At 42.1% G+C, this 144,179-nt stretch overlaps 6 protein-coding genes across 8 annotated transcripts; 3 read left to right on the forward strand and 3 right to left on the reverse strand.

The window, feature by feature from the left end:
* Positions 1-929: 929 nt before the first annotated feature.
* On the reverse strand, positions 930-19,308 carry LOC139449579 (pre-mRNA 3'-end-processing factor FIP1-like). The gene is made up of 15 exons (XM_071231038.1): positions 19,231-19,308; positions 14,825-14,855; positions 14,199-14,274; positions 13,524-13,627; positions 12,963-13,015; positions 12,653-12,790; positions 10,906-11,027; positions 9,935-10,031; positions 8,823-8,976; positions 7,762-7,871; positions 6,668-6,733; positions 4,822-4,909; positions 2,697-2,768; positions 1,824-2,021; positions 930-1,427 (listed from the first exon to the last, which is right to left on the reverse strand). The coding sequence occupies exons 1-15, from the start codon at positions 19,301-19,303 to the stop codon at positions 1,301-1,303; spliced, it is 1,509 nt and encodes a 502-aa protein (XP_071087139.1). The 5' UTR covers positions 19,304-19,308; the 3' UTR covers positions 930-1,300.
* A 209-nt stretch (positions 19,309-19,517) lies between these two features.
* Positions 19,518-23,989, forward strand: LOC139450123 (translation initiation factor IF-3-like). Its single transcript, XM_071231775.1, has 3 exons — positions 19,518-19,537; positions 21,583-22,171; positions 23,235-23,989. The coding sequence occupies exons 1-3, from the start codon at positions 19,518-19,520 to the stop codon at positions 23,379-23,381; spliced, it is 756 nt and encodes a 251-aa protein (XP_071087876.1). The 3' UTR covers positions 23,382-23,989.
* A 4,274-nt stretch (positions 23,990-28,263) lies between these two features.
* LOC139449374 (tyrosine-protein kinase Btk-like) lies at positions 28,264-81,606 on the reverse strand. 3 transcript variants are annotated; one of them, XM_071230730.1, is made up of 18 exons: positions 81,568-81,606; positions 61,504-61,752; positions 60,851-60,949; positions 57,142-57,235; positions 55,363-55,500; positions 51,551-51,687; positions 50,556-50,620; positions 49,507-49,566; positions 49,001-49,135; positions 48,259-48,380; positions 46,804-46,872; positions 45,925-45,989; positions 43,884-43,987; positions 42,934-43,022; positions 36,462-36,660; positions 35,379-35,497; positions 34,246-34,406; positions 28,264-33,922 (listed from the first exon to the last, which is right to left on the reverse strand). In XM_071230730.1, exons 2-18 carry the CDS (start codon positions 61,654-61,656, stop codon positions 33,839-33,841), a joined length of 1,893 nt encoding a protein of 630 aa, XP_071086831.1. In that variant the 5' UTR covers positions 61,657-61,752; positions 81,568-81,606; the 3' UTR covers positions 28,264-33,838. The 3 variants fall into 3 exon arrangements, with proteins under 3 accessions (XP_071086831.1, XP_071086830.1, XP_071086832.1); XM_071230729.1 differs by having other exon boundaries at positions 81,499-81,595; XM_071230731.1 differs by lacking the exons at positions 28,264-33,922; positions 34,246-34,406; positions 35,379-35,497 and adding an exon at positions 35,948-36,017 and having other exon boundaries at positions 81,499-81,595.
* A 212-nt stretch (positions 81,607-81,818) lies between these two features.
* On the forward strand, positions 81,819-86,301 carry LOC139450363 (mediator of RNA polymerase II transcription subunit 7-like). The gene is made up of 3 exons (XM_071232045.1): positions 81,819-81,918; positions 84,460-84,595; positions 85,595-86,301. The coding sequence occupies exons 2-3, from the start codon at positions 84,479-84,481 to the stop codon at positions 86,138-86,140; spliced, it is 663 nt and encodes a 220-aa protein (XP_071088146.1). The 5' UTR covers positions 81,819-81,918; positions 84,460-84,478; the 3' UTR covers positions 86,141-86,301.
* Positions 86,302-94,679: 8,378 nt separating this feature from the next.
* Positions 94,680-140,699, forward strand: LOC139451128 (helicase-like transcription factor). The gene is made up of 23 exons (XM_071232924.1): positions 94,680-94,914; positions 118,519-118,732; positions 119,895-120,061; positions 120,596-121,472; positions 123,147-123,221; positions 124,439-124,607; positions 126,313-126,443; positions 127,358-127,640; positions 128,016-128,091; positions 128,647-128,714; positions 130,003-130,401; positions 131,312-131,421; positions 132,112-132,255; positions 132,829-132,976; positions 133,729-133,864; positions 134,111-134,290; positions 134,874-135,004; positions 135,845-136,035; positions 138,094-138,204; positions 138,507-138,619; positions 139,143-139,323; positions 139,935-140,015; positions 140,409-140,699. The coding sequence occupies exons 2-23, from the start codon at positions 118,538-118,540 to the stop codon at positions 140,559-140,561; spliced, it is 4,119 nt and encodes a 1,372-aa protein (XP_071089025.1). The 5' UTR covers positions 94,680-94,914; positions 118,519-118,537; the 3' UTR covers positions 140,562-140,699.
* Positions 140,700-140,778: 79 nt separating this feature from the next.
* LOC139451124 (protein abnormal spindle-like) lies at positions 140,779-141,559 on the reverse strand. Its single transcript, XM_071232921.1, has 2 exons — positions 140,880-141,559; positions 140,779-140,797 (listed from the first exon to the last, which is right to left on the reverse strand). Exons 1-2 carry the CDS (start codon positions 141,557-141,559, stop codon positions 140,779-140,781), a joined length of 699 nt encoding a protein of 232 aa, XP_071089022.1.
* Positions 141,560-144,179: the final 2,620 nt, after the last annotated feature.

A 144,179-nucleotide genomic window follows, 5' to 3' on the forward strand; every position in this document is an offset into this window, starting at 1 on the left:
ATTGCACAAAGCCCATATTTGGTGTCCATTGCAGTCACAAGACTGGACTTGCTGAAAGTTACATTCTACTTGAGTTTCCACACAGTCATGTTGTGATATAACCGAGAAGTTAGAAACATGAAGGTGGGTTCGAATCCTGGTTCGCCACAATTCTGTTTTTTGGTTTCCCTGTACCACACCCTTGCTCGTGGATTTCACCGAAGTGGGAAACGTGTTGTGGCCTGCATCATTTCAGGCTTTCCTCCCACAAGAAGCTGACACGTCATATACATGTATAACTGGAATACTGTTGAAAGGGGCGTTGAACCTACTCACTCACATGTGGGAACTTTTAAAATATTTTTATTTTATTGGCAATAAAAACGACTGATGTGCAGGACTGAAAGTGATGCACTGATGCCTGAGACACATACTGTTTTTTAGTCTAACAGATCTTGAAATGTTAAATTCCAAGAACTACTGATTATGACAATATTGCCACACCCTGATGGAGTAGGCACCATGAATCAGCTTCACACCTATGAGTGGAGGTGAGGTGAAATGGGGTTTAACGTCACGTCCAAGATTATTGCACTTACATATAGCGATGAGCATGCATGTGTGTGTGTGGCTGCTTGTACTAGTCCGGACTGATGCCGATTTATTGTGCTAGCCCACTGAGATACCATGCCGCAGTTTAACATGAATACCCCACTCAGACACAGTATACAGACTCCGAGCCGACCAGTCCTTGTTTTAGCTCCTAAATGCCAAGCGCCAGGCAGGGTAACAACAAGTACCATCTTTATCGTCTTCTGGTATGATGCAGCCGGGGATCGAACCCTGGACCTTCCACTCTCCGGGCTGACACTCTACCACCAGACCACAGAGGCGGTCCACACCTCTTTAAGTGATGAGCAGAAATGCACAAGTCATCAAGTTTTCATTGTTTATTGTAATTTCCTTTTGACATGATGATGATAACTGGTACTGTTTTATTGGTAATGTAATAACCAGTAGTGATATCTGATGATGTTACAAACTGCACAACGTTCTGATGGCATTAGTACAAGTTTAATACAAATTGTTAGCAGTTGTTGAAATGAGAAAATTATATGCTCAAGTTAGTCAGTGAATGTCAACTGACCAAGGCCATATCACGGCAGTTACACATTAAATGTACATGATCCACTTCTTCCCTAACAAGAGTTAACTCCCTTCCCTTCCCTTCCAATGTGAGTTTGCTCCCCTTAATCTCCCTCATTGGCTGTTGTGACAGAATCTCCCCCTTTCCCTCCCCTCGTGTTGATGTGACAGGAGTTCATTCCCCTTTATCCCCTTCATCGGCTGTAGTCACGGAGTCTCCGCCTTCCTCATCTTTGTCTCTTCGCTTCTTGCTCTTCCTGTGTTTGGATCGATGGTGGTCATCCTCGTCATCTCGGTGCTTCCTGTAAGCACAGGAGGAAACATGTAGTTTGTTTGTTTGTTGTTTGATGTTGTTAAATGCTGCACTCAGCAATATTCCAGCTATATGACGGCGGTCTGTAAATAATCAAGTCTGGATCAGACAATCCAGTGATTGACATCATGAGCATCGATCAACGCAATTGGGATATGATGACATGCATGAACCAAGTCAGTGAGCCTGACCACCTGATCCTGTTAGTCGCCTCTTACGACAAGCAAAGTCGCATTTTACTGCAAGTATGGGCTGCTAACTACTTACAATTCTTATCCCATCTGAAGAGAGACTTGAGTCTATCCATGAAGAACTCCATGGTCAGACACATGAGTTGGGTTGAGTTATAACGGTGTAGGTATCCATGCTATTGTCTGGCTCTCACCTTCGTGTTCTGTGCTTATCGTCTCTATGACGAGAATCATCTCTATCAGTTGACCTTGACCTCCTCTTGTCTCTATCTCGGTCCCGCTCCCGCTCCCTACCCCTATCTCTTTCACGATAAGAATCTCGATCCCGTTCTCTGTCGCCACGGTCTCTCTCTCGGTCCCGGTCTCGCTCACGGTCTCGCCAATAATTTTCCCTGTTAAGAAGAGAACATATTATATAGTGGGAAGCCTGCCTACCTCTAAGATGGTACTTCGTTGTCAGAGACTGTCCGGTATTCATTCAAACAATCTTGAAGCATGAAAAATATTCAAGATCATATTATATCAACTGATTTTCTTGTAACTGTTTGTTCTTAATGCAGCACTCAACAATATTCCAGATATTTGATGGCTGCCTGGAAATAATCAAGTCTTTACCACAGAAACGTGTGATTGATAGACAACAACTTTTTGGGGTACGACTACATGCAATCAACCGAATCACTGGGTGTGGCAACCAAATCCATAGGGATCCCCCCCTTCTCCACAACTGATGATGATGACATTTTGTATGTGCATGGCCTGCCATGATAACATGGTGATTTTGTTGTTTAAGTAAAATAAATAATGGTTTACATATAGGATGGACTCTTTAGTCAATATTTCGAATACTGGTAGTAAAAAATACTTGTGGTGTTAGTCTGAGGGAAGTTATTAACATTTTCATAACCTCTGTATTTCAAACATGCTCTTTTTTCCTATCGTGTTAAAAAGACAAAATTGTGTCTACCTTGTCATCTGTCAACTTCTAAGTAATGCCTATCAAACAATTCATTTTATATTAAGACATGCAAATGTGAAGGATAAGTCAGTTTTCCTAATTTTCTTACCTTCCAAACTCTTGGTCTGGACTCCGGTCTCGTGCGTGTCGGTCAGAATTGTACTTCCATCGGTCATCATAGCTGCAGGTGAGATACATAACCATGTGACCATGTAACACAAAGGAGGACAGACATGTGGCACTGCACATCACCACTTGTGGAATATACATACTGACAAAGCATCAGCAGCTGGCCCCTGGCAGGACACCTCCCACTCGTGTTAGTTTACCCCATGAGGTACAAACAAGACTACAACATTGTATTGAGCAGAGCAATATGATAGGTTTGTTTGTTTGTTTCTTGTTTATCCCCACTCCGGAATATTCCAGCTATATGACGGCGGTCTGTAAATAATCAATTCTGGACCAGACAATCTAGTAATTGAGATCATGAGCATCGATCCATGCAATTGGGATATGATGACATGCATTGACCACGTCAGCGAGCCTGACCACCCGATCCCGTTAGTCGCCTTTTATGACAAGCATAGTCGCCTTTCACAACAAGCATAGTCACCTTTTACGACAAGAATGGGCTGACTTGTTCTACCCTGGATCTTCACAGGTAGCAGTATGATAGGTCAACATACATCCATTGTTCAGGATCACAAACTGACAACATAACATCATCTGAACAAGGGTATAGTTGACAAAGTCATCTATGTCCCCTGCCTATTTTAACACGTTATGGTCCCAAACCAGGTAACTGACCCAACATTTCTTAGCCCATGTCAGAATAGCTGCAATGGAAATTCTAAAATAAACATTTCTAAAACTCCGTAATATCAAATGGCACTAGTTCAGTATGCGCTTTATATATAGACATGCAATGTTTGGCAAGGAAATATTTAACAGTTTATTTGTTATACTCCTTAAGTAAACCAATCCTATATTAAAACTTAAATCCAACTTGTTGCCATGGAAACATAAACAATAAAAAATTCTAAAAGTGCTATATATCAAAAGGCACCAGTTCAGTATGTGCCTGGTAGACATACAAAGTTTTGTAAGAAAGTATTTAAAGGTTTTTGAGTTACACTCTGGAAACGAACACCACCCCTGTAGAACCAACTTATCATGCTTATTGCCATGGAAACGTGAAAAATAAAAATTTCTAAAATTCCTAAATAGCAAGAGGCACCAGTCCAGTATGTGTCTGGTAAACATGCAAAGTTTTTTCTGGAAAGTATTGAATGGGTTTTGAGTTATGCTCCGGAAACAAACTTTACCCTATAGAACTTAAGTCCAACTTGTTGCAATGGAAACATTAAAAATAAAAATTTATAAAATTCCTAAATAGCAAAAGGCACCAGTTCAGTATGTGTCTGGTAAACATGCAAAGTTTTGTAAGAAATTATCTAACGGTTTTTGAGTTACGCTCCGGAAATGAACAGCACCCTCATAGAGCCTAAGTCCAACTTGTTGCCAATGAAACGTAATAAATAAAAATTTATAAAATTCCTAAATAGCAAAAGGCACCAGTTCAGTATGTGTCTGGTAAACATGCAAAGTTTTGTAAGAAATTATCTAACGGTTTTTGAGTTACGCTCCGGAAATGAACAGCACCCTCATAGAGCCTAAGTCCAACTTGTTGCCAATGAAACGTAATAAATAAAAATTTATAAAATTACTAAATAGCTAAAGGCACCAGTTCAGTATGTGCCTAGTAGACATGCAAAGTTTTGTAAGAAAGTATTTAATGGTTTTTGAGTTACGCTCCGGAAACGAACAGCACCCTTATAGAACCTAAGTCCAACTTGTTGCCATGGAAACGGATAAAAGTAAAATTGATAAAATTCCTAAATAGCAAAAGGCACCAGTTCAGCATGAATCTGATAGTCTCGTAGAGAAATATTTAACGGTTTCTGAGTTATGCTGCGGAAACGATTTCAGGCCGCACACACACACATACACAGACAGAACCCATTTCTATATCCCCCGTCAACTTTGTTGGGGCGGGGGATAATAATAGTCGGACTTCTCTGCAGGATTAACATGTCAACTCTGAAAAAAGGATGTGCAATGACACACAGTCAGTCATATCATGGCTGAGTGTCGATCCCGGTCCTATTCTCCTACACACTTCTGTCAACAAGGAGATTTGTTCTGCCTTGGATCCCCTCCACATGTCCTACCTTTGGAAGTTCTGGTGATGGCCTTCAGTGTAACTTGGAGTGAAGGTGTTGCTCTCGTAGTTGAAGCCTGGAGGGGGGTGGCTGAAGGCTGAAGAAGAAATACCTTGAGTGAGTAAGTTGGGTTTAACGCCACTTTTAACATTATTCCAGCTTGAACACAACTCCAAACAGGACTGCAGCAATAGCTTTCCAGGGGAACCGCTCAGCAATATTCCAGCTATATGACAGCGGTCTGTAAATCATCTAGTCTGGACCAGACAATCCAGTGATTAACATCATGACTTGATCCACGCAATTGGGATACGATGACATGCATCAACCAAGTCAGCCTGACCACCCGATCCCGTTAGACGCCTCTTACGACAAGCATAGCCACCATTTATGGCAAGAATGGGTTGCTGAAGACCTATTCTACCCCAGATCTTCACAGATCTACCATGTTGTCATACTCCATACATCTAGTTTACTTTACCAATGCAGATTTTAATAACTGACAATATTATGACAAAATTAACCTGGCTATAGCATTTGCAAGTCTAGAAGTAGCCAATTCTTGAAACAACTCTTTTGATTGAATGATTCAAAACACTATCAGAATCATTTTGTAATACCACAATTTGTTTCACTGACAGTTAATTACTACTAGTAGAGGATGAGAAATTGTCTTATTGCATATATGTTTTGCTCAGGGGTCCAGAAACCGTCATATGCGCCGGACATGTCCGATTGGGAATCTCAAATGTCAGGTTTAAAATATTGCTTACCGGACATTTAAATTTTTCTGTCCGGACATTTTAAAAAGTATTGTCCGGACATTCTTAAATTTTGACCGGACATGATCAACAGTTAGGACTGAGCAGTTTCTGTCTGCAGTTGTAACACAATGAAGATTATCTACACTGACAAGCTTTGTTTGTTTTGATTGCTGTAAATACATCGTACCTACATGATAGTCCAATCGGTCAATCACTGTAATAGGCAATAAACTGAGTTGACACTGATTAATCGAGGATTAATTACTGAGAACATCTTGTTAATTTAAGTATTTGTACATAAATACCTTGCATCATCGATGTACCTCATTATCCTCAAAATGCGATCATTTTGTAAGTCGAGGCTAACGACTTTCACTTGGTTGACATACAATGAGGTTTCGAAGATTTTATTGTTTTCAGTAGCTAGTCGTATATTGAACCTTGATTGACCGCCATTTTGCTTTCTGTGACGATCGATATCAAATTTTTTAATGGTCAATAATAAGTACAGATGAAAAAAATATTCAAATAACTATTGCTATCAAGGATATTTTATTATTTGTGATTATATTATCTGTCTTGTTTTTAATTAATCTTTAGTTTAAAAAAACTTTTTCCCCGTGAGGTCACGTGATAAACAAATATGGGATAATTGTCTCCATCCAAATGTTACAACGTGTACACTTGAGCAGATATAACTCATGAATATTAATTAGACCGTTCACTACGTTAACAGATCGTTATTATAACAGAAACAAACATATGTTTTTCATGTATACCTAAAATGATATCATTTGTTATTAATTGTCCGGTGAATTAAACAATTTAGATTGTGATAATTCATCATATTATGAATACATAACAACTTGTAATATGTGTGAAAAGTTGTACTAAAATACGCTATTTGTAGGGGACGTGGCCTAAATGCAAATGTCCGATTGGGATTTAAAATTTTCCGGACCTCTGGTTTTGCTTTAACAAAAAGGAGTTGAAAGGAGTTGACTGCATACACCAGTTATACAGCTCCCGCTATCCTTTATAAATCAATCTACATCCAATATCTACATCTATCTATATCCTGGACAACTCACGATCATACTGCTCGGACCCATAGGGTGTCGGGAGAGGTACAGCGACACCTGGCGGTGGGGGCACGCCTGCAATGTAGAAGCTTGGGTACTGAGGCAGCACAGATATTGAAAAAAGGCACAATTGATATTTCATAGAAATATCCTCAATAGATTAAATGAATCACAATTTTTATGGATAACAACTTCTTTAATAATATTGAAGTTGTTATACATAAAAATTGTGTCTACCTTGTCATCCGTCAACTTCTAAGTAATGCATATCAAACAATTTGAATTCCTACAGAAAGTGCAGAGGATAAGGAAGGCCTTGAAAACATTTGATATTACATTAGGTCAGGTCTTGTCTTTAAATGCATCTGTTCAGGAGCTGAGTGAGTGAGTTTTTAACATTATTCCAGTTATATCACGTTGTGTCAGCTTCATGTGGGAGGAAAGCCCGAAGTGATGCAGGTCTAAGACGTTTACTACTTCGGTGAAACCCACGAGCACAGGTATGGTGCTGACAAACCTAGAAACATAATCGGGGCGAACCGGGATTCGAACGCACAATCATAGGTTTCTGGCATGCCCAAGGGCGGCAACTCTGCACAGCGAATCGACTGGGGCACCCGTGCCCCCTCAGGAGCTGAGGATTACATTATCACCAAAGTTTAAGATGTACAGTTAACACATTTTAAACCGACTCATTACTCTACATAAGAAAGTGGTACAAGTCTTCTACATAACATGTCCAGGATGAACCTGGCTTCGAACCCAGTCATGGGTTTCTGGAGTGCACAAGGGAATTTCAGCACTTCAATCAACTGGGCCTCTGATGCCCCACTCAACATCACAAACTGGCACAAGTCTCCTATAGTCTTGATAAGTAAAGTAAGGATAAGGACATATAACGAAAGTGGATTCTACTTCTGCTCTTATAATTACCACAGCTTGTCTGGATGAAACAGCCAGTAAAGTTACCACATATTCTTCAAAGATAAAATATGACCGTTGATACCATGCAGAAATGCACTGGCACAATTGGATGTCCATGCAAATGTCATGTGTAGAATCCAAGCAGTGCTCCTGCTGGGTGAGCTGTCACCCTCACGTACCTGGTGGGGGCAGCCCCAGGGGTGGCGGCATCCCGGGTGGGGGCATGGAGTAGTCGGGCATCATTGGTGGCATGCCTGGTGGAGGTACTGATGGGGGCTGGAACTTGCGACTGAAAAGAAATGAAATAGATTCAGTGAGTGAGTGAGGGATGTTTGTTTGATGTCAAGGTTAATCTGGACCAGGGTGCTGTTGTACAAAACAACCTTAGCACTACGACTGTCTTAAGTCTATGTACATGAGGGAGTAAGTGAGTGAATGAGTGAATATGGTTGTAGCCCCTCTCAGCAATATTCCATCAATATCACAGCAGGGGACACCAGAAATGGGCTTCACACATAGTACCCAAGTTGGGAATCGAACCCAGGTCTTCAGCATGAAGAGCCAATGCTTTAACCACTTGGCAATGTTAAGGTATGTTAGCGCGAAGATCGCTTTGTACAACGACACCCAAGCAAACGACTGATTGAAAGCATAAGCACAATTCCCCACCATCCGGGCACACTACCATGCTATCAGCCAAGTCAAAAAGCCTGCTTAGTGATCAGGTGATGCATATCCTTAGACTGATCTATCTCTAGTTCTCATTAGCATGATTAGGCCACAGGCAAATAACAACATCTGGCATCTGCATCCAACATGCAACACATACTCCTATAACTATTCCATAGCAGGGGTAACTCTAGGGTGGGCTCTTGTGCTTTTAGCCCCTTAAATTTGAAAAAAAGGTCCACATTTTCAAATACAATGGGGCATTTTAACATTGTGCTGTATGGGCAGCAATATTCCAGCAATATGATGGCAGTCTGTAAATAATCAAGTCTGGACCAGACAATCCAGTGATTGACATCATGAGCATCAATCCATGCAATTGGGATAAACTGATATACATCAACCAAATCAGCAAGCCTCACCACCCGATCCCGTTAGTCGCCTCTTACAACAAGCACGTTTAGCTTTTACAGCAAGCATGGGTTGCTGAAGGCCTATTCTACCCTGGATCTTCACAGGTCTGTACAGAACTATGCAGAGAGACATATGTTTAAGTAATAGAGCAACTTACTAGTCTGGAGTGACCCCTGTGACAGGTATGGAGCTGGGTGTGGGTCCTTGACCTGGGCGTCGGGAATCGTGGACTGTGCTACCAATCACGTCAATGGTACCTCCCATTTTTCTGTTTGGGGGTGGCTGAGCTTTTCTTAGTGAACTTGTTGTAGCTAAACCAAAGTAATGGGTAAGGTTGATCAGGAATACTTCTAAACATGACAATGTTTCATTTATCCTGTCACTGAATAATTTATAGTCAGCTGTCAGAGACCATTACAAATCTCACATGCAGATAAGAATTAGTCACAATCACAAGGAGTGAGTGAACGTTGTTTGATGCCAGTCAGAAATATAAATGCTACATTTGTACAGCTTTGATATTATGGAATCTGGACAAGACAAGCCAGATGGAGCAGACATACAGTTTTAAGGGCAGTTGAGAAGAACACGAGGTTCTTTCAGCCCGGAAGTGATGGAAATCTGGATTAGGTCAATCTCATTCAAATCAGATCTTGGTTCTCGCTACTGCTAAACAAAGATCTGAGAACACCCCATTACGCATCACGTCAGACCGACCTTGCGTGAACTTTGACTGACCAATGGTGTGACTGACAAGAAGTCGACATTAGCCAACCAGAAGGCAGTTTTCTTTAAGGCACTAATTTCAAATTAGCCACTATGCTTCGAAACATATTTTGACAAATTCTTGATTAAAAATTTGAAACCTGAACAAAAGAACATTCTGGAATGGCTAATAGATGGTCTAGATTGTATGGATTCAGTCGTTAAACTCGTAACTATCGTTCGGAATACCCCGTGTTAAAGTTTTTGAGGTTGCATGATGAGAAATCCCATTCCGACTGTCTTTTTCATGATCTGGTAAATGACGCTCTGATTGGTCGGATGAAAGATCGTTCTGACATGCCCCCTAATGGGATGTCCTCAGATCTCTGTTTAGGGGTAGCAAGAACTAAGATCTGGTTTTCTTGAGATTGGGATTAGGTAGATTTTACTTGATCAGTGAATGTGGTAAAATAGAGACTGCAAATCAGATAGAGATCCGGATTATTCAGTCTAGATTTGACGGATCCAGTGTATGTGGTATTACTATCATGTACAGCAGCTTACGTATGCTGGATCCAGTCTGTCCCGAGTCCTTGTCCCCGAGACGACTGATGGGTTGACCAGAGCCAAGGTGAGAGTGGTGGGAGTGGCTGTCCCTGGACTGAAACACGCAGCACACCTACAGGTCTACCTCTGATATACTGACTGCACTGACACAAACACAGTCAGGCATTAATTCATAGTCTCACGTGATGAATGTAAAAATTCTAAATTTTATTGATGTGAATGCCATTATCTGCCTGTTGATTCAGACCAATTTCTGCTTGTTGCTTCAGGTATGATAGACAAGATATCCTCTTTGTCTTTGATACATGAGTTATGTTTCAGATTGTCCCGGGGCCATCAACCCTGTCAAAAAACTCTCCTTTTAGCAACATGTGTCCACTGGCCCTGTATCTTTATAACACCTGTCCCATTATTTTTCCCAGTACTGTGTTACCTTACCCACAAAAGCAATCTGAAGCTCAAAGTTTACCGTTTTTTTCAAAATAATTATTGCATATCAGGTTTATCATTTAGATGGTAGAAAAAAAGAAACACTGGTTTGGATATGGCACAAATTATGTTTGTTTGTTTGTTGTTTAACGCCAAACTCAGCAATATTCCAGCTACATGACGGCGGTCTGTAAATAATCAGACAATCCAGACAAATAATCAGACAATCCAGTGATTGACATCATAAGCATTGATATTGGGAATTGGGATACGTTGACATGCATCAACCAAGTCAGCAAGCCTGACCACCTGATCCAAATAGTCACCTCTTACGACAAGCATAGTCGCCTTTTTATGGCAAGCATTGGTTGCTGAAGACCTTTTCTACCCTGGATCTTCAGAGATTGGCACACATTCTGAGATGATGCAGTAAAAGCACAGTATACCATAATAATATTATCCGCATAGGCATGCTGACAGTAGGTCATGCAGATATTACTGAATCATCACTGTGGCTGAAGTGAGCCTGATGATGTTACCTGTGACTTGTTGCCGAGGAGGGGCACGCCGTTCTCCAGACGTAGTCGACGCTGTTTCTCGCAGTACTGCTGCCAGGTATCCTCGTTGAAGCCGTAGTTGAAGTAGTCAGTTATGTCAGCACCTGGGCGTGGTCAGGGAGATGACAATGTGTACTGCTGATGCATGTATGTTATAAGCGTTTTTTGCAGTCTGTGCTAAAAGCCTCAAAACCGAACATGGGTCATTTGAATCCTTTTTTAGTGTTATTATTTGGAACATTATTATCTTAACATTAGGGCTGTTACGATTCAGTGGCCTATTCGGTGAATCGAACCATATCCATTCATGAATTGAATTTGTTATTCGTGGTCACAAGAATCAAATATTTACAAATATGCAGTCATGTGCATTTACATACCCTGAACCTAAAATACCCATAAGAACATATTACAAGCATAGATTTCTTTAAAGACAACAATCATATATTTAATTTGATAGTATTGTGGTCACTGGTCATTGTCGTATTTGAGCAAATGCTAGGACCTGGATAAGTGCATAATATATTAATAATTTACCAACCATGTCAAATAATTTATGTTGTTATTTATCACTGAATATAACAAATAACACATTAACTGCTAACTTGTTACTGTATTCATGAATAAATATTTGTATTTGTTACCCTATATTCATGATACAAATCGTATTCGCCTCATAGCGTATTCATTGCAGCCCTACTGAACATATTAGACCAAACAGGCATTAACTAGACCTGCTGAACTTTTTAGTCATGCTGAACATACTAGACCAAACAGGCTTTAACTAGACCTGCTGAACATACTAGACCAAACAATCTTTCCCTAGACCTGTTGAACATACTAGACCAAACAGGCTTTAACTAGACCTGCCGAACATACTAGACCAAACAGGCTTTAACTAGACTTGCCGAACATACTAGACCAAACAGGCTTTAACTAGACCTGCTGAACATACCAGACCAAACAATCTTTCAATAGACCTGCCGAACATACTAGACCAAACAGGCTTTAACTAGACCTGCTGAACATACTAGACCAAACAATCTTTCAATAGACCTGCCGAACATACTAGACCAAACAGGCTTTAACTAGACCTGCTGAACATACTAGACCAAACAATCTTTCAATAGACCTGCCGAACATACTAGACCAAACAGGCTTTAACTAGACCTGCTGAACATACTAGACCAAACAGGCTTTCACTAGACCTGCCGAACATACTAGACCAAACAGGCTTTAACTAGACCTGCTGAACATACTAGACCAAACAGGCTTTAACTAGACCTGCCGAACATACTAGACCAAACAGGCTTTAACTAGACCTGCTGAACATACTAGACCAAACAGGCTTTAACTAGACCTGCTGAACATACTAGACCAAACAATCTTTCACTAGACCTGCCGAACATACTAGACCAAACAGGCTTTAACTAGACCTGCTGAACATACTAGTCCTGCCGAACATACTAGACCAAACAGGCTTTAACTAGACCTGCCGAACATACTAGACCAAACAGGCTTTAACTAGACCTGCTGAACATACTAGACCAAACAGGTCTTCACTAGACCTGCTGAACATACTAGACCAAACAGTGAACGTACTAGACCAAACATGCTTTCACTAGACCCAGGTCACTTATCCACTGCCATTTCAGAGTCATATATCTGACATGATAAACTTCATGTTACATCAACAGCACAGTTCCAAGACAAGGACATGAACTCTTACCAGGGTTTCTCCAGGGTTTGTCTTCAGCTGAGAGACTGTCAATATCAAACTCAAACGTTGGGACTCCATTGACTGTCCCCTGGGCTTCCAGATCCATCCCTTTCCCCGGCACCACGGTCTTCTGTGCTCCTGCCACTCCTGCAATCAGTCAGGGGGGATCCATGTGACATCATGGTTTGGAAAGATAAAAAACTGAACATGTTTTCAAAGAACTAAATAGGAACAGTATTTTGAACTAGTGATCACTGTGTCAAAACAGTGAGCATGATAATGAAGAAAGAGGATTTAAGTGACGGAAGTAGCCACTCACCTGCTGCAGGCTTTTGGTAGCCGCTGCCACTCTTAAACAGGTTCCGGGGAGTTCTGATAAATACCAAGCATGTCATACTTCAACAATGTCTGAACAACATTTGTTCAAAGACTTGAAGACAAAAGTCATTCTTTTAAAACAATTCTTTATCCCAAAATCATTTCAAAATCAAAATATAATGAGACAAATTTAATCCTGCCTTCTTTTCTACATGGATTAGGCACATAGGATTCAAAACATAATGCAGACGAAAACTGGTAAAAAGTCAAATCAAGACTTAGGCTTAGCATAGTCTTGGTAGTCCACTGCCATTGCGACCATCAATAAAACCATTTTCTCTTCCATAGGCGAATACTAAATATTGCTAAATACTCTACATAATAAACATATCATTCAGCACTCATCTGTGACCATGAAAGTCATATTCCTATATAAAACCAAATTAAAACTCATCAGTTATTATTAAATAACCTTGATTACAGCATAACATGGCAAATGTGGTCAATCAATTATCATTTCTTCTAGGACAATATAAAGACAGATGAATCAACAACAACATACTCTGTGACGGTCCACTGTTTGATGTCGCCAATGGTGACTTGGACATTGTCATCATCATCGGAATCGTCATCATCATTCTTTGCCTGTGCTTCTTCCTCACCACTCTGAAGTCACAGATAAGGGGAGGAGTAAAAATGTTGATGAATTTGTGATAAACTGACAAACACAATTGTATATCATAATTTCACTCAGCCTAACTTACAGTACATAAGTTTTACATCACGTGTGTTTACACTCTTATTCAGAAACATAATACCTTATTTCTAGCACTTTCCTGATTTTTATTTGGACTTCACTGGCTTTAATAGGTTCCACAATCTTCTGTCCAATTTGACAAAAGGAACTCCTGACATTCTCATTTTGAACTCTCTCTCATGACATGTAATCTGCATTTGTCCAGTGTTTATAGATTTTTAAGGATAATACTAACCATCAAGATGATCAATTTAACTTTTTTGCATGTCTGAGTTATGCAGTTGTTTGACCAAAATTGTTTGAAATTCAGGATGAAAGTCCACGAAGCTTGACATAAAGGTAAGTGTAAACAGATCTAGGGATCCTCGGATATGAAATGCCTTTAGTCTGTACTATGGCCAAAAACCTCAAGGACACCCCCCCACCCCTCCACCAAGACATCCCTTATTTTGGACACAACCACCACGTGACCCAACTCACCATCTCCCCTTCTTCCTTGTCTTCTGGTTTCTCGGACCCATCTCCATCACTTTTCTTTTTCTTCTTCTGGCCATCCCTGCAACAAAGACACAGATATTTCATATATCAAACCAAAAATGTATGTGAGTGAGAGCTAAGTGAGCTTGGTCCGCTTTGAAGAGTTTATTACATGTAGTTATACTGTATTAAGACATGGTCAGCTTAAGGTGGAAAGAACTTCTATGCAGTGAGTTCTCAATTCTCTATAAACTTTCAGTTTTCAGATCTTACAAAATTAGCGTCAGAAAATTAACTGGACATCCAGAGGGTTAACAATGTCAAAGATCATTTCAGTTCTGTGACTATTTCAGTCTATTCAATGTGCATCCATCTCTCAGAATCTGTGCAGCTGGGGTATGCACTGCAGTTCAGGGCCAAAACGTGAAGTGCACTTCTCACCACACTACAAAACCAGTGTTAGAAATTGGCACTCGTCCTGTAGTCCTTGACAAACTGCCTAGAAGTTGAGGCATCATAAGGACTAGTAGAAATTTGCCATGTTTAAGGGGTTTGATATATGATATCATCATAAGGACTAGCGGAATAAAACCGTTAATTTCTACCGCTGAAAACCAAACCATACTTACTTCTCAGGATCTTTCTGTTCTTTGTTTTCATCTGTAAAATAAACAAGAAGAAAGTTAGACTTATTTGTAAATGTATTCCTTTCGTTATGCACTCTTCATAACCTCAAATATCAGCAGGTTATACTGCTCGAGTTGTCTGTACATTACGTACTGTTAAACAAACTGAAAACTGAACAAGCTGATCCACATAATCTGCACAGTCAATAATAGGTCATGTGCACTGTGTCACACTCCACTGCAGTCGACTGTTCAACATGTTTAATGGAAAGACCTCAAATGCAGAATACCAACTGTCCCAAAAACATGATGTTCACACCGATATTTCTTAAGTTTCAATTGGATTCAACATTTCTGTTTTCCAAAGACAAATTATTGTACCTGATTAATTGTGGCTGTAGTGCACTTAGTGGGTGCTCCTTTTCAGATTTCAATTAGTGAGTCACGTTGCCAGTTTGAAGCTAAGCTAAGCAAACTAGTTCATCTAATCAGCCAACATCTTACCATGGACGCTGTCACAAATAAGTAGTACTAATTTACCAAGTCATCATCACCTGATTGTTTACCTTTATGCCCAGTAGCTAATATTTTCTTGAAATGTGAAATTTGATACAAATTGTTTTGTGTTTCCTCAAATTACACTAGATGAATTCATTAAAAGAGATAGCTAACCCACACCACACCTGACAACTGAACCTAAGGATCGTAAAGGGGTCTTGATCTGCAAGTTGTGCCCAACCCTAAGGACTGTAAATAGGTGTTTGATCGGAAAGGAGAACAAACCCTATGGATCGTAAAGGGAGCCCAAAGGCTAAGGATAAAGTTTGGGGTAGCCTTCCCGTGAGTCGCGATGGGTTCCTACACTCTAGTAGGGATCCTAAACGATTGTGTAATGTTGCCTTCTGATCAATAAAAAGAAGACCACTATTAGATCTACCATTGAAAAAAGGTTCCATCCAAAAAAAAGATTTAAATATACACTCATTGCGGGATAAATGACTTTGATAGGTGTTGAGAATTAACTGTTATTTGAATGAAAGGGGGGTAACTCTTGTATCTGTCTGTTACAGTTTGCTTATTCACCTACCTTAAAAAAATACAAAAACAGATTTTATTACCGAAATTATGCAATTAATATTTTCATGAAATATGTTTTCACCTCAGTACACAATAAGAATTACTTTGAATAATAAGAAAGCATTGTTTTATGAAAAATGAAAGACACCAAACTCTGCCCAAACAAGTCCACGGTCCACCACTGTATGGAGCTCAGGGGCGTCTGCTACACCAAAATATGATATTTCCTTACAACTATTAATGAATGACTTGGTCTTCATTACACAGTGGCCTCAGAAGAATAGTATTTAGAGTTATATCCCCTTACTTTCTTGACAACTTATTTTATAGTAGTTCATGCCTAATGCACCTCAAATGAACTCACTGTTTGGACAATTATGCAGATAATGTAGGACTTTAAATCATACCTTCACCACACACTATGGATCTTTTTATCTTTCAAACCTAATAAAATAAAGTTACCATGGCTCATCAATTTGTGCATCCTCTCACCAAACCAGTTACCACAAAGTGCATGTTTCGAATATAAAACCGATGCGCAAATATTAAGAGTGTATTTTAACAGATTAATTTTCCCAATTATCATAAAATAGAAAGTAATAAACTCGAAGTGTTTCAGAGTGGTTTCAAGAGTGATAAAAGAATATCCATATTACTATTCACTACGGTTTATTTAACTGTTATTACTTTATGTCTATACATCATATATATGTTTCTAATGTTTGGCATAACATTTCAACATATGTTTGAAGAAAATGGCAATCAATTTACAGTGCATTTAGCATTCACATAACTATTCATATGCCTGTGTTTCACAGCATCCTTCAAATGAAATGATTTGTTTGTTTGCTGTTTAACGCAGCACTCAGCAATATTCCAGCTATATGGCGCCGGCCTCTGAATACTCAAGTCTGGACCAGACAATCCTGTGATTAACATCATGAGCATCGATCTATGCATTTGGGATACAATGACATGCACCAACCATGTCTACGAGCCAAGCCAAGCTATTATAGAGCCAAGCCACACAATCCCGTTAGTAGCCTCTGACATGCATGTAGATCAACTTTAACCTGGATTTGATATTACCATGACAACTTGAGAGATATATTGGTAATCATCTAGTCAGCAAAATACAGTGAACAGGCATGTTTTAAATTTGGTACATGTTTACACAGTGTTTAGTTTTTTCAGAATTATGTCTCGATCTACATCTTCTTTTATCATGACATCCTTTCTGTGAATCGAATATGCGCTCTCAACTTGATGATGTCATATATTGGTTGACATTATTTTTTAGAGGGAAGTGTCCAGTGGGTTTTTCCCTATAGATGTAGCTGTGCCACACAGATAAAGGCAGTGGCAGAACGATCACACCCAAAAGTGGGAGACATACATGACAATCAGTATTAGGAGAAATGGTACAGATACTCGACGTGAGCATTGCGAGAATATGAGGGAAATACCAAATTTTACCCTGCACTTGTTCGTAACATGGACAAGTTTCCTTTTCTGTTTGCCATGACAATCTAATTGTTAATGTAGTGGTAAGTGCATATTCATGTCTTCTCAATTATTTATAATTAACACATCTATTTTTTAAAAACCTGCATACTTCATTATTAAATACATTCCTGTATTTATGATGTTGTTCACTAAACATCCATATCATAATAAATTTAGTGACTTATTATTATATTCAAAATGTACGTACCAAATACACACTTTTGCTTTTTCTTTTGACTTTTGATTTCTTATGACTAAAAACTGTATGTATACCTGTTTATACTTATAATGGTAATATTTCGGACAACGTTAAAAGGGGGAATTCCAGAAAAATTATTAATAGACACTCCAGGTACGGGAGCAGTTGGTACAAAGTTTTGAAGTTTGCACGAGAATGGTCAAACAAGCCTGAAACAAAAACAAAGAAATTTCGAATTATTTAATAGCACAGCATAAACAGTTTCATAGACTTCAATGTTAATTTTAACTAATTTGTTTCTCGTGCTCAATGCAAATGTTTTCAACCGAAATGTAAACACTTTTCTATCCCGGAACGGTCATAACTGTACCTACAATAAATGTATTATTATACATCTAAACTAATATTTTATATCACTATTACATTATCAAATGGTTACAAATCAATGCAAAACTTACAGGGTATCTGCTACTCATATATTAGGCACTCCTCATCATATTTTGACCACATGATGAATGTGTATTCGTCTCGTGCGATCCGTGTTGACACTTCATTTATACCCGTGCAAAATAATACCGGGCATGTCATTTCCGGTTCGTTTTATTCTTTAAATTAATTAAAGCCGTTATTATTTACACATCCAAAAAATATAATGTTGCGTGAGATCTTCCTGTTTTATTACAGTTGTATTTATCAAATGCCTTTATCTTCAAGATTGTCTCCATGATAGTTTTCTTACGTACAGACATGGAGAAATAAATAATAAAATACACAACGGTTAAACTACATGGTCATAAAGTTACACATTCGGAAGTGTAAAAAATATTTACTTTTTTTCTTCTAATTAAAATCAATGTAAACCGTAAGAATAATTCCGCCTGGAATAACAAGTTGAGCCGATGTGAATGATCGATCAGCACAAACGGCAGCCATTACAGCCGAGTCGGGATCGGACGTGGGATGGGCGCTCTGCGTTTGGATCCTACTGACATTAACTGGATACTGGGATATGCTGATTTCGTGATAATTATGATAAGTATTGCTATTATTGGTTATTCAGATTGTTTATTTGTCGGATAAGTGCATATTAAAGAAGGATTGCAGCTTTTACTTCAAGCCATTTTGCAGTTCGTAAAGCCCGCTCATGGCGACCCGGGGAATCCCGTGACGTCATTAGGCTGCCTAACTCTAGACATGACCTTATACCCTGTAGAGCGCCAAACAGAGATAATTAGCACTAGGCCTATGTGAGGTGCGTCTTGTAAACGAGAATGTTGCTGAAAGTTGATATATTCTCGTCCAAAAATCTAAACGATGTGTCAATAGTAGAAATCACATATATGGCTGTCATTAATAATCGACACGAGGGATACGACCGTAAACAACCGTCAGAAATTGTTAGACGTTCCTACAATAATGATTTCTCACAGGAAAATTCAGGATGTTTTCTCTGTTGTCTTGTCGTTCTCGTTTGTTTGTTGTGTCACATGTCTTGTTATCCAGCACATTAAAAAATATTGGGTATGGGCCCATGTGATAAATTGGAATCGGACACAAAATAACGAATGAGCATCATGCAATTTATATGTCGTAGAAACTTGAGACAGGTTAAACTAGGACAACTTACCACCATAAAGCCATGTTTCATCGTCTTCTGCCGGTGCAGCTCCCGGCGCCGGTACTGCCGCAACTTCGGCCATTTTGAAATGATGGAATTGTTTACTTTCGTATCTTGATTGAAACAATACTTTCTTCGAATTTATAACTTATAGGAATTTTGTACGAAGGATCTGCTTACATCTACATATATTAAGAGTGATTTTGATGTAGACCCTTGAAAGAAGATACTTAAATGACATAAACTGATTTACGAAAGCTAAATTGAACATTTTCTGACATACTGGCATTGTCAAAATGGCCGCGTCCATGAACAGGTACTTGTGATGTCTCTGAAGTCCTTGAACGATTTATATTTTGCATATTTAGTCTAGCCGCTGAAGTGTCATTGACGACAGTCAACGAATTTGAGTTGGGCAATGTTTTTTCTGTCCTAGTTTATACTTGTACGACTCAATAACTCATCGCAATAAATTATACAAACCCAAAAAAGTATTAATAAAAATCTCGGTCCGTGTCAGTGCACTGATTTCACAGCAGCTAATGTGACTTAGGATCTGACAACTACAGTGATATGCGGTAACAATGTAGCTTACTACAGTGCTAATTATCTATCCATGGATCTAGGGCTGGGACGGGGAGTAGTGCACTTTACCGGTCGCACTTTTTCAGATCCAATTATCGCTGTGGGACTGAAGATTTATCTTTACTCAAAAAGATAAAAGTCAGAAAGAATGCATGCATAGTCAGAAAGAAATGCGAACATTAGCGACTTGTCACCAACATGACCAAGGGGTTTTGTTGTTATGGTCATTAAACAATATATGATGTGACAAACCATGGGTCAGGGTAGTCTTGTGGGTACCCGAGTCCTACTCAGGACCCTACTGACCCGAGTTGGGTACCCGAGTCCTACTCAGGACCCTACTGACCCGAGTTACCCATCCCATTCCATCCCTAACCCCCATGGTAACATCTTCGCTTATTTGATTTACGCATTAGACTAGTTGGCTTCAAGCTGGCAACGTGAGTTCCATCCTCCAATCAGCACTTATTGTAATCCGAAAAAGTGCACCTTGTAAAGTGCGTTACTCCCGTTGCCACAAAGTGGGGATCTGCTGGTCAAAACGGAAGCAGAATATTTGGTGAATAGAATTGGAAAATGTGTTTTTGGTGAAAAACAGATGAAAACTTGACAGGGGTACTAGACTGGCCGGTAGGAAATCTGGGTAGGAGAGTGTTCTACCTCATGATTGGTGTCATATGACCTCAGTCGTTTATATTGTTATCTCGGCTTTGATAAACACTGGCTCCTAATCCAGTCAAGCTCGCAAATTAGTATGTTGTTACTCATCAGTAAGAAAGGAACACAAGGTTTCTCTCCAAATTCCCTCTTATAAAAACTGAAGCCAGTTATTCTGTACAACGCTTGGGTCGTTGTCCTGTGCTGTGCGTATTGCATGATTTTCATTTAAGAACACCCAGAACCGCTGACGTACTGGTCCTTTACGTGGATTCAAGGGCTAAGGATAGTGTTAGAAAACAGCTATCTACTCGACATGACAAAGCTGAATCAATGATCAAAGAGGCATGCAACATCAGTTGAGCACGATACAACTGCCCGGAAGTGCAGTGTTGCAAAGTGCTGACGCAAGGAACCTTGTTCATTCAGTCATTCGCTTTCAAGTTGCGGTTCAAACTTGTCCTTGATAAACCTCTTCATGTAGCCTGTAGTCTTGTTAGACTGGACAGAAAGATTCCAAGCCAAATTTTTGGAAATATATTCTAACACAAACCTCTACAGACAAATTTTACGATTCTTTAAGCTTAGCTAGATGCATGTTATTTTTGTTGGTCCAAAAATAATTTGTAACTGGTGTAGTTCAGTCCTAAAATTAATGAGAACAAGCTTCACTGAGATATGGATCAAGACACTGAACAAGCTTCACCATGTTTACAAGCTGAAGTGAACCTTGATTTCATGTTAGTTTGATAGGTGCATTTGTATTGTCAACTTAAATTATTAGATTATCTCCAATGTAAGCTGATTAACCCATTTTCATAATAAACACCATGATTAAGACTCATGGATCATAAACTTAAAGGGTGCCAACACTCCAACTTTGAAAGTATTCAAATATGGACAGCATTTTTCTTCACAGATTCAAATTTGCTTATATCTCCATGGGGTGTGACTTGTTTGAGTGCTATTCTCGTCAGTTTGTTGGGTCGCTCACACTTTTAGCATCTGGTGATCATAAAGGCTAATTCAAGCAGGATGACTGAGAGTTTCAGTATTGTTGCCCTATAATTCAAATTTATATTCCATTATTAACATGATGTTATTTTATATTATTTGTAGGCTTGCAGTGTCATTGTGCAGGTATGTTCAAAGAAGACTCTCCTATCACAAACTGGCACCTGATCCCAGACTACCAATAACCAGAAGCATGTCCTGCCGTGCTGCCGGACCAGAGGGTGCTAAACACCTTCTAGAACAGAGACTCTCCTATCAGCTGACATGCTTGGTGAAGCTGACACGGAAGCTGTCCGGGACTTGTTGCTGTCAGGCCAAGAAGGTATCGGTACCTCGAGCTGACCTCAAAGCAGACAATGAGGTCATGGTGTTTGACACGACAGGGATGCTGATTGGGAAGATGACAGTATCTCAGGCCGAGGAGCTGGCACACAAGGAAAGTCTCAAGCTTGTAGACATGGGGCCCAACCAGGACAAAGTGTTATGTTTTAAACTGATGACAGGAAAGGACCTCTATAAAGAATCAAAGAAAACCAAGACTGTTAAGTCAAGCAGGGCAGGTGAAAAGGAGTTTGTAATAACAGTGAAGATAACTGATCACGACCTGAGCGTCAAACTGAAACATGTTCAGGAGACGCTGCAGAAAGGCAGACATGTGAAGATCACACTGAAAGAGAAAGGGAGGATGGAAGAGGTGATGTCAGTCTTGAGAATGTATTAAATAGACTGTTGTAGTGGCCATCTTTAAAATCAAATTAAAATTCTGTGAGAAATGTTTGAAAAAAAATGATCAGGTGTGGTAAAAAATTATCATTTCCAGTTTTGATTTTAAGAATGACATTGTGTTCGATTTTAAAAATGACATTATGTTTGATTTTAGGAATGACATGTTTGATTTTAAGAATGACGTTATGTTTGATTTTAAGAATGACATTATGTTTGATTTTAAGAATAACATGTTTGATTTTAAGAATGATCAGATGACATAGTGTTTGAGTTTATTATTGTCATAGTTTATGGTTTGAAAGTGTCATGGTGAAGTATGAAATGTGACCTCTGACATGATATAATGCTATTTATTACCTACGAGGGAAAACATATTGGGGCTCATGAAAATTATATGTGCCCTAGGGTCATATCACAACAGTGTATTGTTTCCGTCACCCCGAGGCATTGCTGAAGTCATTCAAAACTTATTGGACGTTACTCTAGAAACGACGTCATAGCTGAAGATTGTTGACGTCAATCGACAAATTGTGGATCTGCTGCTGTTGTGACTGGCTGTCCTTATAGGTTAACACTGAACTTTGTCTCAGTACATAGACATCTTCTTCGGTAATAAATAGAACATTATATTCATGTTCATGTCATACCATGTTTACGGACCCGTGAAGATTCCGGGGTAGAATAGGTCTTCAACAACCCATGCTTGCGGGATCGGGTGGTGGTCAGGCTCGCTGACTTGGTTGATACATGTCATCGATCCCATTTGTGTGGATCAATGATCATGATATTAATCACTGGATTGTCTGGTCCAGACTCGATTATTTACAGACCGCCATCATATAGCTGGAATATTGCTGAGTGCGGCGTTAAACAACAAACCAACCAACCAACCAACCATGTTTACGACACTCATGCCTAAATTCCAGTATTTTCCTTTGTCTTCAATGGGAAATATCAGAATATAGACACTCGTGTCGTAGACATAGTATGACATGAACACTCACATCATTTCTCTACATCTGATGCTTCAGGCTGAGGTGAACCGACTACAGAGTCAGCTCCTGGCGAAGATATCAGACAGCGTGCAGGAGATCGCCATCGTCAAGAACGCCGTCAGAACGGCCAAGTTCTGCAAAGTTTCAATAGTTCCGAAGGAGGAAGCACATCAAGATGTCTGATTCTGTGGATTGTGTCGATCTTTATATATAAAACAAAACATTAAGAAGAGAAGATGCATTCATGTTTCTGATGAAGACTGTTGCTGAATTTTATTGACATTATTCCACTGACCACTGGTTGTATTATGTTTGGTAGACTAGTGGTCAAGACATGGGTATGTCATGCTTAGAGCCAGATCGTCTTCCCTAAACAAGTACCCATTATGAAGCCCATTCTTGGCGTGCTCCACTGTCATAGTGAATGAAATAATACCAAGCGTGAAGTAAAACAATATTTGTTCACTCACTGCCAAAATATTTTCTTCTTAGGTGATAAAACAGACTGCAGTATTTCAAATAATTACCGTATTGATATCAAGGGTGACTAGTGTAGAACTGAGCTAACGAATCAGACTGTCAGTGTACACGGTTCTGAAAAGCTTTTGTGGGTCTAAACACCATCAGCTAAATCCAACTATCCAAAGTTCATTTTGGAACATTTGTGTAAGACAGTTTTGTACTTTTCCGTGTAACCTTTCACAAGTCCCAGACTGTCACACATTGAGTGGCCATGTTCATCAGCAGCCACAGATACTAATGTATACAAGGAATGAACGTGTGGGGATCATAAAACAGAGTTTGATCTACTCTATAACGTGTTTATATCGTAGTAAAAATTTGTAAAATCTAAAAGCATTCATCCTGTTCAGCTTTCTTGAAAAAAATCCAGTTTTCTGTTACATGCTGTGTCATGAAAATGATAGTTAAAAGTGCTTCCTTGGAGAGTATGTTCCTATTTAAGCATTTTTTAGACATCACCCACACCCACAAAAATAAAAGAAAAGAAAAATGTTTTCATGTTCAGAAAGAAAAACATATATCATACTACCCATTGCACCCCAACTCCCTCCCTCTGCAAACTAAAAGAAGTAACTTTTTTAACAACAATCTTTTAAAATGCTCCTTTGTTTTAATGGAAACTACTTAGCTCACAGCAATGATATTTTAAAACTTGTAGGTTTCGGGTACATGTATTTGTCTTAAGGATGTCTACTGAACGTGTGATCATGTATTTCAAATCACCTTTGTTATACCTCTATTAAGAATCTTGCAATGCCATTGGTTATTCAGTACCACATGATGAAACAATACATTTCAATGGAGGCACCCCCCCCCACCCCCCAAATCATGATTGACACTGACCTCGAATATTGACTCGTCACATGATCAGTATTGACCTATCACATGATGAATATTGACTTGTCTGCTAGAAAACAAGATGGTGTCTGGTACTATCATTTCACGGTTCACAGCTAAGTTACTGTAATCAAAGACATACATAGATATATACGGCTTTTCTTAATGAAACAGAGGACGGTTTAAAGGCTTCATAACCATTAACAGGAATTTCAGTATGACAATTCAAATGATTACTCTTCAGGAGGTCAATATGCAAAAACAAGGACCCTCGGACCTGACCTCTTTGGCAGTGTGACCAGACCTTGGTCTGAGGTCTCGGTCTGGTCAGACCGCCTCGGGTCGGGTCATCGGGTCTTTGTTGTCACATACTGACCTCGTCAAAGGTAATTATTTGTATATTGTGTTTATCCCATGTTTTGGAATAAAGTATGTGGGTTGCTGCACATTGTTGTTTCTGCCATTACTTGAGAGAACCAGATAATTAACTCATATTGTCACCTTCTGTGTAAGTGTGTATGTCTCCTAGTAACAAACGTGTTTTGATATGTTGACGACATTTGGATGCACCTTTAAGAAATCATTAAAATTAAATATGTTGTGATCAATTAGAAACTTGTTAATTTAGGAATATTTGAAGCGACAAGAATACGTTGTACGAGGACACGAATACCATTGTACATCGCAGCTGGCGGAGTATTCACAAAATCATAAATGCAAACACCCGAGTTCAGAAATATGATGTGGTTTTACAGCTTGAATAAGGAACCAAGTGTTATCGGAGAGTATGGTGGTGTTTTCTCAATACTTCATGTTTGTGTTAATTCAGTGTGTGAATCCCTGTGTCATGGGTTATGGGGAATGTCTCATGTGCAGGTTATCTAGGGTGTAAGGCTATTTGATGCATGTGTGTTGAAATGTAGGGGTGATTCCTCAATTAAAGATATTTTTACTAAATCGTTATGTTTTTTGTCATCATTGAATTCAACTAGCGATTCAACAGACCCGTGAAGATCCAGGTTAGAATGTACGAGGTGTGCTGTAAGAGGTGACTGTGCTTGTCGTAAGAGGCGACTAACAGGATCGGGTGGTCAGGCTCGTTGACTTGGTTGATGCATGTCATCGTATCCTAATTGCGTATATTGGTGCTCATGATGTCAATCACTGGATTGTCTGGTCCAGAATTGATTATTTACGGACCACCGTCACATAGCTGGAATATTCCGGAGTGGGGATGGACAACAAATAAACACTATTTATAACTTGAGGCATTGGTGGCCCAGTCGTCACAGTTGCCACAATTTGCTGTGCAGAGTTGCATCCCTTAGCTGTCCAAGAATCAAGTTTCTCGCAGCATGCCTTCGTGACACTCCTGGCAACACAGTATAGAGAGTTCCGTGAATGGGCTGTTGCTGTGAGGAGCTTGTGTCACAATCTGAAGATGGGTGGTTCACTTTTTTTTTTGTAGTTGCCCTGATCCTAAATCTTAGACTGTTGCTGTGAGGAGCTTGTGTCACAATCTGAAGATGGGAGGTTCACTTCCACTAGTTGCCCTGATCCTAAATCTTAGACTGTTGCTTCCATACACCTGCACTTCGGTTTCACCTTAGTGGTAAACGTGTGGGACATGCATAACGGGTGGCTATTCTCTCACACTAAGCTGACATTGTGTGATTTAACTGAAATACTGTTCAAAAGCGGCATTACCTGTGAAGATCAGGCGTAGAACTGGTCTTTACCAACTCATGCTTATCTAAAGAGTACAGCGTTAAAAAACTTAAAAAATCAAAGCACTTCAAACACCTATTTCTCTGCCTCTGTCAGTCCTCTGTGAGGATTTCAGGGTAGAATAGGGAGTGAGTACACCATGCTCACATTACCAAGCTCCACTGTCTGGCCCAGAGTTGATCATAAATCATCTTCCCGAGGCAAGAGAGTTAACTGACTATATAAGTCCAGTTTCCACCCTTGCCGAACAAGGCTGGAATTCCTGGGCTCGATCGTAGCACCACCAGTGGCTATTACGAGTTATGTCCCTTCTAGCCTCTCTTATGGACCAATCAGATACCACCTCTAGTATCACTCGCATTTACTTCAAACAAAACAGCAATGCCCTATCAAGACAATCTGATCGATAATCAAGATCTATATTGTGATAAAACGGGTCTTTTATCGCCAAGTGCATCAAATCATGTGAGCACCTTGATTATAAACACAAAAATATCTGGAAAATATCTGTTGGCGGTGCACATGTTTTGCAATTCCTGCAATCGACAAAAAATCTGTACAACAGTTTATGAACCAGATTTTGATTTCGTGAGAGATTTTGATTGGACTATGCATAGACTTGTTAGTCCAGCCAAAATTTAACTCCATAATACCAGCCTAGTTCGGCAACTGGACTTTTCTAGTCAGTTAAATCCCTTGCCTCAGGAAGATGATCATAAATAAGTTGTTACTCTGGGGGGATTTCAGGGTAGAATAGGGAGTGAGTTCACCATGCTCACATTACCAAGCTCCACTGTCCGGCCCAGAGTTGATCATAAATAAGCTGTTACTCTGTGGGGATTCGAGGTTTATATTGATCCACAGCTAAAATTGCTCAAAGGGACTTGGTTAATTGTGTGTCATCCCGACTGGTGTGGGATGTTGCCCATAATATCGACCACTGGTTTGTCAGGTCCTGGATCGATTACTTACAGGCCACTGCCTTATAGTGCAGTGAGAAACAAAAAACAACAAAAACAACAACAAAAAAAACCAGCTGTGATATATTTGTAATATTGTTGATTGTGGTATGAAATACTATTCACTCACTCATATCTTTCAGTAGGGCTGGGACAGGTAACTCAGGTAGTTGGGACGGGTGGGTACTGAGAAGGACCCAGGTACCCACAGTTAACCCGAAGTTAGTGACATGATATACCATATTCGACGTAATAAGCACCAAGGGCGCTCTCAAAATTAGAAATAGGGGGCTCTTATTAGAATATAATTTGGGTGAAAGAGTTGAAAGATCGTAAATTTCGTGGTTTATGCCGACAGCCTGAAATGATACAAAAAAAAAGGCTGTGCGTATTATTCACGACACATTTTTCCAGAATTTGATTGCCCGTAATTAAGGGTGCATGTAACACACGAGTGCGTATTATACACAATTAAATAAGTCTTGTGTACACTGATCAATCGAAAGAGTGCTAATTTGTTCACTAGCCAATATATAAGCAAATATCGCCATGGGTGCTTATTTCAGCGGGGCGCTTATTACGTCAAACACGGTTTTGTTTAATTGCAATAACAATAAAGTTGCTTTTGTTTGCATTTCTAGCTTTCTGACTATGCACGCATTCTCTCTGACTTCCTACTTTTGAGTAAGATAAAACTTCAGTCAACTTCAATGCATGCATAATCAGATTGTTTTAAATGTATCAATTCCAAATCGGACATTTTGTACCAACTCTTGAGACCTACGCTGGGTACCCTGGTAGGGTAAGGTAACAGGGGGGTGGGTACCCGTCTAGGGTCAGGTAACAGGGGGGTAGGGTCAGGTAACAGGGGGGTGGGTACCCCGGTAGGGTCAGGTAACAGGGGGATGGGTATCCGGGTAGGGTCAGGTAATAGGGGGGTGGGTACCCAGGTAGTATATTCCGACTCATCCCAGCCCTATCTTCCAGTCTTTGTACAAGAGGAACAACAGATGACCTCAAACACTGAAAATATTTATTCACAAAATAAAAAAATCATGCTTTATTATTAGGAAATGGTATTAAATCGTATATGAATAAACCAATATTATGGCTAGAATAGTCTCCATTGTCTGGTTCGATTTTGTAGGAAGATTATACTGAGGAATGGTGTGAGGATAGGGATGACAGTGGTCACATCCCATTCTGGAATCAGTCTTCATGCTACAACAAACAAGTCACATGACCAGTCACCTGACACCGTACTTAATTTTGATTGAAGAAGCAGATAGTCATACAATAAAGGATGCTTCATCATTCCATACCTTGCATTCATGATTTATCCGTTACTACAATATGAGTTAATACTTTCTTAGATATGTGTTGCAGGCAAAAAGAGGCAGATCTCATATTCTTTTCAGACTGTACAATTATTGTTTTCAAGGCAGCTTCAGACAAAAGTATATACACTAAAGCATATGTGTGGCTGAAAACATATATCCTGGATGACAAGACTGACCCATTTCTAAAAAGTAATACTGCAAGATCAACAAGCACTTAATATTTTTTATCCCAAAATTTGAGGCTATGTATAATCTTCGCCATTTTTTGTTTGTTTTTGTGCCTATAATAGCCTAGAAAATCTAAAACATACTCTTTCATTCATTCTACCTTCACTCTCATTTTTGTTAAGTCACAGAACCAGTTTTAAGATAATCTTTTACCCCCTCAACTTATAAACAAAAACGTTAGGTCTGCTGCAACAGAGAGACAATACTGATCAAACATTAAGCAAATGTAAATATTTGCCGATGGTGGGAAGTTACTGAACCCACATAGATTGAGCATGCTACTCCATAAGGAGAGAAAAGGTCTGGATAAAAATATTCTGTTCTTGGATGACAGAGTAAGCTGTTGCTTAATAAATGACCATCAGTAAATCCATTAGCAGACAAATATGTTTGGAACAAGCAGCACTGCAAGATCTACAGCATCATTGCACATTAAATAGCAGAGGCGGTATAAACATGCTGTACAACTTGGCACTATGTGGAGGTATTCCTAAGATGTGTGATAACTGTGGGCACTATATTGAGGTATTCCTCAGGTGGCTAACATGCACTGGGCACTATATAGAGGTATTCCTCAGATGTGTGATAACCGTGGGCACTATATAGAGGTATTCCTCAGATGTGTGATAACAGTGGGCACTATATAGAGGTATTCCTCAGATGTGAGATAACAGTGGGCACAATATAGCGGTATTCCTCAGGTGGCTAACATGCACTGGGCACTATATAGAGGTATTCCTCATCTGTGTGATAACGGTGGGCACTATATAGAGGTATTCCTCAAATGGGTGATACGTAGCACTATGTGGAGGTATTCCTCAGGTGGTGATAACCATGGGCACTATATAGAGGTATACCTCAGGTGTTATAACCATGGGCACTATATAGAGGAATTCCTCGGCAGTGTTATAACCATGGGCACTATATAGAACTATACCTAAGTTTTACAACCATGGGCACTATAAAGAGGTATACCTCAGATGTGTGATAACCATGGGCACTATACACAGGTATACCTTAGATGTGTGATAACCATGGGCACTATATAGAGCTATACCTCAGATGTGTGATAACCATGGGCACTATATAGAGCTAAACCTCAGATGTGTGATAACCATGGGCACTATATAGAGGTATACCTCAGATGTGTGATAACCATGGGCACTATATAGAGGTATTCCTGAGGTACGATAACACTGGCAGGGTTCTACCATGGTATACATGGTGGAAAACCCTTGGGTACTAAAAGTAGTTTAACCTCACATGAATGAAAACAAGATGCAGATAATCTTCATCTGATGATAATAAATAATGAATCATTGCTGTCCATGGGTGATTGTGGAAAAAATGTTACTAGATACAAATGATGAGTTCAGAGTTTCAACTATTCATTAAAGCCATGAACGCATCATACTTACTAACATAATTCTTTCATGTGCTGAATTTTCATTTCAAATAACCAAAGCCAAATCATTGTGAAAAAAGGTACTCTGACCTGAATTTCTGGAAAATACATTAGTTACTGTTAACTGGTGGGTTTTAGGATGATTGTCATTATAACCAGCATTGGAAATAGACACCGGCCTGTAGGTCCAAGGCCGACAAATTTGCTGAAGTTTTAATTAATTTAAATTAAATTTTAATTTAAAAAAATATAACAAACTGATTCTTTTGACACACTGTCTGCAAGTAAAGGGCACATTACTCTTATTTCCTACAATGTAAGGCATATGTATTTTGTTTTCAGGAATACCGAGGCTTGACTAGTCCTGCTGACCCTCCACACACACATACTGTTACTCCCTCACCAAACTTGACATGGTCATAATGAGATGTCTTTATCTTCCAGCCAAACCTGGCCAATAAACATGACAACATAAATCATAACAGAGCTCCAGATCACTTTTAGACAAATTGAGTTTTCACTCTAGGGTTTCTATTTGAATTGGGTTATTACATTTTTCATTGGGTAACCAGTATTTTGTCACTCATCTATCATCACTCTTTTGTTTTTTCCCCAAATTAGTGAACATTTTAAAATTTAAAAAAAAATGAAATAATGTTTTAGATGTATATAACTGTTCTAAATATATAGGCTTGACTCCGAAAGTAAATTTGCTTGTAATTGTGTTTTGGAAATTAGCTCCTTTGTACGATGCTGAAGAAACTTCAGTGGGTATTAACGCGAGCTGTTTTTATACATTTGAGTCTTTCACTTAATGCATGCATTTCTGTACGCAAGGTAATTGAAAGTAATTGGGTTTTGAATATTTTTGGGGGGGTATTTTTACGTGAATATGCTGCTTATCTGTAGCTCTGTCATAAACATAGGTGGTTAGAGTTACCCAACCTTGTTCTGAAGAATAGCTAGATTTACCTGCCCTTGTTGTGAGGTATGGCTAGAGTTACCTACCCTTGTTCTGAGGTGTGGCCAGAGTTACCCACCCCTATTTTGTACCAAACTCCAGAAAAGGGACCCACAACTCAGGGCTAAAAAAAGTCATTACACTCTAACTCTGAGCTCGCCTCCTTGAAGAGGCTATTTGTCTGGTTGGGGAGAGGCCATGGGGTCTGTCATCTCTACAACAGAGCCTACTTCACAAAGTGACTGACTAAAGCAGCACAGAGACGACTGAAGGGCACATGCAGTGTGTTTTCGTTGTGGGGAACCAACACACAAAGACAAATGAAATAAATACTTCCTCAGAACAAACAGCTCATTGGACACAGCACTAAAGCAATACAAACTTGACAATTTAACTGACAGCTATCCAGTAGCTTGGTTTCTAAATGCTACACTGAAACAAACACTATACATTTGAATGTAAACTGATGATATTCAACATGAATAAAGACAAAATCACATTCTTGAGACGCATATTAATGAAATTAATAGTAAGGCTTAAAAAAATAAAACTATTGGTTCTCAGGCAATGGTTTTTGAAAATATAGTGTGGGCGGGCGGAGTCTTTTTTTGGTTTTGATGTTGTTCAAATTAGTATGTAACCAAATAAACAGTTGTGTACAATCAACCTGGGAAAGATTCTCCCTACAAAATGTATTCCTTGATGAATAAAATACTGGAATACAATTTTTAGACTACCGTTTGACATGGAATAATTAAGGATTCTTTGGTTTGTCTTTTAAAAATGGAAATAAAAACGAATCGTACAGCAAACTTTATGATGATGCGGGCGGTGCCTGAGAACCAAGACTATTATTTTTTTTAGCCTACATCATATTTCTAGATTGAAATAAAATCAGATTTTAAACATTGAAGGCTGAACATTTAGGGGCGGATCCAGGGTTTGAATAATTTTAACTTAAGAACCAAATCAACATGGTAGTGGACTTTTTTTTCTTTTTCCTTTTTTTTACATTTACAAAAAGGACAGGCAGCGTGGCCACTCGCAGAAGTCCCCCTCTGGATCTGCCACACACATTTCAAATCAAAGTAGACAGGACAACCTAATCTGGACTCATGTCCACGAAATATACTTCTTTTATCTCATTTACCACATCAAAGAATGGCAAAGAATGTAGCACTAAAGCTTTGATAACATACACTGCTGGCTTACAAGTATAATACATGGCACTGAAAATATTTGGAAAAGTGAACTTTTACAATGAGAAATTCAATGATCCATGCAGGTTCAGTGCTATTTTCCTAAAACACTGACAGTTTGTCATCTCGAACATTGTACACAATTCTAACATCTTGACACCGTTACTATGGTAACCCTCGTCTGCTACTCATCACATCTATCCCTTGGATGACAACATTGGCAACCAAAAATAGTGTGCCCCTCTTAATATAATCTACAACTGAACATGTTCTGAAACTTAGAGAAGGGAAGTAACTCTGCGCATCCATTTGTCGTTTGACGATATCCATAAGATTAGGTTTGGTTGTCACTGTTGGGCTTAAGTATCTTGGTCAATACTGTTTAAACTAAAATGAAAACAAACATATTTTGAATGTCAGGCATAACCGGCAAACTGTTTTACTTCCTTACATTATTCATGAGAGGACACCCATTGGTTCTAATGCTTACTATAGACATCCTATAGTTTATTCCTGGGCTAGTTAGCCAGGGTAGTCCAGTGGTTAAAGTGTTGCTCGGTATGCCAGGTTTGATCCCCACATGGGTACAATATGTGAAGCCTGTTCCTGGTGTCCATGCTTTGATCTGGTTGGAATATTACTTATTGCAGTGTTCAACTCAACACCCTCACTCACTTATCCAAAGGCTATTTGGGAAGAGGGACCTATACACCTCAATAATGAGGGTTCTAGTTCGGACCTAGTATTGCTATGCACATCTATTCCCACAAGTCACCAAGCACACTGCCTCACTTGGAATGATGAGGTCAATTTATAAAAAAATATAATCCTTTACCTCAAAATATATGGTTGAGAACCTTACAATATATGGATCATGGTCCAAATGTATATGCTATCCATCCATGATTTCCACTCAAGAATGGTTTACTGCAATGTGGCAACAGATCTGTTAATATCGATCAAGGAGCCAAATCAAAGCATAATGATTGTTCTTTACAGAAAACTGGAATTGGACATAAGAAAATAAGTACCAAGTACCATTGCATATTGTATATATACATATATATTCGATGACGATATTGAATAGTGCATATTCATCCAAAGTATCTCCCTGAACAACAAATGCTACATTCAGGGCAAAAGCTTATAAGTCTGTTGCCTTGTAACCATAACCATGACAACAGGTTTAAACCAATGAGCAGACAACAGCTTAGCTGTATAATACTAGGGTGGTTTTGCTTGTTGAGTAAGCTTGGCTTGTGGACTGGCACTGTACATGCATATGAAATGTGAACTTCTATACGATCATGTTCCAGACGTTGTCTCCAGGAAGGTAGATGTGGAACCCTTAGGTCTTCGGACATCGCTTCCTTCAACACTTCATGGTGTATTTCAAGTCATGTCACGGCCTCGTCACGCAGTCAGCAGTAACACTATTGTTGCAAGTGCTAAGTAGGGTAATTATACCAGGGGGTAGTCCCCGCCATCTGCAAGGCCGCTCAGGCGCTGATGTAAGTCAGGAAAACCTGGTCGGCGTTCAGGTTTCTGCAAATGAAAAGTTTATCCATATTAAAATGGCAGCATTAATCAAAGATTCATCACTCTAAAAGATAATTTTTTGTGGTATATATATATGCACATGCAAAAACGGTTAGCATGACCCTTTCAATTTCACAAAGTCAGAACATCCATGTATCTTTGAGAAATAGCTATGTCTGACATTCAGCTCATTTAATAAATGTCTAAATGCCCAAGGGACAAAACTCTGCCAGTGAATTGCAGCACCTAAGACTACTAGGCCACCTGCATCCCCCCTACTAGTAATATAAAGTAAACGTTATAATCATGACTGTTCATGACGGACGTACCGCTTCCCAGCAATGCATCATGACCTTGAACATGAGCTCCGGGCACATCATCGGCTTCTGCAGACGGCGGTTGGAGGTGATGACGTAGTCCACCACGTCAAGGTTCTTCATGCCGCTGTACGGCATCTCCCCACCGCTGAACACCTCCCACATCAACACACCTGCAACACAATGAGCAGATGATTCAAATATGTCTGTGAATGACACATATTGATTTAGACCACAGCCTAGCATGTACATACCACATGATTGAGATTAATATGACGTTCACCAGTACACGAGAGAATTGCCTCACCCACATCACATTACCCACAATGCACCAGTCCTTGATATCTCCTACACTCATACAAGGCTCATGATACCACAGCTCTTTCCACACAACTCACAGTGGATCTCAAGCTGTAATGGGGAGAATTAATACATTCCTAACTACAGGGAAGTCTAGCTTACTTGAACTCTAAGACCTTGTGACGTTCTGTAAGCACTGAAATCACATCAGATGTGGATGCAGGAGTTTCTTACAAACATGGGTGGAAACAACAAAGATTTTCGAAAAGATCTTAGCTAAGATAAATCTTAACAACTTACGCTCAAAGATTTGATATCTTAAGGCTAAGATAAGATAGATTTTCAAAACAATTGTAAACTGTCGCAGATCGCTCAGAGCTACGACACCTATCTGTAGCGGGAGAATAGCTCGAAGTCATCAAGCGTATCGAGGCGATGAGTTCTGTCTCGGAATATCCTCGGTCTTGTCATCAAATCATTGCTATCTTCATCATGAAAATGTCCAGAGCAAAGTATGCCGCCATCTTGGATGAAGATACACTAAACTTAAGACAGGTATAGGGCTATCTTAGATTTACGACAAACTTAAGATATCTTAGGGCGACGATAGTTTTGAAAATAGGCTACAATAGCCTACGATTTCCTTATAATAACGTTACGATCATTTTAGGGCTAAGATCATTTCGAAAATCTAGGCCCAGTGGCCTAAACAGCTCAGTAAGTAGGGGCTTTGTATCAGCATCATGCATGTGTACAAACCAGCGATAACCTGCTACACACACGGTGAAAGTCACACAGAGAGCTACGCATAGAACGAAAGACAAACAGAGAGCTACACTACATACCAAAGGCCCAGACATCGGACTTGCTGCTGAAGCGGGTGTAGCTGAGGACTTCTGGGGGAGCCCACTTGACTGGAAACTTGGTCCCTGCCGAGCTGGTGTACTCATCATCAATTACATATCTGACAACACAGAGGTATAGGTGAGGTCGTGTACTCATCATCAATTACATATCTGACAACACAGAGGTAAAGGTGAGGTCGTGTACTCATCATCAATTACATATCTGACAACACAGAGGTATAGGTGAGGTCGTGTACTCATCATCAATTACATATCTGACAACACAGAAGTATAGGTGAGGTCGTGTACTCATCATCAGTTACATATATGACAACACAGAGGTATAGGTGAGGCCGTGTACTCATCATCAATTACATATCTGACAGCACAGAGGTATAGGTGAGGCCGTGTACTCATCATCAATTACATATCTGACAACACAGAGGTATAGGTGAGGTCGTGTACTCATCATCAGTTACATATATGACAACACAGAGGTATAGGTGAGGTCGTGTACTCATCATCAGTTACATATCTGACAACACAGAGGTATAGGTGAGGTCGTGTACTCATCATCAATTACATATCTGACAACACAGAGGTATAGGTGAGGTCGTGTACTCATCATCAATTACATATCTGACAACACAGAGGTATAGGTGAGGTCGTGTATAATTACATCAACATGTATTTCTGATTGGTGATACAATGACACAATATCAATTAGCTAGGTCAGACATTGTGACCTCCCAATCCTCAATATAGCTGGCTCATGTTTCTGGTTCATTTATGTTGAATGATGTTTGATAGCAGTGCCGTAGCAGTTTTATTTGAATCAAGTTGGAGACAAGTGATTCTTGTACAAATATTTGCCCCCCCCCCGTAAAAAATAAGTTAACTACGGCCTAGGATAGACAGACTAAATAGTGACAATTCCACATGTGACCCATCATTTTGGATGAGCAGGAAATGCTGCCCTTTGACCAGTAGACGTATTGCTGTCCCAGGTTGTGGTTGTATACAGTAGGAGGCTTACCCTTGATAGCAGTTAGGGACCTTCACCCTCTTTAAGGCAAAGCTCACCTGGCTAAACCGAAGTCTGCTACTTTGACTACATGGTCCTGTCCAACGAGGCAGTTCCTGGCGGCCAGATCTCGATGGATGAACTTGCGTTGTTCTAGGTAGCACATGCCCTTGCACACCTGGATGCAGAACTCCAGGAGCGTCATGGGCTGCTGCAGCAGGCGGTTCTTGTGGCGAGCCAGGTAGTTGTTCAGTGCACCTGCAGACACAAGTCTCCATAAACACAACAGCTGGCAAACACACCAGATAGGGAACAGTCAGGGAACAGACCAGACAGGGAACAGACTAGACAGGGAACAGACCAGACAGAGAGCAGACCGGACAGGGAACAGACAGAGAGCAGACTAGACAGGGAACAGACCAGACAGGGAACAGACCAGACAGGGAACAGACAGAGAGCAGACCGGACAGGGGACAGACTAGACAGGGGACAGACCAGACAGGGGACAGACCAGACAGGGAACAGACCAGACAGGGAACAGACCAGACAGGGAACAGACAGAGAGCAGACCGGACAGGGGACAGACTAGACAGGGAACAGACCAGACAGGGGACAGACCAGACAGGGAACAGACCAGACAGGGAACAGACCAGACAGGGAACAGACCAGACAGGGAACAGACCAGACAGGGAACAGACAGAGAGCAGACCGGACAGGGGACAGACTAGACAGGGAACAGACCAGACAGGGGACAGACCAGACAGGGAACAGACAGAGAGCAGACCGGACAGGGGACAGACTAGACAGGGAACAGACTAGACAGGGAACAGACCAGACAGGGAACAGTCAGGGAACAGACCAGACAGGGGACAGACAGAGAGCAGACCGGACAGGGGACAGACTAGACAGGGAACAGACCAGACAGGGGACAGACCAGACAGGGAACAGACAGAGAGCAGACCGGACAGGGGACAGACTAGACAGGGAACAGACCAGACAGGGAACAGACCAGACAGGGAACAGACCAGACAGGGAACAGACCAGACAGGGGACAGACCAGACAGGGGACAGACTAGACAGGGGACAGACCAGACAGGGGACAGACCAGACAGGGAACAGACCAGACAGGGAACAGACCAGACAGGGAACAGACAGAGAGCAGACCGGACAGGGGACAGACTAGACAGGGAACAGACCAGACAGGGGACAGACCAGACAGGGAACAGACTAGACAGGGAACAGACCAGACAGGGAACAGACCAGACAGGGGACAGACTAGACAGGGAACAGACCAGACAGGGAACAGACCAGACAGGGGACAGACTAGACAGGGAACAGACCAGACAGGGAACAGTCAGGGAACAGACCAGACAGGGGACAGACAGAGAGCAGACCGGACAGGGGACAGACTAGACAGGGAACAGACCAGACAGGGGACAGACCAGACAGGGAACAGACCAGACAGGGAACAGACCAGACAGGGAACAGACCAGACAGGGGACAGACTAGACAGGGAACAGACAGAGAGCAGACCGGACAGGGGACAGACCAGACAGGGGACAGACAGGGGACAGACCAGACAGGGGACAGACTAGACAGGGGACAGACTAGACAGGGAACAGACTAGACAGAGAGCAGACCGGACAGGGGACAGACTAGACAGGGGACAGACCAGACAGGGGACAGACTAGACAGGGAACAGACTAGACAGAGAGCAGACCGGACAGGGGACAGACCAGACAGGGGACAGACCAGACAGGGGACAGACTAGACAGGGAACAGACTAGACAGAGAGCAGACCGGACAGGGGACAGACTTGACAGGGAACAGACCAGACAGGGGACAGACCAGACAGGGGACAGACCAGACAGGGGACAGACCAGACAAGGAACAGAACAGACAGAGAGCAGACCGGACAGGGGACAGACTAGACAGGGGACAGACCAGACAGGGAACAGACCAGACAGGGGACAGACTAGACAGGGAACAGACTAGACAGGGGACAGACTAGACAGGGAACAGACTAGACAGGGGACAGACCAGACAGGGGACAGACTAGACAGGGAACAGACCAGACAGGGAACAGACCAGACAAGGAACAGAACAGACAGGGAACAGACCAGACAGGGGACAGACTAGACAGGGAACAGACCAGACAGGGAACAGACCAGACAGGGGACAGACTAGACAGGGAACAGACCAGACAGGGAACAGACCAGACAGGGGACAGACTAGACAGGGAACAGACCAGACAGAGAGCAGACCGGACAGGGGACAGACAGAGAGCAGACCGGACAGGGGACAGACTAGACAGGGAACAGACCAGACAGGGAACAGACCAGACAGGGGACAGACTAGACAGGGAACAGACCAGACAGGGAACAGACCAGACAGAGAGCAGACCGGACAGGGGACAGACCAGACAGGGAACAGACAGAGAGCAGACCGGACAGGGGACAGACTAGACAGGGAACAGACTAGACAGGGAACAGAACAGACAGGGGACAGACAGAGAGCAGACCGGACAGGGGACAGACTAGACAGGGAACAGACTAGACAGAGAGCAGACCAGACAGGGGACAGACCAGACAGGGGACAGACCAGACAGGGGACAGACTAGACAGGGAACAGACTAGACAGAGAGCAGACCGGACAGGGGACAGACTAGACAGGGGACAGACCAGACAGGGAACAGACTAGACAGAGAGCAGACCGGACAGGGGACAGACTAGACAGGGAACAGACTAGACAGAGAGCAGACCGGACAGGGGACAGACTAGACAGGGGATAGACCAGACAGGGGACAGACCAGACAGGGGACAGACTAGACAGGGAACAGACTAGACAGAGAGCAGACCGGACAGGGGACAGACCAGACAGGGAACAGACTAGACAGGGAACAGACTAGACAGAGAGCAGACCGGACAGGGGACAGACTAGACAGGGAACAGACCAGACAGGGGACAGACCAGACAAGGAACAGAACAGACAGGGGACAGACAGAGAGCAGACCAGACAGGGGACAGACAGAGAGCAGACCGGACAGGGGACAGACTAGACAGGGGACAGACAGAGAGCAGACCAGACAGGGGACAGACCAGACAGGGGACAGACAGAGAGCAGACCGGACAGGGGACAGACTAGACAGGGAACAGACCAGACAGGGGACAGACCAGACAAGGAACAGAACAGACAGGGGACAGACAGAGAGCAGACCAGACAGGGGACAGACAGAGAGCAGACCAGACAGGGGACAGACAGAGAGCAGACCAGACAGGGGACAGACCAGACAGGGGACAGACAGAGAGCAGACCAGACAGGGGACAGACCAGACAGGGGACAGACAGAGAGCAGACCAGACAGGGGACAGACTAGACAGGGAACAGACCAGACAGGGGACAGACCAGACAAGGAACAGAACAGACAGGGGACAGACAGAGAGCAGACCGGACAGGGGACAGACTAGACAGGGGACAGACCAGACAGGGGACAGACCAGACAGGGGACAGACCAGACAGGGAACAGACTAGACAGAGAGCAGACCGGACAGGGGACAGACCAGACAGGGGACAGAACAGACAGGGGACAGACTAGACAGGGAACAGACTAGACAGAGAGCAGACCGGACAGGGGACAGACTAGACAGGGAACAGACCAGACAGGGGACAGACCAGACAAGGAACAGAACAGACAGGGGACAGACAGAGAGCAGACCAGACAGGGGACAGACAGAGAGCAGACCGGACAGGGGACAGACTAGACAGGGGACAGACAGAGAGCAGACCAGACAGGGGACAGACCAGACAGGGGACAGACAGAGAGCAGACCGGACAGGGGACAGACTAGACAGGGAACAGACCAGACAGGGGACAGACCAGACAAGGAACAGAACAGACAGGGGACAGACAGAGAGCAGACCAGACAGGGGACAGACAGAGAGCAGACCAGACAGGGGACAGACCAGACAGGGGACAGACAGAGAGCAGACCAGACAGGGGACAGACCAGACAGGGGACAGACAGAGAGCAGACCAGACAGGGGACAGACTAGACAGGGAACAGACCAGACAGGGGACAGACCAGACAAGGAACAGAACAGACAGGGGACAGACAGAGAGCAGACCGGACAGGGGACAGACTAGACAGGGGACAGACCAGACAGGGGACAGACCAGACAGGGGACAGACCAGACAGGGAACAGACTAGACAGAGAGCAGACCGGACAGGGGACAGACCAGACAGGGGACAGAACAGACAGGGGACAGAACAGACAGGGGACAGACAGAGAGCAGACCGGACAGGGGACAGACTAGACAGGGGACAGACCAGACAGGGAACAGACCAGACAGGGGACAGACCAGACAGGGAACAGACAGAGAGCAGACCGGACAGGGGACAGACCAGACAGGGGACAGACCAGACAGGGGACAGACAGAGAGCAGACCGGACAGGGGACAGACAGAGAGCAGACCGGACAGGGAACAGACCAGACAGGGGACAGACCAGACAGGGGACAGACAGAGAGCAGACCGGACAGGGAACAGACTAGACAGGGGACAGACCAGACAGGGGACAGACCAGACAGGGAACAGACCAGACAGGGGACAGACAGAGAGCAGACCGGACAGGGGACAGACAGAGAGCAGACCGAACAGGGGACAGACCAGTCAGGGAACAGACCAGACAGAGAGCAGACCGGACAGGGGACAGACTAGACAGGGAACAGACAGAGAGCAGACCGGACAGGGGACAGACTAGACAGAGAGCAGACCAGACAGGGAACAGACAGAGAGCAGACCGGACAGGGAACAGACTAGACAGGGGACAGACCAGACAGGGAACAGACAGAGAGCAGACCAGACATGGGACAGACTAGACAGGGGACAGACCAGACAGGGGACAGACCAGACAGGGAACAGACTAGACAGGGGACAGACCAGACAGGGGACAGACAGAGAGCAGACCAGACAGGGGACAGACAGAGAGCAGACTAGACAGGGAACAGACTAGACAGGGGACAGACCAGACAGGGGACAGACCAGACAGGGAACAGACTAGACAGGGGACAGACCAGACAGGGGACAGACAGAGAGCAGACCAGACAGGGGACAGACAGAGAGAAGACCAGACAGGGGACAGACAGAGAGCAGACCGGACAGGGGACAGACAGAGAGCAGACCAGACAGGGGACAGACTAGACAGGGGACAGACCAGACAGGGAACAGACCAGACAGGGAACAGACTAGACAGGGGACAGACCAGACAGGGGACAGACCAGACAGGGAACAGACCAGACAGGGGACAGACAGAGAGCAGACCGGACAGGGGACAGACAGAGAGCAGACCGGACAGGGGACAGACAGAGAGCAGACCGGACAGGGGACAGACAGAGAGCAGACCGGACAGGGGACAGACAGGGAACAGACCAGACAGGGGACAGACAGAGAGCAGACCGGACAGGGGACAGACAGAGAGCAGACCGGACAGGGGACAGACAGGGAACAGACCAGACAGGGAACAGACAGAGAGCAGACCAGACAGGGAACAGACCAGACAGGGGACAGACAGAGAGCAGACCGGACAGGGGACAGACAGAGAGCAGACCGGACAGGGAACAGACTAGACAGGGGACAGACCAGACAGGGAACAGACTAGACAGGGGACAGACCAGACAGGGGACAGACAGAGAGCAGACCAGACAGGGGACAGACAGAGAGCAGACCGGACAGGGAACAGACCAGACAGGGGACAGACCAGACAGGGGACAGACAGAGAGCAGACCGGACAGGGAACAGACCAGACAGGGGACAGACCAGACAGGGAACAGACTCTCGGTTCTGAATTAAAATAAGGGGTATCTACTGTACAGTGGGACTACATCCTATTTCAGAACACAGCAGCCTTATGTCCTCAATGTAATATGTCTATCACTGGCTAACAAAGGTAGCGGCTTACATAAATGTTGTACTGAAAGACTATAAGAAGAGGTGAGGTGAGGTGATATGGGGTTTAACGTTGCGTCCAAGATTATTGCACTTATATAGCGATGTGCATGCATGTGTGTGTGTGTGTGTGTGTGTGTGTGTGTGTGTGTGTGTGTGTGTGTGTGTGTGTGTGTGTGTGTGTGTGTGTGTGTGTGTGTGCGCGCGTGCGTGTGTGAGTGCGTGCGTGTGTGTGTGTGTGTGTGGCTGCTTGAACTAGTCCAGACTGATGCCAATTTATAGTGCTTGCACACTGAGATACCATGCTGCAGCTTAACATGAATACCCAACTCAGACACAGGATACTGAGCCGAACAGTCCTTGTTTTAGCCCCTTCTTATGCCGAGCACCAGGCAGCGTAACAACAAGTACCATCTTTTGACGTCTTTTGGTATGACGTGGCCAGGGATCAAACCCCCGACCTTTTGCTCTCTGGGCGGATGCTCTACATTCGACCACGGAGGCGGACGACTACAAGAAGAAGCTGGAGTCCATACATCAAAGCATCATCATCTATAGATACCAAGGTCAAGGGGAACACAAATACCTACCAAATCGCATGAGCTCCACCACAATCATAATAGGCTTGGCCTTGGTCACCACGCCGTACAGCTGCACCAAGTTGGGATGGTTCAGCTGGCTGCAGAGCAACAAACAGTACTTACTGGCACAAGCAGCATCCGAGTTGGCAGAAACAACAGGAGACTAAATCAGACTACACTTAAGTAAGGATAAGATATATAGATGAACAACTTCTTTATTACAATAAGGCGCGACGTTTGGTGTAGGTTCTCATGGTCTACACTGAAACACTGCTCCTAATTGTAATAAAGAAGTTGTCCATCCATACTTAATACTCCAACTTCTAAATGCCTCTCAAAGAAGCAGACTACACTTGTCTTAACATTGGTAGTAGGTAGGACATCATATGTTTCAAACATATTTATTTACATTAAACCATTCACCATTGATTGCCTGATATTTGACCCCTGATTTCTCATTTGTAGCTTTTTTCCCTCAGTCTGGCTGGAGCACTGTGTTGACATCTGTGTCATCCTTTGACAGGCTTCAATAATAACTTATAAACCTCTGATGACGTCACACTACAGTGACAGAAGGTAAACCTCCAAGGCAGGCAATATGAACAATGCTCAGGGTGTTCTGGTGGAATGCCCAGGACCTTACGAACACATTTCAATTGAAATACCAAGGTTTTACAATTATATGTTTTATAAAATTGCCTCTTGATGTGCGCACAATTGTGTTTGATTGGTTAAAAGTCAAATTTATTTTAACATGAAAATTCCATATCGGGTCGTCAGGCTCGATTTGGTTGATGCATGTCATCAATGCGTGGATTGATGCTCATGATGTCAATCACTGGATTGTCTGGTCCAGACTCGATTATTTACAGACCACCGTCATATAGCTGGAATATTGCTGAGTGCGGCGTTAAACAACAACCCAACCTCCTGTACAAGTAGTTCTGTATCACACGTACGTCATTGTTTTGGCTTCCTCCACAAATGATTCTTCCGACATGGTGCCACACTTCATGACCTTGACTGCCACGGGTGTGTTCCTCCACTTGCCACGGTTGACACTCTAAACAAGCAGATCAGGGATACAAGTCAGGGATACAAGTCAGGGATACAAGTCAGGGATACAAGTCGGGGATACAAGTCGGGGACACAAGTCGGGGATACAAGTCAGGGATACAAGTCAGGGATACAAGTCAGGGACACAAGTCGGGGACACAAGTCGGGGAAACAAGTCGGGGACACAAGTCGGGGATACAAGTCAGGGATACAAGTCAGGGATACAAGTCGGGGATACAAGTTGGGAATACAAGTCGGGGAAACAAGTCGGGGATACAAGTCGGGGATACAAGTCAGGGATACAAGTCGGGGACACAAGTCGGGGACACAACTTTTGGGATACAAGTCGGGGATACAAGTCAGGGATACAAGTCAGGGACACAAGTCAGGGAAAAAGGTCAGGGATACAAGTCAGGGATACAAGTCAGCTCACAAAGACATATGAGACCCACCAGCAGCAAGGGCACCTTATGGTTGCTAGGATACAACTGTGCTGTGACATCATAAAGAAAGACATTTGATGTCAACTTACTTCCATAAAAATTCCATATTAGTTCATAAATTAATCAGACATTAATTCTAAAAACAAAAGTTATTACATAAACAGTTATAAGCCTGAAAATGGGACTTTACAGAAAATGAGTCTAAATGTTTGATGCCATGTGTCTCTGTTATAAATATGAACTGAAGCTTGTGAATGGTATTTTTGTGTCCCCAAGGTCCCGTAGTCTTAAAATATAATGAGAAGTCAAAATGTGATTTTGCAACAACAAGGTCCCTTATCTCAACTGCTTGGTCACATATACAGTATTGTAACTGAAATGTAACAAGTTCTGGACAGGGTAGTGAATTCAAACATAACACAATCTGCCAGGACTTGAAAAACTCTAACATGGATGTCAAGACGTTGCCAATCGCAAGAAAACCCAAACGTAGTCCTCATTACCGCAAAACAAAGATCTGAGGACTTCCCCCTACTGGTCATGTCAGAACGACCTTTCATCCGACCAATCAGAGCATGGCTTACCAGACGAGGAAATTGACAGTTGGAATTTCCTAATCATGTAACCTTGAAAAACTTAACAGGGGGTATTCTGAACAACATTTATGGGCTTTACAACTAAATTCATACAATCGCGGCCATCCAATACCTATTTTACAATGTTCGGTTGTTCAGTTTTGATATTTTAATCAAGACTTTGTCAAAATATTTTATCGACCGTAGTCGCCAGTTTGAAACTGGTGTCGTAAAGCATGAGGCAGCTGCCTTCAGATTGGCTAATGTCAACTTCTTGTCAGTCATTCCATTGGTCGGTCAACGTTCCCAAAAAGTCTGTCGGAAGTGACCCGTAATGGAATGACCTCAGATCTTTGTTTAGCGGTAGCAATTATCAAGATCTCATTTGTATGTGTACGACCTTGTGCAATGACAAGGTGAATATAGGAAGGTAGGGGGTATTGAGTATAAACCTGCTAGTTGTTGACAAGGGATCGGCAGTTAGAAGTGAAGACTTCTTCACTCAGTAAACAAAGAAAGGGGAAACGGTCGATGGCTAGATCATGTTGTTGATAGTTTTGTCGCCTCCATTCATGAGCACAAGCCATATCATGGTTAAAGGTTATGATTCGGTTGTTTGTTGTTTAACGCCGCTCTCAGCAACATTCGATATATATGACGGTGGTCTGTAAATAATCAAGTCTGGACCAGACAATCCAGTGACTGACATCATGACATCGATCCACACAATTAGGATACAATGACATGGATCAACGCCGTCAGCGAGTCTGACCACCCAATCCCGTCAGTCACCTCTATTAGACTCAATTATTTACAGACTGCCGTCATATAGCTGGAATATTGCTGATTGTGGCGTTAAACAACAAACTAGGATTAGAAAGACCTTCATGTTGTCAGGAAGAATCAAGAACTAGCTTGGTACTTACCCCAAAACATCCTGAACCCAACTGCTCCCCTGTCTCCAAGTCATCGGGGTCGATCTCCCACTTGCCTGCAAGGAGGACAACACTCACAGGTGACTACACTCACATATTTGGAAGTCCTAAAACATTTTACTACGATTTAAGAATTAAATGTGCTCCGTTGTCGTCCTTTCTGACCTTGATGTGTATAAGTCTCATTGGTTGACAACTAGCTGAATATGTAAATTAGATTGCCGATCTGGGATGCTGGCAAACTATTAGCCAATCAATTTGCGTAAAATAATGACGATACATTTTCACATGTCTTTGTGTGTGTGTGTGTGGATGCTTGTACTAGTCCAAACTGAGGCCGATTTACGTTGCTAGCCCATTGAGATACCATGTCGCAGTTTAACATGAATACCCCAGACACAGTATATTGACTCCGAACCGACCAGTCCTTGTTTTAGTCCCTTAATGCCGAGCGCCAGACAGGGTATCAACAAGAATCTTCTTTTTCTTTTGAGTGGGTATTGTACACGAGTCCCAGCTACCACTTACACTGGACTAAACTGTCCATCCCAGACGAGTCTGGTTGAGACAGTTTCCACAGTATGATTATACGAGTGAGTGTTATTGATATAATCCTTAGACATTAACCGCGATAGAAACTAACAGTTTCAGCCCACTAGTCCTTATAATGATAACATATAGCAAACCCCTAAAAAAGGCAAATTTCTACTAGCCCTTATGATACCTTAACTATTAGGCAGTTTGGCTTGGACTACAGGACTACAGGACTAGTGCCAATTTCTAACGCTGCATTAAAATAAGACAGACACAATATGTAATCTCCAGATGGTGTGAAGCTATATGTTAGCGGAGTATGACCTATCTACTGACCGTGACCAAATCCTGCAGTAGAGGGCGCTGAATGTCGTCTGGGAGGTTCTCGCAGTCTGCACACCAAACCTGCAACACAGAATAAACATAAGTCACGTCACCATGACAGCCTACTGCAAGTGTTCTCGTGACATGGTTTATTCCTTCCTGTTGGACCACCAAAATGACAACAGGATGTTTGTGCAAAGAATATATGGCTAATTGTTGTTATTCCAAACTATTCAAATGGTACATTAATATGAAAATTGAGGATAGGCAAACAGGCAGGTGACCCCATGATGACAGTCTTCTAGAGGTTCAAGGCAAGACACATTCACTAAAAACGAACGACTGAGTGAAGAATCGTTCCACGTAAATATTGTCTGGTTGGGCTGGGAATTGGAAAAAAGATGCATTGCAATATATTGCGATATTTCAAATTGTATTGCGATTTTATTGTATTGTGATATCTGGGAAAGCAGAAATTTGACACAAGTCATATATATATTTATTTTTACTAAACTTACTTGTTCAACATTTTGTAAGGCCTCTTTTACCAGCTATTTGCTTTGTTGTACATTTTTGGCATAATCCTGTCAGAGAAGGTTTTCTGAGACGGACACATGTACAGTGAATCTAGGCTTTAAATTCATAAGAATCGACGATACTGAATGGTCAAAGACCAGCAATGATAAACCTGGCCACTTTGTCACTGAGACGAATTGGTGACGAAATTGAAATTCGTTCGGTTTCTGCGACCAAGATTTCCTCTTTTGGTATGATCCCGCTTTGAGTTTATATGACTAAGTCAACAGAATGGATGGATGATGCTGCCACATGTGGGAGGCCAGATTTGTGGTCCCACCCGTGGGGCAGACCCTTGCATTGCATTTGGGACAAACTGCAATGTTTTCTTTAACTTTATCACCCCCCAAAATATCCCACTTCCCCCTTTTGTTCGCAACTATTTCAAATTCGTCTGCCATTTTGTTTCCATAGCGACTGGGCAAAGGGAAGTAATCACTGCCTAACACTTCTGGAGCATGGCCCCATGTTTGTTTATATTTTCTATTTTATGTTGTGATATTGTCTTGATTGTTCGTATTATAAACTTGATGTCTACTGAATGTTTTTTTTTGCTAACAAAACAATATGCACAAAATACCGATACATGAAAACCACATCGCAATACATATGATTTGTAGTTCTGCATAGCAATACACCGATATACCGGTCATTCCGGCCAGAACTAGAGGGGACAAGAGGGGACAAGAGGGGTCCACTGTATATCAATCTATCACTAAGTGGTTACAAATGGCCACAAATGGCATAGGATCTAGAGACTTGAGATCGTGACCTGACTCTGAAACATGTCTCTCTGTTCTCATGGGACTGATCACCCGTCCATGTTGGTGGACAGGTACACAGTTAAATCCAGCAATACACACCATACACAGCTATACCAAGCTACTTTACCTCCTGAGTTGTGCTTGTGATAATGGACAACATCGGGTATGCTGGGGTAGGCATGTTTGTCCGAGATGTAGAACTTGCCCTCAGAATCCTTCCGTATATGATAATGTCTGACTAGAACACTCCTGAAACACAGCATGAACATTTTAATTAGTGGAAGAGAGATAGCGCCTACCCTTCAAAAGTGAAGCAGAATAGTACTTACCCTTTATATGTAAAGAGGGAGTGCTCACCCTTTAAAAGTAACGGTAGATAGTGCTTACCCTTCATAAGTAAAGCAAAATAGTGCTTATCCTTCACAGAGGTAGTGCTTACCCTTCATAAGTAAAGAGTGATAGTGCTTACCCTTCACAGAGATAGTGCTTACCCTTCACAGAGATAGTGCTTACCCTTCATATGTAAAGAGTGATAGTGCTTACCCTTTGTATGTAAAGTGTGATAGTGCTTACCCTTCATACGTAAAGAGTGATAGTGCTTACCCTTCATATGTAAAGAGTGATCGTGCTTACCCTTCATATATAAAGAGTGATCGTGCTTACCCTTCATAAGTAAAGAGAGATAGTGCTTACCCTTCATAAGTAAAGAGTGTTAGTGCTTACCCTTCATAAGTAAAGAGAGATAGTGCTTACCCTTCATAAGTAAAGAGAGATAGTGCTTACCCTTCATAAGTAAAGAGAGATAGTGCTTACCCTTCATAAGTAAAGAGTGTTAGTGCTTACCCTTCCTAAACAGTTACAGTGCTTACCCTTCATTTGTAAATAGTGATAAGGTGTACATCCCCGGTGTGCTGCTGGAGTCTCGCACCAGGAAGCAGCCCTCGCGGTTGTCCTCCTGCAAGATGGCCTCGCTACGCTGTCGGGTGATGTCCTTGTAGTACCAGCTGGAACAGATGAGCAGGGAATAGGAACGCTGTAACACGACTAATGGGGATGGGGTTAATGGGGATGGAGTTATCTCCCTCAAGGTGGGGAGTGGGTCTGGTCATGTGTAAAGAAAGCTGAGATGGTCACCCCTCATAGGAGGGGCTCTGTGGTAACTATGGTCATCTTCCTTTGGAAAGCTGTAGCCATATGTCTTGTATGAGACTGAATTTGTCCAAATTTTATAAAAAAAAAATTATCCACATAGCCAGACCCCTTACTACGGGCAAATACAAGGAAATTTGAAGCAGAAGTTTTATTTTAATGGGGAAAAGCTTAGTTTCTTTTCGGCCTGAAAGTCCAAAAGTGGAATTGGCAAATCAATACTTACTCATATATTTCTAAGTCAAACTTCCTTTTGACATAATTAGCTGGAATGTATCCTTGATTCCTGCAAACAATAAATGGAAAGGTACAGAGTATATCCTAGCAGACGTGACATCGTCAAATCATAGATTCTTGGATAAGAGAGAAAATGTGCAAGTATCAAACATACATTGCGCAATAAAGACAGAAAAGAAGTCAGAAGTTGGTTATAAATTTGCTGAATCATTACTGAATTAGCATCGCAATAGTAGATACAATTTATGCATAAGAACACATGTAATGAACTATCTGTACCGAAACGTCGCCATAATTGAACTTAAGGGAGTTGTTATCCATATATCGTGTCTACTTTGTCATCTGTCAACTTCTAAGAAATGCCCATCTAACAATTCATCACAACAGTGTTTAACTATAAGGCTGAAAAAAAAAAAGTCTTTGTTCGCAGGCTCTGCCCACATCATCATTAAGACGCTGCACGTTTCATTTTTATTTTCATTTAAAATCATTTTGTAAAAAAATCTTTAAATATTCCATGTCTCGAACACATGACAGTGAAATGATACAATACTTCTGAAGAAAGAGTGAGTGAGCGAGTTTGGTTTTACTCCGCTTTTAACAATATTCCAGCAATATCGCAAGGGATACCATGTCAGGAATTGAACCCATGTCTTCCGCGTGACCAGCCAACGCTTTAACCACTAGGCTACACGACTGCCCCTACTTAAGAACATGATTTCGATGAAATTATTGTAAACAAAATTTGGTTACATACTAGTTTCAACATCCCCAAACATAACCACTGCCTGCCCGCACTACATTTTAAAAAGCCATTGCCTCAGAACCCATTCTTTTATTTCTTTAAGCCTAATAATACAACGGCAGTAAACGCTGTGGTCATCCCGGAACACTGTTCAAATGACGAGGACTTGCAGGGACTTAGCCCTCGTACTGATGGAACTGAACCCTGACATCTCCCAAAGGACTAACTGTTCAAAGATCAAATCTTGATTCATGAACTTATGTACATATAAGAAACTATAGGTTATTTCTTACCCCTTCTTGTCTTTAGCTTGCCACCAATGTTCTCGACTATCATCTAGTATTTCATACTCCTCTCCCTGAAAATAGATGGGAATTAGTCTGTTAGTCTTTTCATTTTTGTCTGCAAACCAAAAGCTACCATAGTTTAATCTTACAAGTGTTCCACACCTCACAAGTGTTCCCACAATGTGGTCTCAGCACTCCTGCTGTTGTTGTTTGTGTGTTTGTTTGTTGTTTAACGCCGCACTCAGCAATATTCCAGCTATATGACGGTGGTCTGTAAAATAATCGAGTCTGGACCAGACAATCCAGTGATTGACATCAGGAGCATCGATCCACACCATTGGGATCGATGACATGTATCAACCATTCAGCGAGCCTGACCACTCGATAACGTTAGTCGCCTTTTACGACAAACATAGTCAACTATGCTGAAGACCTATTCTACTCTGGAATCTTCACGGGTCCCTGCTGTTGTAAGCATGTGTAAGTAAATGTTAAAGGATGGGAGTGACGATCATCTTGGCACTCCTGCTGTTGTAAGTATATGTTAAAGGATGGGAGTGACGATCATCTTGGCACTCCTGCTGTTGTAAGCATATATTAAAGGACGAGAGTGACGATCATCTTGGCACTCCTGCTGTTGTGAGTACATGTTAAAGGACGGGAGTGACGATCATCTTGGCACTCCTGCTGTTGTAAGCATATGTTAAAGGACGGGAGTGACGATCATCTTGGCACTCCTGCTGTTGTGAGTATATTTTAAAGGACGGGAGTGACGATCATCAGTCGCCATGTTCATTATGAACCATATGTCAATTTCATAATATGATTTTGATTTAACTCGTTACTCCAGCCAAAATATAACTCCACAATTCCAGCCTGGTTCTCTTGCCTTGAGGAGATGCATCCCACTCAGACCAGCATGGCTTTATACAGTAAAACACCTTACAAATTATCAGTTGCAGCACCTTATTACACACAATGGAGGACAAAGTACTACTTACACAAGCTAGTTCTAAGTCACCCTCCTCTGCAGGCTGGTAGTCATATATTGCAACATACACCTTGGCTTCTTTCTTCGAGGCACCATTCACAGAAACTTGTTGTTGTTGTCTTTGTTGTTGAACTGGCATCACATTTTCTGCAGAAGATGTTAGCATAAATAGATCATTAAATGACTTCCGACTAGATACTGGTTTATTACAAGAGCTTAAAAAGTCTGACTGCACTATTGCTGAAAGTAGCCCCAAACCTGACTCAGTGACACTCCATGCAGGACAGTGGGGTGCACACAGAGAGTGGAAATGGCTAACTAGACACTACCCGACTCAGTGACACTCCATGCAGGACAGTGGTGTGCACACAGAGAGTGGAAATGGCTAACTAGACACTACCTGACTCAGTGACACTACATGCAGGACGTGTGGTGCACACAGAGAGTGGAAATGGCTAACTAGACACTACCTGACTCAGTGACACTACATGCAGGACAGTGGGGTGCACACAGAGAGTGGAAATGGCTAACTAGACACTACCTGACTCAGTGACACTCCATGCAGGACAGTGGGGTGCACACAGAGAGTGGAAATGGCTAACTAGACACTACCCGACTCAGTGACACTCCATGCAGGACGTGTGGTGCACACAGAGAGTGGAAATGGCTAACTAGACACTACCTGACTCAGTGACACTCCATGCAGGACGTGTGGTGCACACAGAGAGTGGAAATGGCTAACTAGACACTACCTGACTCAGTGACACTCCATGCAGGACGTGTGGTGCACACAGAGAGTGGAAATGGCTAACTAGACACTACCCGACTCAGTGACACTACATGCAGGACAGTGGGGTGCACACAGAGAGTGGAAATGGCTAACTAGACACTACCCGACTCAGTGACACTACATGCAGGGCGTGTGGTGCACACATAGAGTGGAAATGGCTAACTAGACACTACCCAACTCAGTGACACTACATGCAGGACAGTGGGGTGCACACAGAGAGTGGAAATGGCTAACTAGACACTACCTGACTCAGTGACACTCCATGCAGGACGTGTGGTGCACACAGAGAGTGGAAATGGCTAACTAGACACTACCTGACTCAGTGACACTCCATGCAGGACGTGTGGTGCACACAGAGAGTGGAAATGGCTAACTAGACACTACCTGACTCAGTGACACTACATGCAGGACGTGTGGTGCACACAGAGAGTGGAAATGGCTAACTAGACACTACCCGACTCAGTGACACTCCATGCAGGACGTGTGGTGCACACAGAGAGTGGAAATGGCTAACTAGACACTACCCGACTCAGTGACACTCCATGCAGGGCGTGTGGTGCACACATAGAGTGGAAATGGCTAACTAGACACTACCCGACTCAGTGACACTCCATGCAGGACAGTGGGGTGCACAAAGAGAGTGGAAATGGCTAACTAGACACTACCCGACTCAGTGACACTACATGCAGGACGTGTGGTGCACACATAGAGTGGAAATGGCTAACTAGACACTACCCGACTCAGTGACACTCCATGCAGGACAGTGGTGTGCACACAGAGAGTGGAAATGGCTAACTAGACACTACCCGACTCAGTGACACTCCACGCAGGGCGTGTGGTGCACACATAGAGTGGAAATGGCTAACTAGACACTACCTGACTCAGTGACACTACATGCAGGACGTGTGGTGCACACATAGAGTGGAAATGGCTAACTAGACACTACCCGACTCAGTGACACTCCATGCAGGACAGTGGGGTGCACACAGAGAGTGGAAATGGCTAACTAGACACTACCCGACTCAGTGACACTCCATGCAGGACGTGTGGTGCACACAGAGAGTGGAAATGGCTAACTAGACACTACCCGACTCAGTGACACTCCATGCAGGACGTGTGGTGCACACAGAGAGTGGAAATGGCTAACTAGACACTACCTGACTCAGTGACACTCCATGCAGGACGTGTGGTGCACACAGAGAGTGGAAATGGCTAACTAGACACTACCCGACTCAGTGACGCTCCATGCAGGACGTGTGGTGCACACAGAGAGTGGAAATGGCTAACTAGACACTACCTGACTCAGTGACACTCCATGCAGGACAGTGGGGTGCACATAGAGAGTGGAAATGGCTAACTAGACACTACCCGACTCAGTGACACAACATGCAGGACAATGGGGTGCACACAGAGAGTGGAAATGGCTAACTAGACACTACCCGACTCAGTGACACTCCATGCAGGGCGTGTGGTGCACACATAGAGTGGAAATGGCTAACTAGACACTACCCGACTCAGTGACACTCCATGCAGGGCGTGTGGTGCACACAGAGAGTGGAAATGGCTAACTAGACACTACCTGACTCAGTGACACTCCATGCAGGACGTGAGGTGCACACATAGAGTGGAAATGGCTAACTAGACACTACCCAACTCAGTGACACTCCATGCAGGACGTGTGGTGCACACATAGAGTGGAAATGGCTAACTAGACACTACCCGACTCAGTGACACTACATGCAGGACGTGTGGTGCACACATAGAGTGGAAATGGCTAACTAGACACTACCTGACTCAGTGACACTCCATGCAGGGCCTGTGGTGCACACATAGAGTGGAAATGGCTAACTAGACACTACCCGACTTACAACTCCAGGTTACAATCCCGGAGACACTACATTGACATCTTTCCCTCATGACCAGTGAGACAATATAGCCCAAAGTCGGGTTCAATGTCGATCACAACTATCCTGAACTCTACACTATCCTAAAAACTCAATATATTAAGAGCTCCACACCCACACTGAATGCTAAATCTATTGTTTGTGTGTTGCCACTTGACTCACCTTGTTGTTTGTGTGTTGACACCTGACTCACCTTGTTGTTTGTGTGTTGACACCTGACTCACCTTGTTGTTTGTGTTGCCACACGACTCACCTTGTTGTTTGTGTTGCCACACGACTCACCTTATTGTTTGTGTTGCCACACGACTCACCTTGTTGTTTGTGTTGCCACCAGACTCACCTTGTTGTTTGTGTGACCACTGACTCACCTTGTTGTTTGTGTGACCACTGACTCACCTTGTTGTCTATATGACCACTGACTCACCTTGTTGTTTGTGTTGCCACCAGACTCACCTTGTTGTTTGTGTTGACACCAGACTCACCTTGTTGTTTGTGTGACCACTGACTCACCTTGTTGTTTGTGTGACCACTGACTCACCTTGTTGTCTATATGACCACTGACTCACCTTGTCTGTGTGACCACTGACTCACCTTGTTGTCTGTGTGACCACTGACTCACCTTGTTGTCCGTGTGACCACTGACTCACCTTGTCCGTGTGACCACTGACTCACCTTGTTGTCCGTGTGACCACTGACTCACCTTGTTGTCTGTGTGACCACTGACTCACATTGTTGTTTGTGTGACCACTGACTCACCTTGTTGTCCGTGTGACCACTGACTGACCTTGTTGTCCGTGTGACCACTGACTCACCTTGTCCGTGTGACCACTGACTCACCTTGTCCGTGACCACTGACTCACCTTGTTGTCCGTGTGACCATTGACTCACCTTGCTGTCCGTGTGACCACTGACTCACATTGTTGTTCGTGTGACCACTGACTCACCTTGTTGTCCGTGTGACCACTGACTCACCTTGTCCGTGTGACCACTGACTCACCTTGTCCGTGTGACCACTGACTCGCATTGTTGTCCGTGTGACCACTGACTCACCTTGTCCGTGTGACCACTGACTCACCTTGTCCGTGTGACCACTGACTCGCATTGTTGTCCGTGTGACCACTGACTCACCTTGTTGTTCGTGTGTTGCCACCTCACAGCCTGGTGCATTGCGGTATAGCTGATCGCAGCAGTTGTATTTGCGGAGCGTCTTTGTCCACACTCCCTTGTGATATTTAGGTACAAAGTTGGCCCCTTGTTTCTGAGCTTCTGTAAAAATATGAATATCAGTGAAAATGAATATAATGCAAGTTACCCATAAAACATGTGAGTTTAGTGTAGTGATGTGTCAGATATGTACCTGTACGAAATTCTTTCATTATAAAATGACAGTTTTGTCACAAAGTCGACGAAGCCCGACAGGCATGAATATATACTCTGATGACCTGTGAAGATCCGGGGTAGAATAGGTCTTCAGCAACCCATGCTTGCCGTAAAAGGCGACTATGCTTGTCGTAAGAGGCGACTAACAGGATCAGGTGGTCAGGCTCACTGACTTGGTTGATGCGTGTAATTGTATTCTGTTGTCCTGTGCTATCACAATAAATGTCAGAAACTCAACGTGGAGTCAACAAGTCAAAAAGTGAGGAGGGCTCACTAACACCTAGGGAGGGGTACTGGAGGTTTAAAGTGTATCAAAATATTTGACAATGCACAAGGCTGTATTACGATATGTATCACGACATATTGTTTTATGCTAAATATTGAATTCATAAGCAAATTGAAACACTGAGCATTAAAAAATAATATTGTGATATGTATCGTATTAAACCCTTACTAACACCTCCGATCTAGACTCCATCACTAGATGAAGAGTGAGTGAGTGAGTGAGTGAGTTGGGTTTAATGCCGCTTTTAACAGTATTCCAGTCATATCACGGCGTGTCAGCTTAATGTGGGAGGAAAGCCCGAAGTGATGCCGGTCTCAGACGTTTACCACTTCGGCGAAACCCACGAGCACAGGTATGGTGCTGACATAGGTTTCTGGCATGCCTAAGGGACGCAACTCTGCACAGCAAATCGCGGCGCCTTAGATGACTGGGCCACCCGTGCCCCCCCACTATATGAAGAACAATTTTAACATCTAGGATATATTGCTACCAGTTTCTCTTAAAAAGCACAATAATATAAAATAGCAATGGCACTATTCAAAGATGTACAGGGGCATCATCGTAAGTCGGGGGCATGAACATATTTCTTAGTTCAAAACATGAAAATAATTCTTTTCAGAAAACCGCATAAAGTAAACTACGTTTATAACAAACATGTTTATAACAAACTGATGGATATAATTAACTCCTTTTTGGTCCTGTCCATTTGCTGTATATATGCTTATAACGAACTACGGTTATAACGAACTACTGTAATAACGAACTAAAATTAGTGGTCCCTTTGAGTTGGTTATAACTGTAGTTTACTGTATCAAAATCAAACTTTGAACTGCACCCCTCTTATAAGTATAGAAAGTGTTCCTTAAATTTGAAAAGAATCCATGTAGGAGTTTTCAAGTAATAGGTCGCACAAATGTTGAAGTATATAAATTTTAAGTCAAAAATTGAAGATAGCTGTATTTATATTTTCCGAAATTCCAAATATTGAAATCAAACATCGGACAGCACCTCTCCTATTGGTAAAGGAAATGTTCACCACGTTTGTAAAGAATCTATTCAGTAGTTTTAAGGTTATAGGTCACACAAGAAATGTCCTGGGATGTAAGAACGGACAGAATTCCTTGATGTAAGTATACACCCCCGACCCACCCGGGGTGTAGTAATCTGGTCTGCTTGTCTCATCCTGTTTCTTCACTTGATGCTTAACAACAAATTCAACAGGAAGTAATAGTTGGACTCACGCTGTCTAATGGCTGTCACCCAGGTGTCCCTCTGGTCAGCATTCAGAGCAACAATGTATAGCGTGAAGAAGTCGCTGTTTTCATGGTACATCACCTGGAGACAATACAACATCCAGTCATGCATGGTCATATCTGGTCTAATCCTTTCCTGAACCCCTCACTAGCACCTGATCCCTCCCTCTCACTCGCACCTGATCCCTCCCTCTCACTCGCACCTGATCCCTCCCTCTCACTCGCACCTGATCCCTCCCTCTCACTCGCACCTGATCCCTCCCTCTCACTCGCACCTGATCCCTCCCCCTCACTCGCACCTGATCCCTCCCTCTCACTCTCACCTGATCCCTCCCTCTCACTCGCACCTGATCCCTCCCTCTCACTCGCACCTGATCCCTCTTTCTCACTCGCACCTGATCCCTCCCTTTCACTCGCACCTGATCCCTCCCTCTCACTCGAACCTGATCCCTCTTTTTCACTCACACCTGATCCCTCCCTTTCACTAGCACCTGATCCCTCCCTCTCACTCGCACCTGATCCCTCCCTCTCACTCGCACCTGATCCCTCCCTCTCACTCGCACCTGATCCCTCCCCCTCACTCGCACCTGATCCCTCCCTCTCACTAGCACCTGATCCCTCCCTCTCACTCGCACCTGATCCCTCCCTTTCACTCGCACCTGATCCCTCCCTCTCACTCGCACCTGATCCCTCCCTCTCACTCGCACCTGATCCCTCCCTCTCACTCGAACCTGATCCCTCTTTTTCACTCACACCTGATCCCTCCCTTTCACTAGCACCTGATCCCTCCCTCTCACTCGCACCTGATCCCTCCCTCTCACTCGCACCTGATCCCTCCCTCTCACTCGAACCTGATCCCTCTTTTTCACTCGCACCTGATCCCTCCCTCTCACTCGCACCTGATCCCTCCCTCTCACTCACACCTGATCCCTCCCTTTCACTCGCACCTGATTCCTCCCTCTCACTCACACCTGATGCCTCCCTCTCACTCGCACCTGATCCCTCCCTCTCACTCGCACCTGATCCCTCCCTCTCACTCGCACCTGATCCCTCCCTCTCACTCGCACCTGATCCCTCCCTCTCACTCGCACCTGATTCCTCCCTCTCACTCGCACCTGATCCCTCCCTTTCACTCGCACCTGATGCCTCCCTTTCACTAGCACCTGATTCCTCTCTCTCACTCGCACCTGATTCCTCTCTCTCACTCGCACCTGATCCCTCCCTCTCACTCACACCTGATGCCTCCCTCTCACTCGCACCTGATCCCTCCCTCTCACTCGCACCTGATCCCTCCCTCTCACTCACACCTGATCCCTCCCTCTCACTCGCACCTGATTCCTCCCTCTCACTCGCACCTGATTCCTCTCTCTCACTCGCACCTGATCCCTCCCTCTCACTCACACCTGATGCCTCCCTCTCACTCGCACCTGATCCCTCCCTCTCACTCGCACCTGATCCCTCCCTCTCACTCGCACCTGATCCCTCCCTCTCACTCGAACCTGATCCCTCTTTTTCACTCACACCTGATCCCTCCCTTTCACTAGCACCTGATCCCTCCCTCTCACTCGCACCTGATCCCTCCCTCTCACTCGCACCTGATCCCTCCCTTTCACTAGCACCTGATCCCTCCCTCTCACTCGCACCTGATCCCTCCCCCTCACTCGCACCTGATCCCTCCCTTTCACTCGCACCTGATCCCTCCCTTTCACTAGCACCTGATCCCTCCCTTTCACTAGCACCTGATCCCTCCCTCTCACTCGCACCTGATCCCTCTCTCTCACTCGCACCTGATCCCTCCCTCTCACTCGCACCTGATCCCTCCCTCTCACTCGCACCTGATCCCTCCCTCTCACTCGCACCTGATCCCTCCCTTTCACTAGCACCTGATCCCTCCCTCTCACTCGCACCTGATCCCTCCCCCTCACTCGCACCTGATCCCTCCCTTTCACTCGCACCTGATCCCTCCCTTTCACTCGCACCTGATCCCTCCCTCTCACTCGCACCTGATCCCTCCCTCTCACTCGCACCTGATCCCTCCCTTTCACTAGCACCTGATCCCTCCCTTTCACTCGCACCTGATCCCTCCCTTTCACTCGCACCTGATCCCTCCCTCTCACTCGCACCTGATCCCTCCCTCTCACTAGCACCTGATCCCTCCCTCTCACTCGCACCTGATCCCTCCCTCTCACTCGCACCTGATCCCTCCCTTTCACTAGCACCTGATCCCTCCCTCTCACTCGCACCTGATCCCTCCCTCTCACTCGCACCTGATCCCTCCCTCTCACTCGCACCTGATCCCTCCCTCTCACTCGAACCTGATCCCTCTTTTTCACTCACACCTGATCCCTCCCTTTCACTAGCACCTGATCCCTCCCTCTCACTCGCACCTGATCCCTCCCTCTCACTCGCACCTGATCCCTCCCTTTCACTAGCACCTGATCCCTCCCTCTCACTCGCACCTGATCCCTCCCTCTCACTCGCACCTGATCCCTCCCCCTCACTCACACCTGATCCCTCCCTCTCACTCGCACCTGATCCCTCCCTCTCACTCGCACCTGATCCCTCCCTCTCACTCGCACCTGATCCCTCCCTCTCACTCGAACCTGATCCCTCTTTTTCACTCACACCTGATCCCTCCCTTTCACTAGCACCTGATCCCTCCCTCTCACTCGAACCTGATCCCTCTTTTTCACTCACACCTGATCCCTCCCTTTCACTAGCACCTGATCCCTCCCTCTCACTCGCACCTGATCCCTCCCTCTCACTCGCACCTGATCCCTCCCTTTCACTAGCACCTGATCCCTCCCTCTCACTCGCACCTGATCCCTCCCTCTCACTCGCACCTGATCCCTCCCCCTCACTCACACCTGATCCCTCCCTTTCACTAGCACCTGATCCCTCCCTCTCACTCGCACCTGATCCCTCCCCCTCACTCGCACCTGATCCCTCCCTCTCACTCGCACCTGATTCCTCCCTTTCACTCGCACCTGATTCCTCCCTTTCACTCGCACCTGATTCCTCCCCCTCACTCGCACCTGATCCCTCCCTCTCACTCGCACCTGATCCCTCCCTCTCACTCGCACCTGATTCCTCCCTTTCACTCGCACCTGATCCTTCCCCCTCACTCGCACCTGATCCCTCCCTCTCACTCGCACCTGATCCCTCCCTCTCACTCGCACCTGATTCCTCCCTTTCACTCGCACCTGATCCTTCCCCCTCACTCGCACCTGATCCCTCCCTCTCACTCGCACCTGATCCCTCCCTCTCACTCGCACCTGATTCCTCCCTCTCACTCGCACCTGATTCCTCCCTTTCACTCGCACCTGATTCCTCCCTCTCACTCGCACCTGATCCTTCCCCCTCACTCGCACCTGATCCCTCCCTCTCACTCGCACCTGATCCCTCTTTTTCACTCGCACCTGATCCCTCCCTCTCACTCGCACCTGATTCCTCCCTCTCACTCGCACCTGATCCCTCCCTCTCACTCGCACCTGATTCCTCCCTTTCACTCGCACCTGATCCCTCCCTCTCACAAGACCCCCTCTCTCACAGGACCCCCTCTCTCACCTGGACTCCCTCTCTCACCTGGACTCCCTCTCTCACCTGGACTCCCTCTCTCACCTGGACTCCCTCTCTCACCTGGACTCCCTCTCTCACCTGGACAACCACACCACACCTAACACCCGACCCCCCTCACCTGGAAGACATTGTCCCTGTTGTCCAGCATCCGGTTCTCCACGTTCTCGACTGCCCGTACGTTGGGAAGAGCAATACATCCCTTTTCCTTTCCTCTTTTCTGAAATATTGAAAAATGTGCTTACTCACCTAACAGGAAAACATTCATTTATATAAAAAACAACCAAAAACAAAATCTCTGTACAGCACCTTTAGTGCTCAGTCTCTTCTTTGTACAGCAACATGGATGCTGAATAAATGTACCTGTATCTTACTTTAATGATGTATGCAGTGCAAACATTTCAGTCAGAAATACATGGCTACACAGAATCATACAGTTTGCACGTCGGCTTTTCGTACCTCAGTGAACTGAAAAAAAAATTCAGTCAATCCTAATATACATGATTAAATGTAAGGTGAAATGAACTTCACACATTGCACCCATGCGGAAAATTGAATCCAGGTCTTCGGCATGACGAGCGAACGCTTTAACCACTAGGCTACCTCAACACCACTATCACAGCTACGAGTTACGAGCTCACAGTAATGTCTTTGTGTTGGGGGGAAAAAACAAAAAGCGGCGTAAAACCATACTCACTCACTCCTACACCAACACCTTTGATATTTCTGGTATTTTGGATTTCTGCTGAGTGCACTGTAAAAATAACTACTTACCTCGAGCTTGCCGTCGAAGTATCGCAGGTAATATTCATCAAGAACAAAATGTCTGCCCTTGTAGTTCTCGGATGTGAATGTGTTTTTGTTCTGGGACCTCTTCATAAGATAGTCAATCTTGAGTATGTTACATGATGATTCCCGGTGTGCCATTTTGAGGAAATCGTTGTACTTCAGAAGTCAAAGAAATGTCACCAAACTGGAGTTGATATGAAGGACTACATCTGCAACGTTTTGTGAGTCACACTGCTGCAAACAGAAGAAAAGCTACCGTTAGTGTGATAAGGCATCCAGGGTTTTCTGCACAGAACTTTAGAACAGACACAAATGAATTGAACTGTGAGTGTTATGGGAAGCAAACTTATGTCCATAAATCTAGGGGGACACAGGTGGCCCAGTCGTCTAAGGTCGACAAACCAACCAGTCAACTAATCTCTCTCTCTGAAGGCATATAATAGCCAGTGCAAGTGTTCCTGACTCTAATTACTGCAACTCTAATTACGTGTATATATGACCCGTGCTTGCATTAATAAAGTGGCATATTTTGTCTTGATATACAGCAGACAATGACATAACAAAGCACTCTCTAGAACAATATGAGGCCTTGGTTTGTTTACACAAGTTGATCAAGCCGTACGATGTCAGTCACCATCTGTCTCATGGTGTCTTTGTTTTTTGGCAACCTTTTCCAATAATTTAACATTTATAAGTGAAACATTGCTCATTTAGTCATTGAAGTGTCCAGTACATGTCAACAGATCATGCTTGATCAATAGATAAATGCTAACTAATGTTCAAAATATCATGACATCTTGTGGAGGCTCTACAGCTTTGCCAGTTGACCTGACCTACCTCATTTGACTATACCATGTATGGAATTTCCTGTTACTGATTTCTTGGAAATTGGAACTTAAGTGTGAGAATGTGTAGGATTGTTTGAGGACAAGCAAACTATGTTACTGTTTTTAAATTTGGAAGGTAGAGTTACACATGTTACAGGTTTTAGGAAATGGATCAGGACTCCAAAGTGTACAGTGTCCAACTTTGTTTATAATATATGAGGGAGTTTTGTAAATGTGGTAAAGTCAGTTACAATTCTAAAGAACACATAAATAAACAACAATGTTTTCTGCTTAAACAAAAACTGATAACAGAGATATGACAAAGATATCAAGTGAATGAACACGGTGAACGTTGTTTTACAGTCTCGTTATTGTATACTCTTATGCATTGAATCAAACATAAAGAAAATCCTTATCAACACAACACATTCAGACATTTTTCAAGAAATTTAAGATTGGTATGCTAAGTCATGACTTGTAGGCAGTAGAAGGTTACAGAGTGGGAGCCCTTCAGCGCGTGCATGAGGTTTCAATTTGAAACAAGAGTGCTCTGAGAGCACAACATCCCCCGCATGAATTATTTTAACGAGTTTATATTTTCATTTTTCCACAATCAAATTTATAACGACTGCTATATGTGTATCAATAACACATGTAGAGCGGCATGTGTTTCGAGCATCAGGGATATTCCCTGAAAAATATAGGAGTTGACATCACAAAAACAGTACCCTCTCTCACAGTTGTGCAAATCGAGCTTCATAAACCAAGGGCAGTAACTCTCTCAACATGAAAAGAAATGAAACGTCACTGTGATATGGATATATTAAATATGTGCACATTTTAACTGTAGGAGGAGTAAATTTCACAAGCTTAGTACCCTCTCTCACAATTAGGCAAATGAAGCTCCGTAAAACAGGGGCAGTAACTCTGTCAAAATTAGTCGAAAAAAAACGGGACTGCGATATGCGTATCATCAGCATGTCAACATCTTGTGTGTAGAGTTTCTGGGATATTCTCTGGAAACTGTAGGAGGAGTAGATTTCATGAAGCTCCGTAAAACAGGGGCAGTAAGTCTGTCAAAATTCGTCGAAATGAAACAGGACTGCGATATGCGTATCATCAACATGTCGAAATCATGTGTGTAGAGTGTCAGGGATATTCTCTAAAAGCTGGAGGAGGAGTTGATTTCACAAGCTTAGTACCTCTCTCACAATTAGGCAAATGAAGCCTGTAAAACAGGGGAAGTAACTCTGTCAAAATTAGTCGAAATAAAACGTGACTGCGATATGCGTATCATCAACATGTCAACATCTTGTGTGTAGAGTTTCAGGGATACTCTCTGGAAACTGTAGGAGGAGTAGATTTCAAAAGCTTAGTACCCTCTGTGGGACGGACAGATGGACGGACGGACAGATGGACGGACTGCGCCACGACATAATCCCCCTTCGGCCATTCTTGCCCAGCGGGGGATAAAAAGGTAACAGGTTACAAGATTTTTAGCTGTATATTTGCTGCCTACATGTAATCTTGGAACAGATGCATCGTCATTATAGCGTCTGACAATGTTCATAAACAAATCAGTATCTTCAAAAGCCTAATTACTAAAAAATTGTTTGTTTGTTTGTTGTTTAACGCCGCACTCAGCAATATTCCAGCTATATGACGGCAGTCGAGTCTGGACCAGACAATCCAGTGACTAACATCGTCAGCATCAATCCACACAATTGGGATAGATGACATACATCAACCAAGTCAGTGAACCTGACCACTCGATCTTGTTAGTTGCCTCTTACAACAAGCATGGGTTGCTGAAGACCTGTTCTACTCCAGATCTTCACACGTCTACTTTATGGTAGTATATCTTAAATATGATGTGATTTAAAATACTGTAAGTGCCTGGGCACTTGGGAAATTGACAAAAGGGGTTTATACTACATCATGCATAACAAGTTAGATTTGATGTCAGAGACTGAGCAGGAGAGAAGACACCAAGTTTTGTAATAGTTACAAAACTATTATTAATTGTATTTCCTGTTGTGGTAGGCATTTTTTAAATTCTGTTATCAATACTGTCGTGTGTGATGTTATCGTATGTGAACCAGGAAACAGAAATCACTTCGACACACTACCATGGCTCCCTCGCATTACCTGTGACCTTGAAACAATGCCCAGCTTCATCAATCCAATGATGTTTGAGAGCAGAGATTGAATCAAGTTTTCTGAATCCATGATCATAGCACAAATAAATCTCTCTGACTTTTTCTGACATTATTCTGCATGTCCTAGTTCTGTTTGAGTGACATGCATCTAAAACAGAAGTATGTCTCCAGTTTAGCCAAAACTCAATTACTTTCAACACGGACCTATATAACCATACAAGTCCGTGCTTTCAATTAACATTTGCGTACAGAAATGCATGCATTCAATCAAACACTCAATTGTATAAAAACAGCTTGCCTAAATACCCACTGAAGTTTTTTCAGCATGCATACACAATGGAAGTCATTTCCTAAACACAATTACCGTATTCGACATAATAAGTGCCCAGGGCACTCTCAAAATTAGAAAAAAGGGGGCTCTTATTAGAATGTTATTTTGGTGGAAAAAACAGAGTTGAAAGATAAATTTCGTGGTTTATGCTGACAGACTGAAATGTTTATATGCGACATATATTTTTTCCAGAATTTAATTGCCCATAATTAAGAATGCATATAACACACGAGTGCGTTTTATACGCAAATAAATAAGTCTTGTGAACATTGATCAATTGGAAGGGGTGCTAAATGGGATTGTTCACAAGCCAATATATTAGCAAATATCACAGTGGGCGCTTATTAGAGCGGGGCACTTATTACGTCGAATACGGTACGAGCTAATTTACTTTCTGAGTCAAGCCTATAGTTTAAGAACCCTTATATACCTTAAACATTATTTCATTTTTCTTGAAATCTCAAAAATGTTAACTTATTTTGGGAAAAGTGAGGGAGTGAGTATGTTTTTACGCCACTTTTAGCAACAGTGGAAACATCGCAGAGCACGATATAACATAGACAGTCACATGACAACAACCAGGGGTCAGGTCATGCCAGACTATAGCATTAATGACATTTATAAACGTCATCATGTTATCTTGCAACTGGTGGCGCTACAATCGAGCCCAGACATTCCAGACTAGTTTGGCAAGGGAGGAAACTGGACTTTTACAGTCAGTTAACTCCCTTGCCACAAGGAGATGGTTGAACTTGTTTTGCTATTTTCTCTCCTATCAGAGGGTGCAGGATGGTGAAACTGAAACTGGCGGGGACCATCCTACCAACAGTCTCATCCAATTTTGTTCAATCAATATCTTTCACAAAGTCCAGTTTGGTTTCTGTGCAAACATACACGGAAAATTAGTTTTTTGCCATAACTCCCCAATAGTTACAGGTGAGGTGATAAAACATGGTAGCAGGCGATGGGTGGTGGGGCCTGAGACAGCATTTACACGCTGGTGACACCAGCTTCTATGCTGCAGAGGTTGAACTTAGGTCAAACGTCTTAAAATTTCACAAAATGGAAGATACATGTCTGACTCCACGACTGGCTCCACGACTGGCTCCACATACTGATATGCCAAATTTCAATACATTTTCAAAAAAAGGCTGATTAATATCCATTAATGGGTTCTAAATATGGCCACTACTGTAGCCATGTTTAAAATCAGATCAGAATACTGTTAGTAGTTTTAGACATGCTAAAGCTGGGATCTTTCACATAAAGTTTCAGTTCCCCTGGAGCTTAAGTGCTAGAGATGTTGAAAATGCAGTAACATTGAAAGGTCCAAGGTCGTAACTGTAATGATAAGTGTTAATGTCAACAGAAGTCCATTAATCTATATTAAGTAGTCATACCCAAGCAGTATCTAGCAGCTAAGCCAACGAGAGTGCTCTCCCTTGAGCTGTAACAAGATGGCCACCATGCTGACCACATGGTCTGAATAAAAGGGCTTTTTAACACTAAGTACCTCTCTTCAGTTATGTTACAAACCACTACAGTAACTAGATCAAAACACAAAATATGTACCCCAAAATATTACAGCCAAACACTGTTGTGTCGAAGTTGAAGGAATCTATGTAAATACTTCGAGTTATCCGAGGTTCGACATACCGTATCCCAAAATGATTATAAAGAAGGAATACACAGGGATAATGCTTTTACTTCAAGACAACTGGAAGTCGGACACATCAAAGTGCGACCAAATGCTGTTTGACTGTATATATGTTACACGAAAAACGTTAAGGACCATCCGATTCTTTCACATTACTTTAGTGAAGGAGCAAGTCAATTCAACACAGCAACTTTGCAGATCTTAATACTTCTAAGGTATATTAATCACACATGCTTGACCAGAATTAGATTTGAAAAATAGAAATAGCGTAAAACAGATGATTGAATATGATAGGGGATCACATTCCCCAAACGACAAAGTCCACCACAGGGGATTCCCCTTGCTGGGGATTAAGTGCTGCGCAGTTTCAACAATGGGATCAGTCTTATCTGACGGGCATTCATAGCACCGACAGCAGTAGGTGCTTTATGGCAGTGTGTGTGTGGACTTCCTACTTGCCCAGTACCCATTGTTAGAAGGGTATAGGTACAAATTCACCTTAACTATGAAACAGGTAATTGGAGAACTATACTCACCACCAAAAGAAAGGTGAACCATAGAAATATATAGTGTGAGTGAGTGAGTTGTGTTTAACGCCGCTTTTATCAGTATTCCAGTTACATCGCGGCGTGTCAGCTTAATGTGGGAAGAAAGCCCGAAGTGATGCAGGTCTCAGACGTTTACCACTTCGGTGAAACCGACGAGCACGGGTATGGTGCTGACAAACCTAGAAACATAATCGGGGCGAACCGGGATTCGAACACACAATCATAGGTTTTTGGCGTGCAAAATAGATATGGCAATGAGTGTGTGCAGCTATTAATCATTCAGTATGAATGGGCTATAACAGGAACTAGAAGCAGCAGGAAGGAAACAGTATTACGACAGGAATGACGTGTGACACAGGGGGACAATCATTTTACAGTACGCCTAGGTCCGCTTGCACAGAAACATCTTAGTGCCAAGACTATCGTAAGCCAATGTTAAAGTATGGAAGTTACGATCATCTTAGTGCTAAGATAGCTTTGTGCAATTGGGCCCTGGACAGCATTCATTAATGTCAGTTGAAAAAACATCACACCAAACCGAAAAACATACAGTTAATTAGTCACACAAAATTAAGATACAGACCAATTTCTTTCAACATGTTCAAGAAGCTTACCAAACTCATACCCACCAAATTATTTGAGTAAGTTAGGTTGAATATACAACAACAACAACAAGACAGAGGTATTGTTGTGTTAACACTTTAGTGTGGTGGTACTGTGTCAGGAGATGTAACAATATGGTGGGGATGCGATATAATACGCATCCCGATACCATGGATGCGATATGATTCGTATCCCAATACATTACTTTTATTTTACAATGTTACTATTCTTTCTTTTTGCAGGTGAATCACAACCCTGAATCATTTGTTTTCAAATTTCAGAGATGGAAGATGGGATATAGTATGTACACATGGTACAGTACGGCAGAAACATACAGGCTAGAAGGCACTGTGAATGTTATATGTATAAACCTACAGTGAGGTCATGCTATTGTTCTCCAGTCAGGTTAAATCTCAGAACCAGGGATGTTGTGATGTCTCTGGTATTTTATATAACAGCCCTGGCATATTTGCTATATAATCTGTTATAATAATAATACTGTTATATTTATTAATACCACTTCTGTTTTCACTGTAATGGTTCATGGAAAGTATCTTTGAAATATAAAAATGTTGATAAATGTTGTTTTAAGGGGTTTTTTTTGGTTTATAAGTTAGATAAAACACTTCCTCTTGGGTTCTAAGATTTAAAAACCCCTTATATTTGAGAAAAAACCTCGGGGCTGATGCCCCTCGGTTTTATACCGCAGATGTGGGTTTTAAATATCATAAAAACCCTTGGACGTGTTTCATCCAACACATAGCAAACGGGGAAATACTATAGAATCTCAGTAAGCTGTTTGTTAAAGAATTTCTGTGATGATTCACATGTTTTTACAGCAAAATAACTTTGTTTTGTTTGTTTGTTGTTAAACATCACACTCAGCAATATTCCAGTTGTATGATGGCGGTCTGTAAATATTGAGAGTCTGGACCAGACAACCCAGTGATTGACATCATGAGCATCAATCCACACAATTGGGACAAGATGACATGCATCAACCATGTCAGCGAGCCTGGCCTCCTGATCCTGTTAGTTGCCCCTTACTTAGGCATAGTCACCTCTTACGACAAGCATGGTTGCCTGTTACAACAAGGATAGGTTGTTGAAGACCTATTCTACCCCAGTATGACTTGTAATGTAACATATCGTATGTATAGGGTTTGCAAATTGATATATTGTATCTAGGACATTGTATCCAATACAATATTGTATCACTGTATCATTACATAACCAGTGTCAGGAGAGTGGGATTACTGTATTCGACGTAATAAGCGCCCACGGCGATATTTGCTAATAAATTGGATAGCGAACAATTCCACTTAGCACCCCTTCCGAGTGATCAATGTACACAAGACTTATTTATTCGTGTATAATACGCACTTGTGTGTTATATGCACCCTTAATTATGGGCAATTAACTTCTGGAAAAATATATCCGTCGTATATAAACATTTCAGGCTGTCAGCATAAACCACAAAATTAATCTTTTAACTTTTAACTTATAAGAGCCCCCTATTTCTAATTTTGACAGTGCCCGGACGCTTATTACATCGAATACGGTAAGTGCTTAGTTTATTCTTCAATGGCAGGATTAATATGTAAGGTAAAGTGAAGAAGGATGTTTTTCTTACAATTCAAAAAATTAATTCAGGACATTTGATATGAATTCAAATAGGGGACAAGGGAAATAGATAGTTCCTGACTCAGGGAATATATTACTTTGATCAGGCTACACTGATCACTGACTAACACTGGTGATGAATGAAAGCGAACCACTCGCCGGAATAAGAATGTTTGTTTGTTTGTTTGTTGTTTAACGCCACACTCAGCAATATTCCAGCTATATGATGGCAGTCAGTAAATAATCCAGTCAGGACCAGACAGTCCAGTGATTAACATCATGAGCATCCCTCCATGCAATTAGCATCCGTTGGCATGCATCAACCAAGTCAGCGAGCCTGACCACCCGATCCCGTTAGTAGCCTCTTACGACAAACATAGTCGCCCTTTACGGCAAGCATGGGTTGCTGAAGACCTATTCTACCCCGCATCTTAACAGGTCGGAAATGAAAATGATGATGTTTTGCTATCATTAATCTGCAGGAAAAAGGTAGTTCCTCATCCTGAACTCCAGTTCCTTGATTCCATTGCTTAGATGATCTAACTTGCAAAGAAGCTGACTATGTAAAAAACCCACAAATATTGTAAATAAAAAACATAATAAACATCATTTTTTTGTAACTTATATATAAGTGGGAAAATGTCTTTGTGTGATAACTCTTATCATCCCAAACTGGCTCCCACAGGAGACATCACTTGAGTGAGATCAAGCGATATCTACATTGTAGATATTCCTGCAATGAAATTGCTACACATTGCTTTACAGACCATTGGTTACCATGACATCACAATCAAATGACATCACTAATGGCTCTGCTACTGATGCTGTTAACAGTACTTTTACTACACTGCTTTATTACTGTCTACAAACTGAAAAAAGTTGGAAGAATGATGTTGGATGATAAATAAAATCTCACCCTCGTGTCTTTTGACTTCAAATATATCAACACTTGTTCATAAGCCTGAAAGTTTTTCCACGTTTATCAACTAGTAGGGCTGCAACGATACAGGAAGGTCACGATACGATACGCATCGCGATATTCTGGTCACGATACGATACGTATCTCGATACGCAATGATAAAAAATCAAAACTTAAAGCATGTCAAGTTTGAACCTTTCATGATTTTGGAACAGTCAAAATTATTTTATAATAACAAGACTACTGAAGTTGTTCAGCTTCAAAGTGGAACTTTCTCTAACTTTCTTAAAAACAATTCAAAGTTCAAACACCAGAAAATAATTAATGTGCTCCACCAGTGATACAACGTCAAAGAATTTTGATGCAATGGTCGAAGAAATTGTATCTGAATTTTTTGTTTTATCAGGAATAATATATTCAATATCGTGTTACCATAGTTGCAGCTTTTACTATATATATATTTAAAATTATAAGAACCACAAGTGTAGCATTTTGGTACTGGTGATTGCTGTTACAGGATATTTGTACGTACATGTATTGAACAATTTGACCAGTCACCCTAGGGACTTCCCGTGCTACATGTATTTCGATTGCGAAAACGTTATGTTGACATATATTAGCCAAATTGCCACAAATATGACCTTTGACGAGTCAAAGTAGGGCCTTTTTTCATATATGTATCCATTCTCTAGCAACTAAAGTTCGTTTCAATGCGTCAAAAGCGGTACTCTGACCGTGGTTGCTGTATCTCTTCACACACGATTTCACCTAACTTAATGAAAACAATATTAAATGAAATTTTGAGTAAAATTAATAAAATATACTACAAACACAAGTCCAGATATATAATGAACACGTTTTAATAACAAGATAGTATAATAATGGTATTGAATTGCGTACTTCAGTTCGGACTTGCTGACTTGTATTTCCATTGTTATGTGCTTGCGGGCATCAGCTGATAATGTTTAATGAGATGGGGAAAAACATCTGTCGGTGTAAAACCTGAGCTTATTAAAAATGTAAGTACGTTTTGGGGAGCCATGCGTTACCGCGCGCTATAACCAAGTTTGCGGTTTATTGAAAGGCACAATAGCGAGCAAACGCTGTACTTGAGATTTGCGTTCCGTATCGTGGCGTATCGATAAAAGGGCCCACGTTTATCGTATATCGTATCGTGGGTCAAGTATCGCGATGCATCGGAATATCGGTGTATCGTTTCACCCTTATCAACTAGTGTTGATATATTTGATATCAAAAGACGCTTGGGTGAGATTCTCTATTTACACCCAGCTTTCAAACCTGAAGAGGCTTGGACAAAGTCCTTTTAAAACCCTTGAACAAGAAATACTGAGACCACAATCTTCCACCGCCATAAGGTTGTTTAGTATCCCCCAAGAAGAAGTAGCAAGACCTAGACCATGCCGTTGTGAAGGAGAAGAGTCAACTGATTGCTAACCAGAAACCAGTGAATGATTACCACAATGTCAAAGTTGACACAATGTATGGATAACAACTTCTTTAATACTGTATAGGCGACGTGTCGGTATAGATCCTTATACCGTTGTCAAGCAAGACAATGTTGACGTTTCCTACCTGGACTGTGAATTATGTAAATGGAATGATAAATGTGAAATTAGACAAAAAAGACAATATATTGTCCTGTGCTCATTCTTTGTACCACTTGTCTATTTTATAGTCTACTGAAATGTATGCTGATAACAAATGGATAAACATCCGTATACATGTATCAAGTTGTTGAATGGCATTTAGAAGTGAAACACATAAGAGGGAGCATTTATTGATGTCAACTTTTTCCTTATGAGGAACACAATGTTTCAGGGTATGTATACCTGATAAATGAGTATCCAGGGTATATGTCACTGCAATCTGTGACTTCAGCCATGAGTCTGAAAACAGATTGGTATTACTAAAATCTATGGAAAATGATGACCATGTTGGACTTGTTTTGTTTTACTAAACGAGCTCCTGTGTAATACCTATTTTATGAAACTCGTGAGCAGGTGGATGGTTGGTTTGCTGTTTAACGCCGGACTCAGCAATATTCCAGCTATCCAGAATCAATTCTGGACAAGACAATCCAGTGATTGATATCATGTGCATCGATCCACGCAATTGGGATCAATGACATGCATCAGCCAAGTCAGCGAGCCTGACCACCCGATCCCGTTAGTCGCCTCTTATGACAAGCATAGTCACCTCTTACAGCAAACATGGGTTGTTGAAGACCTATTCTACCCCGGATCTTCACAGCTTTTTGGGGCTTGTAGATTCAGAGGTTCATGGCTCAGTCGGTATTACTCCACACATCAAGCAATTCAACAATCCTTATCAAAGTTTAAACAATACTGTGATTGCCTATACTATATGCCTAGGGATACACAACACACAGAAGGAAGTAGGTCCAGCCATACAGAGGGAGGAGGGATACACACCACGCAGAAGGAAGTAGCTCCAGCCATACAGAGGGAGGAGGGATGCACACCACACGGAAGGAAGTAGGTTCAGGCATACAGAGGGAGGAGGGATACACACCACACAGAAGGAAGTAGGTCCAGCCATACAGAGGGAGGAGGGATACACACCACACAGAAGGAAGTAGCTCTAGCCATACAGAGGGAGGAGGGATACACACCACACAGTAGGAAGTAGCTCTAGCCATACAGAGGGAGGAGGGATACACACCACACAGAAGGAAGTAGGTCTAGCCATACAGAGGGAGGAGGGATACACACCACACAGTAGGAAGTAGCTCTAGCCATACAGAGGGAGGAGGGATACACACCACACAGTAGGAAGTAGCTCTAGCCATACAGAGGGAGGAGGGATACACACCACATAGTAGGAAGTAGGTCCAGCCATACAGAGGAAGGATGGATACTCACCACACAGTAGGAAGTAGCTCTAGCCATACAGAGGGAGGAGGGATACACACCACACAGTAGGAAGTAGCTCTAGCCATACAGTAGGAAGTAGCTCTAGCCATACAGAGGGAGGAGGGATACACACCACATAGTAGGAAGTAGGTCCAGCCATACAGAGGAAGGATGGATACTCACCACACAGTAGGAAGTAGCTCTAGCCATACAGAGGGAGGAGGGATACACACCACACAGTAGGAAGTAGGTCCAGCCATACAGAGGGAGGAGGGATACACACCACACAGAAGGAAGTAGCTCTAGCCATACAGAGGAAGGATGGATACTCACCACACAGTAGGAAGTAGCTCTAGCCATACAGAGGGAGGAGGGATACACACCACACAGTAGGAAGTAGGTCCAGCCATACAGAGGGAGGAGGGATACACACCACACAGAAGGAAGTAGCTCTAGCCATACAGAGGAAGGATGGATACACACCACACAGTAGGAAGTAGCTCTAGCCATACAGAGGGAGGAGGGATACACACCACACAGAAGGAAGTAGGTCCAGCCATACAGAGGGAGGAGGGATACACACCACACAGAAGGAAGTAGGTCTAGCCATACAGAGGGAGGAGGGATACACACCACACAGTAGGAAGTAGCTCTAGCCATACAGAGGGAGGAGGGATACACACCACACAGTAGGAAGTAGCTCTAGCCATACAGAGGGAGGAGGGATACACACCACATAGTAGGAAGTAGGTCCAGCCATACAGAGGAAGGATGGATACTCACCACACAGTAGGAAGTAGCTCTAGCCATACAGAGGGAGGAGGGATACACACCACACAGTAGGAAGTAGCTCTAGCCATACAGAGGGAGGAGGGATACACACCACATAGTAGGAAGTAGGTCCAGCCATACAGAGGAAGGATGGATACTCACCACACAGTAGGAAGTAGCTCTAGCCATACAGAGGGAGGAGGGATACACACCACATAGTAGGAAGTAGCTCTAGCCATACAGAGGGAGGAGGGATACACACCACATAGTAGGAAGTAGGTCCAGCCATACAGAGGAAGGATGGATACTCACCACACAGTAGGAAGTAGCTCTAGCCATACAGAGGGAGGAGGGATACACACCACACAGTAGGAAGTAGCTCTAGCCATACAGAGGGAGGAGGGATACACACCACATAGTAGGAAGTAGGTCCAGCCATACAGAGGAAGGATGGATACTCACCACACAGTAGGAAGTAGCTCTAGCCATACAGAGGGAGGAGGGATACACACCACACAGTAGGAAGTAGGTCCAGCCATACAGAGGGAGGAGGGATACACACCACACAGTAGGAAGTAGGTCCGCCATACAGAGGGAGGAGGGATACACACCACACAGAAGGAAGTAGGTCCAGCCATACAGAGGGAGGAGGGATACACACCACACAGTAGCAAGTAGGTCCAGCCATACAGAGGGAGGAGGGATACACACCACACAGTAGGAAGTAGGTCCAGCCATACAGAGGGAGGAGGGATACACACCACACAGAAGGAAGTAGGTCCAGCCATACAGAGGGAGGAGGATACCTACCACACAGAAGGAAGTAGGTCTAGCCATACAGAGGGAGGAGGGATACACACCACACAGTAGGAAGTAGGTCCAGCCATACAGAGGGAGGAGGGATACACACCACACAGAAGGAAGTAGGTCCAGCCATACAGAGGGAGGAGGATACCTACCACACAGAAGGAAGTAGGTCTAGCCATACAGAGGGAGGATGGATACACACCACACAGAAGGAAGTAGGTCCAGCCATACAGAGGGAGGATGGATACACACCACACAGTAGGAAGTAGGTCCAGCCATACAGAGGGAGGATGGATACACACCGCACAGTGAACAAAAGAAAATTCTTGAATGTTTAATATTTGGCTTATATTGTATACCAGTACTTCCCACAGGCTGTGGAAAGTCTCTTTCATTTCAAATGTTTATCCGATTAAAGAGATAGCTCGACGTCATGATCATTTTGAGGGAATCAGTCATCTTGATAATTTATCAACTTTCTCAATACAGGGTCTTACCAGACATTAAATGCTGCATGCTACATAAATATGAAGCATTGATGCAATCATAACATCTGTCAGTCCCATGGGACCGAAAAGAGAATGGACATTAGAATGGCTGAAACTAATATAATCCAAGTATATATGTAAGATTTAACTGACATTTGTGTTCTGAGAACGTATACAATCAATGTTTGGATAGTCAATATCAGATGTTCTTCGTTGTTACATCGTTAATTTTGATTCCGGGGCAGAATAGGCCTTCAGCAACACATGCTTGCTGTAAGAGGCGACTATGCTTGTCGTAAGAGGCAACTAACAGGATCGGGTGGTCAGGCTCGCTGACTCGGTTGATGCCTGTCATCGTATCCCAATTCCGTAGATTGTCTGGATCACTGGATTGTCTGGTCCAGACTTAATTATTTATAGACCGCCATCATACAGCTGGAATATTGCTGAGTGGTGTTAAACAACACAGAAACACTAATTTGTTTTTCAGACAAGGAAATCGCCATCTAATATTAATAAGCATAAGTCATGACACCTACTTCATATTTTATTTGCTGTTTGTACTGTGGTCACTGGGACCCCAATTCAAATTACTGGGGCCCCGAAATGATTTACTGTTCACTCAATCATTAATTTAAGTCTTAAACATGATTATTTTTAAGAGTGACAATACATGTTTAAGTGATTCTCACCCTCATGTGTTTCCGCATCGTAAACATAATAAATGTCAGGAACAAAAATTGTGTTATGGGATCCATTCGGCTACTTTATCTCTTTTCATCATAGAATGCAACATCATAAGATAGGCTGCTCATCATTGCTCATTCTCTGATAGAAAAAGTGGTGACAATTGATAAGAGTGAGTGAGTGAGTATGGTTTACGCCGCTTTTAGCAATATTCCAGCAATATCATGGCGGGGGACACCAGAAATGGGCTTCACACATTGTACCAATGTCGGGAATCGAACGTGGGTCTTCGGCGTGACGAGCGAATGCTTAAACCACTTGGCTACCCGACCGCCCCGACAATTGATAAGAACGTAATGAAATGCAAAAACAAACCACCAAAACATCTGCGAAAACAGGACATACTGCAGGAGTGATAAGACCTAACATGGTGCACATGACAACATATTCATTCAGCTATGTTGAAGAAAATAAAAATAAATCTATTCATCTACTGACCAGGATTTTTCACAAAACAAGAAATAACACAACTGAGGTTGCCCTAACGGTAAGGGACCAGTTCAAAAGTTCAATGTAAGATAAAAAAAAAACTAATTCTTTGTTTTGAGTTAGTGAGTTTGGTTTAACGTCGCTTTTATCAGTATTCCAGTCATATCACAGCGTGTCAGATTACAGTGGGAGGAAACCCCCAAGTGATGCAGGTCTCAGACCTTTACCACTCCGGTGAAACCAATGAGCACGTGTATGGTACTGACAAACCTAGAAACATAATCGAGGCGAACCGGGATTCGAACCCACAATCATAGGTTTCTGGCGTGCCTAAGGGATGTAACTCTGCACAGCAAATCGCAGCACCTTAGACGACTGGGCCATCTGTGCCCCCCTTCCTTGTTTTGAGACATACACCCTCAAAACCTTAATTCTGAAAATGTGGAATTACCGAGTGTGGTGGGTTTTGGGCACACATTCTTGTGTTTGCCATGTTTTTTTAAATGTCTATCGAATGAAGTTTATTTACTAAGTGTTACTTCTAACAAAATATGAATGAAAGTAGGATCAGTTTACATCAGTTTCTATATAAAACATTGAGATATCAGGTAAGTTGATATTGTTGGCTAGAAAACTTGCAGGCACTCCTAAACTTCTGGAATTAAGATTTTTATCCAACATGGAACTTTTGAACTGGTCTCTAACAACCGACCAATAATCCCCAACCGACAAAAGCATGGTCCGTGGTTCCATTTTGATACTTACATCTTGTGAAATTTAACCCTGCTTCCTGATATGCACCTACACTGGAGTGATGTTAAAACACCGATGTCATCAGAAAAATGAAACCGGTTCTCCTTGAACATGTTCATCGTCACCGTGGTTTCCTGCCACACAGGCTATATCCTGGTTTCACCACTGTTCAAAGTCAACATTAGAAACCGATTTAAGTCCTCACTGAGCACCATCGAAACTCATCAACAGCCAACACATGGAATCAGGTTGAGTTGTTAGGGCAGGGTGTTGGTTCCATGCCAGGAAATGTTGGGATTTCATTGTCAATTATTGACAATTTACCCCTGCCCTCCAGGCGTGAGATATAGTGCGTTTGTTTGTGTGACATGTTTAGTGCCACATTCAGCTTTAGACCAGCAACATGACATGGAGGGTACATGTTGTAAATAATTGAGTCTGGACTGGACAAACCAGTGATTGATATTATGAGCATCAATCCATGTGGTTGGGTTATGATGACTTGTTGTCAACTACGTCACACTACCCAATCCATAAAGACACATCAGTGACAAGAATAGGTTACTGTGATTTCAAGGCATCTGATTGGCCTTGACATACTTTGCAAAGTTTTTCACGTTTTTAATCAAGATTCTTGTATGATTTGATTCATTTCATGGTGTAAGACCTGTTTTATTACAATATAGATCTTGATTATCGATCAGATCATCTTGACTGGGCACCGCCATTTTGTTTGAATCAAATGCAAGTGATATGAGAGATGGAATCTGATTGGTCAATAGGAGGGACACAGAAGGGACATAACTTGTAAAAGCCACTGGTGGCACTACGATCAAGCCGCGAAATTCAAGCCAAGTTACGCAAGGGTGGAAACTGGACCCCTTTTACTCCCTTGCCTCGGGAAGATGGGTCCTTGCAGGCAATATCTGCATCGCGCATCTCACGCACTTCTTACCAATTCACATCATTGCAAAGTGGCAAGTGCACACGTGAACCTTCAGTTTGTGCCAAACAAACACGTTACAAAACCTTGTATCAAGTGAATACCACGGCCATACTAGTAGAATTCAGAGAGAGAGAGAGAGATACCGTTCCACATAGAAAGATGGTATTCACACATGAACACGATTGGACACTCGCACTCAGCCTCTTGTATTGATTTGACATTTGAAACAGGAGATGGTGAGGTGCAATGGGGATCAATATCGAGTTCAAGATTATTGCACTTGGTATAGCAACGTGAATGGATGTGTGTAGCTGCCTGTACAAGTCTCGACTAATGCCGAGTGTATATTGTTAGCCCATTGAGATACCATGCAGCAGTTTAACATGAATACCCCACTCAGACACAGTATCCTTACTCCCAGCCGACTAGTCCTTGTTTTAGCCCCATAATACCAGGTGGCAGGCAAGGTAACAACAACCACACTGGACCACGGGGGCGGTCTCCGGGCAGACACTCTACCACTGGACCACAGAGGCAGTCACAGGGCGGACACTCTACCACTGGACCACGGAGGCAGTCTCCGGATGGACACTCTACCATTGGACCATGGAGGCAGTCTCCGGGCGGACACTCTGCCACTGGACAACGGAGGCAGTCTCCGGGCGGACACTGTACCACTGGACCACAGAGGCAGTCTCAGGGCGGACACTCTACCACTGGACCACGGAGGCAGTCTCAGGATGGACACTCTACCACTGGACCATGGAGGCAGTCTCCTGATGGACACTCTACCACTGGACCACATACAAGACCCTGGATGACCAACGACAACAGGAGAGAGAGAGAGAGAGAGAGAGAGAGAGAGAGAGAGAGAGAGAGAGAGAGAGAGAGAGAGAGAGAGAGAGAGAGAGAGAGAGAGAGAGAGAGAGAGAGAGAGAGAGAGAGAGCAAATAGCTGGACATAAGATCCCAATTGTGTCAAACTTAGTGGAACTATAAATTTTGCATACTGTGAATGTATGATTGCTGTTGTGATAACTTATTACTTTACTTTATTAATATATTTATTGTACTGTAAACATATACTTTATTGATTTTATAAATTTGTACAGTGATCAATAAAATATTGACCTGAATTCTTTACTGAAGCCATTTGAAAAAACACATCCACACAAATAACTGTGTTGTATGCTAAACCAGAGATCATATTCTGAGCTGCTTCAGCTTGCGTGCACATACATGTACACTGACACAACAAAGGACATAAAATATCAACAATCTCAAGTTGATAGCCCTGCTGTAATATATCTACATGGAAATAGTCATCAGTGAGTAATGTATGCATGTACAAATGACATCAGTGGAATAATGTATGCATGTATGAATAACATCAGTGGAATAATGTATGCATGTATGAATAACATCAGTGGAATAATGTATGGCTGTACCAATAACATCAGTGGAATAATGTATGCATGTATGAATAACATCAGTGGAATAATGTATGCAAGTACGAATAACATCAGTGGAATAATGTATGCATGTATGAACAACATCAGTGGAATAATGTATGCATGTATGAACAACATCAGTGGAATAATGTATGCATGTATGAACAACATCAGTGGAATAATGTATGCATGTATGAATAACATCAGTGGAATAATGTATGCATGTACGAATAACATCTGTGGAATAATGTATGCATGTACCAATAACATCACTGGAATAATGTATGCATGTACCAATAACATCAGTGGAATAATGTATGCATGTATGAATAACATCAGTGGAATAATGTATGCATGTACAAATAGCATCAGTGGAATAATGTATGCAAGTACGAATAATATCAGTGGAATAATGTATGCATGTATGAACAACATCTGTGGAATAATGTATGGCTGTACCAATAACATCAGTGGAATAATGTATGGCTGTACCAATAACATCAGTGGAATAATGTATGCATGTACAAATAACATCAGTGGAATAATGTATGGCTGTACCAATAACATCAGTGGAATAATGTATGCAAGTACGAATAACATCAGTGGAATAATGAATGCATGTATGAACAACATCAGTGGTATAATGTATGGCTGTACCAATAACATCAGTGGAATAATGTATGCAAGTACGAATAACATCAGTGGAATAATGTATGGCTGTACCAATAACATCAGTGGAATAATGTATGCAAGTACGAATATCATCAGTGGAATAATGTATGCATGTACGAATAACATCAGTGGAATAATTTAGTTTGGTTTTATGCCGCTTTTCGCGGCGAGGGACACCAGAAATGGGCTTCACACATTGTACACATGTCGGGAATCAACCCTGGTCTTCAGCGTGACGAGTGAACGCTTTAACCACTAGGCTACCCAACTGCCCCTTCAGTGGAATAATGTATGCATGTACGATTAACATCAGTGGAATAATGTCATCTTCCCCTGGCAAGGGTGTTAACTGACTATAAAAATCTGGTTTGCACCCTTGCCGAACTAGGCAGGAATTCTAGAGTTACATTTTAGCTGGACTAACAAGTCTATGCATAACCAATCAAAATCTCGTAATGAACTAGACATCCACTTCGTAAACAACATGGATTTCAACGTGCAGATTTCAGTCGATTGCAGGATTTGCAAAGCATGTGTGTCGCCAACTGGGCATTGACAGATATTTAAAACAAAATTCATGTGTTTAATGAAGGTGCTCAAGTGATTTGATGCACTTAGCAGGGTAAAACCTGTTGTATTACAATAGATTAAAGCATGCATGAACAAAAACATCATTTGTTAATGTATGCATGTATGAATAACATGATACTTTTGCACGTACAACTAATACTTGTGTATTGATAATGTATGAATGTGTGATCAATATAAGAAGTATTGTATGCATGTAAAAACAACCATAACTTCAGGCACTTAATGAAAAAAAACCATCACTGGATAAAAAAACAGAATTGACATGAGTTGGTCGCTACTGGTTAACTGACTTATTGCTTGACCTATTGTTTTGCTGCATGCATAAACCTGACTAATTAACTAAAAAAGGTGACGTTAACTTTTCCATAAATGTATATAAGTCTGAAACAACTTTATTTGCTCATTCAGTTCTATAACCACACTGTCCATGTTCATGTTGATCTCTCAACAACTTGTCAAGTTTTTGTTTTCCCAAGTTTCACACGGTCATAATCATACACGACCATAAACTGTAAAATCTCTCCAAATATCAATCCACAATGATTTTATACCTGTGACACATATTAACATGATGTATCCGAGTAACTTATCTTTATCTTGGACGTATTGATTGTTTTGATCTCGCTATCTTTTAATTTGATAAAATGCACCTGTCAGTGTCCTGAACAGACAACAACATACTCAAAAGCCATTGTGAAAAGAAACGTGTGACCGTCGTCTTCAAGTTATTACCACATGACATCCGAAGTAGCTCATCCCACTTACCGTTCTAAACTGTGTGTCACATTTCGTCATCAAAACAGAAAAACAATCAAAAACTTGTCCAACACTCACCAGGAACACGGAAGTATAATTTACAAATTGTTCTTCAGATTTTATTAAATGTCAAAAGTGTAACTTCCGAAACGAAATACACGAACCAAGTCCAGTTAGCCCTTAAATCCTTGAAACATAATATTACCAATATATTGGTGAATCTTTAGTATTATGCTTTACCTCATACAAATATCATATGTTTATTTTCACAATTTGTTTGATAATATCAAAACCGTTTCATTCATGTTTCAACTTTTAACTACTCGGTATTTGGAAACAACGTCGACACTGTCTGATTTCTGTTGTGCACACAGCAACTAGTGGACATCATCTAATAATTCCTGCTTTTGTGTCTTAATTTATGCTAAGGTGTGTATTAGTTTGACGGTCGAATATCCGACAAATGTTGACGTCGTTTCTTTGCGTTGACTATTGTCTGTGCATCATTGTCTTGCATGAATATGCTGTGCATCTTTCGTCTCTCAGAACCAAAGGAAATTTATTTACTGGGTGTAAAGCAACCAGGCGAAAAGTATTTTTGGGGAAAACTCGGCATCCAAAAATTCAGTCATATTGTGCAATGATGATGCATAGATTAACTTGAACATGGGTTGTCAAACGAAGGGAGGTAATTTCTTTTTGTGTATTACCTCCCCTCAACTGAGGTTTCTGATTTGGGCAACAATGCAGCTTACCAGGCAGAGCTTATCATAGCGCTAATTCAGTAATTGGCTCCGGCTGCCCACTATGGTTCTCGCTTCACCAGATCGCACGTGCCTCTTTCAGCCCTTAGGGTTAGTTGTGTTAGGGGACAAGGTTTAGGGTAGCTTCTACAAGAGCCAAGTTGAGGTCCTACAATCAAGACATGACCCTTGATGTTGGGTCATGTCTTGACTGGAGGGCCCACTCACAGCTCTCGTCTAGGTTACCCCCAACTCTATCTGTTTCCCTTGTATCCGTTTTCCCATCATGCACCACATATTACGATCGTTAAGGTTAGGTTCCCTTTTTCGATCAAACATATCTTTTCGATCCTTTTGGTTGGGCACCACTTCCCGATCAAACAACCCTTTACAATCCCTAGGGTTAGGTACCTACTGAGCATGAACAGAAAGGAAAACAATTGGGTGCTGATGACTTTAACAAGCATTAATTATTTGTGATAGCACCTATGGTCCCGTGGTAGGGTCTTGGCTAATTAGATTAATTCATTAGCCTAGCTTAGCTTCAAGCTGGCAACATGAATTGAAATCTGAAAAAGTGTTCCTGGTAAAGTGCACTACTCCTACATTTGAAAAGAGTATTGATTGCTATGGATTGTTATTGTTGCATATTTTCAGATGTTACGGTGAATACTGTTTGTCAACAAGTCAAATGCTGACAATGAACTGAAGCAGACATTTTGCATGGACATGCTGAATGGAGTGAATGTTATCAGTGACAATTTATTAGACTCAAAAAATGGCGACCATTCAGAGAATCTGATAATTTCATTTGCTATGATACTTTGATATCTCACTCTCATGAATATGCCTTTGCTATAATTAGGTCCAAAAGCATCACCAGATTTCAAGGCGTACGTAAATTTCAGTGCTGTACTTAAATTACTGGGGGTTTGTCATATCGACTACTACCCTCTTGTATCATTACAATTTGCCATAGGCTTGTAACATAATAACAATGTAACACCTTGTAGATCTACAATATACCACAAAGTTCGGTTTTCAGAAAATTTAGTTTACAATATGAAATCATAGGATCCAGATAAACCAATCAAATCATTACCTCACTAGTGAATCAGGTCACTTGCTGCCATATTCAAACTATGATATACGATGCACTTTTGAAATTAGAGAAGTTTTAATGCAAGAAATAAAATCAGAGATGGATGTAGAACACTTTCCATTTCTCACTTTTAAAGTCTTTTAAGTTAACAGAGCAAATATATCTGAAAGTTTTCAAGCGTTTGAAATATTGCCGCCATTTTGAAAATACACCATGGGTTACCCCCCTTGCCTTGTGATTATAAGGTGTATGGTTATTTGAGTGTGAAAATAACATAATATTTTGAAAGCATTACTGAAATTTCAAGGCAAAAATGCCAATAAATATGATAAAGAATCCCCTCCGTTTGAGGAAGAGTTACAGTTCTATTCCTGTTCATGTCAGATAAATGCCTAAACACCCAGTAATCTGTAGTGTAGCATTGAAATTTGCAGGCACCTTGAAATCAGGTGTTGCATCCTGACCCACTGACCCAGGCACCCACTGACCTAGTCATCCACTGACCCAGGCACACACTGACCCAGGCACACACTGACCTAGTCATCCACTGACCCTGGCACACACAGACCCAGGCATGTCTCCATTACCTTTGTTTTCTACAGCTGTGTTATTGTTATCAGCAACAGTGTTTGTGTATACCAAACATTAGAGATTTGATTGAAGAAACATTTGAAAACAACATTCCAAATATATGAACTGTGCAGTTTGTTAGTAAAATGGTCCTGAATAGCTCGAATGGAATTCTGACAATGGCTTATGGGAACTGACCACTTGAAACAAGAGCTCATTATGTTTGCTTTGTATCAATTTATAAAGAAGTACATCATCCTTGTCTTGTTGTCTAAGTTGCCGCGATTCGCTGTGAAGAGTTGCTTCCCTTGGGCGCGCCAGAAACCTATGATTCCGAGTTCGAATCCCGGTTCGCCCCGATTATGTTTCTAGGTTTGTCAGCACCATACCCGTGCTCGTGGGTTTCACCGAAGTGGTAAATGTCTGAGACCTGCATCACTTTGGGCTTTCCTCCCACATTAAGCTGACATGCTGCGATATAACTGGAATACTGTTAAAAGCGGCGTTAAACCTAACTCACTCACTCACTCACTTGTCATGTATGTTACTTCCCAGACTGCAGCAGTGACCCGTCATGGCTGAGAACCAGGGTGTGAGTGCGTTCCCTTTGCCTCCTATGCAGTATGCTGTGATCTACACCGACGAGAACACGAAGAAGGGGAGGACGCCACACCCGCCGCCACCCATACAGGTAACTAAGGGTGACTGTGCCACGAGCAACTTCCCCATATGACAGATTTGATCCAGGCAGAGGTGATGTACTGCCCCTTGTCTGTGTATGTTACAAGACCCTTCTTCAAAGTCTAAGTAATCCGTGAGTGAAGTGTAACTTTCATGACTCTCCCGATATTTCTCCCCCCCACTGAATTCAGTGTAAGGCACCCTGTACTGTATTGTGTTGGTGTGTTGGTCAAAGACACTGTGTACATGCCGAAGAGGTACCTTGGGCCTGATCCACAGCGTGTTTGTAGCACAACAACGTTTCATAAGCCTATGATAAACTATATTATAGATACGATAGCTGGTAACGCTACCAAAGCTTTGTAGATCATGACATTGAAGAGGTTCATTGGAACCTATAGCGCTCGACTCTTACTTGTTGCTTATCTCTCTCTATTTCCGAAAGGTAGTGGAAACTTCCTGAACGTGTTCCCAGAGAACAGAAATACAGCTCACCAGAACGTACCCCTGGCCTGTGCGGGTGCACCAGTAACATGTGACCAAACTGGTGTACTTGTCCCTCTCTTCTAACCTCTATCTAAAGATTATTTTTATATTTGGCTTAATTCTTTTCATATTTTGGACTTGTATGTGTGAATGTGTGAAATCATGCGATCATGTTATATATGTGCTGTGCATGTTTCTTTGATAGCACATAAATTTTGTAGTTAGATAGACTGATAAAGTGCACCTGAATTATTTCATAAATCTTAAGGATTCGGCTGTTAATTAGGGTAATAGAAGATAGGGCTTGGACGAGTCCAAGTTTACTAAACAGGTACCCAATCGCGACCCCTTATACAATATATTATCATAAAATCATACAGTTACTGTTTTTTGTCTGTGAGTGAAAGTGTGGAGACTATAGTCCCTGGGATGACAAGATTAATCAGACCATGTAAATGGTTCGTTAGCATCAAGTCTCGTCAATCTCATTCATTCACCATGTTCTTTGTGATTCTTTTCTCAGGATAACTACACCATGTTTGGAGCTCCTTTCACCGCTGATGATGCCATCATTCGACCCCTGGAGGCATCCGGCTGCAAGCGGCTCTATCCTCAAAACTACGACCACAAACGTGAACTAAAGAAACTGAACCACTCCATTCTTGTGAACTTCTTGGACATGTTAGAAATCTTGATCCGTGCCCCGGAGTCCCTGAAGCGGACGGAGAAGCTGGAGGACCTTAACCTGCTGTTCATCAACCTGCACCACCTGGTGAACGAGTTCCGCCCACACCAGGCCCGGGAGACACTCAGGGTCATGCTGGAAGTCCAGAAGAACCAGCGGCTGGAGATCGCTGACCGCTTCCAGCAGCACCTGGACAAGGTGAAGGAGCTGATAGAGAACGCGCTGGCCAAGCTCCCCGAGGACGTCAACCTCGACTCTAAGTTGCTGGTTGAGAGTGAGCTGATGTTGCAGAATGCAGGCACGCTTAATGATGTTTCTGATGATGGCGAGCAGTGTGACAGACTGGACAGCATGATGTGCGACATTGTTGATGGAATGAGCTGAGGGTGATGTCATTGTCTATGTTTGTATGTCATTGTCTATGTTTGTATGTCATTGTCTTGTTTGTATGTCATTGTCTATGTTTGTATGTCATTGTCTATGTTTGTATGTCATTGTCTATGTTTGTATGTCATGTATATTGCAGTGTAATCATGGGAAGAGTATTAAACACCTTATCATATACAACTACATGTGTCTGTGATAGAAATGCCTTTATTCTGTATTAACTTAACCAGTAGTCATCTAGATGCCAAACCTGATATAAACATGTAGTCACAAAGAAGAAAGCAATGTAAATTTTGAGGAACATTTAGGAGAAAATGCCTAATGTGTCAAAATATAATTCAGTATGGAGGTTTTGATATTTAAATTTGAGTTGAACCCTAATTCATTAATCATATTAATATGAGTTTTTGAATTTGCAGGTTTCAGATAATTTGAAACCTCTTAATTGAATATGCAGCAGATTTCTCGATTCTCCCACGGAACCGTCAGTGTGCACTCAACAATCATTCTCAGAAACCTCTTAATTGAATATGCAGCAGATTTCTCAATTCTCCCACGGAACCGTCAGTGTGCACTCAACAATCATTCTCAGATCCCTGCGGAGTATACAATCTAGCAAGCACAATACTGAATGAATGTAGTTTGATGCCACAGTCAGAAATATTCCAGTTTCCTGTGTGTCATGGCAGCCTGTAAATACACACGCAAGTTCAAATCTCGACAAGAAAGTTGAAATTATTGTTTATAATGTCCTACAATAATTACAGCCATCCAATTCCATTCAACCAAACACATCCATGTCCTACAATATTTACGGCCATCCAATTCCATTCAACCAAACACCATCCATGTCCTACAATATTTACATCCATCCAATTCCATTCAACCAAACACATCCATGTCCTGCAATATTTACGTCCATCCAATTCCATTCAACCAAACACCATCCATGTCCTACAATATTTACGGCCATCAAATTCCATTCAACTAAACACCATCCATGTCCTGCAATATTTACGGCCATCCAATTGCATTCAACCAAACACCATCCATGTCCTACAATATTTACGTCCATCCAATTCCATTCAACCAAACATCATCCATGTCCTACAATATTTACGGCCATCCAATTCCATTCAACCAAACACCATCCATGTCCTACAATATTTACGTCCATCCAATTCCATTCAACCAAACACCATCCATGTCCTACAATATTTACGGCCATCAAATTCCATTCAACTAAACACCATCCATGTCCTGCAATATTTACGGCCATCCAATTCCATTCAACCAAACACCATCCATGTCCTACAATATTTACGTCCATCCATTTCCATTCAACCAAACATCATCCATGTCCTACAATATTTACGTCCATCCAATTCCATTCAACCAAACACCATCCATGTCCTACAATATTTACGGCCATCCAATTCCATTCAACCAAACATCATCCATGTCCTGCAATATTTACGTCCATCCAATTCCATTCAACCAAACACCATCCATGACCTGCAATATTTCCATGTCCTGCAATATTTACGTCCATCCAATTCCATTCAACCAAACACCATCCATGACCTGCAATATTTACGTCCATCCAATTCCATTCAACCAAACATCATCCATGTTCTACAATATTTACGTCCATCCAATTCCATTCAACCAAACATCATCCATGTCCTGCAATATTTACGTCCATCCAATTCCATTCAACTAAACACCATCCATGTCCTACAATATTTACGGCCATCCAATTCCATTCAACCAAACATCATCCATGTCCTACAATATTTACGGCCATCTATTTCCATTCAACCAAACACCATCCATGTCCTACAATATTTACGGCCATCTAATTCCATTCAACCAAACATCATCCATGTCCTGCAATATTTACGTCCATCCAATTCCATTCAACCAAACACCATCAATGTCCTACAATATTTACGGCCATCCAATTCCATTCAACCAAACATCATCCGTGTCCTACAATATTTACGTCCATCCAATTCCATTCAACCGAACACCATCCATGTCCTGCAATATTTACGTCCATCCAATTCCATTCAACCAAACACCATGAAGCCCATTTCTGGTACTAAGTACAAAAGCTAATATTTTAAGTAAAAGGACTTACACCGAACATACAAGAATCATTTAGACACCAAACAAGCCATATCTGGGGAATCAAAAGTAAAATATAAATTAAGATCAAATTTTGAGACAGTTAATCTTGATTGTATTTGCACAAATGAGTTGCCAAAAGAGGAGTGGTCAGATTTGTTTGTTTGTTTGTTTGTTGTTTATACCGGGGATATTCTCTGGGAAATCTCTGTTTATGAGATTTAACCTGACTGGAGAACAATAGCATGACGTCACTGTAGGTTTATACATATAACATTCACAGTGCCTTCTAGCCTGTATGTTTCTGCCCTACTGTACCATGTGTACATACTATATCCCATCTTCCATCTCTGAAATTTGAAAACAAATGATTCAGGGTTGTGATTCACCTGCAAAAAGAAAGAGTAGTAACTTTGTAAAATACAAGTAATGTATTGGGATACGAATCATATTGCATCCATATTATCCGTATAGTATCGCGTCCCCTGCCTATTTAAAGATGACTTGCCGAAGCTGCATCATCTATAGCTTAACATATGTGGAAATATGGTTGTTGGTAAGTCAATCTCATTAACTTCAGATCATGTACTTCGTTACTATACCTGTGTGTAGAGTGGGTGAGTGAGTATGATTTAACACCGCTTTTAGCAATATTCCAACAATATCACGACGGGGGACACCAGAAATGGGCTTCACACATTGTACCCATTTCGTGAATTGAACCTTGGTCTTCGGAGTGACGTGCGAACGCTGAAACCACTAGGCTACCCGACCGCCCCACCACCCCTGTGTGTGTAGATCTGAGAAACAGTCCATAGGACCTTGACTTGTCACTTCAGACATTGTTCGCGATGGTCACTTCAGTCTTGTTCATGATGGTCACGTCTGTGTGCATGATGTCACTTCAGTCTTGCTCATGATGGTCACTTCTGTGTGCATGATGTCACTTCAGTCTTGTCCATGATGGTCACTTCTGTGTGCATGATGTCACTTCAGTCTTGTTCATGATGGTCACTTCTGTGTGCATGATGTCACTTCAGTCTTGTTCATGATGGTCACTTCTGTGTGCATGATGTCACTTCAGTCTTGTTCATGATGGTCACTTCTGTGTGCATGATGTCACTTCAGTCTTGTTCATGATGGTTACTTCTGTGTGCATGATGTCACTTCAGTCTTGTTCATGATGGTCACTGAAGACTTTGTTCAGAAGTATATTGATGGACATTAAGCAATAAATTAACTGTTATTTAATGCACTGTCCCATCCAACGGGATTAGATTGAGTTAGTGAGTGAGGTGAAATGGGGTTTATCCTCTCGTCCAAGACTATTGCACTTACACAGCGACGTGCATGCAAGTGTGTGTGTACGTGTGTGCGGACTAATGCCTATTTATAGTGCCAGCCAAGTGAGATACAATGCGGCAGTTTAACATGAATACCCCACTCAGAAACAGTATACTGACTCCGAGCAGACCAGTCCTTGTTTTTACCCCTTAATGACGAGCGCCAGACAGGGTAACAACAAGTACCATCTATTAGCATCTTTTGGTATGTCGCGGACGCTCTACCACTAGACCACGGAGGCGGTCAGTTAGTAAGTAAGTTGGGTGTAACGCAGTATTTGTTTGAACGACCACGAACATTATTTCAGTTATATACTGAACAACATGAGTTCCTGTGACATTGATTAAGATTTAATGCAAAGGCGTCGCACAAAGTCCTGTGGGATATCTGTCCATATCTGCTGGAGCATGTTTCGAAGTTCCTGCACTGTCTGTGGAACACGTGGTTGACGTCGAAGGCACTTGAAATGCATTGGCTTCTTGCCGGGCGGTTTGTCCAGCTTGCAAACGTCCAAGGGCTTGATGTCGCTGATTTCTTGCCAATCTTGGCATGTGGTAGCAGTTCAAAAACGAATGAATATTATCCGATCTGGGTGGATTTTTATAGGGCAAGAAATGTGGGAACGCATGTGCATTTCAATTTGCACGAACTCCCGTGAATCAGGTTACCATGGCCGTTGCCGTGATGCGTTTGGGCGAACGGTTTTATTGTCCTCTGCTTTGTTTGTTTTTTTTATCATCAAATTTCATTTGTCCGGACAAGGTGATGTTAAATTTTAGAAACTTTGACAAAAATTACCCAGATATTTAAATGACAACGTTTCATGCAATTTCCATTATCATCTGGAACGAATACCTTCAATTTGATGGTCTCGTACCAGTCTGCATGTCCCCACTAACTGTTCTGTGAGCTTTTCGTCAGTCTAGTTAGATGATAGAAACTGTGGCTGCGAATAGTGGTTCCCTATTCATCCCATCGATATTTATACTGGAAGGAGGTCATCACCTGCTGAAGGTGCAAGAACTAGCCCCGACACGTGTGTATATAAACAACAATTGTCTATAATTCGGATTGTCACCCGTGAAGATCCGGGTTGGAATTGGTCTTCAGCAACCCATTTACGTCTTAAGAGGCGACTAACGGGATCGGGTGGTCAGGCTCGCTGACTTGGTTGATGCATGTCATCGATCCCAATTGTGTGGATCGATGCTCATGATATCAATCACTGGGTTGTCTGGTCCAGACTTGATTATTTACAGACCGCCGTCATATAGCTGGAATATTTCTGAGCGCGGCGTTGAACAACAACAATACTGATTGTCGTGACATCAGCCAAGCTTTCCAGTGACTTCAAACAGACAATAACAAGCATAGCGTCGCCGTCTCCTCCAACTATCTATAGTTTATAGTAATTTAAGTAATTCCCAAGTTGATTGCATGTTTTACATCAAGTAAAGCGTTTAAACTAATTATTAATTACCACGTAGGTGGAGAATACGTCCCTTTGTAATACGTGGCAACTTTACCGCACGGAAAGTTGCTATTTTTTATGACAGGATCTTATTACATTGAAACACTTGATTCGTCAGAACATATATGGATATGTATAGAGATGAGAGAAAATGTAAAAACCTTTGAATCATTATCATCGATATCTGTATTTGTATGGATGTGATCGCTGGTGGAGAGATTACGCGCTTTGTCAGTGAGTAAATTCCGCCCGCATGGCACTCTTCCCGGATGCTTCTTTTCTTTCTTTGTATAAAAATAATGATTAGCCTACCAGGTTGTTCCTGCTTCTAGAATATTAATAGATGACTGGCCCGTTATGACGGAATAATGTGTTATTTTCTTAGAAAAGCACATCTGTTGTATTTTCACGTATAAGGACAAACTACAGACGAATATATTCCGAGGCAAGGATCATTCTAGTTCAAGGAGGTACCCTCTGTATTACGGTGCCTTAAACCACAAGATCTCCATTGAACTCTTTTCCTGACATTCAACAACAGTGAAATGCTTCAAAATAATGAAGGTAAAACATATTTTTCTTAATACTTTGTAGTAGTTCATTTCAGTGACTTAATTGAGGGTCGGTGGGGTAGCCTAGTGGTTAAAGCGTTCGCTCTTCACGCCGAAGACCCGTGTTCGATTTCCCACATGGGTACAATGTATGCCCATTTCTGGTGTGCCCCCGCCGTGATATTAATCATATATTGCTAAAAGCGGCGTAAAAACATACTCATTCACTCACTTAATTGAGATTTAACAATATTTCACTAATATACGTCAATCACCGCATGCTACTATAATACCAATTTATCTTAATATATATATATATATATATATATATATATATATATATATATATATATATAATTAAATGCTGTTTTACACTTTTAAGTGTGTATTTTTACAGGCCTAGATGATCAAATACGAGTATAAAATATAACTTCAAAACAGTTATACAATTAATTATAAAAAGAATTGGGGCACTTTTTCGACAGTTCGCAAGGTTTGTTTGGTTTTCTGTTAAGTGTTGCTAAATTGGGGGAGGATGGAGACAGGGAGTCTGGGAGATCAGAGGCAATGTCAGGGTAGCGGTCGATAGTTGACTGTCGCTGACCAGGGATGGGTCAACCGACCACAACACACCAATTAGCGACAACTGGTTTACAAATCACAATGAATGCTCGTGATTACAAAAAAGAAGTAATGTAAAATATGAAAGAGCAGCGAATATACTGCTAGAGGTGTAGAAAGCGCTGGTGTGTGTGTGTGTGTGTGTGTGTGTTGGTGTGTGGATGTGTCTCTGTGTGAGAGAGTGTATTGGTGTGTGTTTGCGCGCGAGCCTGACCACCCAATCCCGTTAGTCGCCTCTAACGACAAGCATAGTCCGATTGAAAATTGACACCACATCGTTAAACTGCGTCATGGTATCTCATTGGGCTAGCATTAAAACGGACTAGTAAAATCAGCCAAACATACGTACATGCACGCCGCAAATGAATGAATGAATCAATGAATGAATGAATGAATAAATAAATAAATAAATAAATAAATAAATAAATAAATAAATAAATAATGACGAGGAACAGACTATGATAGATCACTTTCCCAGCCGATTCATTTCCGTTGAGAAATGGTTGTTCTATTTATTCCGCTCAAAGATATATTTTCATGAAATACGTTGTAGTTTCTTTTCGAATATTTAAACAAGTCTTGTGCTAACTACATTTATATCAGTGATGAAAGACCCGTGATGACGGGGGGTACCAGCAACTCACGGATGCTATAACTGCCTCAGTATCATACGTGATTATTTTTTTAATATTTATCAGCATTCAGTGACCGGTGAGTAATAACGTCAGTTTACACAGACGTGTCCCCACCTGATATTTTCAATCTTTACTTTATTTACACCTGGCGTCATCCCTGACTTTCAGTGATCCATTTGTAACATTTTCTCAGCTATTTTGCTTTTCACGCTCAATAGAATCTGTTTCGGCGAATAATCGAGACTTTTTGGGGACCCTCTCCGAAAAGACAAAATGCAAAAGCACTTTGTTTTTGTTAAATAAATTCATCATGACACTCCCGAAATATGTATATCATATATTTTAAGACCCTCCCCCCGAGACTTTTCATATATTTTGGTGGCCCTCGCCTGATTTAAACCGGCCACACACACACCCAACCCCATACCCTACCAATATTCTGGCGTGAATATTTAAAATTTTCAGTTCATGAATATTATCTTCAAAATTTTAAATGATAAATTTAGTTGTTGAACATAGTTATACTATATTATTTAGTTACTTTTTTTACAATTGAAAATGTTATTTCTATGATACATTATAATGAAGGCTACATTAATAATTTATTTTCACTTTCCGTGAAAGCAATTCCCTCGTCAAATTTCTGGTATAGCTTTATTGCATCCATTTCTTCTAAAATACTGCCTAATACAGATGTGCATCCTAAACACAATTATAATGATATCAGCCTGCAATACAAATATTGTTTGGTCCTACAACCTCTATTTGAGGATCTGGCACGCACAGAAGATGGAGAGGTCCTTGGGTCCGTCAGACATTTTGAAAAAGGGAAAATATTTTATTTCTAAGGTTTAAAAAAAATTAAAGAATTGGTTCTCAGGCAATGGTCTTTGAAAATATAGTGCGGGCGGGCGGTGTCTTTCTTTTTTGCCTTGTTCAAACAAGTATATGACCAAATAAACAGTTGTGTACAATCAACCTGGGAAAGGGCCTCCCTACATAAATGTATTTGTAAAATACTGGAATACAGTATTTGACCAGCGTTGGATTTAGAATTTTTAAGGATTTGTTTTTTTAAAATGGAAATAAAAACGAAATGTTTGCCGAACTTTATGATGATGCGGGCGGTGCCTGAGAACCAAGATTATTAGGTTACTTTTTAGCCTAATTATTTATCTTTATACTTTCATCAAGTTGAATATTCTTCGTGAAACACTTTTAATAATGTGCTACGCAATTCATTCCGTGGTACAGGGGCGTTATATAGGTATCTGATGTTTAAAAGCATAGTATCTAGCTATCACTCGTGACAATGAAAAAAATAATATTTCATAATGGTGATATTGACACTGTCGTGTGTATTTCTGATATTGTGTTTGTTAACTGGTCCATGAACTCAATTCAATTCAACGACTTGGTGACACGCAAGGTCCATACAAACCATTTCAATATCCCTGCACCTTAATATGTATATAGTGAATTGAATTTCAGATTCGGTGTATGTACCCCCGTTGTACCGCGTCATATTAAACTGTGGAGTTGCTGTGGTATTGAACCGGAGTATTAAGCTCGTTATATCGAGGCACAAAACTGTATTCAAATACAATGCGTTGAGTCATGAGTGAGTGGGCTCTCAAAACACAGCTAGAACCCATTACGCAGCCTGTAGATAGAGATCCTGGTCCTATTCAACGTGGTCCGACTTCCTCGTCGACATACTGCTACGTCATTGGCTAATTTTAGGTATCAATGGGTTTTTCCACTCGCTTCCTGGTAAGTATCGAGTCGGGGTCGACTGGGTGATTTCTGGGAATTACGTGTGTGTGAGTTGGCTTGATGACGATGCCATAGTAATAGCTGGCGTCTAAACATAACAGCAACTCACGACTCAACTGGATGTTACGGACTTGTGTTGTGTTGTGTTGTGTTACAAAGTCCTCGTTTGCTATTACCTCGGATACGCTAACGCGGTGGAGTGGGATATTTCTGTCTAGTTCGAACCTGTAATGTTTTAGCCAGGTGAGTACTATTTACTGTTACACATGGGTTTGAGGAGAGGGGGTTGGGGTAAGGGTGGCAGAGGAGGGCGGGGTCGCTGTTTTAACCACGCAGTTATTTCTGAAATGTGTTACTGATATCCCACGGGACATTTAACACGAATACCTGGCTTGTAGCTCACAGGATCAATGCCTGTATTTCGCATTGAGAGGACGTTAACACTGGCTTTTGTTGTACAATGATCTACCTAAAAATGTTTATTAGATGTGTTAGAACAGACAAGATCTATAACCCTAATTGTGAACCATCAGCGGTATAAATAGTATCACAATGGGTTCAATCAAGGTGTGGCGTGTAAGATCGAACTTTAAATGTCAGTGTGACCGAAGGACGGTGTTAGTATTATGTTGTAAACACTAACATGTTTATCGATCAAATCATTGCAAACTATATTCATGCTATTTGCAAAACAATGACTCGTATTTAAGTGTGTGACAATCGCCTAAGAAGGATTACGAGATAGGCAGTACCTCATGCATATGCATGAAGTCAATATCTCATGCATATGCATGAAGTCAGTATCTCATGCATATTCATGTTTTCCTCCCTCAACATAGACCACGTCTTGCCTGGACTGTGTGATATCCGATTTAACATAAATAGATGTGGTATACGTGTCGCCCTTGAATCATTATGAATTCTTCAATATAGTTCAAAGCTTGAAATGAAGGTAGGAGGAGAATTTATAAATGTCAACTTCTTTATTATGAGTTAGACAATGTTTCGTAGTATAGACTGCTTCTCCGTTGCTCCATACTCCGAAACGTTGTGTTCCTCATAATAAAGAAGTTGACGTCCATAAGTTCTCTTCCTTATGTGTATCCCTTCTCAATGCCTTTCAAAGACTTGAAATAAAGTGTTAAATATTCTATTAATTTCTCTGGAATATTGATTTTCTAATCACGTCGACCTCCTTTGCCAGTGTAGATATAGACTTTCCTCCCACATCAAGCTGACATACTGATATAACTGGAATACTGTACTAAACGGCGTGAAACCCAACCCACCCACTCACTAGATAATTACGTAGTAATTAATGTCGTACGTGAAACTAAGACGTAGTGTCTCTGTAGCTAATGTCCCCGTGTACCAATGTCCCCATGTACGTGGTATAACGGGAGACAGGCGACAAAGCAGTGTGGGAATTACATTTTTAACCTGTTGTTGGACTGACATTGGTCCCAACTGTATTTAGCCTTAAAGGAGACCCCATGTCGTAATACGTAAGCTGGAAAGCAACAAATGATATTAAGTGAAATCTAATTATCGGACAGTTTGAGATTTTATATAACACCCACTGACAAAAGAAATCTTAGTTGTCTTAGAAGTCTTGAGATGTGCTACGCATCGTCTTTGGATTTACCATCTGTTCGTGTAGAGAGAGTATGGTTTCACCATCTGTTCGTGTAGAGAGTATGGTTTCACCATCTGTTCGTGTAGAGAGAGTATGGTTTCACCATCTGTTCGTGTAGAGAGAGTATGGTTTCACCATCTGTTCGTGTAGAGAGAGAATGGTTTCACCATCTGTTCGTGGAGAGAGAGTATGGTTTCACCATTTGTTCGTGTAGAGAGAGTATGGTTTTACGCGCTTTTAAAATTATTCCAGCAATATCACAAGATACTCCAGGAAAAAGCCCGCCACATCGTCCTCGGGGGAATTCTCCGTGTTTCGACACTTTCAATAAACACTTTAACCACTGGACTACCCCGCTACCAAGTTATAATTGGAAAGGTAGAATCATATATATATATCATATGAATATAATATTTATAACAAGACACAAAGCTGAATACTTTCTCACACATGTTTTATTTGTATCATCGGGGGAACCTGGAATAAAACATGAGATATTCCGTCTAATCAAATCGTATCATCGGGGGAAATCTGGAATAAAACATGAGGTATTCCGTCTAATCAAATCGTATCATCGGGGGAACCTGGAATAAAACATGAGGTATTCCGTCTAATCAAATCGTATCATCGGGGGAACCTGGAATAAAACATGAGGTATTCCGTCTAATCAAATCGTATCATCGGGGGAACCTGGAATAAAACATGAGGTATTCCGTCTAATCAAATCGTATCATCGGGGGAACCTGGAATAAAACATGAGGTATTCCGTCTAATCAAATCGTATCATCTGGGGGAACCTGGAATAAAACATGAGGTATTCCGTCTAATCAAATCGTATCATCTGGGGGAACCTGGAATAAAACATGAGGTATTCCGTCTAATCAAATCGTATCATCGGGGGAACCTGGAATAAAACATGAGGTATTCCGTCTAATCAAATCGTATCATCGGGGGAACCTGGAATAAAACATGAGGTATTCCGTCTAATCAAATCGTATCATCAGGGATAATCTTGAATAAGACATCATGAGGTATTCCGTCTAATCAAATCGTATCATCGGGGGAAATCTGGAATAAAACATGAGGTATTCCGTCTAATCTAGTCGTATCATCAGGGGGAACCTGGAATAAGACATCATGAGGTATTCCGTCTAATCTAGTCGTATCATCAGGGGGAACCTGGAATAAGACATCATGAGGTATTCCGTCTAATCTAGTCGTATCATCAGGGGGAACCTGGAATAAGACATCATGAGGTATTCCGTCTAATCTAGTCGTATCATCAGGGGGAACCTGGAATAAAATATCACGAGGTATTCCGTCTAATCAAATCGTATCATCGGGGGAATCTGTAACAAGACATCACGAGGTATTCCGTCTAATCTAATCGTATCCTTGAGGAGCAGTTGAACATCGACCAGGGCGTTTCCAGTAGCCTGAAGTAGCCTAAGACCCAGGACATACGTGAGACCACATACTATCTGGCGCAGGTGTTACATGGTATATTTTTTAAGAAACACATCTTTTTACAATGCTAGATTGCAATTTGAACTATATCAATAATTAGTTGTTTAGGCATAAGATGGTGTTGTAAGGTTCATGATATATTGATTTTGTTTCTTTCAAGCAAAACAACAATTAAAACATATTTGTTGAGAAAACGCTTTCATAGATATTTGCTTATTTGAGGAACTGTTTTAGTGTCTTGACAATGCTCATTTTGAAAGAATTTATGTAGTCTCGTGTAGTAATAGGTTGAATTTAAAGAGGCTCGACCTGTGGCGAATGTGACAGTCATGTACACATAGGTATTATTTTTATTACTAGAAGTATTTACAGATTAAAATAAAAACTGCAGCAAAGAGGGTTTGGGTGATCCTGGCACAGTCAGGCTGGTTAGGCTCATCATCAGCTCAGGGTCCTTGCCCCCAATACACGCAGCCAACACAGCGAATGGGACTTCTCCCAGGAAGCGCTGCCAAGTCGAACCCCCAGAACTTTTCGGAGAATGTGAAGACTCCCCAACACTGCAGCCTTCTGCATTACTCAGGTTGTCGGAAGGGCTGTATTCCTGGTAGCAAACCCGGGTACTCTCCCAATGTCAGTCAACAGATTGGGAAATACCAAACCTAAGGCACCGAGAACAATGGGGAGTCGGACAACTTGGTACTTGAGATGCAAGTGTGACATTTCGAAAGCGAGGTCTGCATATTTGCCATGTTTATCCTGAATCTTGTCAATCACATTAGTGTCAAAAGGGACAGAAAATTCAATAATATAAATGATTTCATTGGATTTATCAAAAAGGACAAGATCAGGTTTGTTGGCCTGGATACGTCTGAGGCTGTATACGGGCCAATTCCAAAGGATTTTGTATTTATCATTTTCCATGACGCCCTCTACATATTCCGGGTCGTACCATGGATGGACCTCTGTGTCAAAACCACAAGATGGTAATAAAATGATCGAGCCACTCCATCATGTCGCTTAAGATACCGTGTTTGTGCCAAAGCTGGGCATCCACTGACAATGTGTTGGACATTCTCATTAAATTCACAACATAATCTATTTAATATTTACATTTTGATGCAAAATCACATATTGACGGTTTCGAGTGGGACGTGGCTGGTCCTGAGCAGCAAACAGAAAGCCTTCTGTTTCACTTTTCAGGCCAGCCGACCTCATTCCAGCGAAGGACTCTGCAGGGTTGCTGATCTTCTCAACACACTGCACATAAACCCGATGCAGTGGTCGTTCACATAGCTTCTCCTGAAAAACTGAGTCCATGCCGATTTGAAATGACACTTCACTTGGTTGACACTCCACACAGCCACCGAGGCTTCCACAAAAATGAAAGCCCGACAACTGGTAGTCCAGATGACGTACTATGCGTACCCCTCTGACAAGTGTAAATTGGCACGGCTCCTCGGTGGCTGAGTGGGTTAGATCGCTGACTTTGTGTGCTCGCGATTAGGTGCCTCACTCTGGCAGTCTGGGTTCGAATCCCGGATGGGACCTTCAAAGTACTAGAATCTGTACTTTACTAAGAAATTGTTATCCCAAATATATCATTTGTTATATTGTATAACCTATCATACACTATGATATTGTCATTACTGGCTTTGGAGATATTTCTAGTTTCCATTTCCAAATTTGACATCAATGATCGTGCAAGCTTTATCATTAACGGGGTTGGAAAAATCTATATTAACATTCAAGTCTTTGAAAGGCATTTAGAAGTGGTACAAATACCTGATGAAGGAGTAAATATATATCTGAAACGTTACTTTCCCCATAATTAAGAAGTTGACATCCATAAATTATCTTCCTTATATTAACCCTGTTATAAAAATGAGATTGTTAACACACACACACACACACACACACACACATACAAAGGAATACCAAATTGTCGGCCCACGCATTGAGTATGGAGTTCTTGGGGAACATATTCCCCAGGAATATTCTCTTCGCAAAATAGGACAATCAATGTAAGCTGCAAGACGCAATCGCTATAAAAAGAAAGTAGAAAACATGACGTGGACACCAGCGTTTATCTTTGTGCAACGACAGCAGGGAATGTTCATGAGAGGTGACAGTCTTCGTCACAGGTGGGCGTGGCGGGCTGGGTCTGTATGTGAAAACCTGGGCCAGACAATCAAACGTGAGTGTCAAGTTAGATTTCAGTCTCAGTCCTCTGTCTGCGGCCATGCCCACAGTAACAGGATCCGTGAAGATCCGGGGTAGAATAGGTCCTTAGTAACCCATGCATGCCGTGAAAGGCGACTATGCTTGTCGTAAGGGGCGACTAACGGGATCGGGAGGTCAGGCTCGCTGACTTTTTTGACGTATGTCATCCTATCCCAATTGCGTAGATCGATGCCCATGACGTTAATTACTGGACTGTCTGGTCCAGAATCGATTACGTACAGACCGCCGTTATAAAGCTGTGATGTTGCTGAGTGCGGCGTTAAACAACAAACAAACAAACAAACAAACACAGTCACAGTTACTACACCACAATGGCCTGCTGCTGCGCAGTTAGACATAGGGTTAGGTCCGCCGAGCCAACGATGTGAACCGGCATTCTCTTCCTGCTGCATTTGTGTGATAAGAATTGAGGAATATCAAGCTTGAATAACTATCAAGTACTACAATAGAGAGGGGGCATAATGGCGTGGGTATTAAGGACATGTATTAAGATGTGAACAGACAATTTTTAATATAAAGCACAATCATAAAGAGAAGAATATTAAGTTTAAAATATAGCTGCAAAGCAGCAATGGCGGGCTCCAAGTTACACTGTGCACAAACGTCCATGTTCGAATCCTTAAAAGGTTTCCTTGTACCAAATCCGTCACATGTAGGCACAACTTGCAGGGTATTGCCGCTACGAAATTGGCGTGTGCTAAGTCTGTTCTAAACCCATTTCTGACATCAAACATGTTCGAATCCTCAAAGAGTTTGTTTGTACCAACTCTGTCAAAAGATAGTCACCGTGTTCAGGACATTGGCGTGTTCCAGGGGTGTCCCAAATTTTAATCAAATATTACCACCAAGTGTTGTTACTTTTTCCATGCACCCAAGAACAGAAAATAAGATGCATATGATACACTAACTTCATGTAAACTTGCAATAGTTTCTGTCAACAAGCTAACAAGATATGATCGTTAAAGTACAATTTCGGTATTTTTTTTTATCAAAATCAAAATCCAATACAACCGCAACTAAAACAGATATCCAAAAACGGCTATTAGAATTTGCTGTGTTGTGTGTGGAGACAATTCTCAAAATATTTGGAAGCATTTCATGCAGTGGACTCGGAGTTGTTTGCGTTTGAACACAGGTACCCAAAAGACACTGTGAAAACCTTGAATCTAATATGGCTGCCAAACCATGTGACCAATGACCAAAGTAAAAGAACAAAAAATGTCAAGCAGCTCAAGCAGCAGATACATGCAAGTTTTCAAAGTAATCGGATAAGCGGTTGCGGAGCAATAGGGCGAAATACATCTTTTAAAAAGTCTTGATTTGTAGTTATCTGCCCTTGGCCTTTGGGCCTACCGCCTTGGGTTTTTAGCGGGCACTAGTACCCAACGGTCTTCATACACATACACAATTTGAACAAAATCGAGCCAGTGGTTATTTTGCTAGCTCTGGTACAAAAATCGGCGGAATAATAATAATATTAAATCGAACGATAACACTGGGGCTCTTTAGCCTTTCGGCCTGGTGACTCTTAAACAGGCTGTAACTTCTTTGTCAATTGGGCTCCAGTCAAACGGATTAGCGTTCTGCGTTTGTCCGGACCCCGGGTTCCTGTCGCATTGCTGAGATAAAGTGCTAAACTTGTTTCCGACCTCGTTCATATTCGAATCCTCAAAGGGTTTACCTGTACCAACGCCGTCAAATGTAAGGAACCTCTTATGAGACATCACCACTACTAAATTGACATGTGCCTGGGTGTCCCAGGATGTTTTAACCAATTTCCAACTTCGACCATGTTCGAATCCTTAAATGGTTTGCTTGTACCAACGCCATCAAATGTAAGGAACCGCTTGCAAGACATCACCACACGTGTCCTAGTGTGTTCTTAACCCATGTTTGACTTCGACCATGTTCGAATCCGCATATGGTTTGCTTGTACCAACTCCATCAAATGTAATGAACCGCTTGTGAGACATCACCACACGTGTCCCAGCGTGTTCTTAACCCATGTTTGACTTCGGCCATGTTCGAATCCCCAAATGGTTTGGTTGTACCAATGCCGTTAAATGTAACTAACCGCTTGTGAGACATCATGACATGTTTCCCAGTGTATTCTTAACCCAAGTTTGACTTCGACCATGTTCGAATTCGCACATGGTTTGGTTGTACCAACTCCGTCAAAAGATAGTCACCGTTTGCAGGACATTGCCGCTACCAAATTGGCGTGTGCCACAGTTTCCCATAATCGAATCCGCAATTGGTTTGCTTTTAACAACGCCGTCAAAAATAAGGTACTGTAGTAATTGGCAATTGAGAAATGAAGAATCAAGTCAGCAAGTCTGACCACCCGATCCGATTAGTCGCCTCCTGTGACAAGCATAATTGCCTCTTAGGACAAGCATCGGTTGAAAAAGGCCAATTCTAACTCTGGTCGTCAAGGGTAGTACACATAATATTGAACAAGACTGTGGAGAACGCTTGAGTATCTGCAAAGCCAGTGAATGGGGGTTTATAGTAGATTTATGAGGCGCTTCCTTCAGTATTTGTACTCAAGTCAATTTGTACTCAATAACTTTTACTAAAATGAAGTAATACCACCAAGCGGTGGTGCTTTCAGTATGCAACCCAGAAAAAAAATGAGGTACATATAGTATCAAAACTTCATGCAAACTTTCAATAGTTTCTGTGGAGAACCTTACAAGATATGATCTTTTAAGTAAAATTTTGGTGAAAAAAATTATCAAAATCAAAATCCAATATGGCCGCAACTAAAAAAGATATAAAAAAACGGCTATGCTAATTTGTTGTGTTCTGTATGGAGACAATTCTCAGAAAGTTTGAAATCATTTCATGCAGTGGATTCAGAGGAGATAGTATTTGAAGACAGGTGCCCAAAAAACCTTGGCAAAACCTTGAATCCAATATTGCTGCCAAACCACGTGACCAATGACCAAAGTCAAAGAACAAAAAATATTAAAGAACTGAAGCAGCAGATACATGCAAGGTTTGAAAGTAAACGGACATACGGTTGTGGAGCAGCAGGGCAAAATATATCGTCAAAAAATACTTGTTTTTCAGTTATCCGCCCTTGGCCTTTGGGCCTATGGCCTTGGATTTTTGGCGGGCACTAGTACCCAACGGTCCACATACACATACAAAATTTGAACACAATCAGGCAAGTGGTTATTTTGCTAGGCCTGGTACAAAAATCGGCGGAATAATAAATAATAATAATAATAATAATAATAATAATAAATTAAAGCTGCAAGCAGCAATGGCGGGCTCCAAGTAACACTGTGCCCAAACGTCCCTGTTCGAATCCTCAAAGGGTTTCCTTGAACCAACTCCGTCAAATGTAGGCACCACTTGCAGGGTATCGTCGCAAGGAAATTGGCGTGTACCAGAGTGTCCAGGTCTGTTCTAAAACCATTCCCCACCTCGAACATGTTCGAATCCATAAAGGGTTTGCTTGTACCAACTCTGTCTAAAGATGTCACCGGAAATCGCCGCTACGAAATTGGCGTGTTCCAGGGGTGTCCCAAGTATTGATCAAATATTACCACCAAGCGGTGTTACTTTTAGCATACAACCAATAACAATAAATGAGATGCATATGGCACACTAACTTCATGTAAACTTGCAATAGTTTCTGTGGAGAACCTTACAAGATATGATCTTCAAAGCAAAATTTCGTTGAAAAATATGATCAAAATAAAATTCAATACGACCGTAACTAAAAAAGATATCCAAAATCGGCTATTAACGTTTGATGCGTTATGTATGGAGACAATTATCAGAAAGTTTGAAAGCATTTCATGCAGTGGACTTAAAGTTGTTTGCATTTGAAGACAGGTACCCAAAAGACACTGTGAAAACCTTGAATCCAATATGGTTGCCAAACCATGTGACCAATGACCAAGGTCAAAGAACAAAATTTGTCAAGCAGCTCAAGCAGCAGATACATGCAAGTTTTCAAAGTAATCGGATAAGCGGTTGCGGAGCAATAGGGCGAAATACATCTTTAAAAACGTCTTGATTTTTAGTTATCTGCCCTTGGCCTTTTGGCCTACGGCCTTGGGTTTTTGGCGGGCACTAGTACCCAATGGTCTTCATACACATACAAAATTTGAACAAAATCGAGCCAGTGGTTATTTTTCTAGCCCTGGTACAAAAATCAGCGGAATAATAATAATATTAAATCAAACGCTAACACTGGGATTCTCTGGCCTTTCGGCTTGGTGACTCTTTAACAGGCCGTAACTTCTTTGTCAGTTGGGCTCCAGTCAAACGGATTAGCGTTCTGCGTTCGTCCGGGCCCCGGGTTCCTGTCACATTGCTGAGATAAAGTGCTAAACCTGTTCCCCACCTCGTTCATATATTCGAATCCTCAAAGGGTTTACCTGTACCAACGCCGTCAAATGTGAAGAACCTCTTGTGAGAGATCACCACTAATAATTTGACCTGGGTGTCCCAGGATGTTTAAACCAATTTCCAACTTCAACCATGTTCGAATCCTCAAATGGTTTGTTTGTACCAATGCCATTAAATGTAAGGAACTGCTTGCAAGACATCACCACATGTGTCTTAAAGTGTTCTTAACCCATGTTTGACTTCGACCATGTTCGAATCCGCATATGGTTTGCTTGTACCAACGCCGTCAAATGTAATAAACCGCTTGTGATACATCACCACACATGTCCTAGGGTGTTCTTACCCCATGTTTGACTTCGACCATGTTCGAATCCCCATATGGTTTGCTTGTACCAACGCCATCAAATGTAATGAACCGCTTGTGAGACATCACAACAAGTGTCCCAGTGTGTTCTTAACCAATGTTTGACTTCGACCATGTTGGAATCCCCATATGGTTTGCTTGTACCAACGCCATCAAATGTAATAAACCGCTTGTGAGACATCACCACAAGTGTCCCAGTGTGTTCTTAACCCATGTTTGACTTTGACCATGTTCGAATCCGCAAATGGTTTGGTTGTACCAACGCCGTCAAATGTAATGAACTGCTTGTGAGCCATCACCACATGTGTCCCAGTGTGTTCTTAACCCATGTGTTTCTTTGACCATGTTCGAATCCGCATATAGTTTGCTTGTACCAACTCCGTCAAAAGATAGTCACCGTTTGCAGGACATTACCGCTACCAAATTGGCGTGTGCCACAGTTTCTCAGAGTGTACTAAACCAATTTCCGACCTCGACCATATTCTAATCAGCAAATGGTTTGCTTTAAACAACGCCGTCAAAAATAAGGTACCGTAGCAATTGGCAATTGAGAAATGAACAATCAAGCCAGCGAGTCTGACCACCCGATGCGATTAGTCGCCTCCTGTGACAAGCATAGTTGCCTGTTGAGACAAGCATCGGTTGAAAAAGGCCAATTCTAATCCTGGTCGTTAAGGGTAGTACACATAATACTGAACAAGACTGTGGAAAACGCTTGCAAAGCCAGTGAATGGGGGTGTATGGTAGATTTATGAGGCGCTTCCTTCAGTATTTGTACTCAAGTCTGATTTTTTAACTTAAATCAAATAATACCACACCAAGCAGTGGTGCTTTCAGTATGCAAACCAGGACAAAATGAGCTACATATAGTCTCAAAGCTTCATGCAAACTTTCAATAGTTTCTGTTAAGAACCTTACAAGCTATGATCTTAAGAGTAAAATTTCGGTGAAAAAAATGATCAAAATCAAAATCCACTATGGCCGCAACTAAAAAAGATATCGGAAAACGGCTATGCTAATTTGTTGTGTTCTGTATGGAGACAATTATCAGAAAGTTTGAAAGCATTTCGTGCAGTGGATTCAGAGGAGATAGTATTTGAAGACAGGTACCCCAAAAACCCTTTGAAAACCTTGAATCCAATATGGCTGCAAAACCACGTGATCAATGACCAAAGTCAAAGAACAAAAAATATCAAAGAACTGAAGCAGCAGATACATGCAAGGTTTCAAAGTAATCGGATTAGCGGTTGCGGAGCAATAGGGCGAAACACACCTTAAAAAAATTCTTGTTTTTCAGTTATCTGCCCTTGGCCTTTAGGCCTACGGCCTTGGGTTTTTGGCAGGCACTAGTACCCAACGGTCTTCAAACACACACAAAATTTGAACAAAATCGAGCCAGTGGTTATTTTGCTAGGGCAGGTACAAAAATCGGCGGAATAATAAATAATAATAATAATAATAATAATAAATAATAATAATAATAATAATAATAAATCGAACGATTACAATAGGGCTCTACAGCCTTTCGGCTTGGAGCCCTAATAATAATTAAAGCTGCAAGCAGCAATGACGGGCTCCAAGTAACACTGTCCCCAAACATCCATGTTCGAATCCTCAAAGGGTTTACTTGAACCAACTCCGTCAAATGTAGGCACCACTTGTAGGGTATCGTCGCAAGGAAATGTGGCGTGTGCCAGGGTGTCCAGGTCTGTTCTGAAACCATTCCCGACCTCGAACATGTTCGAATCCATAAAGGGTTGGCTTGTACCAACTCTGTCAAAAGATGTCACCGGAAATCGCCGCTACGAAATTGGCGTGTTCCAGGGGTGTCCCAAGCATTGATCAAATATTACCACCAAGCGGTGTTACTTTTAGCATACAACCAATAACAATAAATGAGATGCATATGGCACACTAACTTCATGTAAACTTGCAATAGTTTCTGTGGAGAACCTTATAAGATATGATCTTTAAAGCAAAATTTCTTTGAAAATATGATCAAAATCAAAATTCAATACGACCGTAACTAAAAAAGAATTCCAAAATCGGCTATTAACTTTTGATGCGTTATGAATGGAGACAATTATCAGAAAGTTTGAAAGCATTTCATGCAGTGGACTCAAAGTTGTTTGCATTTGAAGACAGGTACCCTAAAAACACTGTGAAAACCTTGAATCCAATATGGCTGCCAAACCATGTGACCAATGACCAAAGTCAAAGAACAAAAAATGTCAAGCAGCTCAAGCAGCAGATACATGCTAGGTTTCAGCGTAATCGGACAAGCGGTTGCTGAGCAATAGGGCGAAATACATCTTCAAAACATTCTGTTCTTTTAGTTATCTGCCCTTGGCTTTTGGGCCTACGGTCTTGGGATTTTGGCAGGCACTAGTACCCAAAGGTCCACATACACACACAAAATGTGAACATAATCGAGCAAGTGGTTATTTTTCTAGCTCTGGTACAAAAATCGGCGGAATAATAATAATATTAAATCAAACGCTAACACTGGGACTCTTCAGCCTTTCGGCTTGGTGACTCTTCAACACGCTGTAACTTCTTTGTCAGTTGGGCTCAAGTCAAATGGATTAGCGTTCTGCGTTCCTCCGGGCCCCGGGTTCCTGTCGCATTGTTGAGATAAAGTGCTAAAACCTGTTTCCCACCTCGTTCATATATTCGAATCCTCAAAGGGTTTACCTGTACCAACGCCGTCAAATGTAAGGAACCTCTTGTGAGACATCACCACTACTAAATTCACATGTGCCTGGGTGTCCCAGGATGTTTTAACCAATTTCCAACTTCGACCCTGTTCGAATCCTCAAATGGTTTGCTTGTACCAACGCCATCAAATGTAAGGAACTGCTTGCGAGACATCACCACACGTGTCCTAGTGTGTTCTTAACCCATGTTTGACTTCGACTATGTTCGAATCCCCATATGGTTTGCTTGTACCAACTCCATCAAATGTAATGAACCGCTTGTGAGACATCACCACACGTGTCCCAGTGTGTTCTTAACCCATGTTTGACTTCGGCCATGTTCGAATCCCCAAATGGTTTGGTTGTACCAATGCCGTTAAATGTAATAAACCGCTTGTGAGACATCATGACATGTGTCCCAGTGTATTCTTAACCCAAGTTTGACTTCAAACATGTTCGAATCTGCACATGGTTTGGTTGTACCAACTCCGTCAAAAGATAGTCACCGTTTTCAGGACATTTCTGCTACCAAATTGGCGTGTGCCACAGTTACCCATATTCTAATCCGCAAATGGTTTGCTTTTAACAACGCTGTCAAAAATAAGGTACCGTAGTAATTGGCAATTGAGAAATGAAGAATCAAGTCAGCAAGTCTGACCACCCGATCCGATTAGTCGCCTCCTGTGACAAGCATAGTTGAAAAAGGCCAATTCTAACTCTGGTCGTCAAGGGTAGTACACATAATATTGAACAAGACTGGAGAATGCTTGAGTATCTGCAAAGCCAGTGAATGGGGGTTTATAGTAGATTTATGAGGCGCTTCCTTCAGTATTTGTACTCAAGTCAATTTGTACTCAATTTTTTTTACTAAAATCAAGTAATACCACCAAGCGGTGGTGCTTTCAGTATGCAACCCAGAACAAAATGAGGTACATATAGTATCAAATCTTCATGCAAACTTTCAATAGTTTCTGTGGAGAACCTTACAAGATATGATCTTTAAAGTAAAATTTTGGTGAAAAAATTTATCAAAATCAAAATCCAATATGGCCGCAACTAAAAAAGATATAAAAAAACGGCTATGCTAATTTGTTGTGTTCTGTATGGAGACAATTCTCAGAAAGTTTGAAATCATTTCATGCAGTGGATTCAGAGGAGATAGTATTTGAAGACAGGTGCCCAAAAAACCCTGGCAAAACCTTGAATCCAATATGGCTGCCAAACCACGTGACCAATGACCAAAGTCAAAGAACAAATAATATCAAAGAACTGAAGCAGCAGATACATGCAAGGTTTGAAAGTAAACGGACAAACGGTTGTGGAGCAGCAGGGCAAAATATATCGTCAAAAAATACTTGTTTTTCAGTTATCCGCCCTTGGCCATTAGGCCTACGGCCTTGGGTTTTTGGCGGGCACTAGTACCCAACGGTCCACATACACATACAAAATTTGAACACAATCAGGCAAGTGGTTATTTTGCTAGGCCTGGTACAAAAAACGGCGGAATAATAAATAATAATAATAATAATAAATTAAAGCTGCAAGCAGCAATGGCGGGCTCCAAGTAACACTGTGCCCAAACGTCCCTGTTCGAATCCTCAAACGGTTTCCTTGAACCAAATCCGTCAAATGTAGGCACCACTTGCAGGGTATTGTTGCAAGGAAAATGGCGTGTGCCAGGGTGTCCAGGTCTGTTCTAAAACCATTTCCGACCTCGAACATGTTCGAATCCATAAAAGGTTGGCTTGTTCCAACTCTGTCAAAAGATAGTCACCGAAAATCGCCGCTACGAAATTGGTGTGTTCCAGGGGTGTCCCAAATATAAATCAAATATTACCACCAAGCGGTGTTACCTTTAGCATACAACCAACAACAATAAATGAGATGCATATTGCACACTAACTTCATGTAAACTTGCAATAGTTTCTGTGGAGAACCTTACAAAATTTCGTTGAAAAAAATGATCAAAATCAAAATTCAATACTTCCGTAACTAAAAAAGAATTCCAAAATCGGCTATTAAAGTTTGATGTGTTATGTATGGAGACAATTATCAAAAAGTTTGAAAGCATTTCATGCTGTGGACTCGGAGTTGTTTGCGTTTAAAGACAGGTACCCAATAAACACTGCGGAAACCTTGAATCCAAAATGGCTGCCAAACCATGTGACCAATGACCAAAGTCAAAGAACAAAAAATGAGGTACATATAGCACACTTACTTCATGTAAAACAATCAATAGTTTCTGTGGAGAACCTTACAAGATGTGATATTTATAGTAAAATTTCAATGAAAAAAAATGATCAAAATCAAAATTCAATACGGCCGTAACTAAAAAAGAATTCCAAAATCGGCTATTAAAGTTTGATGTGTTATGTATGGAGACAATTATCAAAAAGTTTGAAAGCATTTCATGCAGTGGACTCGGAGTTGTTTGCGTTTAAAGACAGGTACCCAAAAAACACTGTGGAAACCTTGAATCCAATATGGCTGCCAAACCACGAGACCAATGACCAAAGTCAAAGAACAAAAAATGTCAAGCAGCTCAAGCATCAGATACATGCAAGGTTTCAAAGTAATCGGATAAGCGGTTGTGGAGCAATAGGGCGAAATACATCTTCAAAATATTCTGTTCTTTTAGTTATCTGCCCTTGGCTTTTGGGCCTACGGCCTTGGGTTTTTGGCGGGCACTAGTACCCAACGGTCCACATACACACACAAAATGTGAACAAAATCGAGCCAGTGGTTATTTTTCTAGCTCTGGTACAAAAATCAGCGGAATAATAATAATATTAAATCAAACGCTAACACTGGGACTCTTCAGCCTTTCGGGTTGGTGACTCTTTAACAGGCCGTAACTTCTTTGTCAGTTGGGCTCCAGTCAAACGGATTAGCGTTCTGCGTTCGTCCGGGCCCCGGGTTCCTGTCGCATTGCTGAGATAAAGTGCTAAATCTGTTTCCCACCTCGTTCATATATTCGAATCCTCAAAGGGTTTACCTGTACCAACGCCGTCAAATGTAAAGAACCTCTTGTGAGACATCAGCACTACTAAATTGACCTGGGTGTCCCAGGATGTTTTAACCAATTTCCAACTTCGACCATGTTCGAATCCTGAAATGGTTTGTTAGTACAAACGCCATCAAATGTAATGAACCGCTTGTGAGACATCGCAACATGTGTCCCAGTGTGTTCTTAACCCATGTTTGACTTCGACCATGTTCGAATCCGCATATGGTTTGTTTGTACCAAAGCCATCAAATGTGATGAACCGCTTGTGAGACATCACCACACGTGTCCCAGTGTATTCTTAACCCATGTTTGACTTCGACCATGTTCGAATCCCCAAATGGTTTGCTTGTACCAACGCCATCAAATGTAAAGAACCTCTTGTGAGACATCACCACTACTAAATTGACCTGGGTGTCCCAGGATGTTTTAACCAATTTCCAACTTCGACCATGTTCGAATCCTCAAATGGTTTGTTTGTACAACCGCCATCAAATGTAAGGAACCACTTGCAAGACATCGCCACATGTGTCCCAGTGTGTTCTTAACCCATGTTTGACTTCGACCATGTTCGAATCCGCATATGGTTTGCTTGTACCAACGCCATCAAATGTAGTAAACCGCTTGTGAGACATCACCATACGTGTCCCAGTGTGTTCTTAACTCATGTTTGACTTCGACCATGTTCGAATCCACATATGGTTTGCTTGTACAACCGCCATCAAATGTAATGAACCGCTTGTGAGACATCACGAAATGTGTCCCAGTGTGTTCTTAACTCATATTTGACTTCGACCATGTTCGAATCCGCATATAGTTTGCTTGTACCAACTCCGTCAAAAGATAGTCACAGTTTGCAGGACATTACCAAATTGGCGTGTGCCACAGTTTCCCAGAGTGTACTAAACCAATTTCCGACCTCGACCATATTCTAATCCGCAAATGGTTTGCTTTAAACAACGCCGTCAAAAATAAGGTACCCTAGCAATTGGCAATTGAGAAATGAAGAATCAAGCCAGCAAGTCTGACCACCCAATCGGATTTGTCGCCTCCTGTGACAAGCATAGTTGCCTCTTGAGACAAGCATTGGTTGAAAAAGGCCAATTCTGATCCTGGTCGTCAAGGGTAGTACACACAATATTGAACAAGGCTGTGGAGAACGCTTGGATATCTGCAAAGCCAGTGAATGGGGGTGTATGGTAGATTTATGAGGCGCTTCCTTCAGTATTTGTACTCAAGTCTGATTTTTTTACTTAAATCAAATAATACCACACCAAGCAGTGGTGCTTTCAGTATGTAACCCAGCACAAAATGAGCTACATATAGTCTCAAAACTTCATGCAATCTTTCAATAGTTTCTGTTAAGAACCTTACAAGCTATGATCTTAAAAGTAAAATTTCGGTGAAAAAAATGATCAAAATCAAAATCCACTATGGCCGCAACTACAAAAGATATCGAAAAACGGCTATGCTGATTTGTTGTGTTCTGTATGGAGACAATTCTCAGAAAGTTTGAAAGCTTTTCATGCAGTGGATTCAGAGGAGATAGTATTTGAAGACAGGTACCCAAAACACCCTTTGAAAACCTTGAATCCAATATGGTTGCCAAACCACGTGTCCAATGACCAAAGTCAAAGAACATAACATGTCAAGCAGCTCAAGCATCAGATACATGCAAGGTTTGAAAGTAAACGGACAAATGGTTGTGGAGCAACAGGGCAAAATATATCGTCAAAAAATACTTGTTTTTCAGTTATCTGCCCTTGGCCTTTGGGCCTATGGGCTTGGCTTTTTGGCGGGCACTAGTACCCAACGGTCTACAAACACGCACAAAATTTGAACAAAATCGAGCTAGTGGTTATTTTGCTAGGGCAGGTACAAAAATCGGCGGAATAATAAATAATAATAATAATAATAATAATAAATAATAATAATAATAATAATAAATCGAACGATTACAATAGGGCTCTACAGCCTTTCGGCTTGGAGCCCTAATAATAATAATAAATCGAACGATTACAATAGGGCTCTACAGCCTTTCGGCTTGGAGCCCTAATAATAAATCGAACGATTACAATAGGGCTCTACAGCCTTTCGGCTTGGAGCCCTAATAAATAGAAGTATACGGAAGGGGTTATAATGCATAGGGGTTATAAATATAAAAGTGTGATTATGTACAATCATACGGAAGGGAATATCATGCTTGAATACCAAGTATAATTATACAGAGGGATATACAACGTGAATAGCAAGTATAATTATACAGGGTGATATACAACGTGAATAGCAAGTATAATCATACAGAGGGATATACAACGTGAATAGCAAGTATAATCATACAGAGGGATATACAACGTGAATAGCAAGTATAATTATACAGAGGGATATACAACGTGAATACCAAGTATAATTATACAGTGGGATATACAACGTGAATACCAAGTATAATTATACAGAGGGATATACAACGTGAATAGCAAGTATAATTATACAGAGGGATATACAACGTGAATACCAAGTATAATTATACAAAGGGTTATACAACGTGAATACGAAGTATAATATTAAAGAGAGGAATATAACGCTTGATTACCACATACAACAAGACACAGAGAATTAGTACACGTATAAATAATCTATTACAAATGTTTGCATATGAAGCACAATTATAAAGAATAAAAGAGAAATGCAGAACCAATCGCGTCGGGGAGTTTTAGCTCTTTTGTGAAAACCACAACCTCCGGATAATGAACATTATTAGAGATAATCTGAAAAACTGAGTCCAGGCCAATTTGAAATGGCACTTCATTTGGTTGACACTCCACACAGCCACCGAGGCTTCCACAAAAATGAAAGCCCGACAACTGGTAGTCCAGATGACGTACTATGCGTACCCCTCTGACAAGTGTAAATTGGCACGGCTCCTCGGTGGCTGAGTGGGTTAGATCGCTGACTTTGTGTGCTCGCGATTAGGTACCTCACTCTGGCAGTCTGGGTTCGAATCCCGGATGGGACCTTCAAAGTACTAGAATCTGTACTTTACTAAGAAAGTGTTATCCCATATATATCATTTGTTATATTGTATAACCTATCATACACTATGATATTGCCATTACTGGCTTTGGAGATATTTCTAGTTTCCATTTACAAATTTGACATCAATGATCGTGCAAGCTTTATTATTAACGGGGTTGGAAAAATCCATATTAACACTCAAGTCTTTGAAAGGCATTTAGAAGTGGTACAAATACCTGATGAAGGAGTAAATATATATCCGAAACGTTACTTTCCCCATAATTAAGAAGTTGACATCCATAAATTATCTTCCTTATATTAACCCTGTTATAAAAATGAGATTGTTAATGTTTGTGCTCGAATCCTCACATGTAAAGGATCAATTAAAAGTTACTATTAATTGATGGGAATCAGTGGCATTCGTTTCAGTCGTTGTGATTTTCTTAATGATGATTGTGACAAGCTTGGCCTTTGCTATGGACATGCCAACACTGGTGTAGTTAGAGTTGAAATTGTTCATGGAAAGGGCATGGATGTTTTTCTTGAAATTTTAAGATCATGAGCCTTCTCAGAATACACTGATATATTGTACATGTTTCGTTAGTCCAGTGCACTGGTAAAAAAATTATTATACAAATGACTGTAAAAGGCTTCCGTAGATATTAATTTTGTCGGTCACTACTTCCAGAGATACCATAGTCTTTCACGAAAGAGGAACCGAAGTGTTTTTTATAACATCACGGATGTTCAAAGAACAAATAATATTTCAGTATACAAATATACTTTATCAAAATATATCTGGGCCTCACACACAAAAGAATACCAAATTGTCAGCCCATAACGACAGAGATTGTGTTCCTTGATTCACGCATTGAGTATGGAGTTCTTTGGGAATTTAATCCCCAGGAATATTCTCTTCGCAAAATAGAACAATGAATGTAAGCTGTTACGTTCAAGACGCAATCGCTATAAAAAGAAAGTAGAAAACATGACGTGGACACCAGCGTTTATCTTTGTGCAACGACAACAGGGAATGTTCATGAGAGGTGACAGTCTTCGTCAGGGTGGGCGTGGCGGGCTGGGTCTGTATGTGAAAACCTCGGCCAGACAATCAAACGTGTCAAGTTAGATTTCAGTCTCAGTCCTCTGTCTGCGGTCATGGCCACGGTAACAGGATCCGTGAAGATCCGGGGTAGAATAGGTCCTTAGTAACCCATGCATGCCGTAAAAGGCGACTATGCTTGTCGTAAGGGGCGACTAACGGGATCGGGAGGTCAGGCTCGCTGACTTGTTTGACGTATGTCATCGTATCCCAATTGCGTAGATCGATTCCCATGACGTTAATTACTGGACTGTCTGGTCCAGAATCGATTACGTACAGACCGCCGTCATATAGCTGTGATGTTACTGAGTGCGGCGTTAAACAACAAACAAACAAACAAACACAGTCACAGTTACTACACCACAATGGCCTGCTGCTGCACAGTTAGACATAGGGTTAGGTCCGCCGAGCCAACGATGTGAACCGGCATTCTCTTCCTGCTGCATTTGTGTGATAAGAATTGAGGAATATCAAGCTTGAATAACTATCAATTACTACGATAGAGAGGGGGCATAATGGCGTGGGTATTAAGGACATGACTAAGATGTGAAAAGACAATTTTTAATATAAAGCACAATCATAAAGAGAAGAATATTAAGTTTAAATAAATAGAAGTATACGGAAGGGGTTATAATGCATAGGGGTTATAAATATAAAAGTGTGATTATGTACAATCATACGGAAGGGAATATCATGCTTGAATACCAAGTATAATTATACAGAGGGATATACAACGTGAATAGCAAGTATAATTATACAGGGTGATATACAACGTGAATAGCAAGTATAATCATACAGAGGGATATACAACGTGAATAGCAAGTATAATTATACAGAGGGATATACAACGTGAATAGCAAGTATAATCATACAGAGGGATATACAACGTGAATAGCAAGTATAATCATACAGAGGGATATACAACGTGAATACCAAGTATAATTATACAGAGAGATATACAACGTGAATAGCATTTATAATCTTACAGAGGGATATATAACGTGAATAGCAAGTATAATATTAAAGAGAGGAATATAACGCTTGATTACCACATACAACAAGACACAGAGAATTAGTACACGTATAAATAATCTATTACAAATGTTTGCATATGAAGTACAATTATAAAGAATAAAAGAGAAAGGCAGAACCAAACGCGTCGGGGAGTTTTAGCTCTTTTGTGAAAACCTCAACCTCCGGATAATGAACATTACTAGAGATAATCTGAAAAACTGAGTCCAGGCCAATTTGAAATGGGACTTCATTTGGTTGAACATAATCAGAGATGAACATTACTAGAGATGATCCGAAATTCGAATTCACGGCCTGCAGTGAGGGTCGTAGCTGAAGGCAGGGAAAAGTCATCCATGCAAAATTCTCAGGGACCATTTACTGTGTGGAAGGTCGGAGACGCGACTTGTATACCCCTTCGTTTAACTGCTAGCTAATGACCTGTTATTACCTGAAACAAATGACGCTAGTTATAACATGGCATGATATGCAAATAAATGTAAAAATACCAAAACCAGACCAGTGGTACTCCATGGGACATAGCCCTCATGTGCCTGTTCTAACATGGTGTCAGTACAACACGGACATGTTATTTATTGTACTTTGGTGTGGGGGCGGTTAATATCGCACGTATTGTCAATACGCACTTAGGGTACATGGTTGGAATACTGACAGTGTGAAGAATCTTTAGCACAATTCCAATGTGTAAACCTGGGTGAGAAGACAAACAGTGTTGGGGAACTTTAGCACAATTCCAATGTGTAAACCTGGGTGAGAAGACAAACAGTGTTGGGGAACTTTAGCACAATTCCAATGTGTAAACCTGGAGACCGTGTCAAGGGAATTTAGCACAATTTCAAAATGTGTAACGATAAACGACAAAACCATTTCCATAGTCTCCAGAGTACCTTGTAGACCTTGGGAGTCAGTTCTTCTTGATATTGCTCGATATACAGGAACATATTAAAAACTCAAAACATCATGGAAGTAACCTACTGAACTCGTATCATATATTCCACGTTTGTATTTATCACCATAACTGCATGCCGCTAAACAACTAATCACACAACCGCTCCGAACATGTCATGACTCATATATAAGCTGCGTCCTGTCTATGTCAGCGAATGACTAGTATTGCTTTATTACACAATGCCTGTGCCTAAATCAACAAATATCTTGGTCCATCGTGTCAATGGTGTTATAAATCTACTATAGCGATGTCAGAATTATTTGTGTAACTACTCTTTCAACGTTAAAAGTGGTTAATCCGAGGCCTCGAGTGACTTAATTTACATCGTTTTATTTGTTCCTTGTGTCATATAAATTTATGCAACATATTAGGCCAGAATTTTAACTGAGTAAAAGTTTTTGCCAAAACCACCCAACTTTTAATCGATATGGGCTTGACTCTAAAACCTGAAGACATGTCCCCCTTTTGTACCGGATTCCAAAGCTTCATAAACATCTCAACAAAGACAGATATATGCAGGGTCCAATACTCATAGTGTCAAAGATTACCACAGTCCCAAACACAATAAAGGAAGGATTATTATATATTCTACCCTGAGTTTGGAATTTACTCGATTCTGATTGATCAAACAGAGGTTGTCAAATCACAATAAACACTCTCTGATTGAAACAGCCGATTTGACAGCCGCATCACCGCGGAAGCTAATATTAAAAGAATAGTACTTTTTTCATTGTCGGTAGGCACATTAAAAAAATATACATTTACAATTATAGGTTACCAAGTGCAAAGTACGACTGTGGCGTCATATCTTTTGCGTCACAATGAGCTTTGCAAGGCTTTCTTAGTTTTTTTAGGGGTCCCGTCTTATGTTAAGTTACGAAGTTGCCGTGCTTATACGCTTTCAATGTCTGAAATATGTTCAAGTGAAGTATTACGGTGTAAACAAACTGCTTCAGCATGTACAGCGCAATATTTTGTTAAAAGGCTGTTGTCCGTGATTTCACCGTAATTCAGATCGGCAGCCCACTCAAAATACTGGACTCAACTCATGCCACTTCACTCAACATAGAGTTCGCGTTTTGTTGGTCATGGAAGAATGGAGATAAACATGCTGTGTTTTTAATGTACAACTAGGTTACCTGTAGATTTAGCCGCGCTAAATTTAACATTTGAAACCTCACGTTAATATGTTTATCTCTTATTCACAGAAAGTATTTAGAAATAGTGGAATTAATTCCACGTGGGCTCTCAAAAACTCAAAGGATTTGCTTGACGTTTTGCAATCTCAGAACCAAATTCAATTGTGCCAAAATTTTGATTTGTCAACTTGGTACACCACTAATCCACATGGCACGAAAACTTCATTTCTTGATCCATGATTTGTCACTAAACGTAGTGAATATAGAAACAGTCATATATCCATCTTCTAAGGTTCGATACATTTGGACAAAAACATAAGCAAGGGCCATCTGAAGTTTAGTGAGCATATCAACATATCACATGCAGCGCTTACTCATAGATGACATTTATGCGAAAGGTGGGACATTTCGGCATCCCAATGGGCGCTAATTGTGCCCCCTTTCTTGATGATCAGTTTCTATATTTCGGAATTTCGGTTGGGATTGGCAAAATCAAAACAAGGTAATTTGGCAAAGAAGTTTAACTTCAGCTTCAGGTCACTCGATGATCTGATATCGTCCAACAATGGTCAAATAGCCAAGTCCCTTCCGCTGATTCACCCATCTGAGCTAGAAGTCTAGGAGACCAGTGAAACCACACCTTTCAAATTTAGTTCCAGAAGGTATTTTCGGTTTTGAAACTTATTGTTATTTTGTTACAAAGCGATCCTAGCACTAAGGTGGTCGTAACTCACGTACTTTAACACAGACTTGCGGCAGTTGTAGCGCTACGATTGCTTTGAGGAACGGGAGCGTGAGGTTTTATTTGACAAGTCGGTTCCTCCCGTGCAGGTTGTGATACACTGTGGTCATGGACATCGTGAATCTGCCTACGTCGATCTCCCAGGAGGACCTTGACATGCTGAGGACATGGGTGACGGAGAATCCAGCTTTCACTGAAGATTTTCTCCTCAACGAGGACTCACAGGCGTCCCATGTCTCAGACGCCGAGGTGCTGTTTGGAACTCTCACCACCAGCATCGTCAAGTCGCCAAGATGTGATAACGTAAGTCCAACACTATTGCTACAAAGTATAGCAAGGTCGCCAAGATGTGATAACGTAAGTCCAACACTATTGCTACAAAGTATAGCAAGGTCGCCAAGATGTGATAACGTAAGTCCAACACTATTGCTACAAAGTATAGCAAGGTCGCCAAGATGTGATAACGTAAGTCCAACACTATTGCTACAAAGTATAGCAAGGTCGCCAAGATGTGATAACGTAAGTCCGACACTATTTGATACAAAGTATAGCAAGGTTGCCAAGATGTGATAACGTAAGTCCAACACTATTGATACAAAGTATAGCAAGGTCGCCAAGATGTGATAACGTAAGTCCAACACTATTGATACAAAGTATAGCAAGGTTGCCAAGATGTGATAACGTAAGTCCAACACTATTGCTGCAAAGTATAGCAAGGTCGCCAAGATGTGATAACGTAAGTCCAACACTATTTGATACAAAGTATAGCAAGGTCGCCAAGATGTGAAAAGGTAAGTCCAACACTATTGATACCACGCTAAAATTGTATGGTCTCAGTGCACCAATCCTGATTCAAAACACCGCAAGGCAACCCCAATTTTGCAATGTAAGTCCACCATACCTGATAGAAAACAGCACAAAAAAAGTTGCCAAGGTGTTATGCTCATCTATGCTGATACAAATCACTGGAAATTCACATCACAAATTTTTGTCAAAGGAAGAGAATGGTCAGCATTATTAGACAACCATTGTAGAATTCTTTGAATATGTTCAACACTGACTAACGCACGCAATGGCCAACATTTCCAAAAATATTTGTTTTAACATTGTTATTTAAGGTCAGGAATGTGTCTTTTTAAGTTTCTAGTAAAAAAGGAAAACAATGTCACCGATCAAGAATACATTTTCAAAATAAATCATCTTGTATTCCACGTGTAACATACGATGCACACCCAGAAGGCCAGATGTTTGAACATTCCAGCCGAAAACATTGAAGCAGGCGAGATGGGCGGTCGGGTAGCCTAGTGGTTAAAGCGTTTGCTCATCACGCTGAAGACCCGGGCTCGATTCCCGACATGGGTACAATGTGTGAAACCCATTTCTTGGCGTAAAACCAGACTCACCCACTCACTGAAGCAGAAAAGTAGCTTCTTTTCACGCCAAATTCTTTTATTGCCTCTTCCAGATAAACAGCCATGAAGCTGTACGCCTGAGGCGAGAGTCAAGCATCATGGGTAGACGTGGAACAGTCAGCGTTTACAACGCCGTAAACACCAAACTTGGCAACCTCGGACCACCGCTTGATGAACCTTTGACCACCATCCTAGATGATGGTGTTGCTAGAATTGATGCGTGAGATCCCGTTTCCTTGTGGCCTCTCTTTGAATGAGTTACTATGGATATAAAAAAATACATGAAGTCGTCATACGATTTCGTCAAATTCGATTTTCACATTGTCAATAGCGGTTTAACTCTTAGGTAAGGTTAGAATCGGCTTGGCAGTGACTGGACAGACACAATGTTCGATGCTGAGAAAGAAGGAACGCTATTTCATATGGACATACTATCATTGAATTTAAAACCAGGAACTATACATAATGGTGACAAGTATCAACATGTTTAATTACAAACAATGATTGTCTTAAAGTGCAGTAAACTACGTTTATAACGAAGACGCTTAAAGCGAACTAACGGATATAGCGAACTATTTCTTGGCCCTGTCCATTTTGCTGTATATATGCAGTACATATGGTCATAGTGCACTACGTTTATAACGAATTAAATTTGCGTTCCCTTTGAGTTCGTTATCACCGTAGTTTACTATACATGTATTTCGTATAGGTGATCATTGAGCGACACTGACATTGGCTTTCTATATTTCTTCAGAATGACACTGGACGTGAGTGGTACGGGTGACCAGGAAGTGCCTCTCCAGCTCACACTCTATGGAAGCGCTGCTAACAGACTCAAGTGCCAAGACATATTTCGGGGAGCTGAGATAGAGTTTGAAAGAACTACTGAGCCGACCCCTGACATGTCACCTGACATGTCCCTTGACAGGTCACCAGGGACAACCATCGACAGGTCACCCCAGATTGACCTGACCAGGTCACACCACATGTCCCTTGACAGGTCACCAGAGAGAACCATCGACAGGTCACCTCAGATTGACCTGACAAGGTCACACCACATGTCCGTTGACAGGCCACCAGAGACAGCCACCATGTTAACAGAGATCGACCTGACCAGGTCACCTGAGATCGACCTGACCAGGTCACCTGACATGTCCTTTGACAATTCATTGGATGCAAGCTTTGACAGGCCGCCTGATTTCCTCTTTAACCGGCCGCCAGAGATACCGTTTGCCAGACTACCAGGAACTATTGACAGTTCATCCCCCCTTTCCCTTGATGTCACCCCCGGACCAAGCTTCACCGGCTTACCATTATTCCACGACAGGGTACCCGGGGCATCGGTTGACCTGACCGGACCAGACCTGGACATATTGCCCGAACCAACGGTACATATGCTACCCTCCAGAATACTTGACCGTTTAGCTCAGATAGATTTTTTTTCAAGCTCTCCTGAGACAGCCTTGGACTCAATAGCAGCAATAAACTTTGGTTCAAATGACCAAACTGAGCCAGTTGATCTCACAACACATGACTCAACAACAGAACAGTTGGCATCCTGGTACACTAATTTCGAACCCAACCCGCATATAGCAGTGGACAGCCATCGAGAAATTGTATCCCATGATGAGGTAAGTTGATACCAAAAATGTTTCCCTGACAAATTAAAATTTAAAAAGGTCTATAAAACCATAACGTATTATGTTAAAGCAGATGAAATTTTCGATTACCACAAAGAAAACCAATATTTTTCCTGCTTAGGTAAATAATAGTCGTGTCTAATGAATGACCATTACTACCTTTGTTTAACGAATATCATGAAATGTTGAAACCTATATAAATATAGGATCTGTACAAGGTTACATAAAGCCTTGTACAAATCTTCAAAACCGGGTTTTTTTCAGTAAGTACAAAAGTACAGAGCCACCGTGGTGACCCGGGTTAGAATAGGTTATCAGGACTTGCTGAGGAGGCCTCAACATTGGGTCGATGACTTGCTTTTGGGAGGCCTCTACATTGGGTCGGTGACTGGCTTGCTTGTGGGAGGCCTCTACATTGGGTCGGTGACTGGCTTGTGGGAGGCCTCTACATTGGGTCGGTGACTGGCTTGTTGGAGGCCTCTACATTGGGTCGGTGACTGGCTTGTGGGAGGCCTCTATATTGGGTCGGTGACTGGCTTGTGGGAGGCCTCTACATTGGGTCGGTGACTGGCTTGCTTGTGGGAGGCCTCTACATTGGGTCGGTGACTGGCTTGTGGGAGGCCTCTACATTGGGTCGGTGTCTGGCTTGTGGGAGGCCTCTACATTGGGTCGGTGACTGGCTTGTGGGAGGCCTCTATATTGGGTCGGTGACTGGCTTGTGGGAGGCCTCTACATTGGGTCGGTGACTGGCTTGCTTGTGGGAGGCCTCTACATTGGGTCGGTGACTGGTTTGCTTGTGGGAGCCTCTACATCGGGTCGGTGACTGGCTTGTGGGAGGCCTCTACATTGGGTCGGTGACTGGCTTGCTTGTGGGAGGCCTCTACATTGGGTCGGTGACTGGCTTGTGGGAGGCCTCTACATTGGGTCGCTGACTGGCTTGTGGGAGGCCTCTACATTGGGTCGCTGACTGGCTTGTGGGAGGCCTCTACATTGGGTCGGTGACTGGCTTGCTTGTGGGAGGCCTCTACATTGGGTCGGTGACTTGCTTGTGGGAGGCCTCTACATTGGGTCGGTGACTGGCTTGTGGGAGGCCTCTACATTGCGTCGGTGACTTGCTTGTGGCAGGCCTCTACATTGCGTCGGTTGTCAGACTCGGTAGAGTGTCATCGTACCCGAGGTCGTGGGGCGTTGCCCATAATAACTACCAGTGGGTTGTCTGATTATTTCCAAATAACCTTGATAGTGCTGAAATAGTGTTGAAAGCCTGTCACAGATTAATTCGGTACGCATCACTTAAAATATTGTGGCTTCACACAGCTTCATTCGTCACGATATGTCTGAAATATTGCCGATTTTGACTCTCACTCACTCACCCACCCACCCACCCACTCACTCGCTCACTCACACAACCACCCACCCACCCACCCAACCACCCACCCACCCACCCACCCACTCACTCACTCACTCACTCACTCACTCACTCACTCATCCACCCACCCACCCACTCACTCACTCACTCACTCACTCACTCACTCATTCACTCACTCACTCACTCACTCACTCACTCACTCACTCACCCACCCACCCACTCACTCACTCACTCACTCACTCACTCAGCTTCAACTATCCCAACAGCTTCATTCCTGGTGATGTTTTTCTCCTCAGATGAACAGTGACATCGACCGGGTGTTTGAGACTCTCAATGAAGGAGATAAGACTTCAGAACAGGAACCAGCTGAGGTAGATATAGCGGATTTATTTGTCATGGTGGGCAATGTGCCTGCTGGGGATACATGACAGTCATAGGCCATTGGGGAATATAGGTCATGTCATGCACATGTAATGTATTAGACATACATTTGACATATACAGTCATGATCATAGCTAGGTCATATATATGTCATGTACAGGTCTTGGATTGGTCATGTTAGGTCAAGGTCATGTATATGTCATGTAGACCCGTGAAGATCCGGGGTAGAATAAGTCTTCAGTAACCCATTCATGCCGTAAAAGGCGACTATGCTTGTCGTAAGAGGCGACTATGGGGGTCGGGTGGTCAGGCTCGCTGACTTTGTTGATGCATTGCATCCTATCCGTTGTTTGGTCCACACTCGGTTATTTACAGACCGCCGTGATATAGCTGGAAAATTGCTGCATGTGTCGTTAAATAACAAACAAACAAACAATAATATGAGCCATGTAAGGTCATGGATAGGTCATATATAGGTCATGGATAGGTCATGTATAGGTCATGTAAGGGCAAGGTCATGCATATGTAATGTAAGGCCATGTATACCTCATGCATACGATACGTACAGGTAATAGATATGTCATGTCCATCTGATGGATGAGTTTAGATCTTTCACAAGTCATAGATAAGCCATACGTAGGAAGATGGCTGCATCATCCGAGGATAATTAGCAGGCACAGCATAGACCATTGACTGGTGACGAAACAAAGGCTATGTGTAATATCGTACATTATTGCTTTCTAAATGCATGGGTAGATTCCATACACATATGAGAATATGTTACCACTTACAATTATCTAGATATGACAGCCCTAATTATAAGGTACAATTAAAGGTAGTATGCGAGAATGGTAGAATGTAAGCTTCACTTGAATGGGGGCACGGGTGGCCCAGTCGTCTAAGGCGCCGCGATTCGCTGTTCAGAGCTGCGTCCCTTGGGCACGCCAAAAACCTATGATTGTGGGTTCGAATACCGGTTCGCCCCGATTATGTTTCTAGGTTTGTCAGCACTATACCCGTGCTCGTGGGTTCGAGCAAAGTGGTAAATGTCTGAGACCTGCATCACTTCGGGCTTTACTCCCACATTAAGCTGACACGCCGTGATGTAACTGGAATACTGTTAAAAGCGGCGTTAAACCCAACTCAATCACTCACTCTTTTGAAATTGAAACTATTTGTGATATCCCAACATTCCCTGTACCTCCAGGCTGTGGGAACGCCCCTGTACCCGCACCAGAAGCAGGCCCTGTGTTGGATGATGAGCAGGGAGAATGGCGACCACTTGCCACCATTCTGTGAGGAGAAGACAAGCGGGGAATACCGCAACACCTTGCTCAACTTTTCAACGACAGAGAGACCACCTAGTATCAGGGGAGGTAAGTCTGGGGTAATAGTTCGAAGATCCAAGAAAATACCACACATGTAATTTGACCGACGTTCCTTAACTTCACTGATTTGTGACCCGTGCGCTGTGCACAGGACTACGTGCTACCACACATGTGTATTTAACAAGGAGTGAACGTTAACTATGGCTATTAGATTAATTCTATTCATGAAACCTATCTTCTTGAACCAAATCCTATCTCTAATTGTAACCATAACCTTGTACAAATTATAAAACTGCTAACAGTATTTTGCTTTAAAGATGACAAAGATACGTGGGAAGGTGATCACAATCTCCTAACAATACTATCCAAAATAAACAGGTCTGTCTGGACAATGCACTCCCCATTCGGCATGGCTGTATATTATTCTCTTTTTCTTTGGAGTTTACTGGAAATAAATGGGTTACGCTAAGAGGTTATTGCAACAGCATCACGTAGAGATGGCTATTGGGTGAAATATCTTTAACTAATATTTTTTATATTTTGTAGCGCATAAGTGAGTGAGTGAGTGAGTTTTACGCCGCTTTTAGCAATATTCCAGCAATATCACGGCAGGGGAAACCAGAAATGGGCTTCACACATTGTACCCATGTCGGGAATCTAACCCGGGTCTTTGACGTGACGAGCGAACGCTTTAACCAACAGGCTATCCGACTGCCCCTTGTGGCGCATAAAGAAATAATATTCAGTCTTAAAGAAGCAGCACACACACACACACACACACACACACACACACACACACACACACACACATATGATGGTTAAATAGACATTATCAAATTTAACAATAGTTCTTTCAATTTTCAATCATATAAAAACTCGGTATCCTTTCTTTTGCCCCTCAGTTTATATGTCCTCCGTGACACGTACATTTATCTCCGTGACGCGTACATTTATCTCCGTGACATGTACATTTATCTCCGTGACATGTACATTTATCTCCGTGACACGTACATTTATCTCCGTGACATGTACATTTATCTCCGTGACATGTACATTTATCTCCGTGACATGTACATTTATCTCTGTGACACGTACATTTATCTCCGTGACACGTACATTTATCTCCGTGACACGTACATTTATCTCCGTGACATGTACATTTATCTCCGTGACACGTACATTTATCTCCGTGACATGTACATTTATCTCCGTGACACGTACATTTATCTCCGTGATACGTACATTTATCCCCGTGACACGTACATTTATCTCCGTGACACGTACATTTATCTCCGTGACATGTACATTTATCTCCGTGACATGTACATTTATCTCCGTGACATGTACATTTATCTCCGTGACACGTACATTTATCTCCGTGACACGTACATTTATCTCCGTGACATGTACATTTATCTCCGTGACATGTTCATTTATCTCCGTGACACGTACATTTATCTCCGCGAAGATCCGGGGTCTTCAGTAACCCATGCTGGTCGTAAAGGGCTACTATGCTTGCCGTAAGAGGCGACTAGCGAGATCGGGTGGTCAGGCTCGCTGACTTGATTGATTCATCTCTTCGTATACCAATTGCGTTGATCGATGCTCATGGTATCAATCACTGGATTGTCTGGTCCAGACTCGATTATACACAGACCGCCGCTGGAATATTCCTGAGTGTGACGTTAAACAAACAAACAAACAAACAAACAAACATACAAATGTACAGCACGTTTCCTCCGTGTGACACCAGGTATTCTGGCTGATGACATGGGGCTGGGGAAGACGCTGGAGACGATCGCCCTGATTCTCACCAACTTTGTCCACAACCGACCTCTGGTTGTTCCTGTGCCAGGCAAACCCAGACGCGGGAAAGAAAATAAGGTTGGTTTTTGCTTCCATCTTTTGATACGCTGATGGAGTTTGGGTAGACCCCACGCGACCTGCTGGTCTCGTTCACGTGACTGTCACGCGATACAAAACAACATGGCTGGTGCTGTGACCTTATAGACTCGTTCACAGTTAATATATTTTGCTTTTGTTTTCAAAATCAAAGTCTGTTCCTAATTTCTTATAAGCATGTTCTGTTTGTTTGATGTTTAACGCCACACTCTGCAATATTCCGCCATCTACATAATACGTCGGATAGCACGCGAGTAGTGACTTGCCATGACGTCACCCGTGTACCGCCTCCACCTTGCTCGTCTAACATGAGGCTACTTCTGATACGTGTATGTACACGCCTAGAAGAGATCCGGGGTAGAATTGGTCTTCAGCAACACATGCTTGCCGTAAAAGGCGACTATGCTTGTCGTAAGAGGCGACCAGCGAGATCGGGTGGTCAGTCTCGCTAACTTGGTTGATACATGTCATCATATCCCAATTGCGTAGATCGATGCTTATGATGTCAGTCACTGAATTGTTTGGTCAAGACTCGATTATTTACAGACCGCCGTCATATAGCTGGAATACTGCTGAGTGCGGCGTAAAACAACAAACAAACAGTAACGATTACACGATTTACTGTGGGTTAAATTAAGCATTGGTTACGGGTTTGAATACCGGACTCGACCTAATTATATCCGTCCGTCAGTACCTTGACCTTGCTAGTAAACTTCTGCTTCCAATGCTGTCATTTCCTCTTTCTGTAATCATGTACGCTATCAGTTGTAGAACTGAAATACTGTTAAATACGCGTACATGCACGTCGCTATATAAGTGCAATAATCTTTGACGCAACGTTAAACCCCACGTCACCCCTGTTAAATGCGACGTTAACGTAAGTTACCCACTTACAGATTCCGTCGGAGGACACACCTGAAGGTACAGGCACTGACCCTGAAAACAAGGTGAAGGTCGAAAACAACAACGATGAGATGTTCCAACGGCTTCAGAAGGTGGATGAGCTTGTCACAAAGATGGAAGCGGAGGAACAATTGTCAACTTCAGAAACTGCTAATCCTTGCACACCCACCACTGACATACCGCCGCCAACTGTTGAGACTAAAAGTGGTTTATTAAAGCTACGTCTTCTGAAAGCGGATAGTTCTAATATTGAGAACAATAATGCAAGTGATCCAGGTAAATATCTCAAAGTAAGGCACACAAACACGCACACATTATTTACGATACCTTTCCTGACGAAAACGATATGCATTTCAATGTCGTTTGTATTCAATGAAAAATGCTAATTTTGACAGAAGCTATGTAGACATGTGTTGAATAGATTGAATTTGAAGAGGCTTGACTAGTGGCGAATGTGACAATCATGTACACATGTGTACATGCGGATATTAATATTATTATTAGTAGTAGTAGTAGGAGGATGAGGATGAGGAGTATGTACACATTACATTTTTTAAAAACTGCAGCTTCTGCATTACCCAGGTTGTCAGAAGGGCTGTATTCCTGGTAGCAAATTATTATTATTATTATTATTATTATTATTATTATTAGGGACGGAAACAGTCGAGCAGCGCGTGCCAGACACGAGCGACAAGGAACAAAAGAGGCCCATTCTATCGATGACAAGGTGAGAATTTTGAAGAAGAGTACGTTAGACGTCATCAAAGTTGCAGTATCCCGGCAGCGTGGAAGGTGGTCAAGTCTGCACCAGGCAGCGGTCATCATGCTGGTCAATGATCTAAGTGCATGGACTATAATGTTCACCATCCATTGTGACCCCAGACCCCGAAAATCCTTAATGGGGACGTACACTGACCCGAATACATACATTAGTGACATACCTCATCTTTATTTGTTTGTTGTTTAACGCCGACCTAAGCAATATTCCAGCTACATGGCGGCGGTCTGTAAATAATCGCTTCTGGACCAGACAATCCAATGATTGACATCATGAACATCGATCTACGCAACTGGGATACGATGACATGCATCAACCGAGTCAGTGAGCCTGACCACCCAATCCCGTTCGTCACGTCTTACGGCAAGCATGGGTTGGTGAAAACCTATTCTATCCCGGATCTTCACGGGTCACATACCTCATCTAATGTATGGGTTGGTTACAGCTATGTTGTTTTGCGCCTGTTCTAATGGTAATGCTACAATGCGTTTGTTTGAATTGCAGCCCATCAAGGAAAGCCATTTTGATAGATATCCCCGAACAGCCTTCCAAACGAAAGAGGCGAATTTTATGTAAGTTTGAAGACATTGTAGCAATTAAGAGATGCTTTTGTTATTTTTTTATCAAGGTGATGTGAGGTGAAATGGGGTTTAACGTCGCGTCCAGGATTATTGCCCTTATATAGCGACGTTCATGCACGTGTGAGTGTGTGTGTGTGTGTGTGTGTGTGTGTGTGTGTGTGTGTGTGTGTGTGTGTGTGTATGGCTGCTTGTACTAGTCCGGACTAATGCCGATTTATATGGCTAGCACACTGAAATACCATGCCACAGTTTAACATGAATACCCCACTCAGACGCAGTATACTGACCCCGAGCCGACCAGCCCTTGTTTTAGTCCCTTAATTCCGAGCGCCAGACAGGCTAATATAGACATCTTTTAACGTCTTATAGTATGATGCGGCCGGGGATCGAACCCCAGACCTTCCGCTCTCCGGGCGGACGCTCTACCACTAGACCCCTGAGGCGGTCTTTTTTTTAATCAAGGATTACATTTTCCTATTCTTTGTATTCAAATATATCGTGAATAGAACCAGTATGCCATATAGCATCATCAAACTTGGACTTTGACATGGCTGTTCATAAATTGCTCTGATCGCTGTATACGATCAGGTAATGCTGAACCTCGGCAGTTGCTGTATAGAATTTAGACAGTCATTGTATACACCGATTGCTATAAATCCTTACAAACTTACAGCGGCACCCACTGCTTATTTCAAACTGCGGTAGTTGCTGTATACGCTAGTTGATGGTGCTGTGTATAACAAAACACTGTAGAATCTTCATGCTGTCAACTACTGGTGTATATGATCAGTTGTTGGATGTGCTTCTATTATCTTACCGCCAGAAGAAACGCGAATACCATACATGTTGGTTAATATATGAAGAATTACTCATATTCAAGAGATATTAGATTGGTTCGATGCACAAACGAATATACTGTTATGTTGTGTGAACCGACGTCCATGAATGCATCACATGTGACGTCATAGATCCATGATTCGAGATGCACCATTTGTCTCATGCTGAATTAGTTGTCTAAGGTTTGGAAATCACGTGCAGCATATCGTGATAAAAATAAAGACACGCTGTGGTAACACGTGGCTGACTGTTAGTTTTGTCATTATGTGACACACATTGTAAACATCGCTTCTTAGCGTACATCCTTCTCTATATGTTTCTTTGAGATATGTACTTTCCGTGTTGTTTACGTTATATTACCGGTGAGTTCATTGTTGTATCTGCATCATATTGATGTGTCATCCCTTTCTGTTCTAACATGTCATGTTTTGTCACGTTCCAGCGTCCCCATCGAAATATGAAGAGTCAAAATGGAGAAAACTGCATCTAGACAGGCCGCCCACAGAACAGGAATCCCATAGCCACCCTAGCTCACAGGACACGGTTACCGATGATTCTGATAGGAAGACAGGTGAAATCGTCAACATGGACGACAGTGGCGACTCAGATACCTGCATGCAGGACATCACCGACGGTGTGAGCAAAGTAAAGTCGGAGGACGTTGACACGGATGACGCACATCCGATCTGTAGAAGTGACGCACATCCGCAAAACACGTGTGAGGAAACACCTCTGACCTTCTCTGATGAAGATGAACTTCCGGATGTCGAGAATAAGGAGGAGGAGGAGGAGGAGGAGGAGGAGGCGGGGGAAGTCTGTGATGCAGACTCGGACATGAAGGGTGAGCATCACTGACGTGACTATAGTAAGCCTTAACCCTATTGGGGAAACCCAATAAGTGTCCCTTCATTTCATTTGTTAATTGTGCTTTGTATTGTTGACCCTCCTCCTGTACGAGACATATCGGATTGTCAAAATCAAAACAAGGTAATTTTGCCAAGAAGTATAACTTAGGCTTCAGGTATATCGATGATCTGATATTATTCAATAACCATCAAATAGTCAATTCCGTTCCCCTGATTTACCAACCTGAACTAGAAATAAAGGAGACCAGTGAGGCCGCCTCATCTGTTTCGTATTTAGATGTATGCACAAAGATTTAGAGGGACAAAACACTCTCCACAAGACTGCATGACAAGAGGGATGACTTCAACGTTACAATAGTCAACTTTCCCTTCATGTCGAGCAATATTCCAGCAGCTCCATTTCACAACTTTTGAGGTACAATCGAGCATGCTCTTTCCACCAAGGTTTCAAAGATTTCTACCAAGAGCGTCATACGACCCATACTCAGAAGTTGTTTGATCAAGGTTACAACTTTCAAGGCCACAGTAAAGCTTTAAAAAAGCAAAGGATGGTATTTTTTTATAGATGTGGAGGACATTTCCCAATGTGAAGCATCAGTGACAAAAATGACGTCCGGTGCAATTTCCTACTTTGACTTGTACCATATGTTCCCGTCTTTTTTCAGGTGAATAATCAACTTGCCTTTGCATGTGTTTGTGATGTGTTCCACCGGTGGGTCAGGATACGCTCACCTTGTCGCGAACACCTGGTGTCACTATTTGGTAGTGATTCATAAACACATGCTCATGGTATAGTCAGAATTGTTCAATCGACTCGTTTAATGCAGATGTTTCTATTGGATGTTTCTATTGGATATGGAAAGAGTTTTGTCGCTTTATTTTCAGACTTCATGACAGCAAATCGCTGTGACGAACGAGGGCGGACACTCAGTGAAGACTGCTACCCACGCGGTACCTTGATTATCTGCCCCTTGAGCGTGATGAGTAACTGGCAGGTGAGGGTATATTACAGCAGGAGGTTCACGGCCTATAGGAGTCTAAGTCCAACCTTGACCGACTGTATTACAATCGCACTAATGCAAACACGAAACTCGTCAGGAATACATGGGTTTGACTGCAACGATGCCATTGCTTTGGTATGGTCGACTGGGAGACTACAGTTAATCCTACAATTTAGGAATTTCCAGCCAAACAACCTGGGACTGTATTTATTTAAACAATGAATAGAGACATCCGTCACTCAGAGAAAGGTCACTAGAAAGACACATTTTGAACATCAAAGGAGAATCAACTTTAGAATTTTTGTCACAAATATATCGCGAGCCGACTGTAGTAGATCGATGAAAGGGTTTAAGAAATGATGTGTCGGATATATTTCACCGAGTTGCAACATGTATTTTTTCGATTACATTTTTATTTGAATGTAAAAAATACAGAATATAAACTATTATATGGAAATTATAATTGTTGCACGGATTAGACTTGAGTGAGTGAGTGAGTATGGTTTAACACCGCTTTCTTTTAGCAATATTCCAGCAATATCACGGCGGGGGACACCAGAAATGGGCTTCACACATTGTACCAATGTCGGGAATCGAACCCGTGTCTTCGGCGTGACGAGCCAACGCTTTAACCGCTAGGCTACCGACCGCCCCTGGATTGATTGATGTGACTATTGTTTTCAGGGTCAGTTTGAAGAACACGCCCATCCAAACGTCCACATTGACGTCCACCTTTACTATGGCAACCAGCGGTGTAAGGATGTCAATCTTCTGAAGCAGAAGGATGTAGTCATCACAACGTACGGCATCCTGCTCAGTGAGTTTAAAGTAAGTACTGTCCTGGTACATTCTGATACCTACTGCAGATAAACATGGAATACCATGTACCATACACCGACCTACTCGATGTAACAGAAACACACTAGATCCTGTTCAGGGCGCTCAGCGTAGGTACGCTGGTGTTACACCCTGACATACACTGCAGAATACCATGCACCATACACCGACCTACTCTATGTAACAGAAACATACCAGATCCTGCTCGGGGCGCTCAGTGTAGGTACGCTGGTGTTACACCCTGACATACACTGCAGAATACCATGCACCATACACCGACCTACTCGATGTTACAGAAACACACCAGATCCTGCTCGGGGCGCTCAGTGTAGGTACGCTGGTGTTACACCCTGACATACACTGCAGAATACCATGCACCATACACCGACCTACTCTATGTAACAGAAACATACCAGATCCTGTTCAGGGCGCTCAGCGTAGGTACACTGGTGTTACATCCTGTCACACACTGCAAACCTGGAATATAATGCACTTGATATTTCAACGTTTCAACATCCCAAGTTCGTGAAGACATCGCAGTATGCAGGTTGTTGCTGCTTTCAGGAGTATCTGACGACTGGGTTGTCTCCGCTGATGACGATAGAGTGGCTACGCGTCGTGTTGGACGAAGGTCATTGCATCAGGAACCCCAAAGCGAAGCAAACCAAAGCCGTGCTCACCCTTCAGTCACAACGCAAGTGGGTGCTCACAGGTGAGACATACAACTACTAATGAGACGCTTGTTAAACGTGTCACATACAATGTGTCTCCAGACATCTAATGTCACATGGGTTATGTGAAAAAACACCACACAAAAGAAATAGATGTAAATATGAATTGTCAATGCATGAGAATAAACAGCCTAGATTTTCGGCCGAAACAGATTCCACTTGGCGTAAAGGTCCAAAAGCTGTTGAATTTATATGAATGGACCACAGACAATCTTCCCATTAGTGTACATCAACCTGGCCACCTAGACTCTCCTGATCATGTTTTTAGTTCTCCAGGGCCCCACCCACAAAGCGATCGTAGTGCTACGACAGTCGTAAATGTATGTTAAAGTATGGGAGTTACGATCACGTTAGCGCTACAGTAGCTTAGTGGGACGGGCCGTACCCGTGTATTTCACCAGAGTGGTAAACGTCTAAGGATGGCATCACGTCGCTTTCCTGTCTCATCAATCTGATACACGAGAACTGATGTACTGTTCAAAGAGGCGTTTACCTCACACACTCACTAAGGATGGCATCACGTCGCTTTCCTGCCTCATCAATCTGATACGCTGATGTACTGTTCAAAGAGGCATTTACCTCACACACTCACTAAGATGGCATCACGTCGCTTTCCCGTCTCATCAATCTGATATGCTAGACCTGATGTACTGTAAAAAGAGGCGTTTACCTCACACACTCACTTACCCTAACCTTTGTATGTTATTCACGTTGACTATTCCCCGTCTTCCAGGTACACCCATCCAGAACAGGATGCTGGATCTGTGGCCACTCATCAGTTTCCTAAACGTAACACCTCTCAACGAGAGGCACTGGTGGCAAAGTCTGTTGGAAAAACCGTTGCAACGTGGGAAGAGGATAGCCTTCAAGTAGGTATTGGACAGTCGTGGTCCTACAGACCTTGGAACATTTCGATGCTCTGGGTCTTTGAATCAGAATAACTCCTATACTTTAACACTAACTTACGACAGTCGTAGCGCTAAGATCGTTTTGTGCAACGAGCCCCTGGTAGATGTGACTGGGATAGTTTCGGTGTATATCCACATACTGGTATGAACTATCTATACAATAATTATTGAAAATATATTACTGTTGAATGATATGCTCGTTTTCAGACGTGTGCAGCACCTGATGGGTAACATCGCAATGCGAAGGACAAAGAACACTCTGGTAGATGGAGAGCCTCTTGTGAAGCTGCCCAAGAGAGAAGTGTACATGGAGCGAATCAAGATGTCGGACGAGGAGAGCCGGAGGTACAAGTCCATGGAGGAGCAGGGGAAGGTCCAGATAAAGAAGTAAGTGGCACTGACCATTTTTCTGCTGTCAACGCGCAGCGAATACATTTAATGCAATCCCACTGATCTGATTTGCTAGCCCTGTCTAAAGCGACACTTTCTCGACAGAAGCACTCTGTTTCCCGATTGTTAATTATTCATATTTAAAAAGACGACCCTTCTAAAATAACTGAACCTAAGAAAGTCGGATATCGTAAAACACTCCAGTATGAAACTGATTCTGATTATCAAGGAGGGTCACAAAGGCTGTTGTCGATATGAAGATATAATTTTCAATAATATATGAAATACTGAATTTCATCATGGCTAGAGATAACTGCATTACACCAGAGGAAAAACTGTAGACAGACCATACAGTATCGAGAGTGATCAAGCTTTGTATCACACAGAGCCAAAAGTAGGATTTTACATCTTTGAAACAAACGCAAATACGGTAGGAAATGCATACACAGACCGGATTTGCCTTTGAACTACAGGCCTCACAGTATCAAAACTGGTCAACGTTATATCAGTGTACATATTGGTAGAGTTGCCTTTTACGACATGCTTGTTCACATTGTATATTGTTGATAATCTTTTCCAGCTATGTTCGGAACAACATGCTTTTAAAGAAGTATATACTTGTCTTGGAGATCATGCTCAGACTACGCCAAATGTGTTGCCATAGCTACCTGTTGCCTGCCAATGGCTATTGCCTCCCTTGTGAAGACTCGGGTATGTCTGTTTACTTTTCTCAAAAAGTCACGTGCTGTCATTGCTTTCTGTTGTCCAGTTTTACGCTGTCTAGTAACGATTCGGAATTGTATGTTGACTGTCCTCATTCAGTCAGAGGGGCGGTCGGGTAGCCTAGTGGCTAAAGCGTTGGCTCATCACGCCGAAGACCTGGGTTCGAATCCCGACATGGGTACAATGAGTGAATCCCATTTCTGGTGTCCCCCGCCGTGATTTTGCTGGAATATTGCTACAAGCGGCGTAAAACCAAACTCACTCACTCATTAAGTCAGAAATACAACAAACCAGGAGACTCGTCTCCTCTTATACAAACGGATTGATCAGGGTGTTGGACATATAAATGATTTAAATCGTTACTACTTCAAACGGCAAAAGGTTAGAAAAGTGAAAACATAAGTAATGTACAAACACATATCCCTTTTTGTGTAAAGATCTTAATTTTGTAACTGTTGCAAAACGTCACGTTACACTTGCTAAAGTTGGGTCTGTATCCTACGACTTCATGGTTTATCAATATATAAAGTATGTACATCAAGTGCTGTAGAAAAGAATGTTGTGTTAAATATATAAGAAAGTACTGAATACATGATGTATTCCGGATAATAATTTATATACCATGCATACCTTATGAATACATCGTACTGTGGCCTTACATTTCTCCTGTAAACGAAACAATTCCATTCTTCTGACTTTTTCCAGAGCAAAAATCACTTTGACGAAAGTTGTCTAGTTAGTGAGGGTTGGAATACATATAAAGATGTCATCCTTTCCAAACTTGCCATATAGCTGTTCCCAATACAAAAGGATTATAATCATTTTCAGATTCTGAAGATGAAGACAGCGAAAAGAAGCGTGAGAAACTGGTCGACAGACTGAAGGTGATCAGCGAGTCGGAGGAGGAGTGTTCTGTATGTGTGGACGTCCTGAAGACTCCTGTGATACTACCGTGTGCACATTACTTCTGTCAGACGTGTATCCTCAACGCCATCAAACACATGGAACACTCGGAGAAGGTCAGTATCTAAGTAAGGTGTAATAATGTCACAGAGAAGGTAAGTGTCTCAGAGTGTTAACAGTGAGGTGTAATAATGTCATAGAGAAGGTCAATGTCTCAGAGTGTTAACAGTTAGGTGTAATAATGTCACAGAGAAGGTAAGTGTCTCAGAGTGTTAACACTGAGATGTAATAATGTCACAGAGAAGGTAAGTGTCTCAGAGTGTTAACACTGAGATGTAATAATGTCACAGAGAAGGTAAGTATCTCAGAGTGTTAAAATTGAGGTGTAATAATTTCACAGAGAAGGTAAGTATCTCAGAGTGTTAACACTGAGGTGTAATAATGTCATAGAGAAGGTCAATGTCTCAGAGTGTTAACACTGAGGTGAAATAATGTCACAGAGAAGGTAAGTGTCTCAGAGTGTTAACACTGAGGTGTAATAATGTCACAGAGAAGGTAAGTATCTCAGAGTGTTAACATTGAGGTGTAATAATGTCACAGAGAAGGTAAGTATCTCAGAGTGTTAACACTGAGGTGTAATAATGTCATAGAGAAGGTCAATGTCTCAGAGTGTTTACAGTGAGGTGTAATAATGTCACAGAGAAGGTAAGTGTCTCAGAGTGTTAACCCTGAGGTGTAATAATGTCACAGAGAAGGTAAGTATCTCAGAGTGTTAACACTGAGGTGTAATAATGTCACAGAGAAGGTAAGTGTCTCAGAATGTTAACACTGAGATGTAATAATGTCACAGAGAAGGTAAGTATCTCAGAGTGTTAACACTGAGGTGTAATAATGTGACAGAGAAGGTAAGTGTCTCAGAGTGTTAACAGTGAGGTGTAATAATGTCACAGAGAAGGTAAGTGTCTCAGAGTGTTAACACTGAGGTGTTATAATGTGACAGAGAAGGTAAGTGTCTCAGAGTGTTAACACTGAGGTGTAATAATGTCACAGAGAAGGTAAGTATCTCAGAGTGTTAACAGTGAGGTGTTATAATGTCACAGAGAAGGTAAGTGTCTCAGAGTGTTAACACTGAGGTGTAATAATGTCACAGAGAAGGTAAGTGTCTCAGAGTGTTAACACTGAGGTGTAATAATGTCACAGAGAAGGTAAGTGTCTCAGAGTGTTAACAGTGAGGTGTAATATGTCACAGAGAAGGTAAGTGTCTCAGAGTGTTAGCACTGAGATGTAACAATGTCACAGAGAAAGTAAGTGTCTCAGAGTTTTAACACTGAGGTGTAATAATGTCAGACCCTTGACAGCTCTTTCCAACTCTGTCATCATAGGAACAAATTAGCTGCATCCCATAAGCTATGTGCCCTAATCATTATCCCCATGGGGTTCGTATAGGTCCCAAACACACCACGGTTGGTTAGACGAGCCTACTTAATTGGGTCGGCTGGTTAAGCACTGTGATTTCCCTTTTTTTTTGTTATCGTACCTGACGGTGCTGGTGGTTACCATGTTTTCAGTCGCTTGTCTCTCTGTCCAAAATTGATTACTTACAGACCGCTGTGATACAGCTGGAATATGACTAATTGCGGCAATACACAACATTCCCTCCTTCACCCCGATCACTTATACAGGGATAGGCTTATCGAAACTGTTCATGTGTCATGCCCACATCACACATTCTAGGTACGCTATGATTCATCGGTAGTTTCAGAACCAAAAACACTGGAGATCCAAATCCATTTTGTTGTGTGTCCAGTAGGACTCGCAGTGGATACAATCTGCGTCCATCCTGTTCACGTTGATGGTAGACCCATGAAGATCCGGCTTAATATAGGTCTTCAGCAACCAATGCTTGTCGTAAGTGGCGACTAACGGGATCGGGTGGTCATGCTCGATGACTTGGTTGATGCATGCCATCGTATCCCACTTGTGTATATCGATGCTCATGATATTAATCACTGGATCGTCTGGTCCATACTCCATTATTTTCCAACATACGACATATAGCTGGAGTATTTCTGAGTGCGGCGTTAAACAAAACAAACAAACAAACAAACAAACAAACAAACAAACAGAACGTGTATACAAACGTCTAGAATGATATATGTACTCTGTTGTTCCAGGGTTCTGCCACCTGTCCCTTGTGTCGCGCATCTATATCTGAGGACCAGATAATAGACCTGCCAATGCAACCAGAACCACAGATCTACGGCGACTGGAAATCTAGTACAAAGGTATGACTGTCCAGAACATACATATCAAGCATTGTTTGAAGTTATCCTTAGAAAAAAAACTTAACAATGTATGCAAGCTGAATATTGTTCAAGGATTAAATAAGAAATACATGAGGATATTATAACGCGATAGAGATGGTTAAGCAAAATTCTCTCTTCAATGGCATAACGGCCATTTGCTGTTTATATACTTATAACGAACTACGGTTATATCGAACAAATATTAGTGGTCCCTTTGAGTTCGTTACAACCGTTGTTTACTGTTTATGTTATGATTATCGACTGTACGTGACCTGATGCAGGTGGATGCCCTGATGAGTGCCCTAGTGAACATGAGAAGTGAAGACCCATCTCAAAAGAGTCTGGTAGTCTCCCAGTTCACCTCTTTCCTGACGCTCGTAGAGACACCACTCAGGTAGGATCCTACTCACTGCGCATGTCTCAGATCCATCATGAAGTCGTGAGTGTCAGCAATATCTCTCGCGTAATTGTAAATAGGAAATATCTCACACAAGAGATCCTATTGCATCAATATGGACAAGTCAGTGCTTCATTTACTCTGGTTCTATTGAAGTGACAAATTAGTCTTTCGTCTTAATCATATATAGAATATCTAACACTACGAGTGAGTGAGTGAGTGAGTTGGGTTTAACGCCGCTTTTAACAGTATTCCAGTTATATCACAGCATGTCAGCTTAATGTGGGAGGAAAGCCCGAAGTGATGCAGGTCTCAGACGTTTACCACTTCGGTGAAACACACGAGCACGGGTATGGTGCTGATCCAACACTACAAGATATTCTACAAATATTTCATCAACATGGACCAGACAGATATGTCTTTCGCCTTAATCAGATATGAAATATCCGACACTACTAGATCCTACAAACATATGGACCACTGAATATATTATTGATTTTTCTGTGCCTTTTGCCCTTAGAGAGCTCAAGTTCGGATTTGTGAGATTGGACGGCAAAATGTCTGCCCCACAACGCATGGAAGCTGTCAAGAAGTTCTCTGACACTGAGCCGGGATCTCCCACCATCTTCCTCATCTCCCTACGTGCGGGTGGCGTGGGTCTCAACCTGACTGCAGCGTCCAGGGTGTTCCTCATGGAGCCGGTGAGAATCCAGAGTCAGTTAGTGAGTGAGTTGGGTTTAACGCCGCTTTTAACAGTGTTCCAGTTATATCACGGCGTGTCAGCTAAATGTGGGAGGAAAGCCAGAAGTGATGCGGGTCTCAGACGTTTACCACTTCGGTGAAACCCACGAGCACGGGTATGGCTAGAAACATAATCCGGGAATCGAACCCACAATCATAGGTTTCTGGCGTACCCAAAGGTCTCAACTCTGCACAGAGAATCGCGGCGCCTTAGACGACTGGGCCACCCGTTACACACACCCCCCCCCCCCCCCCCCCCCCCCCCCCCACACACACACACATTTGAATGGATCCATGTCAGACTATAGCTAGATAAGGAGATAACAATAATCCGGAATCTAATCTAAAATAGACACACCCACTATTAAAATAAAACGACCCTGACATCATACTATATAGTTGTATGTTTACAGATAAATATTCTTATGTCTTTCATTTTTTTAATGTCTGCAAATAGTAGTCTGTTTTGAAGATTTGCTGGAGAGTACATCCATTATTGTTTTATCACTTTTTTAATTGTAATCCCTGACATAATTGCTGCTGTGTAATGCATCCCCTGTGTTATCTCCAGCACTGGAACCCCGCCACGGAGGAACAGTGCTTCGACAGATGCCACCGCCTGGGACAGACCAAAGATGTCGTCATCACAAAGGTAGTTCTCTTGCTCCCACCTCGGAGCATCTCGATTAGGTTCTGATGTGCATTGTTAGTAAATATCCATGATGGAAATAAAAAAAGCCATATCACTTGGTCCTTGGTGGTATACTTCCCCGTGGCTACACGACCAATAGTTTATCTTTAAGCGACTCTACCATCATGGTAATCTGTATTCGAGGCATTTACTCGGTGTGTAAAGTGGGGTCGTATCAAGCAATGAAAATTGAGGTTTCACGTTACTGTATGTGATGTTGGTTAAGGAATCAGAGACTGTTAATTGATAACTTATATTGGAATACAGCTTGGTACGTTTTAATCAGCGTGTTGATTATATAAATGTATATTTCATTTGGTCCTGTGAGTCATAGAGGTGCATGTACTGTTTCAGTTCATCTCGGAGGACACTATTGAGGATCGTATGTTGGACCTCCAGGAGAAGAAGAGGATGCTGATGCAGCAGTCCTTCAAGAAGAAGCAGACAGCAACTGAGAGGAACGAACAGAGGACACGTGATATCAGAAACCTGATGAACATCTTGTGATTGCAGCCAGAGTGTGATGGACAAACTGCTGTCTCTCCAACCACCTGAAGATCTTTGTGTGAATTCTGAACCTCTGAGAATGTTTTGGTTGAATTCTGAATTCTGAATTTGAATCTTACGACAACATATGACGTGAACAAACGCAAATCAAAATTCCGTAAAGGTCCCTGATTATTTTTATACTGCATCCTCACATAAACATCCCTGTACTGTATCCTCACATAAACATCACTGTTCTGCATCCGCGCATAAACATCCCTGTACTCCATCCTCACATAAACATCCCTGTACTCCATCCTCACATAAACATCCCTGTACTGTATCCTCACATAAACATCACTGTTCTGCATCCGCACATAAACATCCCTGTACTGCATCCGCGCATAAACATCCCTGTACTCCATCCTCACATAAACATCCCTGTACTCCATCCTCACATAAACATCCCTGTACTGCAACCTCACATAAACATCCCTGTACTCCATCCTCACATAAACATCCCTGTACTCCATCCTCACATAAACATCCCTGTACTGCAACCTCACATAAACATCCCTGTACTGCATCCGCGCATAAATATCTCTGTACTCCATCCTCAGATAAACATCCCTGTACTGCATCCGCACATAAACATCCCTGTACTCCATCCACACATAAACATTCCTGTACTGCATCCACACATAAACATTCCTGTACTGTATCCGCTCATAAACATCCCTGTACTGCATCCTCACATAAACATCCCTGTACTGCATCCGCACATAAACATCCCTGTACTGCATCCTCACATAAACATCCCTGTACTGCATCCGCACATAAACATCCCTGTACTGCATCCTCACATAAACATCCCTGTACTGCATCCGCACATAAACATCCCTGTACTGCATCCGCACATAAACATCCCTGTACTGCATCCGCACATAAACATCCCTGTACTGCATCCGCACATAAACATTCCTGTACTCCATCCGCACATAAACATGCCTGTACTCCATCCTCACAGTATCGGCATAATATCTCCTTAACATCCATCTACTATATTTAAAATTAACATAACATGGCCTAAACAATCACGTCCAGCATGACCATTACCATCCACCCACTCATTCTATATATAATGCAAATCAATCCCAAGTCTGTATCCACTCCCATTGCCATCCGTCTTCTGCATTCAGAAAAAAACATACCAGAACTATCCACACAATTTTGGAAGGTTCGAGAAACCGTGAGCACGTACATTTCTATATAAATATCACTCCTTTCAAACTAAATATGTGAAAAAAGAAATGATTTTTGAGAGCAAACGCCACTGTATCGAGGAAGCTGCATTTACTCTCGGAGCGATTACTCTGAAAGCATGACAGATATATGCTAACGCGTGCCACGTACGAACGGGTAGGCTTGACATTCATATATTTATCATGTTTCATGTATAATAAGTTCATCCAACGAAGTCTCAAGATCTGAATACAATCCGATACCAGTGTATATTGTACAACAAAGCCAATGGAGACCTCAGTGAAACTGAACTTGAATTGTCTGGTCCGGACTCTCTATCACCGGATTGTCTGGTCAACAGTCGATTGTTTACAGGCGGCTGTGGTATGGCAGGATGATTGATGGCCGGCGTAGGGTGACAGATGGGGACTTGCTATTTTTGTGCAAATCCTGTGGGTGTCGTCGCTGGTTTCCCGTGGTCCATTCGTATCGTTAGTCGCCAATGTTTCGATTTTGCGCCCAAAGGAATCTGTTTTGGCAGGTGATCGATACTGATTGTTCTCTGGCTTAGACGTGTTATATTTAATACATACATTAACAATTGAGGTAAACCTACCTCGTTAAATAAGGAACTATTCAACACACGAGTTACAGTATCCACGTTTAACGCCATCGTGTGTGTGCAATATGTATATATACTCCTTGACAACATGGACTAAATTCTCTAAGAATACGACCACAGCTTTGATCCCATGTGTTAAGCTACATGACATACATAGAAAGACTTGTACCGTCCTTTTTCCTATCTGTGTGTATACATTCAGCTTAATTGCATTATTATGCGATATGAATAACTTATATATCATAACCATATTGTTTTCTACTGTTTACAGGAATTATTCTAGGCGGGACCATGATTAATTGTTATTTTGTCATATTTGTAATTTTATACAGATATATTGATAAAAATATATTTTACTTGAAGCTGTTAAATAAAACGTTAAATGCTAATGCAGTGTTGATGAATTTACACATGCTGTATACAGCTATATAGAACTTACCAACCTCCAAATCAACCAATAAATCTATAACTGCACGTTGTACAAGGGACATAAATATATTAGAGATCGATCTCCAACAAATATAGCACTCGTAGTACATTTGGATCTGTGGATACGTGTGCTCTCCGCTATATCTAGTGATATATCACAAATGCTGCTTCTGCCACAGTGTCAAACTATGGAATACTGTAAGGGACATTCTCGCGATCTCGCATTCTCGCGATCTCGACCTTTGGAAACGAGCTACATATGCCCGAAACACGAGAATGCGAGATCGCGAGAATGTCCCTTACAGTATTCCATATCAAACCCATATTTTTAATCAAGTGAGCCCTGAATGTTACCCATCTGACGTCACTAAGGTGACTTAGTGTTCCCCCTTGCATTCATAAAGGTTAGGGGGCGGGAGGGTAGCTTTGTGGTGAAAGCGTTCGCTCGTCACGTCGAAAACCCGGGTTCGATTCCCGAGATGGGTACAATGTGTGAATCCCATTTCTGGTGTCCCCGGCCGTGATATATGGATTATTGCTCAAGGCGGCGTAAAATCAGACTCCCCCCACTAACTAATAAAGGACAGGGTAACTTCATAGAAAAAGTTTGGTACATAGGTACAGCCATGCTTTGAAAGTTTATTCTGACAAATATACATTGAAACCCCGCTTATCCAAATATCCGGAAAGCACGCCTACCCGATAGTCTTTACGTGACACAAAATATACTTCATAAAATGCTTCATTTATCCGAAAAATTAGTGTCCGGGTAGACTAACATCTAGTCTCTGAAATGAACATATCGTACCGAAAAAACAGTTGTTCAGTTATCTTAATAAAAATATAATAAACGGGAGCCCAGTGACTCTCTTCATACTGCAGTAATTTAGACTTGCCAAACATTATAGACTTGCATGGGCTGTATTTGATATATATTTGTATCAGGGTCTGTAAGACAGACTAGTGTCCGGGTTCCGCCAGTGAACGTCAAAAACCAGTAGTATTTTGTTCCACTTGCCAAACTGATGTTCTATGCAATTCCTATTTAGACTTGTACCATGTTCCTGCATTTATTCAGGTGAACGTGTGACACGCCTTTGCATGTGTTTTTGACGGGTACCAACTGTGTTGCAGGATACGCTCACCTCTTTGCCATCACCTGGTATCGTCACTATTTGATAGTGATTCATAAACACATGCTGGAGACATCGTACAGTGGACTCTGCTTTAAAGGAATTTGTCGCTTTTATTGTGGGCGTGAATCTATGTACTGATCTGGTTCTTCTATCAAGCTGCAGTCTGACCAAGACCGATAACAAGGCTATCAGATCAAACAGGAAGTAGCG

Source organism: Haliotis cracherodii, unplaced genomic scaffold, assembly GCF_022045235.1.
Source record: "Haliotis cracherodii isolate W230 unplaced genomic scaffold, xgHalCrac1.p SCAF_8, whole genome shotgun sequence".
Lineage (NCBI taxonomy): Eukaryota > Metazoa > Mollusca > Gastropoda > Lepetellida > Haliotidae > Haliotis > Haliotis cracherodii.

What these genes read in the sequence shown, in the direction of transcription:
- LOC139451128 (XM_071232924.1), top strand. Translation starts at nt 118,538, where the DNA reads ATGGACATCGTGAATCTGCCTACGTCGATCTCCCAGGAGGACCTTGAC. An exon ending in CAATAATGCAAGTGATCCAG is followed by an intron (nt 127,641 to 128,015) that starts GTAAATATCTCA and finishes TATTATTATTAG; the next exon opens with GGACGGAAACAGTCGAGCAG. An exon ending in CCCATTCTATCGATGACAAG is followed by an intron (nt 128,092 to 128,646) that starts GTGAGAATTTTG and finishes TTTGAATTGCAG; the next exon opens with CCCATCAAGGAAAGCCATTT.
- LOC139449579 (XM_071231038.1), bottom strand. Translation starts at nt 19,303, where the DNA reads ATGGCCGAAGTTGCGGCAGTACCGGCGCCGGGAGCTGCACCGGCAGAA. An exon ending in AAACAGTGGACCGTCACAGA is followed by an intron (nt 13,016 to 13,523) that starts GTATGTTGTTGT and finishes GGTATTTATCAG; the next exon opens with AACTCCCCGGAACCTGTTTA. An exon ending in CTACCAAAAGCCTGCAGCAG is followed by an intron (nt 12,791 to 12,962) that starts GTGAGTGGCTAC and finishes GACTGATTGCAG; the next exon opens with GAGTGGCAGGAGCACAGAAG.
- LOC139451124 (XM_071232921.1), bottom strand. Translation starts at nt 141,559, where the DNA reads ATGGAGTACAGGCATGTTTATGTGCGGATGGAGTACAGGAATGTTTAT.
- LOC139450123 (XM_071231775.1), top strand. Translation starts at nt 19,518, where the DNA reads ATGGCCGCGTCCATGAACAG. An exon ending in ATGGCCGCGTCCATGAACAG is followed by an intron (nt 19,538 to 21,582) that starts GTACTTGTGATG and finishes TATTATTTGTAG; the next exon opens with GCTTGCAGTGTCATTGTGCA. An exon ending in AGAAAGGGAGGATGGAAGAG is followed by an intron (nt 22,172 to 23,234) that starts GTGATGTCAGTC and finishes CTGATGCTTCAG; the next exon opens with GCTGAGGTGAACCGACTACA.
- LOC139450363 (XM_071232045.1), top strand. Translation starts at nt 84,479, where the DNA reads ATGGCTGAGAACCAGGGTGTGAGTGCGTTCCCTTTGCCTCCTATGCAG. An exon ending in ACCCGCCGCCACCCATACAG is followed by an intron (nt 84,596 to 85,594) that starts GTAACTAAGGGT and finishes TTCTTTTCTCAG; the next exon opens with GATAACTACACCATGTTTGG.
- LOC139449374 (XM_071230730.1), bottom strand. Translation starts at nt 61,656, where the DNA reads ATGGCACACCGGGAATCATCATGTAACATACTCAAGATTGACTATCTT. An exon ending in GTGACTTAGAACTAGCTTGT is followed by an intron (nt 50,621 to 51,550) that starts GTAAGTAGTACT and finishes ATCTATTTTCAG; the next exon opens with GGAGAGGAGTATGAAATACT. An exon ending in TCACTATTTACAAATGAAGG is followed by an intron (nt 48,381 to 49,000) that starts GTAAGCACTGTA and finishes GCTGTGTTTCAG; the next exon opens with GAGTGTTCTAGTCAGACATT.